We start from the raw sequence: 144179 nt of genomic DNA, 5'->3' as shown, positions 1-144179 counted from the left end.
AAATTTGGACATAAACCGCTTGAATCAATTCTGAAGCAACCATTCTGCAACATCATGCAGATTATGCAGTACATGATTTTCCCATTGCAGAGACAAGACACTCCATTGCAAGGTTGTTTTATATGACACTGAACTTTTGTGTTTAACTAAAATTGTATTCTAGAGATGGTTTGAGTGTGTGATGATTTAAAATGGACTCATTTTGAAATAGGCCAACATAATGGTACATAATCTGGAATGCGCAAATATTTCAGGCAAAGAGTTTCACTGTATTAGAGATGAAGCATAGCAAACTTTGGAAAAGGCCAAATATAAATCAAGAACTGAAGCTCCTGAAAATGTAATTATTCTGCGAAAAATAAGATAAAAGAAGGCTTTTTTCATATCAGCAATAATAATCACAGCTGTAAATTCTAGGTTTTCTAGAATAAGGCCCTGAAAGTCCGTGTCTTTGGGATAAAAAGTAGTCAGGAATCATTCTTGAAAAACTTTGTTTCTGGTCTGTCAGTCTAGTGCAGACATAACTGCCACTGGAATTACTGAGAGATTTCCAACAGTTACAGGACTGGGCATTTATACAGAAGCAAAGAAGTACCAAAGGTGGTTTTTTTCCAGTTAATCAAGATGAAATATAGAAAGAGAAAAATGAGCAATATTTTTACAAGGTTTCACTGTGACCTGTTAGACTTTTGTGCACAATCAGTGTTTGCTATAGTCTGGGTTTTATTTCCTTTATTCTGTTTCCTTTCATTTCTCTCTGGCTCTCTAGTCTGTTCTGGATTGCTTTTCTTCAACTCACAACTGTACATATAAGATCTTTTCTCAAATGCTATACCATTTTCCTTCTTTTGTATTCTGTATGTTGCACATTACTTGGCTTTCTGCAGCCCCTCATTTCTCAATGTTAACAAAAACAGGAACTAAAAGCAAACCAGCACTATAATTCAAAATTCATGCCGTTGCTTTTAAAAAGAATCACGGTTAAAACATTCTGATTCTTGACAACTTTTAGTTAGCACAGTTGTTCTGTCTTTGTGGTTTGCAGGTCACTTCATAGAAAAAGACTGAGGAGGAGAACCATTTTGATTTTGTAGAATTTGAGTTCCACTCCTGCAAGATTTGTAACACTAACCTACACTTCTCTTGTTCTAAGCATTTCACGTTGAAAAGTGAAACCCTCTGAACAAAGTGCACATTGCTGCATAATTGACCTCTTTTCTCCTATCTTAGAAGGCTTGTAGTAGGATTTCTTGCTCTGAGCAGATTAGATAGCATGTTCAGGGAAAACCACAGAGCATGCTGCACGTTGCTCAAATGTTCTTGTTATTCTGAGGCCTGAAGAAACAAGGAAGGAAGCTTGAGGCTGGTGGTTTGGCAGGTGTGAAGCCTTTTTACAGGGACATCTGTTTTTAGTGGTAACTCTGGGGCCATGTCTGAGTGGAAGAACCCAAACCCGCTCCTTCCCTGTGGTACACAGAAAGAGGTCTGGGTTCCTGAAGAAGTGATGTGTCTGTGCTGTCAGCTCCCTCAAGCTGCACTTTGAGCCTCTGCACTGTCATATTTGTACAGGAGGGTTTCAAAGTGAGAGAATTCCTTCCTCTAAACCAACAACTGTTTACTGCAGCTGTTCAGCTGTTGCATCAGCCAGAGGTTTCTGCTGCTGTGTTGGCAGCCACAAAATGGATGAGAGAGGATACAAAATGGGTGAAAGATGACAACCCACTCAGCTCTATATAAAGACCTTTACCTGGATGGTACCTGCTGCACCACATGAAAATTAACTTTTCTAAACCTACGAGATTATCTCTAGTGGTTTGAGGACACTGTTGAGGAGCCATGCACTTCATAGCATCAGTGGGCTCAGCTCATTGCATCCACTGCCGGCCCCTTGCAGCCTTCATTTCCCCTACCCCCCCAGGCTCCCTGTGTTCCACCCTCCCATCCCGTTCTGTTTCAGAGACTCTCTGCAACTCTCCTTAGCAACTCCTTCATGCCAGGGGCTCTGTGTGTCCCCGATGCCTCCCTCCCTGCCCATGGCAGGGGCTCTGTGTACCCCTATCCCCTTCTACCACATGCCAGGTCCCCTATCTTCTCCCACAAGCCAGTGGCTCTGTGTACAGCTCCCCTCCCCCTCACATTCCCTATTCCTTCTCCCCCATGGTAGGAGTGCTGTGTACCACCATTTCCCTCCCATTAGGGGCTGTGTGTGCCCTATTTCCCCCTGCCCCCCATTCTGGGGTCCCCTGATCTCTACCTGCCAGGGGTTCTGTCTGCCCCCCCATTCCTCCCTTCCTCCATACTAGGGGCTCTGTCTGCCCCTTAACCCCCCCCCCCACAGTCTCAGGTCCTAGAGAGCACCCCTTCCTCCCCCCCCCCCTCAGGACTGCTTTGAGGGGAATCTAAACTGGATTGCTGGGGTGTGTTATGCTGCTGGAGGCTGAACAGGGCCCAGCCCTTGCTCCAATCTTGGGGTTCCCAGGCACTCTCAGGATGCTGCAGACTTTCTCTCTAGCGCCCCCAGCTGAGTTTCAGAACCCGCTGGCCTCAACACACCCACCTAAACACACCCTTCTCCCAGAGGTGTGATTTGTGAAGCATCTGGTTTCCAGCCTAATTCTCTCAGGGGCATGCAGCAGTTGTGAAGCTGACAGTACACACACTTAACAGATAACGCACAGATCACACAAAACAATGGAACACTCTAAGCTCTATGTCCCTCACTAGCTCACCCTTCCCTTGGGAGGCCTTGTGGGATCCTCTGTGTTCTGTCAGGCAGGCAAGGCCCTCTGCCCCATTGCCAACCCTGCCGCAGCAGCCTCCCGCATCTTAATCTGCTTCAAAATGGCTCTCTCCCTTCCCCCCCGCACATTGTAGTGTTTCCTCCCCCTGTCCCGCCACAGCCCTGAGTCCCTTTCTAGACTGCTGGTAGGGTCACCTGCTGCTTTTTCACTCACTATTGTCTCTGACCTGGCAGACACATGACACAACCCTGTTAATTCATGGTGGTGCCACATCCATATAGGCTGTCCATGCCACAGTAATTTCGTGATACAAGATCATAAAATAATTCTTGATTCAGGAGTAGTACAGCCAGTGCCCCCAGTTCATCACATTAGGGTCCCCCGATCTCCCTCCGTACCAGAGCCTCCCCTTCTTCCTCTCCCCTCACCCCCACCCCCCCCAAGCCAGGGTATGTGTGTACAGCTCCATTCTTCCCTTCCCCCAACATAATTATTTGTTTTCCATCTGGAAGATAAGTCATTCAGGGTGTGGACATGTTAAACACTAGTGGGAGGATGGGCAGAGCTGAAATGGGGATAATTGTTATGCATGAAGGCGTTTAATGGGTGCCATCAACTGATGCTTTGATCTCCAGACAATTGCGTGGGGTTAAAGGGGGGTGGGGATTGAAGCTGTGGCTCTGCTGAACATCCATGTGTCCTCCATTTATTTTCCTCAATATTCTAATTTTCCCCCAGATCAATAGAATTCTGCTCACGGATGCCTAGAACATTCCCTGAGATTTTGGAATCGATCCGCTGTGGTGTTCAAAAGTTATCCTGTTACGTGCGTACAGACAGACAGAGAAACGCTGGCAAGTTGAGTGTAAGGCCAATTTATGATCTGAATGAACTGCTTCCTTTAGATGGATGCTGTGGCAGATTCTCCACTAAAGTCCTACATTGAGTCTGAAGGACTCCATTACAGTTATTATCCATGTGGTCGCACAGCTGTGCATTGCACTTTGTATAAACATTACATAGTCCCCTGCCCTGAGGAAATACAGTGTGAAGGGCCTGATCCTGTTTTATTAAATCAAGGGGGTGAGAGGTACCATTTATTTGAATGAAAGTAGGCTCAGGCCCTGAGTCAGACAGAGTGGATTTGATTCTCCACTTCCTTTTACTTGCTTAGTCATTTACACCTGTGCACTATGGGTGCAAACTGCCAGTGGATGGTAGCATTTTACACTTGCTTTGCACAGGTGTAAAACATTACCCAATTTGCAAGGCAGTGAAAAATCAGCCCCAATACAGTGACTATCACTAGCAGAGTTGGTGGAGTGGTAGCTGTCACTGGGGAAGGGAATGGCAAGGATTCCAGGGAGATGTATCAAGAGAATTGCTTTGCTATGTTGCTTGTGTGTCTTGTTCGGAGGTTTTTTAATGTGATATTTTTCCATTCTATTTCCATTTTGGGAGTTGAGCAAAGAGTAGATGGTATTGGGGCAAAACTCAGCTCCTGCCATTCCTGATGTTCCACCCTGAAGTTATAAAGGCTAGATTTCAATCCTCTGACACAAATGCCAGAATGGGCAAAACTCTGGGGAGGAAAGGGGGCTAGGTAGCATTATGCAGCTTCCTACAACACAGAAGACAGGATTTCTGCCATGTCATGGATAATGTGGTCTCTGGAGCTATCTTGCCCCATGGCAGTAGCTAATTATACGGAACACCATTCAACTGGTAAAATAAATCTACTGGACCTTTGAGTCTGGCACCACCAGCATAAAATTCTGTCCTTGTTTTGGACAGAAAGGAAAATCACACTATAACACTGTCACTTTCGTATCATACCTCTCTCTTTTTCTGTCTGAAAAATAAAACTGATGTGTACTTTGACTTTTGATTTTAAAGATATCATCTCCATTTACCAAGTGGCTAGTGTTTTTGGAGATGTTTTGAAGCAAGATCACACTTGAACCTTCTAGTTTGGAATGCACATCCTCGAGCCATTTGATTTAGAAACAGAATGTGCCTTTTTAGACATTCCTTCTCTTCCTTGAAATGAGTCTCACCAGGGGTACGGCAAGGAAATGATTTTAGAACATAATAAAAGAACCTAATCAGACATACTAGTGGCTAATAAAAGTGCATAAAAAGAATAAATGACTTTTTGGCAGAGATGAAACAGAAGAAAGTGGCATAATTACTGGAAATATCCAAACCATACAACAACAGGCATCTTGGGTCAATAGGTTACAGCAGCACCACTGCAAACTAAACCCTTTGGGATAGCTTGATTGAATAGTTTAACTGATTTAGTGTCAGAGTAATTGGTAAATAGATACATCAATCCAGTGCAGCCCTAAATTGTACCATTACAGGGTGGTTATGGTTAGAAAACTCATTCTGTGGAAAATGGCACCTTGTTACTTCACATATTATCCACTCCCCATGGGGTAAATTTGCAAAGCATTGCACAGAGTATTAGCTGCATGACTCCTATTAAAGTAAATAGGAGTTGAGTGAGGGTAAAACCAAACACAGAACATTGAGGTATTATACCTATAAGTCTTTTGAGTCTTATGCTATCTGCTTAGTTCACTGACAAAGAGATGGGTTTACTACTGTCAATATGGCAAGGTCAATGAAGTATAGGAAGAGGGCACTGAACCTGTATTCAATTGTACCTCCCACAGTAGCAACACAGTCCTCAGCTCATGTACGGAGCAGATGGTGTACACTAGAGCAGGAGGACTTTAGATGGATCTTTTTCAGCTGCCAAGTGGCGATTGTACTGCTGTCAGTTAAGAGAAATCCAGTTTTGACTTGTAAAGTTTGCAGTTCTGTTCTGGAAGTCATTGATGGAGAATTAATATGGAATAAGACAAAGCTGGTTACAGAGCTGCCTTTTACATTTGTTCGTGTAAAACTAATAGATTTGGAGTTCTTTTTATTTGCCTTGTGCTTTTTGAGCCTTTAGGGTTCACTGGGGTCACATTTTGAAGCTTTCTCCACAGCCATGAGGGCTGGAAACTTACTTTTTCTTTAAGAATGAAGGCTGAAATCATCACATATCCACTTGACTCCAGGAGCTGGGGCTTTAAGAAAACTATAATGATCATGAGACTCATGACAAAATCATGGGAGTTGGCAACACTGCTTTCTAACCATAGCTACCTTTAAGGAAAACGTTTACTTTCTCCGTTACAAGCACTTCTGAGGTTTTCAGTATCCCTTTCTTGTCATGCTAAGCAATTTCTTTCCTAAGATATTGCTTGCTTCAAAGGTTTCTATCAAATCACTGTGCCCCAGACAAGTGCCTCAGCTTGCACAAGTTTGTGCCAGCCTCTTGCACTGGGAAATGTGAAAAATAACCCACCTTCTACTCCAGTATTGTAAGCTTTTGTTCTTCTGTTTGCTGCTTGCTGTAAGCTTAATAAGTGAACTGCAATTCTTGGTTGTATCAGTAGGTGGCACACAACTATGAATTGTAGTGGAAAGTTAAAAAGTGAAAGCTGTAGTTAGGCTGAATTTGGTCTGAAGTTTCTGCGTTGCTGTAACATACGTTAACAACATGAAGACACAGGCCTAAATTTTCATAGATGCATAGATTCCAACATCAGAAGGGACCACTGTGATCATCTAGTCTGACCTCCTGTGTAACACAGGCCAGACAACTTCTCTCAAATAGCACCTGTTTGAATTAGAGTATATTTTTGGAAAAAAACATCCAATCTTGACTTAAAAATGATCAGTGATGGAGAATCCACCACAAGCTGTGGTAAGTTGTTCCAGTGGTTAATTATTGTTACAGGTAAAAATTTACACCTTATTTCCAGGATGAGTTTGCCTAGCTTCAACTTCCAGCCATTGGATTGTGTAATACCTTTCTCTGCTAGGTTGAAGAGCCTATTATTAAATATTTGTTCCCCATGTAGGCACTTAGAAACTGTGATCAAGTCACCCTTTAACCTTCTCTTTGTTCAGCGAAAGAGATTTAACTTCTTGAGTTTATTGCTAGAAAGAATGTTTTCCAGTCCCTTAATCTTCCTCATGACTCTTCTCTGAAGTTTGAAACCTCTCTAATATATCAACATCCTTCTCGAGTGTCAGAGTAACAGCCGTGTTAGTCTGTATTCGCAAAAAGAAAAGGAGTACTTGTGGCACCTTAGAGACTAACCAATTTATTTGAGCATGAGCTTTCGTGAGCTACAGCTCACTTCATCGGATGCATACCGTGGAAACTGCAGAAGACATTATATACACACAGAGACCATGAAACAATACCTCCTCCCACCCCACTGTCCTGCTGGTAATAGCTTATCTAAAGTGATCATCAAGTTGGGCCATTTCCAGCACAAATCCAGGTTTTCTCACCCTCCGCCCCCCCCCCCCCCCCCCCAAACTCACTCTCCTGCTGGTAATAGCCCATCCAAAGTGACCACTCTCTTCACAATGTGTATGATAATCAAGGTGGGCCATTTCCTGCACAAATCCAGGTTCTCTCACTCCCTCACCCCCCTCCAAAAACCACACACACAAACTCACTCTCCTGCTGGTAATAGCTTATCCAAAGGGGAGAGTGGTCACTTTGGATGGGCTATTACCAGCAGGAGAGTGAGTTTGTGTGTGGGGGGGGGGGCGGAGGGTGAGAAAACCTGGATTTGTGCTGGAAATGGCCCAACTTGATGATCACTTTAGATAAGCTATTACCAGCAGGACAGTGGGGTAAGAGGAGGTATTGTTTCATGGTCTCTGTGTGTATATAATGTCTTCTGCAGTTTCCACGGTATGCATCCGATGAAGTGAGCTGTAGCTCACGAAAGCTCATGCTCAAATAAATTGGTTAGTCTCTAAGGTGCCACAAGTACTCCTTTTCTTCTCGAGTGTGGGCACCAGAACTCATACACTGTTCCAGCAGCAGCAGTCACACCAGTGCCACATACAGAGGTAATATAACTTCCTAACTCCTTCTTGAGATTCCCCTATACGCATCCACGGATCACATTCGCCATTTTGGCCACAGCATCGCACTGGGAGCTCATGTTCAGCTGATTATCCACCATGACCCCCAAGTCTTTTTTAGAGTCACTGCTTCCTTGGACAGAGTCCCCCATCCTACAAGTGTATCCTCCATTCTTTGTTCCTAGATCTATGACTTTACACTGGCCATATGAAAACACATGGCTTGCGCCCAGCTTACCAAGTGACCCAAATCACTCTGTATCAGTGACTTTTCCCTTTAATTATTTACCACTCTCTCAATCTTTGTTGGCAGATGTGCTTGTATTAATGATGATACTTTTCTCTGCTTTGGAAAACTGGTTTAGTCCACTTGCAGTAAATGCCAAGAAGACAAAATGGTTGCATTTTGAAAAGGGTCAGTGTTGAAATGTAGCAGCAGTGAAGATTGTAGAACAAGTAGAATCTTATGTGTACCTAGGTAATGTGATCAGTACTGACGGTCCATTAAGGATGAGCTTAAAAGACGTGTGGAGCTACAAGTGCTGTGCAGAAATTGATGAAATTATGGACCGATAAAAACATTACTTCTGGTATCAAAGTGAAAATGTATCAAACCAGTGTACTAAAAGTATTGTTCTATGGTCTGGAAGCAACTGCATTAAATGAAACAGAGAGCAGAAAGTTGGCGGCAGTAGAGATGAAAGTTCTTCAAAAGATGGCAGGTGTAAAATGGAATGATTTTAAGACAAATGAAGAAGTTAGGAGGACAGTAGGTATGAGATTGGCTGCAATCGGAAATATTCTGATGTTGGGGACACTGTAGAAGGCAAGCAGATGATATGATGGCAAACAAGATAATACGAATACAACAAAAGTCAGTCTGACCTAGAAGCTGACCACCAGCTAGATGGCGGAACATGGACATCTTATGTGGGGATATAACAAGGCTGCGCTTAATGGAGGAACAAGCGATAAACAGGAATGAATGGTGATGCTGTACTACTCCTCGTGTCTGCAAAGATGCTCCGAGATAAAAAGAAGAACAATTTTTGAGTCATTTGCAGACTTTATTTCAGGCCATTCCCTGCATATATTCACAGGAGACAGGGATAGTGCCAGGAGCCACCCCTCCCTTGCACAGGGGCAGGCAGGAGTCTCTTTGGGGCGTATGCTGCTTGCGCTCAGCTATGCCCCAGTGGGCGTCAGCTGCCTGAAAGGGGGGCAGGATCATGGTCCCCTTTCCATATCCCCGTTGTCCTGTGGAAGTGGCCCATGTTGTGTCTTCTGCTGTGTACACAACATCCATAATACAAAGGAAAGACATGGGCATGCTGGGGTCTAGATAACTGCGTATAATATGCAAGCCCTGGCTACATATACAAACTGCTGTTCTTGTGACTTTGGAAATAAAGTAGACATTGAGGGCTGCTATTTAAATGTATAAGGACACGGCCTGATGCCTGTTCACTAATGGCAGGCTCAGAGCATGCTGGACTCTCTCAAAGGGTGGGGGAGCTGTCACTATGATGTCTTCATTTGTCTCAGACTTTATTTGTCTTTAAATCATTCCTGGAGAGCCCCCAACCAAGGGCAATTTTGACTGAGTGAGCTCCAGATACACCTGGCTGTTGCTTCCCCCTCCAGCACAACTGCTGGCACTTAGAGTGGAAACTTGCCCTGGGTAATTATCCAGGAACTCCCTTAGTCCCTTTGAAAATACAGTTAGGGGTGTTTGACAGCCATCTGCTTGGGAATGATACTACAGGGCAAACATGCCTGATGCATTTTAGTGAGCTGTTTTTTTACATAGCACTTAGGGCAAAGATTTGTAATATCTTATCAAACAAGCAAAATGCACTATGTCTTTCTGTTACCATACTGGAAATTTGTTCATTGCAAAATATGTATTAATTCTAGCACTTACCGTATCTTTGTATGATGCTATATCTTCAAAAGGAAGAGCTGTTTGTACTCTCTTTGTATCAGTCTGATGTCACAAGCTGGGCTATTGACTTTTTAGAGAAGAAAGGTTCTGCCAAGTCTAGATGACTTAAATCACTTACTCAACCATCCTTCTGTGATTTTTCTTGTGGTATAGGACTGTTAATTTATTTCATGAAGTATTCATTTGTGGCCCATGTCTGGTTAACCCAGCCACCATAAAATCAAGCTACATGTGATGGCAGGTACTGCAAGAGCTAACTCAACACAACCTTCTCAATAACCTCCCATGAAAAAAGGACAATTAGAGACAAATTGATAATTGGCGAGTTCAGGGTTAAGAGGTGGTCTGTGGCACTGGGACCTAAAATCACATCTTTAAGAGAGGCTGATCACTGTCTGGCTTTATTAAGTACATGCAATAAATCACTCAAGTCCTCTCCACACCCTCAGCTGTCTTGATGGGCCCAATCAATGCAATTACCTCAACTAACTTCCCCAGCTTGTTCAACATCCATGCAGTCACTCCACTTTATTGAGCTGAGCACTCACTGAACCCAGAAAGAGATACAAGCTAATGTCCCCATTGTTATGATTCCAAACAGCCTGCCCTCTGACAAATGCTAAATACAAATACAAATACTTCCCACTACTTAGCCACTGCCTCCCACTCTGATCAACTGCCCTGATTTGGGGGACTCATTCTATCCCTATCTCGCTCCATTGCTGGAGGGCTTGAAATTCAAGGGTTTAAAACATTCTTATTTTAATTGTATTTTCTTTTTATCCCAACAGTGGTTTGTGTAATTGTCTCCCTCTATTACAGTTACAGAAATGAATAAAGAGCCCATTAAAAAAGAAGTCTTGGATATAGAGAAATACTGCCAACTACAGTACCAAGGAAATATTACAGCTTCCCTTTTGCCCCAAAATACCAGTTCCTCGCTGTGGATAAGTAGCTATTCCAGTCCTTCTGGGAGTAATTCTCTTTTTCTCAGTAGTGGGTTCAGAGTACACTGTACCAAAGAACACTCTGTTTTCCAGAATGCATATCTAATCCGTCCTCTCTCTAAAATGGGGGAGCTGGAAGGCTAGGAGCACTGGGAAAGGGGGGACATACCAAGAAGAATAGTGGGCTGAAAGATTGTTTTAACAATGGAATCGAGTGGCATAAAAAGCAATTTCCCATCTCCCCCTCGGTACCTGAGTATCCTCATACAGGGTTTCTCTTAGTCTAGAAAACGTCTCATTTTGATGTATTTGTCGTCTGATCCCTTTTCTAGTCCTAAAGACTGGTTCTGTTTTCACACACTTGGGATAGAGGTAAGCAGAAAGGCAGTCTAGTGAGTCGGGCAATGGTCTGGAAGTCAGGACACCTGGGTTCCATTCTGTGCTCTGCCACTGATGTACTGTCTCAGTACTGATGTACTGCCTCAGCTCTCTGGACTGCTGTTTCCCTTTCCAATCTGACTTTTTCTCACTGTGTGTTTGTACAGCATCCAGCACAATGCAGCCCTGATCTTGGCTGAGGTCTCGAGGCACAATGGGTCCAGACAATAAAATAAGCTTAGTAATACATTAAGAGTAACTCCATTTATGAAAATCAGTGGATTTACACCGGTGTAAAACGGGCATAAGGGAGATCAGCATCAGGCCCTTAGTCCTCCAGCTGCAATTCAGTTTTGATCTGTATCTTTTTTTCCCCACAGAATTCCTTGCCCAAAATGTACATGGCTTGATTCTCCTGTCCCTTACACTGGTATATGAATCAGATGTATCTCCAGTGCAGTAAATGGCATGAGAGGAGAATTAGGCTTAGAGGTTTTGTTGTGCTGTCTGATCCCCTCATTTTATCTTTCAGATCTTCAGTGATCTGAAATTCAAAAAAGAGTCCTACAAAAAGTGGAAACTAGGTCAAATGACAAAGGATGAATATAAACAAACACAAGTATGTAGGGACAAAATTAGAAAGGCCAAGGCACAAAACGAGATCAAACTAGCTAGAGACATAAAGGGTAACAAGAAAACATTCTACAAATAAATTAGAAGAAAAAGGAAGACGAAGGACAGGGTAGGCATGTTACTCATTGGGAGCGGGGAAGACAATAACATAAAATGTGGAAATGGCAGAAGTGCTAAATGACTTTTTTGTTTTAATTTTCACTGAAAAGGTTGGTGGTGATTGGACATCTAACATAGTGAATGCCAGTGAAAATGAGGTAGGATTAGAGGCTAAAATAGGGAAAGAACAAGTTAAAAATTACTTAGACAAGTTAGATGTCTTCAAGTCACTGGGGCCTGATGAAATACATCCTAGAACACTCAAGGAGCTGACTGAGGAGATATCTGAGCCATTACCGATTTGAAAAATCATGGAAGACGGGAGAGATTCCAGAGAACTGGAGAAGGGCAAATATAGTGCTGACCTATAAAAAGGGAAATAAAGACAACCGGGGGAATTACAGACCAGTCAGCTTAACTTCAGCACCAGGAGCGATAATGCAGCAAATAATTAAGCAACCAGTTTGTGACTATCTAGACAATAATAAGATGATAAGTAACAGTCAGCATGGATTTGCCAAGAACAAATCATGTCAAACCAACCTAATAGCTTTCTTTGACAGGGTAACAAGCCTTGTGGATGGGGGCAAGTGATAGACGTGGCATATCTTGACTTTAGTAAACCTTTTGATACTGTCTCCCATACCTTCTCATAAACAAACTAGGGAAATACAACCTAGATGGAGATACTATAAGGTGGGTGCATAACTGGTTGGAAAACCATTCCCAGAGACTAGTTATCAGAGGTTCACAGTCAAGCTGGAAGGGCATATTGAGTGGGGTCCCACAGAGATCAGTTATGGATCTGATTCTGTTCAATATCTGCATCAATTATTTAGATAATGGCATAGAGAGTACACTTATAAAGTTTGCAGATGACACCAAGTTGGGAGGGGTTGCAAGTGCTTTGGAGGATAGGATTAAAATTCAAAATGATCTGGACAAACTGGAGAAATGGTCTGAAGTAAATAGTCTGAAATTCAGTAAGGCCAAATGCAAAGTATTCCACTTAGGAAGGAACAATCAGTTACACATATACAAAATGGGAAATGACTGCCGAGAAAGAGGTACTGTAGAAAAGGATCTGGAGGCAGTGGTGAGCTGGAGCCAGTTAGCACTGGTTCACTGAAACCGGTTGTTAAATTTAGAAGCCCTTTTAGAACCAGTTGTCGAGGGACAACTGGTTCTAAAAGGGCTTTTAAATTTAACAACCAGCCAAAAGTGGCACCTTTGGCACCGAGTCCGTGGGGGCTGGAGCACTCATGGGGAAAATTTGGTGGCAGCTCCCCGCCTGGCCCCAGCTCCTCTCCACTCCGCCTCCATCTCCTCCTCCTCCCCTGAACGCGCCGCCCCGCTCTGCTTCTCCGCTCCCCCCCGGCTTCCCGCGAATCAGCTGTTCGTGCAGGAAGCCTCGGAGGGCTGAGAAGCAGGCGGTGGCTTCGTGCTCAGGCCCAGGGAGGCAGAGGTAAGTTGGGGCGGGGAGCGGTTCCCCTGTGCCCACCCCCAGGTTATCTGCTGCAGCGCGGGCTACCCTCCTCGAGCCCCCCCACCCCAGCTCCCCTCCACTCCGCCTCCGCCTACCTGGGCCTGAGCATGAAGCCACTACTTGCTTCTCAGCCCCACCATGGCTTCCCGCATGAACAGCTGGTTCGCAGGAAGCCGGGGGAGGGGGCGTGGAGAAGCAGAGCGGGATAGTCCGTTCAGGGGAGGAGGCGGAGCGGAGGGGAGCTGGGGCCGGGCACGGGGCGGGGAGCTGCCAGTGGGGGCTCTGCACCCACCAAATTCTCCCTGTGGGGGCTCCAGCCCCAGAGCCCCCATGGAGTTGGCACCTAAGGCACCACTTCTGATGTGATCAGTGGGGGGAGCGGCCACTCCCCCTGCTCCCCCCCTAGCTACGCTACCACGCCCCTAGGAGCCAGAGGGACCTGCCGGATACTTCCTGGTAGCCGCCCCAGGTAAGCACTGCCGGGACTCCCCACCTCGCCCCCTGGCAGGTCCCTCTGGCTCTTAGGGGCAGGGCGAGGTGGGCACCCACTACGGTGGCCCACGAGACCCTCCTGCCCGGTTCTGGGAGCAGTCAGGAGACAGGGGAGGGGAGTGGATGGGGCAGGGGACCCGCGGGGGCCGTCAAGGAATGCGGATGGTTGGATGGGGCAGGAGTCCTGGGGCGGGTGGGGGAGGGCCACGACCCCCTCGTGGGGTGAGGAGGGAACCGGTTGTTAAGATTTTGGCAGCTCATCACTGTCTGGGGACCATAGTGGACCACAAGGTAAATATGAGTCAACAGTGTAACACTTTTGCAAAAAAAAGCAAACATCATTCCAGGATGTATTAGCAGGTGTGTTGTAAGCAAGACACGAGAGGTAATTCTTCTGCTCTACTCCGCACTGATTAGGCCTCATCTGGAATATTGTGTTCACATTTCAGGAAAGATGTGGACAAATTGGAGAGAGTCCAGAGAAGAGCAACAAAAATGATTAAAGGCCTAGAAAACATGACCTTTGAGGGAAGATTGAAAAAATTGGTAGAAAAGAAGACTGAGAGGGGACATGATAACAGTTTTCAAATACATAAAAGGTTGTTACAAGGAGGAGGGAGGATAGAACAAGAAGCAATGGGCTTAAATTGCAGCAAGGACAGATTAGACTGGGCATTGGGATAAACTTCCTGCCAGGGTGGTTAAGCACTGGAATAAATTGCCTAGGGAGATTGTGGAATCTCTGACATTGGAGATTTTTAAGAGCAGGTTAGACAAAAACCTGTCAGGGATGGTCTAGATCAGGGGTTCTCAAACTGGGGGTTGGGACCCCTCAGGGGGGTCTCAAGGTTATTACATGGGGGGTTGTGAGCTGTCAGCCTCCACCCCAAACCCCGCTTTGCCTCCAGCATTTATAATGGTGTTAAATATATTTAAAAGATTTTTTAATTTATAGGGGGGGTCGCACTCAGAGGCTTGCAATGTGAAAAGGGTCACCAGTACAAAAGTTTGAGAACCACTGGTCTAGATAATACTTAGTCCTTCTATCAGTGCAGGCGACTTGACTAGATGACCTCTTGAGGTCCCTTCCAATCCTGCGATTCTACGGTTCATCAGCTAAAGCCTCACTGAATCCATAATGAAGGAGCATTGTGTCCTGAGAACTGGAAATCAAGACGAATGGGTTCCATTCCCATCTCTGCCATTACAAGCCTGTGTTAATTACCTGTCTGTTTTCAGGTTTCAGTTTCCTCAGCTATAAAATGGGGATAATACTACTTATCTCTCTCTCCACAGAGTTAGAGGCCTAATTCATTGATGTTTGTAAAGCACTTTGATATGCTCCAATCAAATTAATATAGAAGAGCAAAATATGATCCCTCCACTATATAGGTTACACACACAATCGTTTCTAAGAAACACTTTGCAAATGTGTTCTCCTGTCAGAGAACATTTTTACCAAGTGTTTGAATATTTGGACCAGCTATTTATGAACTATGCAATTTCCAAAAAATGACAAATATCCCTTTTTGGAAGAGTCTGATAAATTTTTTTACCATTGCATAACTCAAAATTCAGTTGATCTGAGAACTCCAAATATATTGCATTGCATTAGGGTTCAAGGAAATGTTTTGAAATCTTGCATCTTACTTACATTCAAAGATCCCAATCCTTCATAAGGTTTCTATGGTCTATAGTATTGGAAACAGTAAACAATAACAATAGTATTGAACTACCGTGGGTAGAAAACTTCTTCTTTTGTAAAAGCAACAAGAAGTCTGGTGGCACCTTAAAGACTAACAGATTTATTTGGGCATAAGCTTTCATGGGTAAAAAAACACTTCTTCAGATGCTTGGAGTGACCAGATACAGACTAACACGGCTACCCCCTTGATACTTGATACCATGCAAGGCACTTCTTCTTTTGTATGGCAAGAGAGGTGATTAACAATATTCAAATACCCAAGTCCAGATTGGTGAGCCTGTGAGAAGTTTTGGTGTTGTCCCAAACAAGGACTCCTAATAAATTTCACATTGCTAATCATATTGGGAGGTCAACAAATCAATGTTCTGATGACATTTGTTGTTACTCAATTACTCGTGACAGCAGCACTGAGTGAAGGTTTCAGAGTAACAGCCGTGTTAGTCTGTATTCGCAAAAAGAAAAGGTGCCACAAGTACTCCTTTTCTTTTTGAGTGAAAGTTATCATCTTCCCCTGATGAATAGGTTATCATCTTCCCCAGCTCTAACTTGCTGGCTCGGGGTGTGAAAAAAAAAATCTGAACAGCTGAAAAATACAAAGATTCTGTAATGGCTTTTGTTGTTGTCGTTGTTGTCAAATGGATAATGGAAAGTCACTACAGACTCTCTGCAAACTTTATAACTTTTCTTCATCCAATAGGCTGATCAAGAGGAGCAGTTGCTTAGCTTACAGCCCCCAAAGCCCTCTCTCTCCCTTTTTCAAGGGTCACACTGTGCTCACAGGCTTCTGTTTGGCTGTCTTGGCTTTTGCCTCTGCTCTGCCTCTCTCTCTGTTCTTGTCTGTTCTCAGTTTTTGTTTGTGTTCTGCCTTCATAGACAGACAAATACGTGAGAGCACACACACAACTCAGCAAAAGCCCTTCATCCACTCAGTCCAAACTCCTGAGTAGGTTTACAACCTGCTTTTGTTTTAGGTGGGAGGGGAAGGTTTCTGATTAACTCATCCTGAGAGGTCTGTTAAGTGAAGGGTGTGTTCCTATCCAATCTCAGAGAGGTTTGTGATCAATGTAGTCACCAGTGCCTCAGCATAACACTATCTTCTCATTGTCAATAAGATGTTATTCAAAAAAGGGTTCTGGTAGATTTTTTAAGGATCCAGTGCAGATGTAGAGAGGGAAAGGGACTTTGCTGTATTTAAGTACTATGCGTGTGTACACAGGGACGGGCTCAGGGCAGCTTGCACCAACCCTTGATTTGTTGACATTTGGCCCTTTCTATCATGTCACACTAAAGTTCACAGCAGGGAACCCTGTTTGTCATGCCAAAACACAAGGGGAGAGCGGGAGAACCTTCAATCTATCAATGGGACTACATGGGTTGGGGGTTGGGGGAGTTCCTTTAAACACTAAATTGGTAAACCTTAAAATATAAAAGGTGACATTAATATATTTAACATACAGTATGCAGTGGTGTAGCCTTGTCAATCCAGAATGTTAGAGAGACAAGGTGGGTGAAGGTAATATCTTTTATGGGACCAACTTCTGTTGGTGAGAGAGACAAGGTTTCGAGCCATACAGAGCTCTTCAGGTGTGGGAAGCTTACTCAGAGTGTCACAGCTAAATGTATGTAAGTGTATGTCTACACTTACATTTTATAGCGCTCTAACTTGCTGGCTCGGGGTGTGAAAAATCACCCCCCCTGAGTGCAGCAAGTTTGAGCGCTTTAAAGCGCTAGTGTAGACAGCCTCCGAGCCCTCGGAGCCACGCTCCCAGCTCTCGGAGCTAGTCCCCTCGTGGAGGTGGATTATCAGGAGTGCTGGGAGAGCTCTCTCTCAGCGCTTGCATGCGACCACACTAGCACTTCAAAGCACAACCGCGGGAGCATTCCCGCAGCAGGACTTTGAAGTTTCCAGTGTAGACATACCCGTTGCTCTGTGTAAACTCAAAAGCTTGTCTCTCCCACCGACAGAAGTTGGTCCAATAAAAGATATTACCTCACCCACCTTATCTCTTTAACATACAGTAGGCTTTGTTAAGGAGGCACTGTCAGCTTAAAAATCAGGACAATTGCTGGACTAGGACTGTTAGGGTTGACACAGGTAACACAGTGTCTACACTTGCGCAACTACATCGACCTTAGATTGACCCTGGCTCAACACTGTTTGGGGAGATGGTTTTACTGCATCACTGTAATGAAGCGCTTACAGTTGCCTGGCAACAAATTTTAGTGTAAACACATTCACAAATTGGTCAATGCAAGGCAACCTGTGTCGACCTAACTTAGTCTGGTAGTGAAAGCTTGCAGGATTGGGCTTTAAGTTAGCAGGGGAATCACACACATTACTGTGTGTTAGAAGGAGATATTGGGGGAATGTTTTAGCTGGGGCTTGTCAACCCACAATTGTTTCGCTTTATCTATATGAATATAGTAAAAGTGGTACAACTCCTACCCATAGGTGGCAGGTGGAGACCCCCTTCAGGGAGGCTAGCCCACTGCTCTGACCCCCTGCGGTCAGAAAGCCATGAGCGCCCCGGCCCAGAGGAGCCAGGAGTGCCCCCCCCCCCCAGCCAGAGGAGCTTTGGGCTGGCCAAAGGACTGAGCACCGCTCTCCACACCCTCAGACAGACCCCTCCCCAGACCCCAAACCACCACAGGGAAAAGCATCTTGGGCTTTCTCCAGAAGAAGCTTTTGCTGTGCCCCATGCAGGTTCTGGGGCAGCTGAGGAGGCGGTATTTGCTACTCAACTTCCAGGGTTCATCAATAATCTCTCTGGAATCCAGGGACATTACTGATGAACCCAGGAAGCCGAATAGCACATACTGCCCCTTCAGTTGCCCCAGAACCTGCATGGAGCATAATAAAACAAAAACTTCCCCCCCAAACCCCGCAACTGGGGTTCTGGCAGCTGCGTCAGTGCATCCTCTAGCAAAGAGTTCCACAGGTTGACTGTGCGTTGTGTGAAAAAATACTTCCTTTTGTTTGTTTTAAATCTGCTGCCTATTAATTTCATTTGGTGACCCCTAGTTCTTGTGTTATGAGAAGGAGTAAATAACACTTCTTTATTTACTTTCTCTACACCAGTCATGATTTTATAGACTTCTATCATATCCCCTCTTAGTCATCTCTTTTCCAAGCTGAAAAGTCCCAATCTTATTAATCTCTCCTTATACAGCAGCCATTTGGTACCCCTAATAATTTTTGTTGCCCTTTTCTGAATCTTTTCCAATTCAAATAAATCTTTTTTGAGATGGGGCAACCACATCTGCACGCAGTATTCAAGATTTGGGCATACCATGGATTTATATAGAGGCAATATGATATTTTCTGTCTTCTTATCTATCTCTTTCTTAATGATTCCCAACATTCTGTTCACTTTTTGGACTGCCGCTGCACATTGAGTGGATGTTTTCAGAGAACTATCCACAATGACGCCAAGATCTCTTTTTTGAGTGGTAACTGCTAATTAGGCCCCACCATTTTACATGTATAGTTGGGATTATGTTTTCCAATGTGCATTCTTTGCTTTTATCAGCATTGAATTTCATCTCCCATTTTTGCCCAGTCACGCAGTTTTGAGAGATCCTTTTGTAGTTCTTCGCAGTCTGCCTGGGACTTAACTATCTTGAGTAGTTTTCATCTGCAAATTTTGCCACCTCACAGTTTAGCCCTTTTTCCAGATCATTTATGAATATGTTGAATAGGACTGGGCCCAGGACAGACCCCTGGGGGACACCACTATTTTATCTCTCTCCATTCTGAAAACTGACCATTTATTCCTACCCTTTGTTTCCTATCTTTTAACCAGTTACTAGTCCATGAGAGGACCTTCCCTCTTATCCCATGACAGCTTACTTTGCTTAAGAGCCTTTGGTGAGGGACCTTGTCAAAAGCTTTCTGAAAATCTAAGTACTTTACATCTACTGGATCCCCCTTTTCCACATGCTTGTTGACCCCTCAAAGAATTCTAGTAGATAGGTGAGGCATGATTTCCCTTTACAAAAACCATGTTGGCTCTTCCCCAACTAATTATGTTAATCTATCTGTCTGACAATGTTGTTCTTTACTATAGTTTCAACCAGTTCGCCCGGTACTGAAGTCAGGCTTACTGGCCTGTAATTGCCGGGGTCACCTCTGGAGCCCTCTTTAAAAATTGGCATCACATTAGCTATCCTCCAGTCATTTGGTACAGAAGCTGATTTAAATGATAGGTACAGACTACAGTTAGTAGTCCTGCAATTTCACATTTGAGTTCCTTCAGAACTCTTGGGTGAATACCATCTGGTCCTGGTGACTTATTACTATTTCGTTTATCAATTTGTTCCAAAACCTCCTCTACTGACACTTCAATCTGGGACAGTTCCTCAGATTTGTCACCTAAAAAGAATGGCTCAGGTTTGGGAATCTCCCTCACATCCTCAACCGTGAAGACCTATGCAAAGAATTTATTTAGTTTCTCCACAATGGCCTTATCATCCTTGAGTGCTCCTTTAGCATCTCGATCGTCCAGTGGCTCCACTGGTTGTTTAGCAGACTTCCTGCTTCTGACATACTTAAAACATTTTTTGCTATTGTTTTTTGAGTCTTTGGCTAGCTGTTCTTCAAATTTTTTTTTGGCCTTCCTAATTATATTTTTACACTTTATTTGCCAGAATTTATGCTCCTTTCTATTTTCCTCACTAGGATTTAACTTCCACTTTTTAAAGGATGCCTTTTTGCCTCTTACTGCTTCTCTTACTTTGTTGTTCAGGCACGGTGGCTCTTTTTTGGTTCTCTTACTATGATTTACATGACCATGAGCATGGTGGTGCCACAACCCCCGTGTTGTCAACATCTAATCCCCAGAAGCACATGTCTGAAAGTGAGTAGAGGGTGAGTAAGCTAGTACGCCTGAGGGGTTAGGTAAGTACATTCTCAGGCTGTGGCCTGGCCCCATACCAGCGTGCAGTGTGAATGGGGATAAGGAGTGTGTACCAGGTCTCGAGTTTTAGTAGTCCTCCACCCCATTGCCACAATGCACTGAACCCTTTTCTGCCTGACTCTTTCCAATCTCCAAAGGTCCCTGTCCCCCGTTTTCACTGATGATTGTGAGCTGGACTGACTGGATTAAAACAGCTTTCTGCTGCACTCTTCTGATCGATACAGGTGAACATGGATCCTGCTCTGAGAGCAGCTGCCTGGTCTGCTGACCACACTGGGTGCTGCTCAGTGTGTGGTTGAAGTACATCGTCCTCCATGACTTCGCCTGGAGCAGCAGGATCATTCCTCTCTAGGGGAAATTTCAGAGGCTGGAGCAGGCTGGCACTGAGCGAATGGCAACCCCATGTGGGAATGCATCACGCACCTGAGGCTCCTGTACTGGAGGGCAAAAGACTCCAAGAGTTGCTCAGAGGGCTCCTCCTACATGCCCTTTCTATGACGAGCGGGACTGGGTGTTGTCAGATCCTGAAGTGGCTCATGACCCTCTCCATGACCCCACCACCCTCTTTGTCTGAAGGGATGCTGATGAGGGGGCACAGAGGATGCCCCTGAACACCTGGATGATGAGGAAAATGTGATTCTGCACCTCTACCAAAGGAGCCAGTTGAGGAAGCCCCCTGAGCAGGACTCTGAGCTGTGGCAGGACCTGGAACCTGAGGCTGGTAAGTTACAGTGGACACCCACACTGCCTGCCAATATCTCCTCTTGCTCTGGTTGCCTCGTTCTAGATTTTAAGCCCAGCCCCATGCAAGACATAGCTATAAATAAATGATTTTATTGATTGCCAATGAGTCGCTGTTATGCATTTGGCAGAAGCTATAAAACAGATTATTAATGAACAATCATTGTGCTCCCGTTTCTGTGCGTTTCTTGGCCAGCACTCAGGCAATGTTGCTGCAGCGGCTGCACAGACTGGGGGAAGGAAGAGGGCAGATTTAGAAAGGTTCTGGTCTAAACACCGACACCTGAAATCCCTCCCGGGAGAACCCCCTGAGCATCCAGGAGGGGACTGATGAGCCTGTAGGAGTCCCTGAAGCCCACCAAGAGCCTGTCCCCCAAACTCCATGCAAGAGACATCACAGTTTGTCCCCAAGAACAATTATCCCTCATTGTTCCCCTGTCTGCCAGGGGGAGGGCCAGGAGATGGGTGCAGAGACATTAACATTTGGCCATTCAGGTATTCAGTCCCATTATGTTTTGTTGGTTTTCCTCTCTTTTTAAAAATATTTTACTTACATGCCTAATACAGTACTTTTAATCAATGTTAGCATTTCCTTGGCTTGTGTGTGGACTCTCCTTCCTAAGTATGATGAGCCTAAGATGTTTTCAGGTTCAGGATTCTGCCCCAGGATTCACAGTACAGAAGCTGGAATGGTGCAACTGTGTGGTGCCTTCAGATTTAATAATTTTATTAAGATGATGCTGAAGTAAAAAGAAAACGGTACAGAGTTTAAGCATAGAAGTTTCTGGTTATCAGGGAATAAGGTACAGATTATCAAGGGGTGCGAAATTTGGTTTAGGAACGGGTGGCGTAAGGAATACATAATCTGCAATCTCCCCGATTGGGGGTAAAAGTTTAATGGGTCAAAGTACAGACACTGAGATATGGGGATATGTTGTTCATATAATAGTGTGGAGTATAATGAGTGGATACGATGGTGAGGATGGATTTACCCTCATTTGGTGGGATTTAATGTTCAGTGAGTTTATGGTTCCAGTTCATATGGTCCAATGGAAAAAGTCTCTCAGTCCCTTTCCCATAGTGGATGCACGATGTCGTACCGGCTCACACCTCCTGGTACTGTCGGTGGCTGGTGATGTGTTCGATGTAGATGTCCCTGGACGATCGGATGGTGTGCGAGACCATGAGGTGCCACATGAGCTGTGCGTAGCATCGACCGATCCCACAGGTCTGCAGCACACGCTCATTGCAGGGGTCCCAAGCATCCAGGGCTCCGACGATCAGGGCATCCATCTGCACCTCGTAGCCCTTCGCTCTCAGGGTGTCGGCCGGGGGGGTGTATTTTTCCAGTTTACGAGCTCGGGCTTCGCAGAAGGCCGGGGTCCTGTTCTCAAAGGAGAACGTGATGTCGACAAGGATGATCTTTTTCTGGGCCTCATTGGTGACTACCATGTCGGGTCGCAGCTGGCTGTCAGTACCGGGGATGGCGCAGTTCATGGCGACCTCCCCCAGGGGCGGTGCGATGGCTTTCACCAGGCGGTTCTGGATGGTGTTGTGGCGCAGCTGCCAGGCTCTGGAGTGGGGCTTGCAGCTGCACAGGACGTGGGGCAGGGTCTCGTTGGAGTAGCCGCACTTCCTGCAATGCTTGTCTCGGTTCCCGTGGTGGAAGGCTCCGTTGAGCGGGACGCAGTTGAGTCGGGCACGGTGGATGAATCACCAGTCAGCGAAACGGGTGAAGCCGCCCCCGGCGAGGAAGTGGTTGCTGGCGTCCCACTTGCTGGTCAGTTCGAAGGCTTTACCCTGGTCCGGTTTACGCTTCAGGGTTTCCATGTACAGTGAGTGGATGGCTGCCTTCAGTGTCGTCTCCAGCATGCCCCTGGCACTCGGGGTGATGATGGTGTTGTCGTCGGACCTGATCTGTGGCACCAGGACTCCCTGCTCCTGGCGCTCCTCGCACCACTCCCAGCGGCAGCCGATGCACTTCGCCAGGCGATGCGTGGCATTGCGAGTGCGGGACCACAGTGAAGCGATGTCACGCCCGTCCCGTCTGAATTCATCATCCAGGGAACCGCTCAGGAAGGTGGCGGTGTCTTGGTTGGAGGGGGCTCTGCTGATCCGCTTCTTTGTTGCGTCATGGAGGGCGTTTGCTGCGATGTTCCTTACCATGGCGTTGGGACAACTACAAACACTTTTCTCTCTGCCCCACACCCACAACGCCCGCCTCTTTCTCCCAGGGTTAAGAAATAGCTGAAGTCCCAAGGATACATGGGAGGGATAGGGAAAGTGCAGCTAGTGTTATGTGCTTACAGAGAGCACTGTTCTAAATGCAGCAGAATTCCCACCACAGAAAATGGGGAGATAAACATCTTTATAGCTTGGTTCACATGCAGAAAAACGAAACACAATCCAATTAACAATACAGGCATCTGCCACTACCCAGTGATTAAATGACCTCTCCTTCCCCCACAAATCTTGACCAGTTTCAATCTTAGTAGCAATTAGTGCAGAATACCAGCCACTAAGTGCAATTAGCACTGCAGACAAAGAACTGTAAAAAAAGAGAGAAAAAGGGTGGAACTCCCCCCCCCCCCCAGCAAATGTTGATAAGGTCGTTAAGAGACATTGAGTCCTTCCAATAAGGGAGGCTTGTAAACAAGTGTGAGCAGTTAAGTCAAAAGCATTGCACAATGGCCACAGTACAAACTCAGCCACCCTTCTCCACAGCACAAACCCAACCCAAAGTTGTTAACCCAGTGGAGGTGCCTGGTTATAATTGTCAGGAGTGTGTGCATTGTCACAGGAACAAAACCCTCACAAAGCTAAGTAGTCCCACAAGTAAGTGCCAATGTTCTCTTATGTTCTTTTCCAGCAGCTGCTCAGGGTGTGAAGTTTCAGAGTAACAGCCGTGTTAGTCTGTATTCGCAAAAAGAAAAGGAGTACTTGTGGCACCTTAGAGCATAAGCTTTCATGAGCTACAGCTCACTTGTGAAGGTGTCCCTCAGACAAGATGTTGTCATCCTCTGCCTCCCTGCTGTGCCAAGATATATGCACATATGGCATCCCTGGACCTGCTGAGAACTGGGACCAGTGTGCACGTGGATGGGATCCAGAGGCCTGTATAGATTTTTGTAAACCAGACTTCTCCTGATCCCACTCAGGACAGCAGCACTCCCTGTTGCCTTCACAAATGTTATGGAGTGCACGATATTTGATTATAAGAATGGTATTTGCCACATGGGCATCCAGACGGGTACGTAGGCACCACCACCACTAAATGTGCACTCCACAACCATTCTGCAGCCACTGTGTTTGCAACTGAATTCCCATTTTCCTGGGTCATTGATGTTGGGGTATAGTTTCAGAAGCTAAGATATGACTGGGTACGGGGGGATCCCTCAAAATAACAGTTGGCACAAACATACCATAGAGAATCATATCATTTCTGGGGAATAATGTCCCTTCTTCCCCCTTCAAAACTCAATCCCAATCTCCTCAGCACCATGGCATCATGGCCCTTTCCAGTGTCTCCCACTTTGGCATTCATGAATTGGCCTCTGTGGGCCACTAAGCCTCACAGAACGTATGAATAGTAACCTTTTTGGTTTACGTATTCACTATCCCCCTTGTGATGAGGAAAGTACTGGATATGGATGCTATCCATGGCTCATGGACAGTTTGGAAACCCCATCCTCTGAAATCCAGCTATTATTTCTGGAACTTTTCTTATGTCAGGCACCTGTGGGAAGATCAGAATGTCAATTGTCTCACAAACGTGCGCAACCACAACCCCAGCAGTGGACTTTCTGACCCTGACAGTGGAATTTCCAACCCCAAAGTTGTTTGCAATGGGTCTATAGCTGTCTGGTGTTGCCAGTTTCCACAGGGAAATAGCTATCTGCTTCTGCACCAGCATGGCTTCCGTGAATTGAGTGTTCTGGTGCTGGAGGTTTGGTGTAACCACCTCACACAACTCCATGAAGGTCTATTTCCTCATTCAGGGAAGTTCTGAAACCACTGCTGGTCATTCAAGGTTTCCAAAACAATGTGATCCCTGGGTCTCCTGGACCAGAAGTGATGGCCCACCCATGGGCATACCGTGGCAATACTGGCATTCATCATATCCGTAGCATGGGAGCTGAATGAATTGTCCTTGACCTTCAAGCTCAACCGTCTTTGACATGTCAGAAAGTTCTACTCAAATTCCATCCAGGATATCACCGATCACCTACTCCACTAAGCATTTGTCCCGTGATAAGGAGCAGGAGCAAAACTACATCATCCCATTGTTCCATTTCTTCCTCTGAGTTTGGCAGGGGGAGATGTAAGCAGGAACTGCCATTCGCAAATGTGTGAAGGCAGGAGACAGTACCAACAACACATGGCAAAGTGGTTCCTAGAACATCTCCCTGTGATACACAGAACCTTGGGATACCTGAAATGGTAGCATGAATGTCATGTAACAACCATGGCAGTGTGGATGCAGGTATACACGTGTACACAACATTATAACTGTGTTCAGCACAGCATAGGTGCACACTTGTCGCAAGTATGAGGAACATGTGCAAGCATGTACATGGTCAGGTAACCAAGTATGTGCACCGGAGTAGACATAGCCTTATCCTGGTGTAACTATTCCTGTTTGGGAAGGGAAATAAGCTATACCCACATAAAGCTTTTTTATGTTAATATAGCTGTATTAGGGTTGCCAGGTGTCTGGTGTTCGACCAGACTTTCCCGTCGAAAGGGGACCTGTGCAGTGTCAGGTCAGTACTGCTGACTGGACACCAGAAGTCAGGCTGCCACAGTAACTGCAATCAGCCTCTGCCGCCAGGAGGGCGAGAAGAGCAGCTGCAGCTGGAGGAGAAGGGAACCTGATAGCATGCCGCGTTTGAGGAGCAGGGCCGGCTGCTAGGCTCGCGCCTCTGATGGCCCATCCTGCCTTCTCAGCCTCCTGGGGGCCCAGCTCTCTCCTACCCCTCACTCCGTGGACCTCCCCCTCCATCCCGCCGTGCCGCGATTGGGCAGGCAGGCAGGCTTTGGCTCTGCAGGCGGCAGGTGAGTCCAGGACGAGGGGAAAGCAAATGACTTGGGAGCGGGGGTGTGGAGCGAGCAAGCGACAGGGGCGTTTTGAAAATTGGAAAGTTGGCAATCCTAAGCTGTATCCACACTAGTGGTTGTACCAGTACAACTATATTGGTAAAAAAAATCACACCCCTAGCCAAAATAACAGACCAGGCCTTAGAGTGGGTGCAGTAGAGAAGTTTGTAACAGCCATGGTGAATGAAGAAATGTTAGTTACTTTGCCATCTGTCTTTATTTTGCTGTTCCGCTCTATTGGATGCTGGGATGCTGCCAAGAACGGGGCTAATAGGTACCCCTACTGCGTGCCCTAGTTAGAGCAAAGGACAGAGAGAAGCGAGATTGAGAGGTGGAACACAGAGACTCAACGAAGGATAGAACAGGCTGAGCAAAACCTTTCAGAAGCTGGGCCACCTGAGCAAACATGACTTCATGGAGATGCCCTCTAGCCCAGCCATTTCACACTCTTTTAAACCTTTCTTGACCTGGATAGCTTATAATTCTGAAATGTCTTCTTGGAGAAATTCTCTTTCAAAAATATTTTGCCTCGTATTTTTAGGTCTAGGCAGTTTGAATTGGATCCTCAGTGGTCAATCTACTGCTGCAGATTGATTTCAGGGTTTATTTTTTTCCTTTTTAAACATGCCACATGCACACACGCCAAATCTGTGCACTTGGGTTTTTTTTTTTCATTAAAAAGCCTTTTTTTAATCTTAGCAAATGCTTGGTCTTTTCCACTTCAATAGCCTGAAATTCTCCCCAGGGAGTCATAAGCTCTTTAAATATTTTTAGGTTGCCAGATTTCTTATGTTCTCTCTCCAGGAAGCCAATTTGGTTTCTAGGCTCTTGAGAGTAGTGTAACTTCATCTTTTGCGCACTCACTGCATCACAATAAAATGCTGCCTAATTGCTGCCTTTGTGGAGTCCCAAAGGTGTAAGTGTTTGTCTCGAGGCTATCATTGTGGACAATATACTCTTCTCAGGCTGGAGTTAAGCCTTTTTATTATTTAAATCTGAGTCATGTAAAATTAGTTTACTAGAAAGAAACCCATAAGGATCTTGTATGAAAAATGAAAAGGAGTACTTGTGGCACCTTAGAGACTAACCAATTTATTTCAGCATAAGCTTTCGTGAGCTACAGCTCGCTCATGCTCAAATAAATTGGTTAGTCTCTAAGGTGCCACAAGTACTCCTTTTCTTTTTGCGAATACAGACTAACACGGCTGTTACTCTGAAACCTGTATGAAAAATAACTCCCACGTATTGTTTTCCAGCACCATGCGAGGACAATCGGACATAAAGATTTTCAGATGGCTGATAATACTAAGATGTAATAGAAATGCTGAATTTTACGTTAGTTGAAAGGAAACACAAATGTTTCTGTGGGACAAGGAGCTACTGACAGACCTCAACTAACCCTTGGTCATCCTCACTATGTCCTCTTGCTCATTTCAAGTTGGTTGGAGGAACAGTTGCTCTTTTCCTAGCTGCCCCTTCAATCTGCTACACCTACCAAATAGAAAAAGCAATCTGTAAGAGTGATTCCCAGAGTAGACCAGACCTAAGAAACAAGAAAGATTCAGGGCTGGTCTACATGGGAACTTACATCAGCATAGCTAATTCTCTCCGGGGTGTGAAAAATCCATCCCCAGAGAGATGTAGCTATGCCGACCTAACTCCTGGTGTAGACAGCACTAGGCTGAAGGAAGAATTCTTCTGTCAACCTAGCTACTGCCTCTTGGGGAGATGGATTGCCTATGCCAGGGATGGCCAACCTGAGCCCGAGAAGGAGCCAGAATTTAATAATGTACATTGCCAAAGAGCCACAGTAATATGTCAGCAGCCCCCAATCAGCTCCCCAACCCACTCCCAGCACCTCCGCCCACCGGGAGCTCCACCAATCAGCACCTCCCCCTCCCACCCCGCACTTCCCGATCAGCTGTTTTGTGGCATGCAGGAAGCTCTGGGGGGAGGGGGAGGAGCGAGGGTATGGCAGGCTCAGGGGAGGGGGTGGGAAGGGGTGGAGTGGGGGCAAGGTCTGTGGCAGAGCCAGGGGTTGAGCAGTGAAACATTGGAAAGTTGGCGCCCATAGCTCCAGCCCCAGCCCCGGAGTCGGTCCCTATACAAGGAGCCACATATTAACTTCTGAAGAGCTGCATGTGGCTCCGGAGCCACAGATTGGCCAACCCTGACCTACGCTGATGGGAGAACCCCTCCTATATGCAGGTAGTGATTACACTGAAGTGCTACAGCAGTGCAGCTGTGCCGCTGTAGCGTTTTAAGTGTAGACAAGCCCTCAGTGTAGACATACCTTCTAACATCTTTCTATCCCCTCTATCTCTCTTCTCACCCGAGACCTCTCATTTGCCCCTCCTTTTCATATCCTTGGCATAGAATCATAGAATATCAGGGTTGGAAGGGACTTCAGGAGGTCATCTAGTCCAACCCCCTGCTCAAAGCAGGACCAATCCCCAACTAAATCATCCCAGCCAGGGCTTTGTCAAGCCTGACTTTAAAAACCTCAAAGGAAGGAGATTCCACCACCTCCCTAGGTAACACATTCCAGTGCTTCACCACCCTTCTAGTGACAAAGGTTTTCCTAATATCCAACCTAAACCTCTCTCACTGCAACTTGAGACCATTACTTCTTGTTCTGTCATCTGCTACTACTGAGAACAGTCTAGATCCATCCTCTTTGGAATCCCCTTTCAGATAGTTGAAAGCAGCTATAAAGTCCCCCCTCATTCTTCTCTTCTGCAGACTAAATAATCCCAGTTCCCTCAGCCTCTCCTCATAAGTCATGTGCTCCAGCCCCCTAATCATTTTTGTTGCCCTCCGCTGGACGCTTTCCAATTTTTCCACATCCTTCTTGTAGTGTGGGGCCCAAAACTGGACACAGTACTCCAGATGAGGCCTCACCAATGCCGAATAGAGGGGAATGATCACATCCCTCCATAGGCGCCAACTTTTCCAGGTGCTGGTGGGTGCTTACCCTCGCCCCGCCCCGACTCCACCTATGCCCCGCCCCCTCCCGCCCTTGCCCAGCCCTGTTCCAACCCCTTCCCCAAAGTCCCCGCCCCAACTCCACCCCCTGCCTGCCCCTATTGGACTCCTTCCCCAAATCCCCGCCCCAGCCCCACCTCTTCCCGGAGTGCACTGCATTCCCCCTCCTCCCCAGTGCTTGCTGCCATGAAACAGCTGTTTTGCGGCGACAAGCGCTGGGAGCTAGGGGGAGAAGTGGGACGCGGCATGCTCAGGGTTGGAGGTGGAGGCGGAGAAGAGGTGAGCTGGGGTGGGGAGCTGCTGGTGGGTGCAAAGCACCCACCAATTTTTCCCCGTGGGTGCTACAGCCCCGGAGCACCCACGGAGTCTGCGCCTATGCATCCCTTGATCTGCTGGCAATGCTCCTACTTACACAGCCCAAAATGCCGTTAGCCTTCTTGGCAACAAGGGCACACTGTTAACTCATATCCAGCTTCTTGTCCACTATAACCCATAGGTCCTTTTGTGCAGAACTGCTGCCTAGCCACTCGGTCCCTAGTCTGTAGCAGTGCATGGGATTCTTCCATCCTAAGTGCAGGACTCTGCACTTGTCCTTGTTGAACCTCATCAGATTTCTTTTGGCCCAATCCTCTAATTTGTCTGGGTCCCTCTGTATGCTATCCCTATCCTCCAGTGTATCTACCACTCCTCCCAGTTTAGCATCACCCAAGGCATCACTTAACATTTTGCTGTCCCAGTTTAACTATTTGTAAATGTGATGTATTACTTCCCAGAGTCATGTGAGAATTAATTAGGGTGATTATAATGAATTTTGGAATGAAAATCTAAAGTATAAGTGTAAAATGACGATTGTTGCATGACCACCGCTTCTGGGACACTGCCTGAACTCTGTCTTTGCTGAAATCCCACTCCTTGCCTCCAGCTACTCTACAGAATGCATTGTCCCCAGAACAGTGCCGACCTGGCTGTTCTGCACAAAGAAGCACCAGCATATTTCTCTTGGCCTCAAACAACTCCACAGGCATCACATTCATTTCAGCGCCCAGTTCAACATTGCCCCTCTTGTTTCTAAAACTCTCCACAGCCTTCAGGCTGTTTCATTCTGTCTCTGTCTATTTCCCTCCACACCCCCTTTATCCATTTAGCACTGACTTTCCCCACTGCTTGTATCAGAGCCTTGTCTTCCACCCCATCTGGAACAGTCCTGCTGCCTCTTTGATTCCATAACCGAGGGCATAATTTTACCGCAGAACCTTCATTACTAATGCTGATAACCAAACCAGAAAGGACACAGTTTGACCTGCAGATCTCAGGTTGCATTTGCTGGGGGGGCAGTTAAGAAAAACCATGGATTAACTCCTCGCCCCATTGAAATCAATGGGAACTTTGCTGTTGACTTAAATGGGGGCCAAGATTCCACTTGATATTTTTATCTGCAATTGGAGAACATTTATTTTGGAAGTCACAATAAGTAATGAATCCCACTGTGCTATTTTTAGAGTAAGTTTTCAGAGTATAGCCACACTAGCTCTCGGTGCCTCCTTCATCCATCTGTAGAACTGGTATAATAATGCTGAGAGTGGAGTGAGGCTTAGCAGTTGAATGTTTGCAAATTGCTTTGAGATGCTCTGATGAAAGGTGCTACAGTCGTGCAAAGCATCATTATACTACATTCTCTCTGTAATGGGGTCTACAAACCCCATACTGAGTTTAGGCAGGAGTGGGAAGGGAGCCTCTCCTGTCTGCAGGCGAGCCACTTGACCACACCCACACGTAGCTGCCAGAGCTGCCAGTCATGGAGGTAGGCACGCCCAGCTGTGCCCCGTGGGGGAAACAAAGCCTGCTATAAAGGAGAGAGTGCAAACAAGGAAGGGAGGCAAAAAGGTCTGGGACGGAAATGGGGTAACACCCCTGCTCCAGGCTGCCTCCATGACTGCAGCCAAGAGTCTGAGACACACTTCTGGACTCAGTCAAAGTTCTGAATCAAAGAACCATCCTGAGCAGGGGCAAACTAAAAGGGGTGCCGATGGGGGCAGCAGTGACTCTCCAAAGAAGCACACCCAGCGCCAGTGATGCTCCCGTTCTCTGTAAATCAATTTCTGATATTTCACATGAAGGATGCTATGCATAATTATTTGTATTTTATCTATATATCAGATATACTGATATATATATATATATATATATATATACTCTTTATCTGAGACCTATCTATGGAAAAATATTTTATGTTAATATTTTAAGCACAATCTTGTAAAGATTGTCTTTGTTTGGGTGGATGCATTTATAAGGTTATCTTATGTAGTCCTGTAGCATAATGCAGAGTGTATAAACAATATGGCTGGACTTTATATTTACTGCTTGGAGAACCATACTAGCTGATTTATTTAAGCATTGCTTCCAAGAAATGAGTATGTTTAGAATCTCAATGAAACTTTCAAATAGGAAAGATACTTTCCACCATAAATATTAGCCAATGACTGTGTCTATAAAGGTACTCCTGGGGATATTTAGAAAACCAGTTTATATTACAGCTCTACGTCACACTGTATGTACATGTAGTCTGTACATTCCTTTTTATTAAAAACACTTAGGGACAAATTGTCCCCTGTGGGTTATTCCTGAATACAAGACTACAATCTCCACTATACACTCTATCTATAATTACACATGCCTCATATGTGCAGGTGACATTCATGAGATAAATTGCTAAGCTATGTTATATAATGTCCTATATTAGTAATTTGCATCGAAATATACTTGGATGATTTACGTGATGAAGAATATAATTAATATTGCATATATGTCATGGCTGACAAAGCTACACACAATGAGTGTAATCCATTCCACTTTTTATATACTCAACACCTCCACAGAGTGTCATTGGACTTTAGGATGTCCCTGTGGGATGGATTTTACATTTAGTCCTCTAACTTAGTGGAAAGAGTGTAGAATTGCTGATACAACTACTGACTACAATGTGAGCTGGCCCATGTGGGGTGCTTTATTACAGCTAGTATGTGAAATATCTTGTGCTCATGAATAGTGGTATTAGCTGCATTTGTTTTCAAAGGCTGTATAAAAATAATACAGTGGCACGGTCCAGAATCTCACCCCAGTAATTTCTCCGAAAACATAACTCGTAACTACTAAAAATAGTAAAAAGGTTGATTGTATTCTCGGTTTGTGGTCACTCATGGTAATTTGTGCTAATACACAAAGGCAGATTAATTACATGATGTATATGATACTATGTTATAGGATGAGACACTTTACTGCTAGATATTGGACAAGCTCTCCTAATAGTGGCCATTATTGGAACCATATACTGCTGAATTTGAGTGGCTTCTTGCAAGCCTTAACAGAGACTTAGGCCTATTCTATGCTACAAAGTTAGGTCAACATAAGTGGACTTGTGTCAACCTAGTTGTGAATACGTCTACACTACAATTTGTCTCCCACCAATGTAAGCAGCCCATTACAGTGACGCAGTAGCATCATCTCCTTGACTGATGCAAGTGTAGATACTGCATTAGTTGTATTGACCCTCCCAGGCCTCCAGCTGTCCCACAATGTCCTTGACACTTGGACAGTGGTCACAATTTTGAACTCCGCTGCCCAGGGATCACAGAGACCAGAAGCCTACCTGTACCCCCCTCCTTTAAAAATTCTGCTATGTTTTTTAATGCCTTTTCCTGATTGCCCACCTTGGTCAGTACACCTATCAGTTCTCCTTTGTTGTGTGCCTCTGACCAAGCTGGCTCCATGTGCATAGACCACTGGACGTGTTCCTGGCTGGAGCAGGCACAAAGTCTTGTATCTCCTTGGCCTGTGGGGAGAAGAGACTGTGCGAGCACAGCTGTGGAAAGCTACAGAAATATCAGCATCTATGCACAGAATGCACAAGAGATGTTGCAATGGGAATAGTCATCGTGCTGCATGAAAGTCAAGGAAATATGCCAGGCATATCACAAGGCATGGGAAGGCAGCAAGAAATCTAGTGTTGTCCCCACAGACCTTTTACTTTTAGAATAACTGCATGCAATACATTGGCAGTGACCCTACTAGCACTCTGCTGACAACTGTGGACACTTCAGAGGCACCTGAGCTGCCATAACAGGGAAGAGGAGGAAGATGGGAAAGAGGGGAAAGAGAAGTGATGGGGGACTCAAACCATGACACGAGCCAGGAACTGTTTGCAACTCTGCCTGAGTCAAGCCAGTCCTGACAGGCAAGCACAGATTAGCCTGATGATGAAGGGCAAGGGAGCTTGGGTAAGTGTGTACATGCATTATTCCTTGTCTTTTTTGGCTTTTTGTGTCCTGAAATCTCCTTTCTCTCCCTCCTTCCTTCCATCCCTCCTTCCCTAGCCCTGGCTCTTCTTCCCCATTTAACAATGGCGCCCATCCCATCCATAAGTCTAGAGAATACAAAGGTATTGAGTTTTGATTAATTTATTGGTGTAATGTTGTAAACTAAAATGTTAGGGACTAAATACACAAAGAGTAGTTTGGCAATTTGATTATACAGTCCACACCAGATAGCATCCTGTGCTCAAGGGGAGGTAGAACAAACACAGAATTAAAGTCAGCATCGGCTTTTCATTTTTTCGGCTTGCTGACATAGATGGGGGTGGGAGGCATGCAGAGTAAGTTGTTGATCTGAATAGGGATGTCCCTTTTATCCTCTTGAGAGATCTCGAGGAAACTTTCATGGAGATGCTCTCCAATCCTCTCCCAAAGATTTGTAGGAATGGCAGCCTTGTGTCTTCCCCTGCAATAGGAGACTTTCCCATGCCACCAGGGCCGTGCGGAGGAATTTAAATTTGACCCCTTTTGGGGTGGCACAGGGGCTTGCTGCCCCCCTTCCTTCTCCTCCTTTCCCCTGGCCCCAGGAGGATCGCTGCCCCCCCTTCCCACCCCTTCCCTGGCCCAGGGAGGAGCTCGCTGCCCTCCTCCACTCCCCTCTCCCGGCCCTGGGAGGATCTTGATTTTCCCTCCCTCTACCCGGCCCTGGCCAGGAGCTTGATCTTCCCTCCCTCCATCTTGCCCCTGCCCAGCCCTGGCAGGAGCTCAATCTTTCCTGCCTCTGCAGCCCTGGAGCAGGAGAAGTTCTGTGCCCCTGACCATTATTGGGGATGTCCCTGCTTGTCCCCCTTTGTGCACACCTCTGCACGCCACTCTGCAATGAGTGCGGCTGGCACCATTGCAGTAAACAGGCTATCAAGATATGGGCCTGGGCATCTTCAGGAAGCCAGTAGCAGGTCAGTCCTCTGTGCTTTAGTCATCCTCAGGAGTCTGGTGGCAGCTTTTTTCCCTTTGCCTCACATATATTATGCAGTACACCATTGGCAGCTCTACCCATGGGATGTTTCTCTCACTGAGATCCAATATAGGCTATGTCTACACTGGCAATTGAATGACAAAACTTTTGTCTTTCAGAGGTGTTACTCCCCACCCCCACAAGACAAAAGTTTTGCTGCAACAAGCACCAATGTGAACAGCATGTTGTTGGCAGGAGCGCTCTCCTGGAGGTGGAAGGTTTTTTTCGGCAGGAGAGCCAACAAACAGCGGCTACGCTGCACCATTTTTAGCGGCACGGCTGTAGTGACACAGCCATGTTGCTAAAAGCTAGGTAGTGTAGACATAGCCATTGTGAGTAAACAGCACCTATGTCCCTTCAGTCTACCAAAAGCATTCAACAGTCAAGCTGCATCTGCTGAGCTGGTAGTTCCATCTTTTCTTGGCGCTGTCAAGATGGCCAGTGTACGGCTTCATGAGCCAGGGGAGTACAGGGCAGGCTGGGTCCTCCAGAATCATTTCAACATCGCCAATGGTTGGTAACCAGCTGGTCAGGGAAGAATGTAGCTTTCTGAAAAGTCCTGTGTGCTTAGAGATGTGAGTATCATGCACCTTCCCTGACCTGCCCACACCGATATCAGTGAACCATCCCTGGTGACCCACCAGCACTTGCATAACCATGGAAAAGCATCCCTTGCTGTTGATGTACTCAGTGATAAGGTAGGCTGTTGCCAGAACAGGGATATATGCAGGGCCGTCCTTACCCATACGCAAAGTACGCAGCTGCCTAGGGCACCAGGAAATTTGGGGCACACAGCTGCGTGCTGCTCCTTCCCCTGTCCTGCCTCTTCCCCAGGGCCCCCGGGCCTCCAGGGCCCCTCTTCCCCACCCCAGCCACGCCTCTTTCCTGCCTCTTCCCCACCCCAGCCACGCCTCTTTCCACCCCTGCTTTGCCCCAGCCCCGCCCCCACTCCTCTGAGCTCTGCAGCAGGGTTGGGCCTGCACTCACCGGTGGCGGGAAGTGCAGCAACCCGGCCCCAGCTGCGCTGCCGGTGAGTGCTGGGGGGTGGTTCCCCCCTGCACCACAAGCCAGCCCTGTCCCACCACGGAGGCCTGGGGCCAGTCCCCCCGCTTCCCTCCCACAGAAGCCTTTGCCCCCCCACCCCCATGGGGTGGACAGTGGGGGGCTGTGTAGGGCCCCAGAATAGCTAGGGACGACCCTGGATATGTGTGCTATCTATCACCTCACCACAGTTCAGGAACACAATGCTGTAAATCCATCCACTATTTCCTGTACATTACCGAGAGTCAGACTCTTGTGTAGCAGGGGATGCCGAATGGCATTACACACTTTGGTGACCATGGCCCTCACTATGGATTTTCCACCTCCAAACTGATTGCCCACTGACTGAAAGCAGCCTGGGGTTGCAAGCTTCCAGAGTGTGATCCTCACTTGCTTCCTCGCTGACAACGCAGCTCTCATTTTGGTGTTCTTGCATCGGAAGGCTGAGTTGAGTTTGGAATACAGATCAAGGATGCCCAAATAAATCTGTTAGTCTTTAAGGTGCCACCGGACTCCTTGTTGTTTTTGTGCATACAGACTAACACGGCTACCCCTCTGATACTTAGATCAAGGAACGTACCTTTCTGCAGACAAACATTCTGCAGCCACTGTTCATCATCCCAGATCTGCATTTACAATGCAATCCTACAATGCTTGTTTCTCAGGCCCAGAAGTGGTGAACCACCATTTGGAGCTGCTCCACAAACACCACCACCAACCTGACATTTTGAGTTGCTGTATCCATCAGCATCCAGTTATTGTCCTTGAGTATCTCCACATGTCCCTCACAGCAATCTTGCTTGAGCAGTACTCTTTCAAAAGTTGCAAATACAGGTGAATCATGAGTCCTGTAGTAACAACACTCATGAGCATTGTGCTGAGCTTGGCAAGCTTCCACCAGAGATAGCAGAGGCCAAAAAGCGCCACGTGGAACTATAGGAGTTTTAAAAAATTGTGTGAAAATTATGGGATGTGAAAAGTATTGTGGGATGGAGAAAATGACATAATGTGAACTTGACCCCTAGCTCCCAGAAAACCCTGAGTGAATCGCTGATATCCTACAAACACTGGGATACCAACCATGGTGCACTGCATTTTACATGAGAGCAAACACTCCTGGTGAGTATGTGCAGTACCAATACAAGCACCCATATGTGCATGTGCCTGAGTGATATATGAACTTCGGTAGCTGTACATCATCGACCAACCTTGGTCGTGGCCTTAGATCCATTTATAAAGTTTAGAATCCACCTTTACAGCATATTGATGATTCCATTAGACTACTTTGTTTAGTTTCTGAGCCTTTAATATGGATACCTGTGATATACAACCTGATTCATCTCTCATCTTACATTGATGTAAATCAATTGTAGGGCTCCATGTTTGTCACGGAGCCAGAGGTGCGGAAGTCATGGATTCCGTGATTTCCTGCAACCTCCATGACTTCTGCAGCGGACAGTGTGGCTGACCCCGGGGTCACCTGCTCAGAATGGGTTTAGGTAATTATTTAAGAATTATGGGAGAGGACATTCTGTTGCTCTCCTGATACAGCTGTGTAGCTTCTCCAGTGCCCACCTTCTGCAGCATTTACCTGCAGACACGTACCATTTTGAGTAGACCTTCAAAACAGTTTTCATTGCATCCCTCCAAATGTAACCATCTTCTGTTTACTTTGATCACAGCACACCTGAGAGGACAGCTTGAAGATACTGATACTTTGGGATACCCACCCCAAATTTAACACTCACTGAGGCAACGGGAATTGGAGTGGTATGGGGTTAGTCCCCACCCTTCCCTCATTTTTCCTGGGGACAAATCAGGAAGCCCCTTTTATGCTCGGCTTTTGCCCTTCCCTTTGGGACTTGAGTTCTAAGAAGGGTCTTGCTGGCAGGTATGAGTCCGGTCCACTGCCTCAGCTGCCATCACAACAGAAGTTGGAGACTGTTCCCACCGTTCTCCTGAGCAAACAGGTGTTGTCATAATTGTCTTCCCCTTTACTTTTGATTCCTTTTCTCAAATAATCCACCACTTTATGAACATATTCCCTGTGATTCATTTTGTGAAGTTTTCTGAGATTTCTAAATTGGAGGCAATATGCGTCTGGGGTAATTTGAAACCTACTGAACATAGACTTCTTATACTGGACATATTTCATAGCGTCACTTACATCCATATCATTGAATACTTGCAAAGCTTTACCAGTCATTTGGGAAGTAAGTCATTCTCCAGGGGTTCTGTGTACCGTGCATATCCTTTTGAAGGTGGGTAAATAGTCTTCAATGCAATCAATCCCCCTGTAACTGTTGGGCACACTTTATCTCAACTGTGACTACCTGGTGAAGATTACCTACTGGCTGAGGGACCTGACTTTCTAATTTCAGCCTTTTGATCATGAACTGCCTTTCCAGCTCTTTCCTGAGCTGCTGCTTTCTCTCCTTCCTATTTTTGCCCTTCTAACTCGAGTGCTCTCTGGTGGGTCTCTTCTTGCACTGTGCGTTTCTCTTTAGCTGCCCATATCTGGAATTTGCCAGAAGCTGGGAATGGGCGACAGAGGATGGATCACTTGATGATTACCTGTTCTGTTCATTCCCTCTGAAGCATCTGGCATTGACCACTGTGAGAAGACAGGATACTGGGATAGATGGACCTTTGGTCTGACCCACTATGGCCGTTCTTATGTTCTTATGGACACGAATACAGTTGTAGTCTGCCTGTGTCCACAATACAGCCCTGTCTACACTTGAAAGGGTTTGCCAGGAGGGGGTTGAGATACACCAGCAGAGCTCTACCAGAAAACCCTCCTTGAGGAGACACAGCTTTTACTGGCAAAAGAGTTCCCCAAGTGGAACATGTGATACAAGCAAAAGGACTTGTTGCCGGTATAGCTGCATCTACAATAGGGCTTTTGCCAGCACAGCTGTGTTGGTAAGGGGTGTTCTAATCAACTTAGCTCTGCTGGTAAAACTTTTAGGTGTACACCAAGCTGGATGGATGGAGGGGTAGGGGCATGGGCGGTGGGTATAATAGGCCTGGCACTGACGCAGCCGCCAGAACCTCGGTGCGGGGTTTGGAGGGGGGAAGTTTTTGTTTTATTATGCTCCATGCAGGTTCTGGGGCAGCTGAAGAGGCAGTATGTGCTATTCGGCTTCCCGGGTTCATCAGTAATGTCCCTGGACTCAAGAGAGATTATTGATGAACCCTGGAAGTTGAGTAGCAAATATTGCCTCCTCAGCTGCCCCAGAACCTGCATGGGGCACAGCAAAAGCTTCTTCCCGAGAGAGCCAAAGATGCTTTTCCCCGTGGTGGTTTGGGGTCTGGGGAGGGTTCAAAAGAGAACTAGATACATTCATGGAGGATAGGTTTATCAATGGCTATTAGCCAGGATGTGCAGGGATGGTGTCCCTAGCCTCTGGTTGCCAGAAGCTGGGAATGGGCAACAGGGGATGGCTCATTGATGATTACCTGTTTTGTTCATTCCCTCTGAAGCACCTGGCAGTGGCCACTGTCGGAATACAGGATACTGGGCTAGATGGACCTTTGGTCTGAGCCAATATGGCTGCTCTTATATTAATTCTCATTCCTTCTCCACTTTTGCCATCTCCAACATGGTGAACTCCAACTTTATAGCTGTTTCACTGAGACCTGTGCTTGCACATAACTTATCTTGTTCCTTGACTGAAAATCTCAATTCCTTCAGTATTTATTTCCTGAGTTGTGCATTGCTGCTCCAACTACTGCCTCTTTAGTTTGGAATACGATTCTTACTTAGTCACTGGGTGCTATTGTCTGTTCTATTTCCCTTACCTGAAATAAACAAAAAGAAAATAACAAACCATAATCTTTTTCATTTCTGTTTCCAGCCATCTCATCTGTGAATCTCTCAGTATCCATGGGCTGGTGGTCTACACTAGAAAATTAGATCAACCCAGCTAACGTCTCTTGGGGTGTGAAAAATCCACATCCCTGAGAGATATAGTAAAGCTGACCTAAGTTCTTGTGTAAACGGTACTAGCTCGATGGAAGATTTCTTTCATTGATCTAGCTATCGTACTGCCTAAGGGGTTACGCAGAGGTCTTCTGGGGGTACATCAGCTCATCTAGATATTTGCCTAGTTCTTTTATTTTTGCTTGGAGCTTCAGGGATGGCAGTTGGGAGCTTCAGGCTACATAAAAAGCACTAGCTAAGTCAGTACAAATTAATATTTCATACAGACAACTTGTTTGTACTGCTCTACATGCTATCCACTGAAATGTGAGTACAATATTTATATTCCAATTGATTTACTTTATAATTATATGGTAAAAATGAGAAAGTAAGCAATTTTTCAGTAATACTGTGCTGTGACACTTGTATTTCTATGTCTGATTTTGTAAGCTAGTTGTTTTTATGTGAGGTAAAATTTGGGGGTACACAAAACAAATCAGATTCTGGAAAAGTTGAGATCTACTGGTTTACAGTAGTATGTTTGGCCATGTCTTGATGGGCAAAAAGATAGGATTTTCTATCAAATTTGTTCAGTCAAGTTAACATAACACAATTGACAAGTCTTCTTAAAGAGTGCTAAAATGTAGGTTAACACATTGGAAGTTGAAGATCCTAAGCTACAACAGAGCCACTTAACATGACTCCAAACATGTTAGGTTAAGTTAAGCTTTTCAGTTGTGTTAATCTAACTCAATTGAGCTGATGAGTGAAAAACACACCTTTTTTGTCTGTCAAAATAGGCTTTAAGACTGAGAGCAATTTTTGATTTTGGTTGCATGTCCAGAGTGGAAAATCCCACCTGTGTAAACTCCAAAAAGGTCAGATCTTGATTTAATAAATTTATCTTTAGAAAGCAAACCTCATTTGCCAAGGTATAAATTAGCTCTTATTGGTAAGGTTAAGATTTTGTCTCAGTTATTTTTAGTAAAAGTCAGAGACCAGATCACAGATAATAAACAAAAATTCATAGAAGCACATGACCTGGTCTCTGACTTTTACTAAAAATAACTGTGACAAAATGGGGATGAGCCCCAGTCCTGCTGCGAGAAGGAAAGGGGAGGAGGATCCAGCACCCGCTGCCACTAGGAGCTCCGGGGTCCCCCAGCTGTCTGCGGTGGTTCGGTGCTGTGGGTCCTCGGCTCGGAGCTTCAGGGCTGGCAGTTGGGAGCTTCGGGGTTTCCCTGCTGCATGTGGTGGCTGAGAGCTCTGGGGTACCCCAGCTGGGAGTTGCGGGGGCTCCCAGCGGTAGCTGGGAGCTTGGGGTGCCCTCCGCCCCCCGTGACAGCACAGAGCTCCTGGGCACCCGGGCAGCATGGCTGCAGCGCCTCCAGCCCTGGTGTGCCAGGCAGCTGCCCCAAACCCCGGTACCCCAGGCGGCCATGCAGTGTGACCATAGCACTCCCAGCCCTGGAGTGCAGGTAGCGCAGTCCTAGCACTAGCCACCCTGAGTCCCTGCGGGAGGCAGGCCAGCCAGCCAGCTCCAGCTCCAGCTCCAGCTCCAGCTCCAGCTCCAGCCCCAGACAGCCTGGCCATGGCAGAGTGCTGGGAACTGCAGAAGGGGGTCTGGGGGTGGAGCATGGGCAGGGCCATGCCAGGCTGTTTGGGATGGCACAGCCTCCCACTGTCTATGATACTCGCAGCCCATGGCTCCGGGGCTGGTGGCTCGGAGCTGCGAGTCTCCTCACCGCTCGCATCGGCTGGGAGCTCTGGGTCCCCCAGCAGTGGCTGGGAGCTGCTGGTGCCCCTGCCACCCGTGGCAGCTCAGAGTTCTCAGGCCCACATTGGCTGACAGCTTCTGCCCTGCTGCCCCGGGGCTGAAGTCACGGGCGGCGGGTGAACCGTGGGCTCAGGGAGGCTAGTCCCCTGCCCAGCCCACCCCTTCTGCCCGAGGCCCCGCCCCGCAGCCCCAGGATGCCCGAACACCTCCAGCCCCAGAGTGCTGTGTGGGTGGGTGGTGCGTGGCCCCTGGAGCACCAGGCCCCACTGCTGGGTGGCCTAAGCACCAGTATGGAGCTTTACCATGAACAACAATCGCTCAGTAGGCATATGGGCTTTACTTCTGCAAATGGACATGGAGGATAGTTTTTTTCAAATCAAATTGGGGTTCTCTTCCTCCTGCAGCCCTAGTTTCCTAGGCACGCTTCACTCCCCAGCCTGGGTGCTGCAGCCTCAGCGCCCCCAGCACAGGGTGGGCAGCCCCAGTGCCTCCAACTGCCCCCAGCCCTGGAGCACCAGGGGGCATGCCCGGGGTCTCCCCAGTGCTGGGTGACCCCAACTGCCCCAAGTCCCAGCCACAGGCCGGCTGTCCCAGAAGAGAAGCAGCCTGTCTGGGCTGGGGTCCAGGGGGAAGTGGCAAGCAGGCAGGAGCCTCAGGTGGAGCATGGGCGGGGCCACATAGGGCTATTTGGGGCGGCTTAGCCTCCCCCAGCCTATGATATGCGCTGCCAATGGCTGAAGCATCAGATGTCATGGAGGTCTCAGAAGTCACATAATCTTAACCTTACTTATTGGAGACTGGATGTGTGAAGGCATTGCTAATGAGCTATAGAGCCTTTCCCCTGTGCATCACCAATTTGATTTCAGCCCAGCTCAGCAGGATTAAAAATCATTCCCATCTGTTGGAAGTTCAGTGGGTGAGTGCCAGCTTCCACCTCACAGACTCACAAACAGTGTATGGGTACGTGGGAGGACAGGTGAAATAAGGGGGTGGGGAGGCACTGTGTGGGTACGTGGGAGGATGGGGGACAAATGGGCTGTGAGGGGACAGGCAACGTGTGGGTACGTGGGAGGACAGGGGTCAGGCAGAGTGTGGGTGTTGGGGGGACAGGCAGTGTGTGGATATGTGGGAGGACAGGGCACTGGCAGGCTGTAGAGGGGTAGGCAAAGTGTGGGTGTTTGGGGCAGACAGCCTGTGGATACGTGGGAGGACTGGGGACAGGCAGTGCGTGGGTGTTGGTGAGACAGGCAGCGTGTGGATATGTGGGAGGACGGGACACAGGCAGGCTGTGAGAAGGGGCACAGGCAGGCTGTGGGTGTGGGACAGGCATGGTGTGGGTATGTGGGAGGACTGGGGACAGGCAGTGTGTGGGTGTTGGTAGGACAGGCAGCATGTGGATACGTGGGAGGACGGGACACAGGGGGCTGTGAGTGGGGGACAGGCAGCATGTGGATACGTGGGAGGACAGAGCACAGGTGGGCTGAGGGGGGGAGGGTGGACAGGTGTGTCTGTGAGTCATCAGATAGGCCAGAAATCACCATTTCAGCTTTTTAAAGTCTCATGAAGGGTGGTGTCTATGGAGTCGGGTAACCACCTGCCCCGGGTGTGGCAGGTGGAGGTGGGGGGTCTGTGGCGGCGGGTAACGCTGCCCCCCCTGGGTGTGGTGGGGAGTATGTGGGGGCGGGTAATGCTGCTCCCCCGGATGTGGCGGGTGGAGGTGGGGGGGAGGTCTGTCAGGGCGGGTAACACTGTCACGTGGGTGTGGTGGGTGGGGGTCTGTGGGGGCGGGTAAGGCTGCTCCCCCGTGTGTGGCGGGTGGAGGTGGGGGGGAGTCTGTGGGGGCGGCTAACGCTGCTCCCCCGTGTGTGGCGGGCGGAGGTGGGGGGAGTCTGTGGGGGCGGGTAAGGCTGCTCCCCCGTGTGTGGCGGGCGGAGGTGGGGGGGGGAGTCTGTGGGGGCGGCTAACGCTGCTCCCCCGGGTGTGGCGGGCGGAGGTGGGGGGGAGGTCTGTCAGGGCGGGTAACACTGTCAGGTGGGGGTGGGGGGTCTGTGGGGGCGGGTAAGGCTGCTCCCCCATGTGTGGCAGGCGGAGGTGGGGGGAGTCTGTGGGGGCGGCTAACGCTGCTCCCCCGTGTGTGGCGGGCGGAGGTGGGGGGAGTCTGTGGGGGCGGGTAATGCTGCTCCCCCGGGTGTGGCGGGCGGAGGTGGGGGGGAGGTCTGTCAGGGCGGGTAACACTGTCACGTGGGTGTGGTGGGTGGGGGTCTGTGGGGGCGGGTAACGCTGCTCCCCCGTGTGTGGCGGGCGGAGGTGGGGGGAGTCTGTGGGGGCGGGTAAGGCTGCTCCCCCGTGTGTGGCGGGCGGAGGTGGGGGGAGTCTGTGGGGGCGGGTAACGCTGCTCCCCCGTGTGTGGCGGGCGGAGGTGGGGGGAGTCTGTGGGGGCGGGTAAGGCTGCTCCCCGGGTGTGGCGGGCGGAGGTGGGGGGGTCTGTGGGGGCGGGTAACGCTGCCCCGTGGATGTGGTGGGCGGAGGTGGGGGGGGGAGTCTGTGGGGGCGGCTAACGCTGCTCCCCCGGGTGTGGCGGGCGGAGGTGGGGGGGAGGTCTGTCAGGGCGGGTAACACTGTCAGGTGGGGGTGGGGGGTCTGTGGGGGCGGGTAAGGCTGCTCCCCCATGTGTGGCAGGCGGAGGTGGGGGGAGTCTGTGGGGGCGGCTAACGCTGCTCCCCCGTGTGTGGCGGGCGGAGGTGGGGGGAGTCTGTGGGGGCGGGTAATGCTGCTCCCCCGGGTGTGGCGGGCGGAGGTGGGGGGGAGGTCTGTCAGGGCGGGTAACACTGTCACGTGGGTGTGGTGGGTGGGGGTCTGTGGGGGCGGGTAACGCTGCTCCCCCGTGTGTGGCGGGCGGAGGTGGGGGGAGTCTGTGGGGGCGGGTAAGGCTGCTCCCCCGTGTGTGGCGGGCGGAGGTGGGGGGAGTCTGTGGGGGCGGGTAACGCTGCTCCCCCGTGTGTGGCGGGCGGAGGTGGGGGGAGTCTGTGGGGGCGGGTAAGGCTGCTCCCCGGGTGTGGCGGGCGGAGGTGGGGGGGTCTGTGGGGGCGGGTAACGCTGCCCCGTGGATGTGGTGGGCGGAGGTGGGGGGGGGGTCTGTGGGGGCTGCCCCCCCCCCCCGCACGGGTGTGGTGGAGGAAAGGGAAGGGGTCTGGGTTTCACCCACCCCACAGGGAGCCTAGCCCGCCCTCAGCCTCTCTCTGGGCGGGGGGGAGGCGGAGCAGCGGGCTACCCAGACACCAGGGCCGGGCGTCGCCCCTCGCCTCCATGGCAACGAGCCGCCGCCGCAGCTCGCAAGCCACGGGCTAACGGAGCCGGCAGGCTGCGCCTCCCCCCCCGCCCCCGCACGCGGGCACGCACCCAAGGGCAGAGGTGCAGGTGGCTCCACCAGGTGAGGGCAGGCTCTGACTGGGCGGTGCCTATCGCGGCTGCTGGGGCGGGGACGCGAAACAAACCCCGAGAGGGGCAGTGGCGCGAGCGGCGTTGGGCGACTGAACGTTCCTCTGTCCTGCCGGCCGCAGGGGGAGGGAGGTGCGGAGCCTCTGCCGCGAAGCAGGATGGGCGACGTAGTTCTTGGGCTCACGCGTTCTGTGACGCCCAGTAGAGGCGCGGGCGGGAGCGGACTACAGAGCCCAGCGCGCTGCGTGTAGCCGGGTGGGGGGCACAGCCTGGCTTTGCCCCGGCATCTGAGCCTTTGCGGGGGTCGGGGGTGATTTGTTGGGGGCCCGGAGGTGGGTGCGGCACCGGGGCCTGCGACAGCGCCGGCTGGGCCCCTGCTTGGGGCCGCTGCCGCAGACGGGGGCGGTATAACGGTGCTGAGGCTGCTCCCCCGCCCCACCGTCTGTCGCGGGATGGTGGGGCCTCCGCATCTCGGGCGGGGCCCTGCGAGCGGACAGACCAGCGCCCCAGAACCAGGCAGGGGGCTGGGAAACGCTCCCCTCGCCGGGGCTGGGGGAGGGGGCGCGTTGTGCGTGGGGGCTGGAGGGTGAGTGCTGGGGAGAGGAGGGGGAGCTGGCAGGGGCGGGCTGAGTGCTGCATAACGAGGATGGAGAAGTGGGGGTGGGGAGGCTGAGTGCTGCATAACGAGGATGGATAGGTAAGTGGGGGTGTAAGGGGGGGCTGAGTGCTGTACATTGAGGATGGAGAAGTGGGTGTGTAATGGGGTGGGGATGAGTGCTGTGTGAGGGGACATGGGGGAATGAAGGAGGTGTGTAAGGAGGGAGTGAGGGCTCTGGAGTGTCATCCAACAAATGATTTATTGTATGTTGTGCAATTCTAATGCACCTCTCAAACACTGACCCTGTTGCGTTAGCCGCTCTACGCATGCACACAGCCAGTTTTATTTTTTCATAGTTCCTTTTGTCTTTGAAATGCTCAGCTCTTCCATCCTGATTCCACAGCCTCCTCTCCCGAGGTTGCAGATTTAGCGTGTTCTGCAGCTTGTCCCTTTAGAAAAGACAGAAAACAAAGTTTCTGCTCCGAAGAGATTTAGCATACAAAAGTCTGTGTTCAATATAGTAATTGGAGATGGAACAAAATGTTAGGTCATGCTTCATCCTGTAGGGACTAGTGCAGGATTTTTCCTTACAGTCTATTCTTCGGTGGCTCGTGGCCTCTACTTTTAAAATGATGGACATTTGTTTCTAGTGGGGGAGGAAAAAACATTTCCTATCCTAGACACACCATATTTTGTGCATTTTACTCTAGTTGTAGCAGATGCACTGAGATTTTACTTGAGCCCCTGTGAGTGGTTTCTAAAGTGTCCAAAGAGGAAGGATTGATTGGTGAATTAGCATATGATTTAGCAGTCTAGTGATTTCTTTCCCAACCATTCCTAAGATATTCACAAATTGTAAACATTTATAATTTAATTACATTTGAAAAATTGCTATCTCTTGCTGTAAATGCAGTCAATACATTTAGTATGCTGCTCAGTTGGGAAAAGTTAAATATTTTCAACTTATTTATTTTATAGTACCCAAATGTGTGATACATCCTTCAGAGAAGAGGAAAAATGCTGTCCCTACCCAGAAGAGTTGGTGCTGGTCTACACTAGAAACTTAGATTGACTCAGCTATGTTACTCATTGGTGTGAAAAATCCATACCGCAGAGCAATGTAGTGAAGCTGACGTAAGTCCCATGTAGACAGCACTAGGTTGATGGAAGAATTCTTCTGTTGACCTAGCTATCACCTCTTGGGGAGGTGCATTACCTATGCTGATGGGAGAATCTCTCCCATTGGTATAGGTAGTTTCTACACTAACGTGCTGTAGCATTTCAACTGTAGACAAGCCCTTGACATGGCCTAAGAGTGGGTTGTATATATGTACAGCGCTGCAGTGGCACAGCTGGTGAGAGCATTCCTGTTGGCATAAAAAACCCACCTCCGTGAGCAGCATAAGCTATGTCGGCAGGAAAAACTCTCCCACTGACAGAGCGCTGTGCACATGAGTGCTTATGTCAGTGTCACTTATGTCGCTCGGGATGTGGAATATTCACACCCCAGGGTGATATAAATTTTGCTGACATCGGCTGTAGTGTAGACCATGGGCGGAAGGTGGACACCCCTTTTGGGGAGGCTAGCCCCCTAGCCCCGCCCCATGCAGCAGAGTCCTGAGCCACCCAGACCACCCCTCCTGCGTCTGGAGAAGCCCATCAGAACCCTAAGCCCCCACCCCAATCTCTGGAGGAGCCCTAGTGCCCTACCTGAGCCATGGTCCCCAGCAGCCCAAGCCACCCCTGGCCATGCTGGCCTGAGCCACCTCCGCGCCGGCAGGAGAATGAGAAAGGCGGCACACCTCCCCCAGCCACCCAGCGGAAGAATGGGAAGCTCTTTATATGCACCATGCAGGTTCCAGGGTGGCTGAGGAGGCGGTATCTGCTACTCAGCTTCCTGGGTTCATCAGTAATCTCTCTGGAGTCCAGAGAGATTACTGATTACGGGAAGCTGAATAGCAGATACAGCCTCCTCAGTTGCCCCGGAACCTGTGTGACGCATAATAAGTTAAAACTCTCAAATGGTGTCCTGTGGCAGCAGCTGTGCCAGGGAAGGCCTATTATACCCGCTGGCTGTGGTGTAAACATAGCTTTAGACATAACACCATCAGTAAGGATTACAGCAGTAGGGAGGGAGATAGCGTAAGGGAGAATGAGGGTTACAGCAAAAGCATAATGCAGCTATTTGCTATGAGATGTACACATCTTAGTGCTTTTCTTTTTTAATGGGAAAATAAAACAGGTCACATTAAAACCAATGAAAATAACGGACTCATTTATTGTAGACATTGCAGGAAAAGTGAGATTTTTTTTTTTTTGAGCGCAACTTAAATGAGGCGAGGGTAGTGCCTTGGCAGACAAGAACAGGGAAGGTGTTGCAGGTATAATGGGCAGCATGAAAAAAGGCAGAAAAGTGAATGAAAATGGGGTAAAGGCTGGTATCTTTTGCCTCTGTATTTTCTCAGCTGTGCTGCTCTTGGTAGTTAATGTTCCATTGAAAGCAAATGAAAAGTTAGGATTCTTGCTACTTGATGTTTATTTACAGTCACAGGACAAACTCATTCTACCTGGAACTTTTGGCATCAGTAAAGTTATTTATAATCAGCTGCTAGAAAATATATATGCTAGGCATATTCAAGTCAGACTTTCTAAGACTGGGAACCAAATGCTGCTTGCTTTACTCATACCCATAGTCCCACTGAAGTCAATTGAAATACTTAAATGAGAGTATGGCAAGAAAGATTTTGACCCTGGATGTATAGTTTAAATTTTAATGTCTGAGCACTGAGGGTATGGCTACACTTGCAGATGTAGAGCGCTTTGAGTTAAACCCACCTTCGGAGAGGACAGTAGGGAAAGCCCTGCAGTCTGTCCACACTGACAGCTGCAAGCGCACTGGCGTGGCCATATTTGCGGAACTTGCAGCAGCATTGGGAGCGGTGCATGATGGGCAGCTATCCCACAGAGCACCTCTTCCCATTCTGGGGCTGTGGCTTGTGGGAAGGGGGCGGAGGGTGCAGGGCATTCTGGGTCCTATCCCAACGCCCTGTGATGCATCAGTTCGCATCCCAGCGATCCCTGTGCTTCCGTCCACATTTGGTGCCATCTTTCAACGTTTTTTGTACTGCGCGCTCTGTCTTCTCTTTTGGTCTGCGGGAATGGAGCCCGAACTGCTGAGGAGTATGCTGATGAGTCTTGCCAGCACGTCACATTTGGCAGTCAAGTTATTCCTTATGATCCAAAGTGACAGTGAGGACTCCGATGATTATATCGACTTGAGTAACGCATATGACATGAGTTTGCTTGTGGCATTCATGGACATGCTCACCACGGAATGCTGCTTTTGGGCTCGGGAAACGAGTACTGAGTGGTGGGATCACATCGTCATGCAAGTCTGGGATGATGAGCAGTGGCTGTAGAATTTTCGGATGAGAAAAGCCACTCTCATGGGACTGTGTGAGGAGCTTGCCCCCACCCTACGGCACAAGGACATGAGATTGAAGCTGCCCTGATGGTGGAGAAGCCGGTGGCTATTGCAATCTGGAAGCTGGCAACTCCAGACAGCTACCAATTGGTTGCTAACCAGTTTGGAATGGGAAAGTCGACCATTGGAATCGTGTTGATGCAAGTTTGCAGGGCCATTAATCGCATCCTGCTCAGAAGAACCATGACTCTGGGTAACGTGCATGACATTGTGGTTGGCTTTGCACAAATGGGTTTCCCTAACTGCGGAGGAGCGATAGATGGCACACACATTCCAATTCTGGCACCAGCCCACGTAGCTTCAGAGTACGTTAATCGGAAGGGGTATTTCTCTATGGTTCTCCAGGCACTTGTGGATCACCATGGGTGTTTCATTGACATTAACGCAGGCTGGCCCGGAAAGGTGCATGACACACACATCTTTCAGAGCACCGGCCTGTTCAGGAGGCTGCAAGCTGGGACTTTTTTCCCAGACCAGAAGATCACTGTAGGGGAAGTCAAAATGCACACTGTGATCCTTGGAGACCCCGCTTAACCTTTAATGCAGTGGCTCATGAAACCCTATACAGGGAGCCTTGACAGCAGCAAGGAGTGGTTCAACAAGAGGCTGAGCCTGTGCAGAATGACTGTGGAGTGTGCTTTTGGCGTTTAAAGGGCCCCTGGTGCTCTCTGTGTGGGAAGCTGGACCTGGCCGATGACAGCATCCCCGCGGTTATATCCGAGTGCTGTACCCTCCATAACATTTGTGAAGGGAAGGGTGAATGATTCACTCAGACATGGAACTCAGGCTCAATACCTAGAGGCTGAATTTGAACAGCCAGAGAGCAGGGCTATTAGAGGGGCCCAGCGCAGGGCTGCAAGGATTAGGGATGCCTTGAGGGAGCAATTTGAGGCTGAAAGCCACCAGTAGTGTCTGGTGCCCTGCCTGGGAGTGAAGTGCAGTGGTTCCAATGTTAGTAGGAATCTGTGTTTGCTATGCTGACTTGCAGTGCCTGTTTCTTTCCTGGACTAAGGTATCTTTTACTTTATGCAATAATAAAGAACGTTTTCAAAGCCAAAAAATCCATTTATTGAAAAGAAAATAATTCATTGAAAAGAAACACAACTGCTTGGGAAACAGAAAGGGCAACAGGGTGGGGTGGGGAATGGTACAATCACAGATTTGCTTATGTCCTGTTATACTCAGCCTTCCTGTCTGGAGTGCTGTGCAATGAGTGCTGCACTTCAGGATGGCTGTACTGCATGGTGATGGGGTTTGAGTGCAGTGGGTAAGGGTCATAGTTTTCAGGGCTGGGTTGTGAAGCTACAGGTGTTGGAGGCAGCTGGTGGCTGTAAGAACCTGGATGTTGGGGAAAGTGGGTTGGAGGTGACATGGGGGCACAAGGGAAAGAGTTTTGGGACAAGGGCTGCAGGGGGGGTCGGGCATGGTAGTGCTTCGCCTGCATGGCTACGAGCATCTGGATTGAGTCTGCTTGGTGCTCCATTATGCTTATCAGCCAATCTGTGCTTTGCTGCTGGAGCACCGCACTTTTGTGCTAGTGATCCTCATTCTGCTGGCGGATCCTCCTTTTGCTGTCCCGCCACTCCTACACTTTTTGATTTTCATTACTTGAATGCTGCATTACTTCATGCAACATGTCTTCCTTGCTTCTACGTGGCCTCTTTCTGATTCTTTGGAGTCTTTCGGCCAGTGATAACATGGATGGCTGAGATCTCAAGGTTGCATTTGTAAAGGCAAAATGCAACACTTAACAGAGGCAGCATTGTTCATACCAGACAGAGCAATGATTCCCCTGTACTTCAGGGCAAGCCCAGTCTACACAATAGCATAATTTGCCCGTCCCAACGCGAGTGCACATAACCTACAGGATCCCCAAAATGGTGAGTAAGCACAGGGTCAAGCTTGACTGATTGTTTCATGGCTGAACTGTCCTCTGGGTTTCTGTGTCTTGGGGAGAGTCAACAGCGGCAGGGGGCCCCTATACTGAACATTGTCCCCACATTTTCCACAGGAGTTCATCCTGAAGAAATCTTGCTGCTGAGGGTGACCTGGGAAGCAAGGGAGGGTCTTCTACTGCAATGCGGATTCCACCCTGGCCCATATGCAGCCTGCCTGTGTGCAGCAATGGTCCCCTCACCCCTCACGGCACAGTGTCGCAGACAAGTTAGCCTTACTGGGACCAGGAACACAGTGGCTCTCCCGAGAAACCTGCGCAAGCGCATTGCCCAATTTCTGGATGAGACCTCTGAAGAGATCACTGAGACCAATTACCACGATTTGAGAGAGCACATCAATGACCTATTTCGCATCTTAGGCATGCATGCAGCCCTAACCATCCTCACCCCAAGAGCCTCCACCGAATAACTTCCTTCCCAAAATAAAAGCCGCTTACTGGGAATTTCCTCAGATGTTTGTCCTTCCCCAAGCACCGGCCCCCACGACTGGCTACCTTCCTCCTGGCTTGAGAACAGCTCCTGGCTGCATGCATCTAAGGATTCTGGGGTGTTTTCCTCCATCTCGGCACCCTTGCTCCCACTTTGCTGCTCCTCCTCCTGCCTTGTTGGACTGGGCTCTGAAGTGTCCATGGTGGTACTCTGAGTGGAGATGGGGTCGCCCCCAAGTATCACGTCCAGCTCTTTGTAGAAACAGCAGGTTGCAGGGGCAGAACCGGAGCGGCTGTTTGCCTTGGGGGGTTTGCGGTAGGCATTCCACAGCTCCTTCACTTTATTCCTGCACTGCAGTGCGTCCCAGTCATGGCCCCTTTCCATCATGTCCCTTGATATCTGCCCAAAGGTATCATAATTCCTATGGCTGGAGCGCAGCTGGGACTGGACAGCTTCCTCCCCCCAGCCATTGATGAGGTCCAGCACCTCGCCATTGCTCCATACTGGGGATTGCCTGGCACGTGGAGTCATGGTCACCTGGAAAGATTCGCTGAGAGCACTCCACACCTGGGTGGGCAAACAGGAAGGGTATTTTCAAAATTCCCAGAGAATTTAAAGGGCGGGTTTGATGGTTGGTCATCTCAGGGCAGGGCAGTAGAGTTCAAAGTGATGACCAGAGTGGCTAGAACAGGCATTGTGGGACACTTCTGGAGGCCGATCAGAGCACACTAACAGACCAGGGCGTCCACACTCGCACTGCGGCGCTCCAGCAGGGGTGCACAAAACGTTATTCCACTCACCGAGGTGGAGTACCAGGAGCGCTTTAGCCGCGAAGTCAGAGCACTCTACGTGCCTTGCCAGTGTGGACGGGTAGTGAGCTAGTGCGCCTGGGGCTCCTTTAATGTGCTGTAACTCGCAAGTGTACCCTAGCCCTAACTTATTTTACATTTCATGCTGTGGGATAAACATTTCAATGTAGATCCATCCATTATTAACAATGGTTTATCATTTCAAAAATATACGTCTTGCAGTAACAAGAACCATAATTTCTTCAGAAGATACAAATACAAATAAGATACAAATTCACTGAAGTTTCTGAGATAAAAAGACCAAAATTACACTGGGATTCAAATTTAAGAAATATTCTAAGTATCTGTTTAATCTTTTCTCATCCCCTCAAATTTATATTTTCAATCAATGACATTGCATTGCTTCTTATTATTTAAAGTAATATTTGTTCATAGTAGTGCAAACAATGCATGCCATTTCCAAACATTCAAGAAGGAATGGCAGGTACTCCAAGGAATGCACAATCTAAGGCTGGGAAGACAAGTGGGCAGAAGTTAGGGCAAGGTGGATCAATAACAGGCCTTGTATATGCAGGTCAATTTGATTATACAAATATGAGGTCATCTTCAACATAACTAATTGTCACTCAAAAGAGTCACCTTTTTAAAAATTGAGATATCGAAAGATTTGAAACCTGCTACACCAATAATAGAGAACTTGTCTCTGGTGTCTACTTGTCTCAACCAGGGGTTCTCAAACTTAATTGCACGGCATCCCCCTTCTGAAAACAAAAATTATTACACAACCCCAGGTGGTGAGGGGGACAGAAGCCTGAGCCTGCCCTAGTCCCGCTGTCCTGCGTCAGAGGGCGAAAGCCCAAGCACCAGTGCCCTGGATGGGGGGAGTCAAAGCCAAAGCCCAAGGGCTTCAGCCTGAGGCAGGGGGCCTGCAACCTGAGCCCTGCTGTCCAGGGCTGAAGCCCTCGGATTTTGGCCCTGGGCCCAGCAAGTCTAAGCCAATTCTGGCGACTCCATTAAAATGGGATCACGACCCACTCTGGGGTCCTGACCCATAGTTTGAGAACCGCTGGTTTAAACCATTATTATCTGAGTAGATAAATATCTTTAGCTTGTTCATAATCATAAGAAGACAATTAGTTTGATTCCTACAGAAGTACAGTTTAAACGGGGAAAAGTACTGAGGCCTAAATTAAAGTAGTAGTATACATTCTGATCTTTGTGGCCCCGGTTTACAAACACGTATGAGAGAAACTTAACATTAATTTAGGGGGAACCACTCATATGCCTTAAGTTACTAATGAGCTTAAGGATCTGCTTGATTTAGCCTAAAGTCAGTTAAAATCCTTTATTGAGGGTTGTACTGGAAACAACTTTGAGATTTGAAGGAGGGACTAAAACTGGCAGTCCCGTCAAGAAATAGCAGAGCAATCTGTAGGTTTCAGAGTAACAGCCGTGTTAGTCTGTATTCGCAAAAAGAAAAGGAGTACTTGTGGCACCTTAGAGACTAACCAATTTATTTGAGCATAAGCTTTTGTGAGCTACAGCTCACTTCATCGGATGCGTACTGTGGAAACTGCAGAAGACATTATATACACAGAGACCATGAAACAGTACCTCCTCCCACCCCACTCTCCTGCTGGTAATAGCCCATCCAAAGTGACCACTCTCTTTACAGTGTGTATGAAAATCAAGGTGGGCCATTTCCAGCACAAATCCAGGTTTTCTCACCCCCCCACCCCCATACACACACAAACTCGCTCTTCTGCTGGTAATAGTTCATCCAAAGTGACGACTCTCCCTACAATGTGCATGATAATTAAGGTGGGCCATTTCCAGCACAAATCCAGGTTTTCTCACCCCCCCTCCCCACAAACTGTGCAATCTGTAATTCCTCTTTGTCAAGTACTTCAGAAAACCCTAGTACATAAGCATTAATGTGTTAGGTTAATTCATCAGAATTTTAATTTTTCCATTCCGTAATAGCACGCTATCTCTAATTATAACATTGATCAACTGCTTAGTGCTTTCTTCTTTAGTTTTGACTACCATTAACTTCTGAAATTTTTTTAAGATTCTGTTTTTGTTCGCAATTCAGGCAATTCAAATTTGTCCTCAAAAGAATTGAAACAAATCTCTTTTCAGAGGCAAGTGTTGATGCTACAGGCCTAGTACCTGGTGTCCCCTCTCCAAATATACTTGTAACATTTCAAAATGGATTTCACTTCATTACAGTCTGAAGACTGAAATGCAAGGAAAAAACAACTTGTTGCTTAATTTTTTCAGAGCTTCCCTTGTGTACTTTTAGGCCTGAAGTGAGGAAGGCATCCCTGTTGAGGACCACAATTAAGCACAAGCTCAGATCCTGAAGTCAATTGAAATGTAATCACATGCTTAAAATTAAGCCTTATTTTTTAAAGACCCTGGCTGTGCTGCATTAGCCTTACGATAGCTCGTGTTTGTAGAGGATTTATAGTTATTTTATTTTTTCCTTTTATTTTTCAGGAGAAGGTGGATTTTTGTTTTCTGAATTGTTTTCTTTGTTATTTCTCTATGATCCAGTTTAGTTGATTTTAGTTGATTTTGCTTTTTCCATAATTGTGAGGACCACTTATTTATTTTATATATTTTGCTTAGTTTTATTTCTGTGTTCTACATGGGGTTCTCAACTTTTTTCTTTCTGAGGCCCCCGAACATGCTATTAAAAACTCCACAGCCCACATGTGCTGCCACAACTGTTTTTCTGCATATAAAAGCCAGGGTTGGCATTATGGGGTAGCAAGCAGGGCAATTGCCCGTGACCACACGCCACGGGGGGCCCCAGGAAGCTAATTTGCTCAGGTTTGGGCCTCAGCCTTGCCACAGCGGGGCTCCGGCTTCAGCTTTTTGCCCTTCATCCCTGCTTAGCAGACCCCCTGTAACCTACTCGCAGCCTCTCTTCCCCTCATCATCATGTGGCTCTTTCCTACACTAGAGTAAAACAGCTTCCCATCACGTCAAGACATCCTTAGAAATGTCTTAGTTCACGGAACATTGGGAAGAGGAACCATTTACAGACATTAGTGTCAATATAGCTGCTACAGATGGGCCCTAAGTTTGCTTGTTAAAAATCCTGCACTCGCTAGGCTAAACAGGTCACAAGGGATATCAATCTTCATTCTTTGGCACATAAGCTGAACTGATCCCTAACTGGGGTCAGGAAAGAATTTTTCTCTTCTGTGGCATACAGTTCACAACTCATCAAGTACAGCTAGTATAAAAGGCTTTTTAGCCTTCTCTGGAGGATCATCATTATATTGGCTACTACCAGGGGACAGGTGTAGGCAAAGCTGGTAGCACTATCTTTTAAGATGGCCCAATATTTCCCATTATGAGATCTGGTTTTTAGCTGCTTATTACTTGCCAAACTTAAATCATTCGGGATGAAATTCTATATGCTAGGTGTTTGGTTCAGACTGTTTTTTTAAATTTCAACCAAAACAATTCAGCCATATCCGAGAACAAGGTTAGGGAAAAATGTATTTTACCCATGTTAAAAAATTCTGATGACCTTTTCTTTGAACAGCTCTGGTACCCCCAAGCTTTGAAGCAAAGACTTGAAATTGGGTAGGGAGTTGGCTTCTTAGAGCTTCCAATACGGAACTGGTTTCCAGCCATTAGAAGTTCCAGTCTTCAGGCATATCCAGTTCCAGTTCCAAGAGAGGGTCTCAGAAACCCAAAGGTAGCTTCGGAAGCCACACCAAATCCACTTTCCTTGGTGTCAGGAGATGGAGAAAAGAGGAATACAATGGCACCATTGCTCCATGCAGTCCTGTTCCTGAGGATCAGGCAGGCAATTGGCAATGAAAATTAAGGTGGAATTGTCTGGTGCTAAGGTAGGAGGTTCTTGTTATCAGAAGCCCATCTCCTTGGTTCTAAGGAGTAGGTCCATCTTATCTAGTTCTGATGGAAAGATTGTCTATTCTCCCCAGTTTCAGTCCTGGAGAGGCTACAGTTTTCATTTCAGGCTTCATTATCTGTTTTGCTGAGCAGAAATCCCACAATGCTCCACTTGCTAGGGTGACGTTAAAGATTCCCTTGGAACTGAGAATTTGGAGCTGAAGTTTCCTTATTGTTGCTTTGGTGCCATTGGAATAGAATGAGAGGTTCATTCTAGGGTCATTTAGTTCCTTTTGCCTCAAACTAGACCTTTCTTGGTTTCATCATCGGCACTGAGTATTTCAGTATATCCCTCTCGGTTGAGGTTTTGAACCCCACCTTCTGCCCAAGGGCTATTTTGCACATTTATCTGCCATGGGCCAACTGGCCTTCCTGGAGATCATAGTCTTGGAGGATAGGAATGGCAGTCACTTTTTAATCTTCCCCTTAGTATACCAACCTGCCAAACCCCTGTACTACCTCCTTCACTGAGATATGATTCAGATTCCACAGCTGAGGAAGAGAGTGTTGGCCATACTCCATACGACTGATGTTTCTCCAGAGGATGTTATGATAGACATTATCAGTATTATGGAAGATATAAAATCTTCCAAGACCTGCTCATCAGGACCGTGGACGCATTGGTCTTTGAGTTATCTACTATTCAAGAAAAGTCTCACAAATTGTTGGATAGTCTGGAAATGAGTTAGACAGAGGGGTTGTACTAATAATGGCCTCATGGATCCTACCAAAAATTTCTGGATGACACCAGCCTCCATCTCACCAAGTTCTCAGAAACTTTTCAAAGGGCTCCAAGCTTTGGGTTCACCCCAGTGATGTAGATCTGTTTTGACAATCTTTTTGAAGACATCCAGCGGCAGGGGAGTAACCTTGTTTTATGATTCAAGTAAAAGCAACATTCCTGGGACAAAGTGTGTCCAAGCTTTCAACACCACTGCCCATGTCATGTCCTATGATTTCAGAGAAGACTTGAGTTTCTATTGCTGTCAATTTGGCACGTTTCATGAGCATTGCAATTCATATTTGAAGAAAACCCAAAAAAGCTGACAAACATTTGCCTCATCAGACCTTGTTAGATACAATATGCAAATTAAAAGAAATTGGATAGTATACAGAAGTACATTTGTCTTTATAGTGCATGGAATGTAACTGAGCTCTTTAGACATAGAGTAGCTGGGAACTACTGGGTTAGAGATATCTTCAGGGCAACTGCTACTGAGAAGAAAATATTTTTAAAAGAGAGGAAGGATAGTCTCGTGGTTAAGGCGCATTCATATGGGAGTTGAGAGCTGAGGTAAATTCTTGACTCTGCCTCTGTTCCCAATCTTCTGCTTGCATGGCCTTTCCCTTTCTCCTGTCCTTTCCCTGTCTTGTATATTTAAAATGTAACCTGGTTAAGATGAGGTCTTTTGAAAGTTCCTAACCCAGTGGGCCCTTAATGTTGATTGGATCTCCAAATCACTCATGTAATACAAATAATATCATAAATGTAAAGCCTCATGTGATATATGATTCATGGGTAGCTGGTTGCTAATATATGTTGTGGTGTTACATAAATTAAAGCCTGATTCTGTCCACAAACACTTCGTTTGCAGTGAGATGGAGTGTAAACGTATCCTGCACTAGCCTGCCATGAACCAAGCGTCTATGATGTGGACCCTGTTGCCGTGCACTAAAAGTTCCCTACTGCGCTTTGACTCGCTTTGAAACTGGAATGGATTAAAGCATACTAGTGAATTGTTAGTGTAAGGCAGCATGGTTCACACAGGCACTTACCCTGCACTAGCCTGCTGTGTGCTATGTTTACACCCTAGCTTGCTGTAAACTGAGTATTGATGATAAGAGGGATCAGCATGGGTGCTGCAGTCCACTGGCATACAGTGATTTAACAGGCTCAGGGCAGAGGAAAAATACATAAGCTTTACCAGTCATCTGGGACAACTGTGGTTTTTTTTGTCAATAATCAGTATAATAAGGAGGTACTATAATAATCTGTACATCTAAATGGTAAAATGGATGTAAAACAGCCATGCAAGGAATAGCAAAACAAAAACTGCCTAATGATTTTCTGAATCATTATATAGCCTGTACGAGTTTTCGTCTTATGATTAAATGTTATGTTTTAGGTTTGTGAGAGACGATGAATTTGGCTGAGATTTGTGATAATGCCAAAAAAGGGAGAGAATATGCGCTTCTTGGGAACTACGACTCCTCTATGGTATATTACCAAGGTGTCATCCAGCAGATTCAGAGACACTGTCAATCAATCAGAGACCCAGCAGTTAAGGGCAAATGGCAACAGGTATGATGAAGTGGTATTGCATTGTATGTGGTAAATTTGGAAAGAAATACTGCATTGCACAAGCTTTTAAAATTTAGCCCAAGTATATATTGGTTAAATGGAAGTTCAGGATATTTATGTGGCAATATTTCTTGTGACATAGTTAGAAGGGATTCTTTAGTTCTAATTGAATCAATTTTCTTGTCTTCACTGGACTAATTGTGTGTGACTGCCTATTTTGGAAATACTATTATGTTAATGATTTCCTTTTGCTGTCTCATCTTTCATCCAACTAATATGCAGTAAGCTATGATGTGAGGAAATGGGCTTGTATCATTAAAAAGATCAATATAGTTGCAGTTATCTAAAACGTTATCTGCAGATTTAGATAGTACTCTTAGGCCCTGATCTCACAATCACTTGGGCATGTGCTCAACTTTATTTGCATGAGGAGTACTGTTGAAGTCAGTGGGAGTAATCCTGGGCTGAAAGTTAAGCACTTACATAAGCACTTCAGCTTTAATGACCTATTCTGGCCACATTCAAGTAAATGGCAAAATTCCTATTGATTGCAGTGATGGAAGGATTGGACCTTTTAAATCATTTTGAAAACTGATCAGCTTGTCTTCAGCCTTCGTCCTGGATTCACTCCGTTATACAAAAAGTGTTTTCTAACATCAACAAATTAATCTTTGGAGGATATGTGTACAAAGTGTATTCATAGTACAGATTCTTATTGTATAAAATTTATTTTGAATGGGAGGCAATATGTCTTGTGCACGTTTTTCTTTTTTAACTTTAACTAAGGAGATAATCTCAGGTAAGTATTTTAAATTTTAATTTTTGCCTGTTTACAGTAGTATCACGTACAAACATAAACCTGTATTGTCACCCTACTTTGTCCATTTTGCCTTGATAAACAGATTTTTTTTGTGTGTTTGAATGGAACTGAAGTTAACATAGAACATTTTGTCTACAACAACTTTAATTTAAACAGTGCCTTATATTTTGCCAAAATGTGTCTGACATCAGTATCAATCTAATTATATGTGTTTGTTTAAAACCTGCACAGCACATAACACTGGATCAAGCTCTATCCTTGGTTGCCTGCAAGGGGGCTCCTACTAAAGCCATGATACCAGCATGCCCAGATCCAAGGACAGAATTTGTCCCATTTGGACATGTATTTTAATAGATTTTAATTTGGAATGTATTTTAATAGATTCCACAAAAATAGGCAGTTTTTCTGCCCACCCCTCCCCGCCTCCACATGTAGCCTGTTAACTTGTTTTTTTTTTTAAAGTGATATTTGAAATCCAAGAGATTTACGCTGTAAGAATTTATCCAAACCCAGACTGACATATGTGAGTTAATGGACTGCAGGATCCAACACTAATATTGTTACACTGTGGAGCTAACGCAAATGTTTTGGCCTAAAAACTGTGACATTATCCCTCAAAGATTTCACATCTGTTGTTAATATTGTGTTTAAGTATTGAATCCATGATTTATGCATTTCAGCCCTTTTGTATGTTTTCCTTGCTGTTGGATTTATCTGCCTTGGAATCTAAGGCGACACCTGCTTATAGCATTAAGTCATGCAGCACACTGTCTGCTGCTTATCTGTTTCTACTGCTATGCCAGTCTGCTTCTTCCACCTCTGCACTAACTAAGATCAGTAGGTTGGGAGCAGTTTACCTCCCATTAGCACTACAGATTCGTTCTCACTCTTTCCATCGCTGCTAGAAGTTGACCCACAAATACTAAATATCATACTATTCATAGGTCTTTACATTGGGGCTATGAAAGGTCTTGGCACTTACTAAGGTTTGTCAAACTGCCACATTAACTTGACATTTCTAATACTTGGATTTCAAATTCAAATTAATTTAGTGCATTAAAGAAAAGGATTTCCTTGATTTCAGTGGGAGTTGGATCAGGCCAGGAGTCAACAGATAGTAGATTAACAAGTATGAGACAGATAATTCCTTAAAATGTATTTGAATGGTGCTAGTTATCTACTATAGTCTCTGACCAGTAGAAAATGGAAGTTGCAAACATACAATGCAAGTGAATAACTTCACAGTCAGACTTCCATTATAACAGTAAGAAAACGTGGCTGAAGTAATTTCTTTTATTGGACCAACTTCTGTTGGTGAAAGACATAGGCACCGACTCCATGGGTGCTCCGGGGCTGGAGCACCCACAGGAAAAAAATTGTGGGTGCTTAGTACCCACCGGCAGCCCCCCTATCAACGGGCTCTCCCTCCCACCAGCGCCTTCTGCCCGCTGGTGGGTACCCCGATCAGCATCTCCCCCTCCCTCCCTCCCAGTGTCTACCATTTGCTGTGGATCAGATATTTCGCAGCGTGAGGAGGCGCTGGGGGTGAGGGGGAGGAGTGAAGGCGCAGTGTGTTTGGGGAGGGGGTGGGAAGAGACGGGGTGGGGCACTAGGAGAAGGGGTGGAGTGGGGGCAGAGACAGGGGGAGCACCCCCTGGCAGATTAGAAACTCAGTGCCTATGGTGAAAGAAACCAGCTTTTGACCTCCACAGAGTTCTTCTTCATGTCAGCTTGTCTCTTTCACGAACAGAAGTTGGTCCAATAAAAGATATTTCCTCACTCGCCTTCATTCTCTCATATCCTGGGGCAAACATGGCAACAATAACACTGAAAACAAATTATAAAGGTAAGTCATGTTCCCAGTTTCTTCTGTTGCTTTAGTTGTCTTCTTAACCTAGGCTACCTTTATTGCCTCTCTTTCATATCTGTATTACTGAAAACATTTCCTGATGCTATGGATGTATTGTGACTGTTCAGCTCTACAAGTGAACATCTCTGTCAAGTTTTGAACAATATCAGGGCATGGATCTCGCAGCCCGTACTCTCAAGATTCCATTGAAGTGTAATAGGAGTAGCCACATGTTTGAGAGCTGCTGGATTGGACCGTGTGATGGGTTGGATCACAGAAACCGCCTTGGGGCTGGCAACTGATGTGCCAAGACTACTTCTGCCCCTGCTTTCCCTGCCCTCCCAGCTTGGGACTTCAGTGCCCTGCCTGGTTTGAGCCAGACCTGCTAGCGTGCTGCAAACCCAGACCCAGGTCTGAACCACGTCCCCTAACAGCTGTGGGCTTAAACTGAAAGCAGCTTAAGAAGTGTTCCTGTCTTTAACACTCAGATGCCCAACTCCCAATGGGGTCCAAACCCCAAATAAATCCGTTTTACCCTGTATAAAGCTTATACAGGGTAAACTCATAAATTGTTTGCCCTCTATAACACTGATAGAGAGATATGCACAGCAGTTTGCCCCTCCAGGTATTAATATATACTCTGGGTTAATTAATAAGTAAAAAGTGATTTTTATTAAATACAGAAAGTAGGATTTAAGTGGTTCCAAGTAATAGCAGACAGAACAAAGTGAATTACCAAGCAAAATAAAATAGAACATGCAAGTCTATGTCTAATACAGTAAGAAAACTGAATACAGATAAAAACCTCACCCTTAGAGGAATTCCGGTAAGCTTCCTTTTACAGACTAGTCTCTGGGTCCAGCAATCACTCACACCCCCTGTAGTTACTGTCCTTTGTTCCAGTTTCCTTCAGGTATCCTTGGGGGTGGAGAAGCTATCTCTTTAGCCCGCTGAAGACAAAATGGAGGGGTCTCCCAGGGGTTTAAATAGACTTTCTCTTGTGGGTGGAGACCCCCTCCTCTCTCCTATGCAAAGTCATAGAATCATAGATCATAGAATCATAGAAAATCAGGGTTGGAAGGGACCTCAGGAGGTCATCTAGTCCAACCCCCTGCTCAAAGCAGGACCAATCCCCAATTTTTGCCCCAAATGGCCCCCTCAAGGATTGAACTCACAACCCTGGGTTTAGCAGGCCAATGCTCAAACCACTGAGCTATCCCTCCCCCCAAAACATATTTGCATTGGCCGGGAATCGACCCCGGGTCAACTGCTTGGAAGGCAGCTATGCTCACCACTATACCACCAATGCATCTGGCTAAGTCTAGCTCCAAGATGGAGTTTTGGAGTCACATGGGCAAGTCACATGTCCATGCATGACTCAGTTTTTACAGGCAGAAGCCATTGTCCACATGCTACCTTGGACATCCTTATGTAGACTTCTTATGTGGATTGGAGCCTTCCAAGATCCATTGTGCATTAAGTGCTTCTTGATTGGGCACTTAACTTGCAAATTCCTTTCTAAAGAAGCTGACCAAATGCTTTACTAAGGCTATTCTAAAAATCAAGCAAGTACACAGCCAATATTCATAACTTCGAATACAAGAATGACACATGCATTACAAATAGGATGAATATATTCAGTAGATCATAACATTTACAGAGAATTGTTACATGGCATAGGTAGAATAAAACATATTCCAGTTATGTCATATATACATTCATAAGCATATTTCCATAAAGCCTTATGGGGGTGCACCGTCACAGACTGTTAGTTTTTTGTAAATGTTAATTTATTCCACGGGAGTGAACATTTTCTAAACCTTTTTTTCTGTTTGTAAATTGAGATTGTATATAAAAAATAAGACCTGTGCAAAAATTAAAACAAGTTTTTTCTGAAATCACTTGTTTATTTTGAAGGTCCGGCAAGAATTACTGGAGGAATATGAGCAAGTAAAGAGTATTGTCAACACGTTAGAGAGTTTTAAAATAGACAAACCTCCAGATATTCCTGTATCCTATCAAGATGAGCCATTTAGGGATCCTGCTGTTTGGCCACCTCCAGTTCCCGCTGAGCACAGGTAACTGGAAAGCACTATGGGATAGTTCAAACTTTAACTCCACCCTTGAACATTAATCCCTCTTAGCAGTGGACAAATTGATTTTTCAAGAGTCTGTTGCTACCTAAAAAGAATGATGCAGTTCAAATGTGGGGGTGATTTTTGAGGAATTGGATGTGTGTGAACGGTGGAAGAGGAAGTGTGTTTGGGTATTATGGTGTGGTAAAGCCTATGTATGGAGGTTGGGCATGATGTTAATGTTTCCATAACTGATTTTATTGACTTTTGATGATTAGTTGCTAAGAAATTCTCTTGAACAACTGTAACTCTCTAACAAAATTCTTTGTTTATTATAAATGCCTTGGAATCATAAAAATTACAGCTAGAAAAGACCTATTAAATCAGCCAGTCCAGATCCCTGACCTTGTAGAATGGGTTATTCGCTAGTCTGAACAGTGACTGTTTTTGAGGTCAGTAATTGTTCAGGTATGGCCTAAGGTACATAATATGTTGCCTGAAGCCAAAAGCTTCAGGCATTGCTTTAGTACTGAAGGAAGTCTGCAGACAAGGTGATGCTTTGCACAGCTAGGGCCTGATCCAAAGCCCACTGCAGTCCATAGAAATACTTCCATTGAATTCATTGGGCTTTATAACAGGCCCCTAATGTAGGTCTCTAGTCTAACTTTTTACAACATAAAAGTGTTACACATTGTAGTTAAGGGGGTCTCTGAAAATAGTTGAGTTGCCCATTTTGTTGTTTGAAAGAGTGGTCAGTTGTCTGATTTTTGATTTTTAATTTTTTTTTAAATAAACTATTTTCATGAAGTCCTAAAGGCTTTCATATCAGGTCATAGGAGGCTTTTTCTGCCAGTTGGAATTGAGGGACACAATAGAAAAAAGTAAAGCATCTATATTAGTTTTTGATGTCTCAAATGCCTTTCATCTGGAAGGATCCTGCTCAGCAGAACTGGAATACAAGCACCTGTGGGATGGTGTGACGGAGTAGGGAGTGGGGTGGATTGACCTGGGAATGTTGTGTGGGAGTTTTACTGGGACTGTCTGCATTGGTGATGGGGATATCAGGGTGTGACTTCACTTGAGGGACGATACCTGAGCATGTAACCTGAGCCCAGGATGGGGATTGGGGCCAGGTGACACCTTTGCCTGGGAAACTGGACAAAGGCTGGAGGAGGAGCTGGGGGGAGGCTCGGTGAGACTGCTGGAGGGGGTTTTTCAGTTGGGAGTTGACTGGGGAAATGGAGGGAGCCCCAGGGTTGGGATCTAAGCTCCCTGTTCCCCAGATGGACCTGACTGAGGGGGTCCTGTTGTGTGTACCTACAAGCTCTGATTTGGACTGTGTTCCTGTCATCTAATAAACCTTCTGTTTTACTGGCTGGCTGAGAGTCACGGTGAATCGCAGGAAGTGGGGGGTACAGGGCCCTGAGTCCCCCACAGATGGACAACAACAAAAAGGAGGAAGGGACTGGCCTGTTCAAAGTGCTCTTGGGATATTTATCATCTTGCAAGATATCACTGAATGATGTAGAGCTGAGTTAGTACAATTGGGAATTTTCTACACGATTTAGGAAAGCTAGTGACTGTATTTGGTAGTAATTGGAAGCCGTTACTAACCAAAGGCTATTTTGTAGTCTATATGAAATGTGTTTGGTTTTCTTAGTGCATTACCTAGTGGACAGGGGCCTGATTCTTCATTGCTTTGCACCATGTGTAGTATTTACCCCCTGTTCAAAGTGGGTGTAAAACATTACCATAGCTTGCTGCTTCAATTTCCCCCATCTCTACCTTATTACACTGTTGTGAGTGTCAAGCTATTGCAGTGACTCCAGACCATGAGTACCAACCTCAGGGCAGACTATTAAGAACCAGGGCACTAGACCCAAATTGATTGTGAATTCTATACTTGGATTTCACCAACCAGTTATCAAGTGGTAAGGCAATTCCCATCTTTTCATGTATTTATACCTGCTCCTGTATTTTCCACTCTATGCATCTGATTAAGTGGGTTCTAGCCCACAAAAGCTTATGCCCAAATAAATTTGTTAGTCTCTAAGGTGCCACAAGGACTCCTCGTTGTTTTTGCTGATACAGACTGACACGGCAACCACGCTGAAACCTGTCAACAATATTCAGGTTACTCCCAGTCCAAAGGACTAGTCATGTACCCAAGGTCAGTTGCACCTTAGATCTCATGCCAGAGACAATGCTTGTAACCAATCCTATAATAAATTATATACAGATTTATTAAAATATGAAAGGAAATAAGAGTTACTTACAAGGTTAAAGCAAATAAACAGATACACACAGATGAGTTGCAATCTTAAATTTCAAAAAGTAACAGAAGTTTCTATAATAAACAAGCTCTATATGTTTTATAGGGCTAATCCAGGCTAAGCAGCTGTGGGGACCTCTCACTTATGCCTAGAAAACCTCTCTCTATAGAGTCCAAGCAGCATAGATCTCCAGTTCCTTCTTATTAGGAGTTTTTATCTCCCTCATCCCTTGTTCTCTGAGCTGCAGACTCAGCTGAGGGGGGGAATCCACTTGCATGACTCATCTTCATGTGGGGAAGGGCAAAACAAATTTACGTTGTCCTCTTTAATGTCCCACAATAGTCCATCTGGTGTCACTGGACCTTCCGTGTTGGACAGGACATAACACCTTCTGTGGGAGACCACCATTTCACACTAGTTAATAAAAAGAAAAGGAGTACTTGTGGCACCTTAGAGACTAACCAATTTATTTGAGCATGAGCTTTCGTGAGCCACAGCTCACTTCATCAGATGTATACCGTGGAAACTGCAGCAGACTTTATATACACACAGAGAATATGAAACAATACCTCCTCCCACCCCACTGTCCTGCTGGTAATAGCTTATCTAAAGTGATCAACAGGTGGGCCATTTCCAGCACAAATCCAGGTTTTCTCACCCTCCACCCCCCCCACACAAATTCACTCTCCTGCTGGTGCTAGCCCATCCAAAGTGACAACTCTTTACATAATCAAGTCGGGCTATTTCCTGCATAGATCCAGGTTTTCTCACATCCCCCCCACCCCCATACACACACAAAACTCACTCTCCTGCTGGTAATAGCTCATCTAAACTGACCACTCTCCAAGTTTAAATCCAAGTTAAACCAGAACATCGGGGGGGGGGGGTAGGAAAAAACAAGAGGAAACAGGCTACCTTGCATAATGACTTAGCCACTCCCAGTCTCTATTTAAGCCTAAATTAATAGTATCCAATTTGCAAATGAATTCCAATTCAGCAGTTTCTCGCTGGAGTCTGGATTTGATGATGAGCTATTACCAGCAGGAGAGTGAGTTTGTGTGTGTATGGGGGTGGGGGGGATGTGAGAAAACCTGGTTCTATGCAGGAAATAGCCCGACTTGATTATGTAAAGAGTTGTCACTTTGGATGGGCTAGCACCAGCAGGAGAGTGAATTTGTGTGGGGGGGTGGAGGGTGAGAAAACCTGGATTTGTGCTGGAAATGGCCCACCTGTTGATCACTTTAGATAAGCTATTACCAGCAGGACAGTGGGGTGGGAGGAGGTATTGTTTCATATTCTCTGTGTGTATATAAAGTCTGCTGCAATTTCCACGGTATACATCTGATGAAGTGAGCTGTGGCTCACGAAAGCTCATGCTCAAATAAATTGGTTAGTCTCTAAGGTGCCACAAGTACTCCTTTTCTTTTTGCGAATACAGACTAACACGGCTGTTCCTCTGAAACCTGACACTAGTTAATGTCTCTCTCTCCCCTGTCTGGTGATTTACAGAGGTTTACAATACAACTTCTCAAATATTACCTTACAATATGGGATACAGATGTTATAAGTGAGATTAATGCATGCAGCAGCTCACAAGCATTCAATAAAATCTAAACACATTCTTATAATTCTAATACCTATTTTAACAATACTAACAGCCAGACTGGCTCCAGCTATGTATCTGTCAATGTTCAGTTGAGACATGGGGACCTTAGTACGAGCTGGTACCTGGTCTGCCAGTGTCACAGTGAGCTTTAAAGTTTGCAGGCGATTTTGGATGAAGGGCAGTATAAAGTGCAAAGTGGATTTATTTATTTATGTTGTTTATAGATTAAACTGTTTCTTGGTTTGGGTGTACGGTCATAGATGGGAGAGGTGACCCTCCCAGCAGGTCAGCACCACTTGTAAAATAAATTAAAGTCTCATGCAGCTGCAAATGAATAAATAAAATTACTTTCAACGGTAACAATAGCAGCAACTCTTCTGTTCCTTTACGCGTGATGAAAAAGTATTTGAAGTAAACACTTAGTAATCACATCCAGTTTGTGAAAGTGTGTGGGAGAGACTTTTAAAAATGAATCTTTCAGGAAAGTAGTTGCAAGTTTTGAAACAATGGCAGCAAACATGAATAAAGGGATTTATTAGAAGGAACGTTAGTTTAAATTGATTAAATCTTGGCCATATATTTTGTTCTATATTTCAAGTCTAAACGGACCTCCCAAGCAAAATGAATATGACCTCTCAGTTTAATCTTAAAACCAAATTCTGCCCCCTCGTACCACTGCTCCGCTTCCATTAAGGTCAGTGGGAGATATACAAAGGTGTACGAGTATGCAGTTTGGTTCTATCTAGTCCTAACTTTCTGGACAATTTGTAAGTGTTGACACTTTCACATGGGGGAATCAAGATTAAGAAAGGGTCACTTTTTTCTCATTGTCTTGCTCTCTTAGATATTGAGGCCTGTCAAAGTTCTTAGCTGGCCTATTTCCCGGAATTTCTTCTATGACTGTGCTTTTGAATATAGCATAATTTAGTCCCATGATTTATAGCTTCAGGAAACTGAACTCAAACCCTGAAACTGAAATCTGATTTGTTTTTTCCACATGCATTTTGGTTTGTTATTGTAGGGTTGGTCACGGGTGCTGAGCTGTTGGTATTGATCCTTTTTAAAAAAAAAATGCTTCACTGGTTTTAAAAAAAAAAAAAAGCGATTTTTAAAAATATCTCACAGTCACATGATGCTGATTGACAAATGGAGGGGAATGAATAGAAGATGGAAATTTGGGCCTTTTGGCTTTGAAAGTGATTTTTCAAGGGAGTTAGTGAAATATTAAAGCATTGTCTTTTTTTTTTTTTTTTTTTTTAACTGTGATTGATATGTTTTCTTTGTTTGCCAGGGCTCCACCTCAGATAAAACGTCCCAACCGAGAAGTTAAACCTTTGAGGAAAGAATCACCAGGATTGCAGCCGCGAGGGCCTGTGGGCAGAGCACACCCAATATCAAAAAGTGAAAAGCCTACCAGTAGCCGAGAGAGGGAATCTAGAGCTAAAGGGAGAGAGGACAAGGTAAAAACTGGGGAGGAGGGAGAGTTGTGTGTGCAGGGGGGAAGCATTTTTAAAAATAAATAAGCAAAAACTTAAGTTTTCCTGTGCAAGGGCAACGTGGAGGGTCTACATCAGATCGTGGACAAAGTGCATGTTAGAGTGATTCAGTTGTAATATTACCAAGCTGGGTACCACTTTAAACTCTCAGCGCTGTTTTTAATCAGGAAGGTTTTTTTTTATAACAGAACAGTTTACTGTAGCTTTATTTTTCTGCATGTTTCAGCAAGGTTATGGGCCTGATTCTAATCTCCTGTATAATAGTGTAAATCAGGAGTAAATTCTATTCAGTGTAAGAGGTCAGAATTGGGCCCTATTATAAAGTTTTCCAAGTAAAGAATATAGAAGTGAGACCAGTGAGATTCATTATATATTATGCATTTTTATTACGATTCTGCAGGATTTAAATTAAGATGAGTTAAAACAATTGAGATTGGTCTGTAAATTCTGCAGTGATCTACAAGTATTTACAAAAGTGTTTTTTAAGTATGTTCTTAACTAGAAGGTGGAGATATACCAAATGCATACAGATTAAAAAGACAGCCAAGCTTTTTAAATAATCCTATCATTAGGAAATTATTATTATAAATAACAAAACATTTAGAGGAAGATGTTTCTTTGAAAAGCGTTGTGGGGAAGACACAGTTGTCTGAATTAAAATGGGCTGGGAATTAAAGTTAGTTTTTTTAAAAGGTTTGTTGTAAAAAGAGAAACAATACTAGAGGAGAGAGAAGAAAGTAGGAACTGATTCACCAACATATAATTGTAGAAGACATTTCAAAAGGAATGCTTTTTGAGAAAGTAAGATGCATGTGTGAAAAATTGGGTGTTTATAACTGAAACTGCCTTACAACCTTAACTGTGGAGTCACTATCAGGAAACCATGGTATAAAGCAGTGATACGCAGAACTCAGTGGTTCAGGAGCCAAATTACCCAAAAGAGCCACAGTAGTGTGAATTTATTGTGGTGTTTACTACTATTCATAGTACTATTCATATTTAAACAGTCTGACAGGGGAAATACTTAGTTTTTATATACATATATAGTATTCGCACAGCAAATAAGTTAATAACTTAATTGGTTAACATATTAAAAGCATCCTGATTGGTTAATAACTTAGAGGGGTTAATAATTAAATCACACAGTGTTTTAATATTATGTGCTGCAAAGAGCCGCAGGAGACATGTTAAAGAGCCTCTTGTGGCTCACGGGTCGCAGTCTGAGTATCACTGGTATAAACAGTGCAGGACTGGAGCATAATGAGATGGCTTTATTTTTGTGAGATACGCAATCTTACCTATTTGGAGCTCGTGGTATAATACAGGTTGTGATTGGTGAGTTAGAAAATATTTTGGTAAGTTTTCATAGCTACACACTAAATATTCAAGAATGAGAAAGGACTTAAAGGGAAGAATCCAGCTCTGTCAAGGGATAGACAAAAGTGATCTTTGTATCAGTCATTTTTGATTCTGCGGAAGAGGGTATTAAGCAACACTAGTCCTCCTTGTCACTGGTTGTTTGGATATAGTCTTCTAGCAGTGCCACTGAATAAACTTCAAATAAACTTTGAAATGTAAAGTTGAATCATTTTAGAAATCTCTCTCTGCATGCTTAGAACAGCAAGATTTACAATAACAAGGGAACACTCTGCAAGCTATAAAAAGCTTTTCAAGAACGGTGAAAATTGTTTACAGTTCTGCTAGTGAAATGAGGAACTAGAATCATGTTGTGTGACCAGTTTAATACACCAGGCACGTATACATTCAAGTCTTGACTCTAATGAGGGTAAAACCATGCACTCTAAAGTTTCCTGTAAGGAGCATGATAAGGCTTTACTATGGAGGAGCCCGTGCTGGTACTACTTCTAGGACAGTAATTATCTGTGGGAGTAATACTACTACTAATCCTCATCAGGGAAGCCAGATGGAGAAGTTTCATAAATAGAAATATATTTCTATAGTACTTAACATTTTAAAATAGATTTTATCTGAATATTTTAAAAAAAACTTCTCATAGTTTACATTAATACCTAATATAAGCAAGAACTTAGATTTCTCCTACCAGTTTTATCCTTGTCCACTAATAAGCATTGATGTCATGTAGTGTTTGGAATGGGGCTGAAATTAGCACACTTCTTTTTGTCAGCACGTCAGTTGACATGAGATCAGTTACTGCTTATGTTCCATTTATTTTTAAATGTTACTGGGAGTAGGGCACATGTTGAATTAAATTCTGTTGGCTGTTCCATAGGCACTTGTTGCTATATATCATGCTGCTCTACAGCATGCAGAGAGATTTCTAAAATGATTGAATGTTGTGTTTTAAAGGGGATTTTTTTGGTTGCCTGGCCAGGTCTTGCTAGAAGTTGTAAAGATAAGATTCTCATCCACTAAGACATTGGTTGCAATGTGGCTGGTTGTAGCTTGTGCTGGGTATGCTAATGACGATATATAGATATAAATGCTCCCTTTTCTGGATTTGTAGCCAGAACAACCATCTCATCTTATGGGTTTGCAACCATCCTCGTCCCAAGCCATGTAACAACCTCTTCAATCTGATTGTAAGCAGGGTCATGGAGTTTGTCCTTTCTTTGCCTGTAAAGTAATATGCATGTTTATGGTGCTACATAATTAATCATTTTAATTAATACTATCCCACTCCGCTGGTGCTTATGCACTAGCACCCTTTTAAAATGCTGTTTCCCAAGTGTTGGTTTTTTTTTTCTTTCTCTGCTGCCCTGAAAGCCTCGAGGCTGGTTGTTGTGGTGCCCCCCGCTGGAATATTGTCAGGAATTTCAGCCTTTCAACCCAGCGGCTTATTTTAAATAGGCAATATGTGTATGTTACTAAGGTTGTATAATGCCCCGTGAGTACCCTAGGAGAATGTTTGGGAGTACTCTGAAAATTAGATGAGTGTCTTCTAATAGGGGAGCCACCACAAAGCCATGCAGAACAGTTCTACCAACTTAATGCTATAAAAGGAGATGCTGTTATGCCTGGAAAAGTATTCAGAACCACCCACGAATGTATAACTCAACCCTTATTTGGGCAACTAATCCTTAAATCTGTGAATAATACTATTTACGTTAATAATGGAGCTACTTGCAAGACTAGTGATTAATCACCCAAGTAAGGGCATCAGAATTGGATTTATTTGTAACTACTATTAATCGTTTTGTTGCATGTGAAAACTATAAATATTTTAAATCTTACTTTATTTCAGTTGTAGATAAGTAATAAAATGCCCTGTTCTACAGCTTGAGTGTCAATTTGGCAGAGCTTCTATTTTTGAGGGTTTATTAATTTCATTTTTTGGAGTTTATTTTTTAGCAATTTCTGAGTTTTATGTAGTGTCCAAAGAATCAGGGTTTTTCAGGGCTCTTTGTATATTCTGTAATGAGTAATGTATGCAATATACATTGTAATGTAATGCATAATCTCTTTGTAAGGTTCCCTAGTGAACTTTAATGTAGTACTGTTTCAACCAGCACTACCGTTAAGTGCATTAGGGAACTTCTAGAGTGCACCAGCAGGGTCTAAACAGGCCAATTAATGTGCAACACATAAGTGTGCTTTAGAAATTACACCCCTGTTGTCCTCATAATTGCTCCATGTAGACGAGCCCTTAAGTAACCCTTTCCAGTGTCTTTCCATTGTTTATTGGGTAAACACTGATTTCATTTTTATTTTGTTACACCCCCACCACCATCCATTTCAGGAAGGGTTTACTCAATACCTTCCCACCAGTATTCAAGCCCAGATCCCTGAGGGACCTTAATCTCGTTATCTCTGCTCTGACAAAGCCACTGGCAATGTGCTCCCTCTCCCACCTCTCCATGAAAGTGATATTCTCGGTAGCCATTACCTCAGTTAGATGGGTCAGTGAACTGGCGGCCATGATTGCAGACCTCCCTTACACTGTATTCCACAAGGACAAAGTGTCCTTACAGCCACACCCTAAATTCCTCCCAAAAGTAGTGTCGAAGTTCCACCTAAATCATTGCATCTACCTACCTGTTTTCTGCCCCAAACCACACCCCTCCCATGTGGACAGGGTCCTGCACTCCCTTGATGTCTGCTGTGCACTGGCATTTTACCTCCACGGGACTCGGTCCTTTCGCACATCACCAAAACTATTTGTGGCCATTGCTCACCAATCCAAGGGCCAAACCCTCTTCTCCTAATGAATCTCCAATTCAGTCTCTGGGTTTATCTGTGAATGCAACACACAATCCAACATTCCCCCACCCAATGGAGTCACACTAGTCTGCCTTGCTGATATCTCATGGCACGAGATCTGTAGTGCAGCTACCTGGCGCTCCATCCACATGTTCACGGCCCACTATGCCATCACACGAGCGATGGGTATGGAGGTTGCTGTAGACCAAGCAGTACTGCAGACTGTATTATATTTCAACACTGCTCACTAATCACCCACGTATGGCATACGTATAGGGACCATCACTCGAAGAAGAGGAAGTTACTTAACTGGAGGTTCTTTGAAATGTGTGGTCCCTATTTATATTCCAATACCCACGCTCAAGTCCTCTGCTGCGGGCGAGACTGCACAACAGTAAGAGGGACCCTGGTGAGGCATTGACCCAGCTGACCTATTATATCCTTGGCTGCAAGCATGAGGGGATGCACTACACTTGTGCAGGTCACCAGACACTGCTAAGAAACACTTCCAGTCTCAGGGGCATGGTGTGACCAATGTATGGAATATAAATAGGGACCACACATCTTGAAGAACCTCCAGTTACAGGAAGTATCCTCCATTTTTCACCAGGACTAAGATTGTCAAAATGTCTGCAAAGTGGCATTTAGTTCAAAACTAACTCTATGGCTTCAGGAAATACAAATGAGTTATGTCAGAACAGATTGTTTATAACATGACACTGTTTAAAAAATAAGATCTGCTGTGGAGGCAAATTTTCAGATGTGATTGTTTAGTTTATAAAAATTATTTATCATATAAATGAATGCATACAATTGAGAAGGCTTGTTATGCTAGAAGGTTGCCAACTTGTGAAAGCTGTGCGTAAGAGGACCATGAAGTGGAGATGAGAGCCTGTAGCATTCTTATATTTTATTTTTATTTGGTATAAGATTGATTTACTTATGCAGTTATTTTCAGACAGTACTTGTAGTATCCTTACAAATCCCTTTGTTCATGTTTTTCCTTTTATGCTGCCACCCTGTGATTGTTTGTAGTAATTACATGGTTATGTAATGGTCTTAGTGCGAGTGGATAAATAAAGTTGTTGGCATGCTCCCAGCACGCAGCAGCTGGGCGGATGGCTCTCTGGCGTTGTCTGTTTTTTGTTTTCACTACATAGATCTCACATTATCTTCTGCAGTATTTTGTTTGTGTGCCATCTTTTTGCATAGCAATAATGTACACTCTGGTTTGCCCAAATGTTGGAGCACACCTCAGATATGTTGTTCAGCCCTGCTGCTTTCTTTCACCTTTGCAGTGCACCAATAGCCTATTGAAGTATCCCTTGGCTTACTGCTATTAAAGCTTGGCTTAATTTTGTTTCAATTTAAAAATTCTCTTAAAATCAGCTTTTCAGGGTGCAGCAAATCCTTCCACTGTAAAAAGAAACCCCCCTAGCTCATTATAGGGGGATAAGAGAGAATTCAGTGTCAGAGAGAGTCTGCAAACACCTTTTTGTCACTGTGAATACTGTTCTTATTTTTGCTTTGATAGATAGGTAGGTAACTCCTGTCTTTTAAAATCTTTTCAACACTATGGGTCCCTTCTCATTGTTCCTTTTCTTCCTGACTGTGTCGTTTTGACAGCAGTTTCTGGTCCCAGTGCAACTTTCAACTTGCTGGCTATTATGGGTTCAGTTTTGTAATAAAAGTGAGAGTTGAAAGAAGCTAGAAGGGCACAGACAGCTCCCTGAAGGGCATGTGGGTTAATGGGCAAAGGGAGGAGGCATTGTTAACTGCCCTTTTCTCCTCTGCTAGCTCATTTGTCTCTCTGGCTCCCTCTTCCTATGCTGCCTCTGTCCACTTTGCCATAGGCTGCTTTTCTGAGGCAGCTGGGGTACTTTAACTTTGTTAGTAGTATTTAGAGGCTGTGTTAGGAACTCTAAACCAGCTTCCAATTTAGCCTAGTTCAGTTAAAAGCAATGCAGCTGCTCCTCAGGCTCCACTTAGCCCTGCTGTTGGGCTGGGAGGGGAAGTACATTCCTATTGAAGTGTTAGAGGAGGAGAATTAGAAGTGTTGCTTCAGAGGAAAGATGTTGCGTCACCCATAAGATCAGCAGAGCTGTGGAACTACTAACTTGGGAGTTTATGATCAGTTTGGGGCTGAGGCTGTTTTATCTAATTGTGGGACAGTTCTGAACACACCAGATGCTCCTGTAATTAAAACAATAATTAGGCTCAAATGTAGGGTTGCCAGCTTTCTAGTTTCTGAAAACTGGATGCCCCTGTTCCGCCTCTTCCCCCAGGCTCTTCTACCCCCGTTGCTTTCCCCCTCAACTCCAGTGTGAGTTGCCCCAAGAGACTTGCAAACCCCAGCTCCAGCAGGCGGCCTGGGAATTCAGGTAGCAGAGAGCTGCAGCCGTGTGGAAGCAGCCAGGCAGCCGCACTGGTGAGCTAGGATGCAGCAGTCCTGCATGGCAGCCTCCCGCCTCCTTCTGCGTGGCTTGCCCAGCAGCCCCCTCCCCTGCTCGCTTGAGCCCTTGCCACCCTGGAGTTGCCTTAGCGTGGCCGGGGGAAGCACTGGCTGGCGGGGCAGCTTTCTTTGCTTCCCTCCCACAGAACATTCTGTGTCCACTGGGAGCCCCTTAACCCGCTTGCTATGGGCCCCCACACCTGTCCTCCGCCACAGTCCTGCAAACTGTGCTCCTCAAAGGGGCAACAAGACTACCCCTCTCCTCCCCCCTCACGGTAACTGGACTTTCCATCAAAAAAGGTTGCCAACTCTGGCTGAAGCTATTCCAGGAGATTTTTTTCCCAACATGTTGTAATGTCATTTTCTTAAAATAGCCTATTAAAATCTCCCGGACTGCTTTCAATAGTCACTGGGAGATCGATGCCGATTCTGGGAGACTCCAGGCCAATCCTGGAGGACTGGCAACCCCAGACTCCTGACAACTCTACTTTAGGGCTCCTAATGCAGCCCTTTAAATGAACTTTAAAGTATCCTGACCGTGTGGGGGATTGTGTTGTGAGACAGAGAAAGGGAATAGGAAATAGACAATTGTTGGAGTTGGGGAAGAGAAGCAGCCAAGCAGGGAAGACCTTTTCTTTAAGTCCCGACTATATTGAAATAAATAAATAAAATATATATCCGTTAAAAACAAGGCAGAAAAAAATCTTATTTCTCCCATCAAAGAGAACAGGTATAGGGATACATCCGATGAAGTGAGCTGTAGCTCACGAAAGCTTATTCTCAAATAAATGTGTTAGTCTCTAAGGTGCCACAAGTCCTCCTTTTCTTTTTGCGGATACAGACTAACACGGCTGCTACTCTGAAACCTGTCATTATTGCTACTAGTTTGTAAATTAAAAAAAAAAAACATTTAAACTGATTTTGGGATCGAGGTAACACCCCTTTATGAAAGACGTGGGACTCTATAGCACATTCTGTTGGACTGGCGATAGTGACAAGTATCCGGAGACCATGGAGATAAAATGTGAAAAGATTGTGCTTCCTTGCCTGTTGCAGGAATGAGACAGCCCACAGTTCTGTGTAAAAATCTGAAATTTCTCTTGGCTTAAACATAGTAGCAACTGAACAATTTTACTCTATGATTCAAATCTTGGAGCTGTTCAAAGTAAAAGTTTCATTATAGACTCCTGTGATTTCTTAACGTTCCTAGGGAAAGAAAATTCCACAGGAAGGTGCTGGTGATGGGGAAATTCAGAAATTTGATGGAGCAGGATATGATAAAGACCTGGTTGAAGCACTGGAAAGGGACATTGTATCAAGAAATCCAAGCATTCATTGGTATGAGAATTTTCTCAATTAAATTCTTTAGCCAGGTTGGAGGGGAAAGAGCATGTCCTCTCATTAAATTGGGACCTTAACTCTTTTAAAATGGCAAACAGCCAAATGGCAAACAGCCATTTCCAAATAGGGGAAACAAGCTTCTGGTTCTAATCGCATACTAATTTGATTGCTGAGTAAGACTTTCATTCTTAACCAGTATGATATGCAAAATGTCCATTACAAGTACCTACTCAAAAGCCTAACTGCACCCCAGAGAACATTAAAAGTATTGTTTTGATGATCACCAGGGATCCTAGAAATCCATTTGCAATGGGGGAAAAACAAGGAAAACCATGGATTTTGCGTTTTCACAGAGAATCTTTAGTTTTTACATTTTGTGAAAAAGTAAAAACATATATTAACTGTTAACTATATTTTACTGAAAGTACCAGTGTCACTTATTCAGTGTGTGCAACCTCCCCCTCTTGTGGTTGATTTTTGAATGCGCTTTAAATTTACAGTGGAACCCTGTTTATCTGATCTAATTGGGACCAGGGCCAGATTGGATAATCAAGAGAATTTGCAAGAGTTTCCTACCCTTATTTCGATCCCAAGCTGCTGATGGTTCGATTAATATGGAGAGCCAGATAATGGAGGCTTGGCTAAACAGGATTCTACTGTATATCAATAAAACATGGTGTTCAGCTGATACCTATATGTACTGAGGGTAGTTCAGCGTTTCATTTGAATCAAGGAAAACCACAGATATTTGATTCTTTATTAGAGAGTTTTGGTCTTTTTAACATGGAAAATTAGGGTCCCTGATGATCACGTGAGCCAAAACAATTTTTAATTGAGTATCCTAGTAACCTTAGCTGAAAGTAATTTTTTTCCTGCCTTTCACAGGAGAGGTCAACGTAAGGCCACAGATTTATAGCAATGGTCTCAATAGGAACATACTGGCATAATAAAAAGGATAGTGGTACACACAATACTTTTCTCTGTTTTTCATGGCTTAAAAACAAAGTGAAATGTTATGCTTTGTAAATTTGTCCTGGTCTTTTGCAGGGATGACATAGCAGATTTGGAAGAAGCCAAGAAACTATTAAGGGAAGCGGTTGTTCTGCCGATGTGGATGCCTGATTTTTTCAAAGGGATCAGAAGGCCTTGGAAGGTGAGAATGCACGACCACGTTCTCCAGACTGGTCATGGCGCTTTCATGTATGTCAAGTTGTATCTACATGAGCGTAGCATCGTATGCTCATGCTTCCTTACACTGATGGTATACTGTAGTATGTATAGCTATTAGACTGCCGTAATAGCCTAAAATACACATTTATTTAGCAAAGATGGATAATTGTTTAATTATAATAAATGTGGGATTGATCCAGAGTAGCTGGGCCTCAGTAAGTGGGAGCCCAATTTGGATCTGGTTCACAACTTGAAAAAAAAAATTGTTGAGGAAGCATGTGAGCTGCTGTGTAAACAGAAAATGAAATGACCTAGCTTTTGGTTCGGGACTGATTGTCCCTTATTCAGCGAATGACTTACGATACAGTTGTGGAAAAGAAGCCCTTGAGGAATTCCACCATGATTTCAATAATTTCCATCCCACCATCAACCTCAGCCTGGACCACTCCACACAAGAGATCCACTTCCTGGACACTACGGTGCTAATAAGCGATGGTCACATAAACACCACGCTATACCAGAAACCTACTGACCGCTATTCCTACCTACATACCTCCAGCTTTCATCCAGACCACACCACACAATCCGTTGTCTACAGCCAAGCTCTACGGTACAACCGCATTTGTTCCAACTCCTCAGACAGAGACAAACACCTACAAGATCTCTATCAAGCGTTCTTACAATTACAATACTCACCTGCTGAAGTGAAGAAACAGATTGACGGAGCCAGAAGAGTACCCAGAAGTCACCTACTACAGGGCAGGCCCAACAAAGAAAATAACAGAACGCCACTAGCCATCACCTTCAGCCCCCAACTAAAACCTCTCCAGCGCCTCATCAAGGATCTATAACCTATCCTGAAGGATGACCCATCACTCTCACAGATCTTGGGAGACAGGCCAGTCCTTGCTTACAGACAGCCCCCCAACCCGAAGCAAATACTCACCAGCAACCATACAACAGAACCACTAACCCAGGAACCTATCCTTGCAACAAAGCCCGTTGCCAACTGTGTCCACATATCTATTCAGGGGACACCATCATAGGGCCTAATCACATCAACCACACTATCAGAGGCTCGTTCACCTGCACATCTACCAATGTGATATATGCCATCATGTGCCAGCAATGCCCCTCTGCCATGTACATTGGCCAAACTGGACAGTCTCTACGTAAAATAATAAATGGACACAAATCAGACGTCAAGAATTATAAATTCAAAAACCAGTCAGAGAACACTTCAATTTCTCTGGTCACTCGATTACAGACCTAAAACTGGCAATTCTTCAACAAAAAAACTTCAAAAACAGACTCCAATGAGAGACTGCTGAATTGGAATTAATTTGCAAACTGGATACAATTAATTTAGGCTTGAATAAAGACTGGGAGTGGATGGGTCATTACACAAAGTAAAACTATTTCCCCATGTTTATTCCCCCACCCCCCACTGTTCCTCAGACTTTCTTGTCAACTGCTGGAAATGGCCTACCTTGATTATCACTACAAAAGGGTCCTCCTCCCCCCACCGCCCTCCTGCTGGTAATAGCTCACCTTACCTGATCACTCTCCTTACAGTGTGTATGGTAACACCCATTGTTTCATGTTCTCTGTGTATATAAATCTCCCCACTGTATTTTCCACTGAATGCATCTGATGAAGTGAGCTGTAGCTCACAAAAGCTTATGCTCAAATAAATTTGTTAGTCCCTAAGGTGCCACAAGTACTCCTTTATTTTTTGCGGATACAGAGTAACACGGCTGCTACTCTAAAAGTTGCGGGCTTGTCACTTCATTGAGTTAGTTATGATGATGAAGTCCAGGAAGATATTTCCTATTGAATATCCTCTTTATGGCCCTGATTCAGCAAAGCTCTTAAGCATGTGATTAATGTTAAATACATGAGCAGTCCCAGTACTTAAGGCCCAGATTCAGCAGTGTACTTAAGCACATATTTGTTCTAAATACCTAACCAGTTAGTAGTTAGGGTGGCATTGTGGCTTCCCTTTCATGGCTGGAGCTTTTCTTCTTCACTTTGCCCTGTGGGAGAAGCAGACAGAATGTGGCTGTTAACCCTCTCTAAGCAGACTCGTGTGCCGGTGGTCCTGTGTGGGGAGGGCAAGGCCCCTCTTCCCTCCTAAACCCATTGGTGCTCATAGGCCAGCACTCTTCCTGACTAAACATAGGTGTCATGCATTTGCAGCCATCACTTTCTGAACATCCAAGAGTGGTTGTTTCCTTTCTCTGACCTGCGTTTGTGCCAAGAGGGTCCTGTCTTTAGTTGGGCATCCCACTGCTCCACTAGTGGTATTTAACCCTGCAGTGATTTCATCAAACCACTTAAGCCCTGCAGTGCATATTAGCTTCTTATTGGGAAACACTGGATCAACAGAGCCAAAGAGGAAGAGTAAAGAAGGCTTTATGTTTATAAAAGTTTTTAACTAGTCAGGTTTCAGAGGAACAGCCGTGTTAGTCTGTATTCGCAAAAAGAAAAGGAGTACTTGTGGCACCTTAGAGACTAACCAATTTATTTGAGCATGAGCTTTCGTGAGCTACAGCTCACTTCATCAGATGTGTGTATATATATACACACATCTGATGAAGTGAGCTGTAGCTCACGAAAGCTCATGCTCAAATAAATTGGTTAGTCATATATATATATACACATCTGATGAAGTGAGCTGTAGCTCACAAAAGCTCATGCTCAAATAAATTGGTTAGTCTCTAAGGTGCCACAAGTACTCCTTTTCTTTTAACTAGTCAGTAACTGCCAGGCTCATAGGTTGTATAGAGAGAAAGCAGCTCGTACTTCCCCCTCATTCCCCCTTGTGCATCTCTCTAGCTTAGCTAGCAATTCAGGCTCACATTGTGCACTGATCCTTATATCTTGTGCATCCCCAGTTGACGACATTCTCCCACTGCTTTGAACCCTATGAGGTCATTCACACCTGTGCAAAGTGAATGTAAAATGCTACCATTCCTACTTGGTAATGTTACACCCTGTTTACATAGGGATAAATGATGACACAAGGTGTAAGACAGTGAGCAGTTAGGCCCCTTGAATTCATTGGCATTGAATGGGGTATATTTCAAGACAGAACTTGGCCCTCTGTATCGCTATTCATTTTAAGACTGAAGCCTTGTCTAGAGTGGGTTTTTAGCCTCCAGTTTGGCCAGACTGGTGCAAACCCCTAACGTGAACACAACATGCACAGGTACAGTGTGATTTGAACTGGGGCAGTTTAGCTCTGCTTTCAATCCAAGGTCAGCGCTGATGCAAATCAAGTTGCACCAGTGTAAACCATGAGGTTAATAGATTTTAACTCCAGAAGGGATCATTGATCATCTAGCCTGACCTCCTGTATGTTCAGTACCCTCTCGTTATAACAAACCCCTCAGGATCCACACCATTCGTTTGTTAGAGCCAGGGGTTTGTTATAGCAAAAGAGCTCTTCCAGCACAGGGACTGCGGCTCGAGGTGGGATCCAGGGGCTGGGTTCGCTACTGTGAAGGGAGTTATAGCAAGGACGTACTGTACAGGCCACAGAATTGTATCTAGTTACCCCTGTGTACACCATGGTCCTCCACTAGTATTGCTGTACGGGTGGAATTCTAGCAGGGACTAACATTCCAGTGTAGACCATGCCTGGATGAACTTGCAGAACAGGAGTCCATTTATCTCTTATAGTTGCTGCCTGGGAGTTTAGGATAACTTTGGCATCCTTATAAAGAGAGGTGGGGTGTCAGCTCTCTGGAAGGAATATGATCGTTTGTAATTTAATTTACCGATGAATGTCTGTGGGAGCTTGCAATAGCTAAGTGTTAAATGGCAATAAAGGTATTAATGGTTAATGGAAAATGTAGGCACAGAGAGGCTATTGCTCTTGATGGGCATGGGGAAAAACATTTTTGAATAATTGTATTCCCGGTTGATTTGTTTTTATAGATTTCTTCCATGTCATTCTTTGTGCTCCTTGTGGTAAATTTTGTGTAGAACAGACACAATTTAATTTGCAGCATGGATAGCGTTTAACAGATATTTTATTGTTGTGGTATTTTATGTAAGATATTAATTGCAAAGCACATTATGATGTGCAAATCTAATTCCAGCTCATTTGATTACCCTTGAAACACGGTATGACTTTACCTTAGTAAACTCTTGTTAGTATGAAATCAAATCTTGCATTTGCAAAAGAAAGCTGCTCAGAAAGCTGCCATATTCGTGACAGCAGAGTATTTGGAATCTCCGTATTTCTTCTTGTCCTTTCTGGGTGGGGAAAACATTGTGTCTTTCATTACCACGATGGCTGCGGGAGGCCCACAGTTTGGAAAGCAGATTTTCAAAGTGTCTTGATGAATTCTATTTAAAGTAATTAATTAATTATCAAGTATTACTCCCCTCCTTGGGGCAGTTCTAACCCTACTAGAGAAGGGGAAATGGTCGTTACCACCACTCATTTTCAGGAACTCTTGACATGAGAGGCCTTTTAAAAACTAATGCCTTTCTTCAGTCAAGACGATTAGCAATCCCACCATGGACGCCTAATTTGGGCCCTGAGAACTTTCTGTCCATCCATAATATCTTGTACACTTCAGTGAACAAACAGGCACTGATGTAGAGGAGACTAGTGCTCTCCCACCTTGCCCTCTCTTTTACCTGGATGGGAGATGGAAGGATGGTTAGGCCACTAGCCTGGGACTTGGGAGAACTGGGTTCATTTATCTGCTGTGCCATGGACTTCCTGTGCGATCTTGGGCCAGTCACTTAGCCTCTCTGTGCCTCAGTTCCGTCTCTGTACAGTGGGGATAATAGTCCTTCCCTACCTGATAGGGGTGCTGTGAGGATAAATACAGTAGATTTTGAGACATTCAGATACTGTGGTAATGGGGGCCATGTTAGTACCTTAGTAAGAATAAATAACATGAGAAACCCACATATGCAATTAATGGTTTTAGTGAAACGAGTGCTTGGGAACAAAAAGGAGGCCCAGGCATATGGCAGAGTTATGTTTTTAAGCAATTAAAATGCAGAACTTAGGTCACATTTAGATCTAGTGCAACTCAGCTGATCTCTGTGGATTAGCATTTTGCTTACATCAGGGCTGAATTTGGGGGTCTCATCTTGTCATTTATTTATTACTCTGTATGGAATTTTAGGGTGTTCTGATGGTTGGCCCCCCTGGGACTGGCAAAACCATGCTAGCAAAAGCCGTTGCTACGGAATGTGGGACAACATTCTTCAACGTTTCCTCCTCCACTCTGACGTCCAAATACAGGGGCGAGTCTGAGAAGCTAGTCCGCCTGTTGTTTGAAATGGTAAGTCCTCAATGCTAGGGGCTTTTGTTGGTTTATCAAGCCCCTCACAGCACATTGTTGCAGGATTGAGTTCACTATCCCTGAAACCTCTCCAGTGGATGGGTGTGCACGCTTATATAGCAGGCCCTTCTTGATCATAGAATCATAGAATATCAGGGTTGGAAGGGACCTCAAGAGGTCATCTAGTCCAACCCCCTGCTCAGAGCAGGACCAATCCCCAATTTTTGTCCCAGATCCCTAAATGGGCCCCTGAAGGATTGAACTCACAACCCTGGGTTTAGCAGGCCAATGCTCAAACCACTGAGCTATCCCTCCCCCCAAAATGTATTTTGTATGATGTATTTTTGAGGATTGTGGAGTAAATTACCCTTGTTTCTAGAAGCAAAATGTGTTTCATCTATTTTCTCTGTTCCAAACTGAAGGTTGGTTTCTGAAAATCAAGGGCCAGATCCTGAACTGCAGCTGAGAAATATTTACACACAGTCTCACCCCAGGAACTGTGCTGTGTGTGTGTGTGCGCGCAAATATGCCATTTACCCTCTCCTCATCCTTATTTGCTTCTGCATTTCCAAGATGGTGCCCATTAAAACACCTTGCGATTTTTAGATAGACTGGAAACTGAATCTTCCCTCCCCTCCCAACCTTTGCCTTCACAAGAAGCACAATATGTATATTACAAATAGTATATTTTGATTGATCCCCCACCTCCTTTGCAGGATCAAGACCTAAGAAAACAATGGTCAGATGTAGAATAATCGCTATCGGTCCTCATCCTCAAAGGAAAACTGCACAACACTTTCCAAAGATGAGCCTGGGAGCTTGTGATATACCCAGGGTACAATCTAGACCAGGGTTGGCCAGCCTGTGGCTCTGGAGCCACATGGGGCTCTTTAGAAGTTAATATGCGGCTCCTTGTATAGGCACCGACTCCGGGGCTGGAGCTACAGGCGCCAACTTTCCAATGTGCCGGGGGGTGCTCACTGCTCAACGCCTGGCTCTGCCACGGGCCTTGCCCCCACTCCACCCCTTCCCGCCCCCTCCCCTGAGCCTGCAGTGCCCTCGCTCCTCCCTCCCAGAGCCTCCTGCACCCCACAAAACAGCTGATCGGGAGGGAGGGGGTGGTGCTGATTGGTGGGGCTGCCAGTGGGTGGGAGGTGCTGGGAGTGGAGGGGGGAGCTGATGTGGGGCTGCTGATGTATTACTGTGGCTCTTTGGCAATGTACATTGTTAAATTCTGGTTCCTTCTCAGGCTCAAGTTGGCCACCCCGATCTAGTCTAATGAGTATCTGTGTCTCCCTTGTCCTATAATCTTTAAACTGATTTGCTGCTGTAGCCTCTAGTCTGGACTGCTCACAAACAGCCTCCCGCATGCAAGTCACTGCCTGCTATGTCTGCGTGTGTGTGCTGCAGGGTGACCTCAGCCCACTCCCTGTCTTAAATTCTCCCCCCCCCCCCCTCCCCCCCCCCCCCCCCAGAGATATGTGTCCTGTACTGCCCAGCCCTCTCCTGGACAATACAAGTATGTTAAGTCCCCCCCTTTTTTTAAAAAGATGATGATATACCAGCTTGGTATTTCAGATAGTTCTTCAGACACCTCAATTTAAACATACTGGATTAGATAAAACCGTAAAACAAGTTTATTAACTACAAAGAGAGATTTTAAGTGAATACAAGTAATGAGGCATAAAAGTCAGAAGTGGTTATTAGAAAAATAAAGATAAAACACAACTAGCGCCTTAACTATGTTAAATGCAAAGCAAAGGTTTTCTCACCACATGCTCTCAACAGACTTACTGGCCGAACTTCTTAGGCCAGGACCCCTTCTTCTGTTTAATGGCTGCTTCCTTTGTCTCTTCTCGTGCAGTGAATTGATGGGCAGAAAGAGAGGGAGGAGACAGGGTGCCTTGGGGTGTTTGTCCCCCTTTTCTGTAGTGTCAGCCCCCCATTTGGAAAACATTTCCAGCTGAGATTCGGGAGACAGAGAGTCTACAGAAAGGGATCTTCCCAGCTGCTCTTCTTCACCCATTGGAGCTTCTTTTGTTGTCCTTCCTGCTTGATGACTTTGTTTAGTTCTTAAATGCAGATTAAGCAGAGCACATTCTTTTGTTTGAGACAGACCTGTTGCCACCTCAGTTTGGAACATGTGTTAATAACAACATACAGGGAAATTTTCAAGGGCGGCGGGTCACATAGGCTGGGGGCAGCTCAGCCTCCCCAAACAGCCAGGCATGACCCCGCCCCCTGCCATAACTGCTCCCTGCCTGTGGCTCCAGTTCTCCGGCTCCAGCACCCCAGTGCTCCGCTGGTGGGGCTGGGGCCCCGCAATGCCCGCCTTCCCGTGCTCCTGAGCTGAGGAGGCTGCGGCTGGCGGCCACCCACTGTGCCAGGGAGGCTGGGGTTGCCCGCCTTCCTGGTGCTCCGGGGATGGGGAGGCTGGGGCCATGCATCGCCCGCCCTCACGGCGCTCCTTTGGGGATAGGGGGCTAGCTGTGGCCATGGCTGGGGTGCGTGGAAGGGAGGGCTCAGCTCTGGTGGGGGATGGAAGGGGTGGGGCCTTGGTCAGAAGAGGTGGGGCTAGGGGTTAGCCTCCCCCAGCCGGCGGTTCATGCGCTGCCCATGGAAATCTTATAACTGCACATTCAGTGTTGCCGCACATTTTATCAGGACAGCATTGACGAGCAAATTGAGTCTTCAAATGATACCTTACAAGGCATACTTTGTATAAAGATTATTACAACAGTGTGTAGGGTGTGGACACAGGTACATTCTGTCACAAAGCTGAAATTCATTACTCTGCTAGTGGCTAAAAATCATGAACTGAACAGACACACTGGATTTATGGTTTATTACAACAATCCGTAACCCACTAACCACCCCTCCCCTTTTTGTCTTATGACTGCAGAGGTGTTAATGGGCCACTCTACCTTGAATGGTCCCTTAGAATTAGGGTGACCAGATGTCCTGTTTTTAAAGGGACAGTCCCGTTTTTTCGGACTTTTTCTTATATAGGCACCTATTACCCCCACCCCCTGTTGCATTTTTTCACAGTTGCTATCTGGTCACCCTACTTAAAATATATGCTAAAGAATCTGTTCCACCTTGTATTTAGCTGTGCCATTTGGAGTACCTTTCCCGGACCCAAAGAGCTGTGTGTTGCTCAAAAGCTTGTCTCTCCCACCAACAGAAGTTGGGCTGGTAAAAGATAATCCCTCACCCAGCTTGTCTGTCTAATATCCTCAGACTGACACAGCTACAACTACACTGCATACAAGAAAACAAGTAACACACACAGAGTTCTGCGCATGCTTAACTTTCGGCACTTGTGAAAGTTAACCATTGACTTCAGTGGTACGACTGTGTGTGTGTGTGTGTGTGTGTGTGTGTGTAAAGTTTGGCACATGTGGAAGTCTTTGCAGGGTTAGGATCTTAGATGAATTTTTCTGTGCCCGGGACATATCTTCCAGTTATTCAGCACCTAGCACAATAGGGCCTGAAGTCTGACTGGAGCTTGTGCTTGCGACTGCAATCTAAGTAATTGTATTTTCACTTCAATAAAGGCAAGGTTTTATGCGCCAACAACAATCTTCATTGATGAAATCGATTCCATCTGCAGCCGCAGAGGCACTTCCGACGAACATGAAGCAAGTCGCAGGGTCAAGTCGGAGCTGCTTGTTCAGATGGACGGTAATTGGCGTTTAGATACCTCAGAGTGGAGCTGCTGTTTCTCTTCTGGTTTTGTGACATGCTTTGTAGACACTTCATTGTTCAGAAATGAGTAGAGCTGGCAGAAAACAACCACCTCTTTTATTGGGGGAGGACGGGGCAGAGGAAGCGATCTCTTTAATTCAAAATGGGCCCATCTTTTGGTGAATGAGAGAGTCCAGAATATTTAATTTTTTTTAAAGTATTTTTTTTATAAACATGACATGGCTGCAAAAGTTTTGTTTAAGCCATTTTTGATAAACTTTAATTTGAAAAATGTAGCCTGCTCTAGGAGAAGCATATTTTGAACATTCATGCAGTTTAACACAGACCTTTGTGTGTGGTGCAGTGCACAGGGGGTTTCTGCAGTACAAAGTTGTGAACAAACGCCTTCCTTGATTCTCCCACGCAGGGCCTCTTTGTTGGATTTGACTAGACCAGACCTTGCATTGACGACTAGTGTCATTTCATTAATAATATGTACCATTGGATCACTGTTCTCTGTATATGTACCATTTAACATCAGCATCAAAGGAATATTTATGGTACAGGGGTCTGACCACCCACCACTCTGTCGTTGCTGTTAGTCATTGTAGGGCAGCACCTCCAAGTGTGTAGGCACGCCCAGAGGCGGATTAAGGTTTCCTCATGCCCTGGGCCAGAGCAAGTGGCGGGGGGGGACGACCCACCCCACCCCTTCTACCTGCTGTCCTGCCCCAGTTCCACCCCCCTCTGCCTGCAGCCCCACCCATGGCCCCACCCCTTTAGGCCCCTTTCCCCAGGCCCTGCCCTTGTTGCCCCCTATTCTGCCCCTCCACTGCGGCCCTGCAACCCATTTGCTACTTTCTAGCCCCCACCCCACTGGGGCCTTAAGACTGGAGAAGCTCTGTCCCCCCACCACAGCCCTGACTGCAGCGGGGAGTGAGAGCTCCCTGAGGCCGTGGCAGGTAGCGAGATCCTCCAGTCCCAGGGCCACAGCAGGGGTTTGGGTGCTGGGGCTTCCCCTGCTACCCCGCAGCTTCTGTGGGGGCCCAGGTTAGGGGCGCTGGAGCTTCTCCGACCTGCTCAGTGGTTCTGCTGGAGAGTGCGGGGGAGCTTCCCCTGCTGCCACCCTCAGCTTCTACCTGGGATGGGGTCGGAGGGCGCAGGGGCCTTCCACTGCTGTCCCCAGCTTTTGCCAGGAAGCTGGGCTAGAGAGCGTGGGTGCTTTCCCCGTTGTGCAGGGGAGCAGGGTCGGGAGGTGTGGGAGGCTTCCCCCGTTCTGCGGGAGAGTGGGGTTGGTGTGCGGGGGCTTTCCCTGCCATCCGCAGCTTCTGTGAGCGATAGGTGTGCTGGGGGCTTCCCCTGCCACCCAGGCTTCTGCCAGGGAGCGGGTTTGGTGCGCAGGGGCTTCCCCCATCCCCCGGCTTCTGCCCAGGAGCCATGTTGGAGTGTGCGGGCATTCCCCGCCACACCTGCCCAGCGCTGCTGTCGGGGAGTGGGGTTGGGGAGTGGGGGGTTTCGCCTGCCGGGAACAGCTGCCTGGTAGTGGGGTTGGGTGCAGGGGCTTTTCCTGCCCCTGCTGCCTGGTGGTCGGGGCCCCGGGCACAGGCACCGTAGGCCCAGTGGCTAGTCCGCTACTGTGCACACCACAGAACATGAAGGGACAACAGCTTTTTGCCCAGAGGGAATCAGTTTCTTTTTTAATCTAACTGCTTGGGTTGGGAGGTGACTGAAAGTTTTTTACTATCTCTTCAGTGGCCAATACAGAATAAGTTGGTCGTTTCAGTTCAGTTCATAGTGGGCAAGTGTCCACGCATCACAAAACGAGGTTGTTGGCAGTCTGGCAGCAGCCAAGAACTGAACGGTCAGACAGAATAAACTGTTCTCTCCTCCCTAGAAGTAGGTGCTGTCTCCAAAGCAGAGCTGGGGAATGTTGGGAGAGTGGGTTAGAGAAGCTTGCACTGCTGCTGCCCATGCTGTACCCATGTATTGACAAATGCAGTGCTGCCTTCTCCAAGGTTTGTCAGTCCAGCACCGTGAGCAAGCATGGTATTTGCTACAATCATTAAAATGACTCTTTTTCCTACACTGTTGGACTTGCAGGAGTAGGTGGTGCACTAGAAAATGATGACCCTTCCAAAATGGTGATGGTGCTGGCTGCTACAAACTTTCCCTGGGACATCGATGAAGCGTTGCGAAGAAGATTAGAGAAACGGATTTATATACCTTTGCCAACAGGTACGATTGCTACAAGTATTTTCCTTTAAATGTTTTTTTCTAGGAAACTTGTTCTTGACTGTATCTCTTAGGATTGTTAAGACCCTTAATATGTCTGTTCTAAACATTGCATTTGAGGGGTTAATAACTTGGCTGGCTGGTTTCTTAAAAAAATTGCCTGGAGCTCAGAAACAATGAGCTATGGTATTTCATTGCAGACCCATTGATGGGTTCTTATGTTTTGAAACCAAGTTAGTTTTAATGAGCCTGGAATTATTTTAAATGTTGCAGTCAATCCTTGAGTGATCATCAAAGGCAGCCTTTGGACTTTTTAAGAAATATTGCAAATGCATTCCCATGCCCTTGCAGATGAATGCAGAGAAATGGATCCATGAATTATCACTTCCAGGCTTAGCACATTGTAAATCACTGCTTGCCGGCCTTTATGCCTAGACTTCAAGTCACTCAAAATGTAGCAGGCTGATTGCTCTCCTGCCCAAGATTCCTTGGCTTGTATTGTCATTCCTGGCTGTCACTCGTATATCCTATTAATTTCAAGATTCGTATCACTTGAAGGTTGTATAGCTTTGTTTCTTCTTGGGACAGTGAATGCCTTGTATCACTGCATGAGCACACTAGATAACAAGATGCGTGTTCATGGTGACAGCAATTGTGATTGAGTTTAACAGGTATAAGGACATTTTAATAGGTATACAGCTTGTCTTTGCAGCTCACAGACAGTAATAGCTCATAACAGGATGACTGGCTTTATGACCAATTAGTCTAAAATTCTATCAGTTTGCTCTTGTTTCTAACTGAGCAAGACTTGCTTTTGACATAGTGTAATACACCCTGCACTTCTTACATGAGGTGGATTGCCACTGTAGTTGTGAGTTTACATTCTATCATCTTATTCCGCCTATGAAGAAGTTAAATTGTTCTGTGCATCTCCAGATGATGTATTTGCATTCATGCTTTGTCATTTGAGATCACCAGGGATTTCAGTTGGGAAAAGTTTAAACCAAATAAATAAATTGTAGGATCTGGTGTAGTGTGAATTTTATGATGTGATATTTCTAAAATGACATAAGGCCCTGGGAAAACTTAGGAAAATATTCTGTTTCAGAGAAACAATTCTGCATGTGTGCCATATGTGCATCTATGGTGTTCTGTAAATAATCAATAACCCTTCTAAAGAAAATGCCATCTCTCTGTACAGACCCTCTCTCTGGATTATAGGTAATTTTGTAAGGCACTTAAGGTACCACAGTAGTATAAATACTTTCTATATTTTCTTTTTCACTGTTCTCCGTTAGTCACCGGGGACACTTATAAAACAGGAGTGTTGTTCTTGAGATTTTGTCTGCTCATCTTGCTGCTTCCCCCTCAAAATGGTCATCCTCTGTTTTTAAGGCATCAAAGCTGGTTGCTGTAGAAATGAACATGCTGATGTAGTGTACATTTTCCCTTGCAATAAAAAACTGAAAAGAAAGCCTCTTTCTCTTCACCCCCACCCCTCAAAACAACATAAAGGGACAAACTTTCAAATGTGGGTTCTCAAAGCACAAGCGTAGGACTTGCATATGCACATGCTATGTGTGCAGAAAGGTTAAATTGGCTGTGTAAATGGGTACTTATTTAGTCAGTTACCATGCTGTGCACACAGCATCTGTGTTTGAAAATTGGCCAATGCAATTGTTTCTAAATATAATTTCTGTTTTCCATGAGGCTTCAGCAACTCTGTTGGGCCCCGGTTCAGCAAAGCACTTAAGCATGTGCTTAAAGTTTAGCATATGCTTAAGTGCTTTGCTAAATGCTCTCTACCTCTATGTAAATGGAAATATTTGTGTCTAATAAAACCATGTAAATAATGTGCAGTCAACTTCTGAACAGACAGGTGTATCACAGGGGTCAGGAGGAGAATCAGAAGTTTGTAGGATCACGCCTTTGTTTCTTGTAAGAATAATATTCCCTGCTGGTCAGCTGTGTACAGTGAGAAAATGATGCACAACGAGGTCTGTGGTTATACCAGAGACGGTATCTGTTTGTCTCAGGCACATTGTGCAGAATGAGGCAAATGGCTAAGTGCTTTCAGTCATCTGAGAAGAGTAAGCATTTGGTATGATTGCACTTCCTGAGCTGTTTTGTGGTTTTATGAAGTGTCTGTACGGGATATTTTTTAACTTCATGCTCTGCCAAAAATGTGCTCAGTTTTGTTTTTCTAATATGTGAGTACAAAGGAGATCACTAACCATAGGTGCTGCCCAGTGTTTGGGCAGGGCATGCCAGGTTCTTTTCTTTCCTGGCACCTCCTGTTGAGAGCTGCTCTAGTCTGTGATGGTGTGCTCCTTCTGTGACGCAGCCCTCCTGCTGGGTGTCACGTTGATGTCCACCCCTTCTGGAGTATAAGAAGAATCCAGCAATGGGGTAGCCCTCTAGGTAAAGCAAAGGGCTCCCAAGTCAGGGTCTTGACTCGTCTGTCTTTAGTGCCTTCTCTCATCTAGAGTGCCCATCATGGTTAGACTTCTGGCTTTGATACCCCTAGCCTAAGGGGTGGTAGGGCAAGCTGGGACCACCCTCTCCACCAGCTTCTAATCCAGGGCTCAGTAGTAAGCAGCTACATCCTGCACCCCAGAGTGCTACACTGCTGCTTCTCTGGTCACTTGCTACCTGTCCCCTCTTTTCACAACAGATAAAGTACAGTAAAATCTCAGAGTTACAAACATTTCTGAGTTACGAACAACCTCCATTCCCGAGGTGCTCATAAGTCTGAGGTTCCACTGTAAAGATTTTTAATAACTGGAATCAAAGATAAAGTCTCAAACCTTCAGAGAATCTCTAGGCTCTTCCCTTTGGCTGTGGCAACTTTGCCAAAGGCAGGCATCAGGGGCTCCTGCACTGCTCCTTCCCAGGAACTCAGAATGTATGTCAGTTCACCTCCACTGTATGCTGCCTTACTGAGCTGACCCGTTCCTTTTGTGCTCCTCCTCCTCCTCATACCATGCTTTGCAGGTATGGCCTGGTGAGGCATCCTGGGTCTGGAGCAGCTGCTTATCTCCTTCCTTGTTGGTGCTAGGTTTGTATAACCTATCATAATAAGGCTTTTCATCTGTAGTTTCCATTTAAAGCCTAGATCGTGTTTGTCTTTTTTTGAGTATGCGTGTCAGAGACTTGAACAAAAGTATTATTAAACTTTAAACAAGTGATTCTTGTATCACAGCAAAAGGTAGAGCAGAGCTGCTTAAGATTAATCTTCGGGAAGTAGAGATGGATCCTGATATACACCTTGAAGAAATTGCTGAGAAGATCGAAGGCTACTCTGGTGCTGATATAACTAATGTTTGCAGGTATTTTGTTCATTTTATTTGCAAACAAATATAAAATCAATAGTTATGTTACTCAATAAAAGAGAGCAGCACCAGGCCCTGCCCACAATAGTCGAAAGCATGCTAGCAGCAACTATGTTTAAGGCTTGAATACACTTGCTAGCACTATTCGTACAATAGGATGGTTCTTAGAAAGCTTGAAGACTGTGTCAAGATGTGACGGTGTCTGCTATGGTCGTGGGAGAGCAAACAGCCTGAGCAAATGTTTGTTACCATTGTCTATTTTCACTGACTCCTGTTTTAATCTTCTAATCTAGTATAAAGCCGGGTTGTTTGGGGTTTTTTAACCCTGTGGATTTAGGAGCTGGAACTTCCTGCTGCAGAGAGAAACAAGATATTTTACTTATTCCTATCTAATATTTTCTATTGCATTTGTGTCCAGAGACCCAATCAGGACTCAGCTGCTCTCAGTGCTAGATAGAGCTGGCTGGAAACTGGAATCCCTATTCCGCAGGATATTTCAAAATTTATAAAATATATTGCTTTGAACCAAAAAGAACAATGACATTTCCTGCAGAACGGGAATTCCAATATTTTGTTTTGAAAAAGTCAAAATGACCTCTTGTTTTGATCTTTTCCAAACATTTCAGTGGCTTCCTGCGCTCACAGGAACACTGTCAACTTTCCAGGCAGGGAGATGGGCAACTTGGGGACCCACAAGCCAAGCCTGGGAGCTTGGGATCTGTGGCTTCCAGGGCCTCCAGGCTCCCCCAGGCTTTCCAGCAGACTGCCTGGTTTCCATCAGAATTTCATCAAAATCCTTGTTACTGCAAAACATTTCAATTTAGAAGAATCAGCATTTTCTAATAGAAAAAAGTTCTGCTGGAAAACGTCCAACCCGTGCTAGAGCTAGGGGCTGAACATCAAGTACAAACGCTTGGTCCCTGCCCAGAGGAACTTACACTGTATGAACATGTCTCAAGACTGTGGTCACCCATATTTCTACTGATTAAGTGGCTATTAACCTGTGTTGAAATGACTCCAGAGTTTTGAAATCTTTGTGTTGAACTGTACAATAGTTAGGTTAAATGTTGTCCCTCGGGCCTATATTCTCCCTTGCTGGGAAAACTGCAAAAAGAGAATCCATAGCTGAAAATTCCACATGGGCCATGCTGTGAGAAATGAGCGACATTCTCTTTTTCTGGTGAGCAGGGCTTAGAAAGGGCCAGGGGAAGAGTCTACCAGATGAAAAGCGTATAAGGATCTGCAGGCATCGGTGTCCTCAGCCCTGTGGATTAATATGTCATGTGTGCTTTTTGGCTGCCACTCTGCACTTTCCAGACCAAGTGACCCTGCCAAAACTGGCAGCAGGGCTGAATTGCATGTCAAGCTGCCATTGGCTCCCCCACCAGGGACTGCACACTGCTAAGGAGGTTGAAGCCATGGAGTGGGAGATAGTGCTGCATCAGAGGGGAACAGAAGCTTGAATGTTTCAAAAAGGAGGGATCAGTTGAGCACAGTTTTTGTTTTCATGAGTTTAGTGACTGCATTGAAGTCACAAGATTCATCTCCATGAATCATTGTAAAAGGTTTTCAGTTTTATAGTTTTAATTATCTCTGCACATTTACCATATGCTTAAATGGATTTGGGTACCAATGCATTCTTTACATCAAATGAATGTAGTGATCTTGGAACATAGAAGCGAAGAAAGATGTATTCTACATCTTGGAAGTTATTGCATTCTTAAGTGTTCCTTCCAGTGAAGCTTGAGAATATAATCAAAATTCATGTGGCTCACAGCACACAGTACTGACACTTAGTTCCCATGTATTTTCCTTTGTTTCCAGGGATGCCTCTTTGATGGCAATGAGACGGCGCATTAACGGCTTAACCCCAGAAGAGATCCGTGCACTTTCTAAAGAGGAACTTCAGATGCCTGTCACCAAGGGGGACTTTGAGCTGGCTCTGAAGAAAATCTCCAAGTCTGTTTCAGCTGCAGACCTGGAGAAGTATGAAAAATGGATGGCGGAGTTTGGATCTGCTTAACCTCAGTGACGTCTGTTCTGGGCAATAATTTTTTTTTATCTTTTTCTGTTGTAAACTGTAAAATGAGTTAAAAATGTTTTAAAAGCTTTAATAAAAGGTTTGATTTTTTTTTTCCTTCTGGTGACAAGAAACCCCCCCCCCTTTTAAATTTTGTTACTCTTGAAAGGAATAAAAATGGTAACTCACACAAGACATAAAGATGCTTTCTGACTGAATAGTAAAATGCATAAATAGCAAAGGGAAAATACACTTTTGAAGATAAGCTGCACTTTTCCAGTGAATTTCAGTGTTCCCTATTTTCACACACACTAGTCTTTCATGGCCCAGATCTGTAAATCAGGCATGGGAGGGTGATGAGAGAAGCTAGCAGAGATTTGCTGCACACCTTATTTGTAGGAATTGCTGTATTTCTAGTAAGGATCGGGTTCCTTGCCCTTGTATGTGGCACTGAAGTTACTGTTCGGCTGCTGCTTCTCCTTTCATTAGGTTATTCTGAGCAAAGTAAGTGGGTAAAATTGGCCTTGTTTACAATAAGCAGAGAGCAGTTTGCATCAAGACTCAAATTGTTAATGATTTTGTTGGAAACTTTTTCAGCCTAATTTTTCTCTCACTCTCACCAGTTTTACACTGGTGTAACTTCACAGACTTCTGTGGTGTTATTCTGACTTTACGCCAGTGGAAGTGAAAGGAAAATCGGGGCACTTGATTTCTTTTGGTCAAGCTTAGGCCACATTTGCACCAGTGTAACCAAAGCTGTGATTTTTTTTAACTGATTTTAGTTGACCTTCCACTCTTGCACTATTACTCATCCCCGTGTATTTTGTTTGTGTTTTCTAGATATTTTTTATTCTTATTTATTAAACACCAATAGTGTGCTTGACTCAATTCAAGACTTAATACCAAGCCCATTCCTGCTCCTAGAAGACAGACACTGGACATGGAGCTCTCGTTTTCCTATCAGTCACAAACACTCTCTTTCCTAGACTTGGTACAGGACAACATTTGTTTACGCTGTGGAACTGTTTTTGCAGTTCAGACTTTTATGCAGTTTTCTTAAATGTGTAAAAATGCTTTGACTGGGAAAATGATTAATTTCGGTAGATTGTCTCCTACCCCAAGCCAATGTAGTGCTGAAAAAGGCTGGATTGGCAGCTTTGGCGCATGAAGGCCTCCGTCCCAGAGTGTGGCTGTCACACTGGAAGTAGCTGTGCTGGCCGCTCTCCACATGAGTTTGTGGCTCTCATATCTGACGTACCGGAGCTTCCTCTGCTAGGAACAGAGAGAGAGTTCAGTTTCAGTGGCCATCCTGTCCTTGGCCTCTCTGCTGAGGCTGTCAGTAAGGCTGCCAGTTGTGACGATGGGGATTGTAACATCGACCTGTTCTTTAGGAATTAGACCGAGTCCACTTTTCGTATAATCGCCAAACTGCTGTGGCATGCAAGCAACTTCTTGCTATAATTGACTTTGACCAGACCTAGAAAGGTTCCAACTACCATTATTACTCCACCGAGCTAGCCAGCCCTTCATAGTACCTGCGGGACATGGCCAGAATTGTTTAAATGAATTCCTAGTGCAAACACAACTCTGGTGCCTCACCCATTCACTTGTTAGGGGAGAAAGACGTCTGGGATTTATTCTAAACAGTTCTACAGCACATAACTGGTTACGTAGGCTACATTTGCAATAGTTTTGCCATGAATTCATTATCTGTAGATACCTTGGACGTAGACAGCACCTTGGGCTGAGCCTGTGAATGGTACGGTTTGCTCTTTTCAAGCAAAGGGCCTGCTGTAACTTGAATGGAAAAAATCCCAATAAATGTCCTGATGACTCTCATTCATGTTGCATTGTACTTTTGTTTGGATGCAGACTTTGGGCTCAACTGTGGCTCTTCTGGCCCAGGCCCCTGTGGCTGACTTGGGCACGATGCCTCTTGAGCTCTGGCAGTGCAAGGGGAGCACAGCTGGTGCAGAGACCTTCCAAAGGGTGCAGCATTCACTCCACTGGCCAGAGCTGGGGGAAGGGAATTGTGGGCCCTGCTGTGCTGTACCCCTGCTGGGGGAGGCTACCGGGCTCAGGGAACGCATGGACTCTCATTGTGGTCATCCCTTGAAAGGTGGAGAGAGAAGGCTCCATTTGCCCTCTTTCCCCTGGCTAGTCTGCTGCACTTGTGCAGGGCTCGGCACGTTTGGACCCCTTATGTTTTCACATATCACTAATGATATGTGTGACCATCAGACTAAATAAAGGGGCAGTCTCGGAAGTTGCAAGAGGAGCAAGTGGAAACCAAGTGTAATCTATATTGTTCTAGAATAGAATTCATCCCTACTCAGGCGGTCAGCACAAGCCCTGTGGGTTTAAATGGGATTTAATTGGTGCATTGCCCTTTGCACAAAAATGAATGTCACCCCTAGTGAATAGCTAAGCCTTTCCTGGGGGGGGGAAGGGAGAAAAGCTTTTAAAAAATAGCAAGCTTCTATAATTACTCCTTGTTCCTTCGTGGGTGGTGAAGCTGTCAAGCATTGCACTTTCCTGTAATTACTGTTGTTCATTTGATTTTAATGTTATTCTTTCATGTGGCTACTAGATGGACACTGCAGAAATTAAAGGACCCAATGAGATTCTCTAATTAGTACTACTGGAGTAGTGCCTTGGTCCCCCATTGTGCTAGGCACTGTACAAACAGAGAGAGAGAGTCCCTACCTGAAGAGCTTACAACCTAGGCAGACTGAAGGGGAATTGGAGGCAGGACGTGACTTGCCCAAGGCAATGCAGCAGCTCTGTGATAGAGCTTCTCCTGACACCCAATCAGGAGCCCTACCCACTAGATCATGCTGCCCTCCTCTGTAGCTCCATCTTGTAACAAAAGTCTCCTTTGCTACTGTGATTTGCTAGGGTTGGTTGCCTCAGTAAACAGGGGTCACTCGGGGGGAATCATAGTCATGGACTTTTCCCTCCTACCCATCCGAATTCTGATCCGTGTTTTGGGCTTTGAACATTACACTTCAGCTTCCGATCTGGTGGGTGCAGCTGTAACTCCAGTGAAATCAAAGGGGTTGTACCTGCTACAAGTGACCACAAGACTCTAACATTGCTCTTTGGGCTGCTGCACAATGCGAGTGTCCCCCGCAAGGTGCATTCAGCCACCGTGATTCAGAAAGTCTCAAATGTCCGCATGTTCTTTTGTGTCATGTGAGGCAGTGACCCGCTTGCCAATGAGAGCCCTGGGAGGATGGGGTGATCTTAGGAGATCATTACCCTTAGCTCCTCACTCAAACTGCCACTTTAAAGTGTTAAGCCATTATGTCATGTCATCGGAGCCATATGTGAAACAAAATTCACTGTGGTGGGACTTAAATGTTCAAACATCCACACACGCAAGACCAAAATGTTACATCACTGAGCCCCCGATCATGAGCCTTCTCTCCCAGACCTCAATCAATTTTCTCATGTTGATGGTGCCCTTATAGAAATGTATTTCACAGCTGCAGAACAGACTTGTGAAAATGCCCCCAAATCACAGATTTTATTCTTTATCTGTATCATGGTAGAGCTCAAAGGCCCCAGCCAGGATCAGGGCCCCATTGTAAAACCACACTCTAAGAGTCTCTGCCCCAAAGACTTTGCAAGATAAGGCCCTAATCCTGCATTGCAGCTCCCTGCAGATAGATCCTTGAACCGTCACAAAGCCCCAGTGAGGCCAATGGGGGCTCTGCAGGAGTCTACCTCACCTACCAGCTTGCAGGATGTAAGAGTGAATGGGGAGGGAGGGCAAGGCTGACCGTGACAAGAGCTCATGGTTACCTAGATTAGCTATGGGCACAATTAGCAGGAATCAGTTTACTTAAAAAAAAAACAAAACTCTCTGCATTTGTGACACAGTAAGTCATCGCTTTCATTTGGTGATGCCTGAACTACCATGGGCACAAAGTCCAAATGAACCACAATCTGGGATAACGATTGGATCATTTTGTGTATATATATGTATTTTTGTTCAATGTGTGACCTCTCAGTATGTTGTACCTACATTACAGGGGAAATTGTTTTAAAACAGTATTAAGGTATCTTTCCAAACATCTGCGAACATCTCTCCTGCTGGCACTGTTAATGTCGTAACCTTAACACATTGGTTGTATTGATAAACATGGAGAGTCTTTCTCTGTTTGTTCTCGCAAACGTTTTCCTGATGTTCAATCTAGGAGTCTCCCACCTGAGAGTGAGATTTTTTTCAGCATGTGGTGTTGACGTTTGAATCACTAAAACCCTTGGCAGCCAGGGACTGATGTTCACAGAATCTGTGTTTTGGATCTAATCATCAGTCATACTTTCCATTCTCGGCAGGCCTTTTGTGGCCACAAGCTATAAAACAGTGTATGCTGCATGGCTGATGCTGATGGAGGAAATGGGAAAGGCCCTCTCTGATTTTCAGCAGAGAGTTAATGCCCTGCTCAGACCTTACACAGTTGTTTAGCTCCACATTTTTACCTGCTCCTGGGATCTGAAAGTCTAATCAGGCACTCAAGAAGCTATATGATTAACAGACCCCATCTGGAGCAAAACCTATGACACCTCCTGTTCTGCCTGGTGGTGAACAAATCCACTTGGGATAGTGACTGCTACCTCCGGGTGGAGCACCCACTCGTGGTGAGAGGAGAAGACCCTGCTTAGGTGATCTGCTAGCATGTTCTTGGCACCCGGAAGGTGACACACTTCTAGATGAATTCTGTGGTCGATGCAGAAGTCCCAGAGATGGAGTGCCTCTTGGCAGAGGATCACGCTCCCTCTTGTCTGTTGATGTAGAACATTGAGGCTGTGTTGTCCGACAGGTGAGGTAGGAAGACCGCACACACTTTGTGTACTGCCCTGAGGTCTTTGAAGTTTATGTGTAGCGTCAACTCCTCTGGGGACCACATAACATGAGTCTGGAGGGTGCCAAGGTGTGCAAGGGTGCCGAGGAGTCCGAAACCAACTCGACTAAGTGAGGAGTGCTGACAAAGGGAATTCCTTCCAGGACTTTCCAGGGGTAGGTCCACCATCGCAGCGAGGTAAGTATCATTGCAGGGATGGTAACGACCTTTTCCAGGTAGTCCCTGGACTGGGAGTAGACCATCGCCAGCCATTTCTGCAGGGGTCACATCCGGAGCCTGGCGTGGTGCACCACATATGTACACACTGCCACGTGACCAGGGTGCAGGCAAACTCTGGCCATGGTCAGAGGAAATGCAGAAACTTCCGCAATGAGGTCCATCAGTGCCCTGAATTTCTCCAGCGGCAGGAACACCCTGGCACAGGTCGAGTTGAGCTCCAGTCCGATGAACTTGATCCTCTGCACCGGAACCAACGTGGATTTTTTGTAATTTACCAGCAGGCTGAGGCAACGGCAGGTGGCTAACAGCATCACGGCATCCCTTTTGGACCTGGGACTGGGAACTGCCCTTGACTACCCAGTCATCAAGGTATGGGTAGATCTGGACACCCCGACATCTGAGGTAAGCAGCCACCACCGACATGCACTTGATAAATACCTGTGATGCAGTCGCTAGGCCAAATGGGAGGACCGTAAACTGATAGTGGTTGGGACCTACCATAAACTGGAGGAAGCATCTGTATCCCTCGAAGATGGCGTTGTGGAAGTACACATCTTTCAGACGGAGGGCGGCGTACCAGTCTCCTGGATCTGGGGGGGAATGATGAAGGTCAGGGAGACCATGCGAACTAGGAAGCAGTTCAAGTCTCGCAGGTCCAGGATAGGTCGCAGACTGCCCTTGGCCTTTGGGATTAAAAAGTAGCGGGAATAGAACACCCCTGTTCCTGTACTCTGGAGGAATGACCTCCATCACACCTAGCTGCAGTAACCCCTCTACCTCCTGCGCGAGGAGACTCTCATGATAAGGGTCCCTGAAGAGGGATGGGGAGGGGGAGGGGGAGTGGGAAGGAGGGGTAGAAAATAACTGAAGGGTGTAATCCCGCGCCACCGTACTGAGGACCCATTGGTCCAATGTTATAGGTGCCCATGCAGGGAGGAAAGGAGAAGAGCGGTTGGCAAAAATAGGGGAGGGAGGATCCTGAGAACAGTCCAGTCAGTAATCCTTGGGCATACCTTCAAAATGAGCACTTGCCTGCCTGCGTATTGGGGTCGAGCTTGACTGAGAAGCCTGTGGAGGCTGGTGGCTAGGACGCTGCTTGTAGCCTCTGAATTTCTTACGGGGAGGCTCCTGGTGAGAGTGGCTCCCCGGCCCTGAGGCTGCTGCGGCTTAAACTGCTTGCAGGGAAGGCCGGGCACATACAGGCCCAGCGTTTTAAGGGCCATGCGGGAGTCCTTTAGGCCATGGAACTTGTTGTCTGTCTGTTCCACAAACAGGGCTTGCCCATCGAAGAGAAGGTCTTTCATCGACTGCTGAGCCGCCGTGGACAAGCCAGAGAGGAAAGGCCAGGATGCCAGGCACATGCCAACGGCCAAGGCCATGGTTCAGGCAGCAGTGTCTGCTGCATCCAACGCCACCTGGAGCATCGCCCTGGCCGCAGTCGTGTCCTCCTCCATAATATCCTGGAACTCCTTCCTAGAAGCCTCAGGAAGAAGCCCTCAAACTTGGCCATGGCTTGCCACATGTTAAAATCATAGCGTCCTAGTAGGGCTTGATGGTTGGCTACCCTCAACTGGAGACAAGAGGACGAATAAACCAAACAAGTCTATTCTCTTGGAGTCTTTGTTCTTAGGGGTAGCCCCGGGTTGACCTTGTCACTCCCGGTGGTTAACTGCTTCTACCATTAGGGAGTTGGGAGCAGGGTGGGTGTACAGCTACTCGTGGCCTTTGGATGGCACAAAGTACTCGCACTCAGCCCTCTTGGAGATGGGTGGCAGGGAGGAGGGAGTTTACCACAGGGCATTAGTGAGCTTAGAGACCCCATCATGAAGGGGCAGAGCCACCCTGGCCAGTGCTGTGGAGCAGAGGACATCGAAGAGAGAGCATGAAGGCTCCTCTAGCTCCTCCGCCTGAAGACCCAGGTTGGCAGCGACACTCTTCAGTAGTTCCTGGTGGGCTTTAGCATCATCCGGAGGAACCAGGGGAGGGAGCCTCATTATAGCCTTTTCCGGCGACGATGAGGAAGATGCCAGTGACGTAGGGTCCTCCAAGACCATTCGTGGCCCAGTGGCTTGTTCCCCTGCTCCCTCTTGGACCTGCGGGGTCCTCACGCCTGAGGCTTCATGCACCGGAAGAGGATGGGAGAGAGAGGCAGCTGATCTCTCTGAGGCTCCAGACACCGAACAGGCGGCATGGGAGGGCTGGGTGAACCCCCACAGGTTCCATGGGTACCTCGGCACCGGCCACTGTGCCTGAGGCCATGGGGCCAGTTTCGGTGCAGACAACATAGCCGGTACTGGAGCTTGTCCCGCCATCAGAGAACCTTGCTCCAAACCAGGCTGGATCCTGAGCAGTCGCTCTAAGGTGACCAGGATGGAGCGGAACGGTGGCTTTGTCCTGACTGATGCTGGTCTTAGGAGTCCGATCAAGAGTGGGGTCTTAGGGACCAGTGCCGCTCAACGGATCTGTGATGGCTTGGAGCCGGTGATCTACATCTTGCACTTGCTGAGTGGTACCGGGATGAGGAGCAGGACCAGGAGTCAGAACGGGCCCAGTGCCGGGAAACGCCTACCTGCGGTGATGCCCTCCTAGGGGATTGGCGACGGTCCGAGGAATGGTAACATCGATCCCTCCACAGATCCCTGGAGCAGTACTGCAGTCTCGGAGATACTGGGTGGCGGGATCGGTACTCCTGCTGGGGGGTGTGTGCCTGCAAAGGTCTGCGCCTGGTGGCCAGTGAGCTGCGCCTTGAGCCTCTCTGCCCATGCCCAAGGTCCAGGGACCGAAGGGGGCTGCGTTGCGTCTGCCTTTCGTGGTCAGATGTGTGGTGGCTACGGGAGGGCAAGTGCTGGCGGGACGTCCCCCACGATGGGGAATGGTGCTTCTGAGTTGGGAGACCAAAGTGGTCCGAATGCGGGTTTACCCTGTGACCGGGGAACCACAGGAGCTGGTGTGGGTGGCACTGGGAGGGACATGATCTCCTGCGCCACCTGCAGGGTCTCTGGTGTGGACGGTACCTAGAGCTGATGGAGGCCTCTGCCACTATCCGGGGTAGCTGGCAGGAAATAGGTTGGGCTACATCGCTCCACCGGAGCTTGGACCCAAGATCCCGACATGGATGAAGAGTTGCCCAGCATGGGACCTTACTCACATCCAATCTTATCCTTTCCCTTGCAGGAGGTTGGAGACTAGCCTCACCCTGCCTTCTTGGGCTTCTTGGTCGGAGCTACAGATCAGGACCGGTGCCGGCCAGTGGACATTCCCGGGGGGGTGCTGCGTACCGAGGTCACGGTACTCAGTGCTGAGTTGGAGCGTTGCTCCGGTGCTGGGGTGAGGGCCGACTCCATGAGGAGCGCTTTTAAACGAATATCACACTCCTTCTTAGTCCTTGGCTTGAAGGACTTGCGAATTTTGTTCTTCTCACTAATGTGCCCTTTGCCCAAGCAACACAGACAACTGTGTGGATCACTAATGGGCATGGGCCTCTTGCAGCGATCACAGGGCTTCAGGTCTGGGGACTGGGGCATGCCCCATCCCGAGGCAAAGTCCTGTTCAGGACCTACAAAGTCTCTAACTATAGCTAAGGGATTTATAAAGACTAACAGAAAACTCTATACGCTATCATACAAGAGATAACTAGTTTGTACGAACGAGCAGCAACAGCACTGGCTGAAGCAGCCACAGTACCAGCGCCATCTCTGGTGGCAAGAAGGAACTGAGGGTGGGGGGAACTGGCAGAGCCCTCTATGCTGCAGCATGTGTGCACCGCTCCAGGGGGCGCCAGAGCCGGTACGCTACAGGTACTGCTGAGGGAAAAACTTCCTGCACCGGTGCATGTGGCGAGCACACGCACCTAAGTTGAATGGACGTGAGCAAGCATTTGAAGAAGAACTTCTGAAGCCAGTTCACTGTTCAGCTGACAACCCCATGGTTGAAACTACAATTCCTCCAGTTTCAGCTGTTTACTGTGGCAACTCTCACGCCCACCACCGGTGGTTTTATACAAGTTTTATTCCATCATGAGCGCACCGAGAGACTGCCTGGCTGCATACCTGCCACTGGCTAAGGAATGGTGCCTTTGCTATGTGGACACCTGAGTCAAATCAGGCCCCATCCACCCATGATTACAACCACTTACTTTACATTGGTGAGTAATGAATACCACTCACACTTTGCTCTCTCCCAGGTTTTCACTTATGCACAAATGGGCAATAATATAATTTGTATTATAGTCATGCTCAAAATGTGCCAACCACTGTAATTGCAGATAGGAATAACAGTCCCTAATTGCAGTTTACATTCCTGGACCTGATTCAGGACAATTTATTCCAAAATTGATGGGAGATTTTTTTCACATTTCCTCCTCGGTTGGTTTCACATGATCTCATTGTTTCTCTAGCTATCCAGATAGTTTGGCGCACTCTCTCCCTTTACAAGGTGTGTGCACGTTCTTTCATCTTCAGTGACCAGAGCAGTATGGTGCAACTTTGTATTCTCTTTTTTTAAATGGACATACTACAGGTTCTATGTGAAATTACCTTCCTTTCAGCTGGTGGAATGGGTCAACAGGTTCAGCAATGGAAAGAACAGTCCTTTGGTCAGCAAGCTTCATTCTTGAAGTGTTGAGAATATGGTGACCACAAAACACCTTTAAAAAAGTTAACACAATTAGAAAACAAACACACACAACTTGGGCTCAGGAAACCTGGGGTCTCATGTGCCCTCTCCTCTGACAGTTAGGAGTGTCCCTGCTTTTCCACCTCCCACTTACACAGCTGCTGTGCGGTTGTGCTGAGCTTTATGATCCCCAGATGCCTTGACATGTGTGTAGATGTTTTCATGTCTCTTCACAGATGTCTTTCACACATGGATTGGTTCAACAGGCACCTATCTTGGTTAGCAGTGGGTGTTCTTGTATAGGCTGTTTGTGCCATGTATAACTGAGCAGGTTGAGTGTATGAGATAAAGTGAAATAAAGGTCATTGGGCTGGTGAAGGTGAGAGGAAGCGTGCGGAATAGCAATTGGGTGGAAAGTAACAGAAACCATAGCAACTCTGTGAAGGGTTTATAAATATAACAAAAGAAAAGGGAATAGCCTGAAGGAGCTGCTGTGCTGACAACACGCTGCAATGTGCATGTTGATCAGAATAATGCCATATTCACCTCTGGGCCAGTACATTTCTGTACTGTAACAAACTGTGTCTGCTTCCGAGACTGAAGGAAGAACCACCTCAGTCACTAGCTTCTTATCCTGCCTGGTTTCTCAGTGCTTTGCTGGTCTCCATATAGGATTGCGAAGGACGCCAAAAGGGCTCTTTTATTTAGGCTGTCATGGAATCACAGGCTCAGTGTCCTGGAACTGCTCTGTATGAAGCCAGACAGGACTCTGGCGTAGCATGCCTCAGCCATTGTCGCCAGGGCATGAAGCCTTTTCGGCTATGGCCTTCCTGGGTCCGACCCCCGTTCTCACCATGCACTTCCCATAGCGACTCCCCCTGGACGGGACCCCAGGGGAAGCCACAGGGACCATGCACCCCAACTTCACAGTCAGCAGTGACTCTCAGAAGGGTTTATTAGTCAACAGGAACAAAGCATAGAACAGAGCTTGTTAGCACAGAAAGCAGGACAATTCAGTAAAGTCCATCTTGGGGAAAGGGAAACCCAAGCCTTGGGGTCCTGGCCCTCCCCCTTGAGTCCCAAACAGGTGACTGAAACAGTTCCAGCTGCCTGGCCCCAGACACACCTGTTGCCCCTTCTCTTCCTTTGTCTCTTTCCCCAGCCAGCAGGTCACCTGATCTGCTTGGACACCTCTGGCTAATTCTTTCAGAAGAGGGGGCTTGGTCATCAGTTGCCAGGCTACAGAGTGTCAGCCATTCTCTGTCCCAGGCAGCCAGGCTGCAGTCACACCTGCCCTCTAGGGATCACTGAAATTATCACACACTCTTATTCCAAATCCTAAATACTTGAGTAACACATAGGGGAAACTGAGGCATGCACACACTATTCAGAGAAGACATTAAGAACATTCCCAGTTTGTCACATTTGCATATTTGACTTCCAGCTCAGATTTTCTTTAAATGGCTCATTGGTGTTCCTTGATATGATAAGGATGATGAATAAATAATAATACAGTGATGTATTATTGTAGCACCTCGCAGCCCCAGCTGAAATAGGGGCTGCCTGGTGCTGAGTACGAATATATAGTAAGTAGTGATCTCCTCCTGGAAGGGCTTACAAGCTGCATAGATAAGACAGACAAAAGATGGGAGGGGAAACAGGTGAAGTGACTTGCTCAAGGTCATATAATGCGTCAAAGCCAGGAATACAACCCAAGTCTCTTGACTCCCAGGTCCCTGGACCATGTTACATGCCAGTCTTAGCAGAACTTGTTAAAGAAGATGCCATGTGATGACACTGTTGATTATAAACATACTTTTTGCTAGTTTGATTAAACAGATGCGACCCATGGGATGCGAGGTTCTATAGGGGAATTCATTTACAGTGTTCGTACAGTGAAGGTTAGCATATTGTCAGCATATGGCACAATTGTTTAAAATAAATATTTGATTGTTTTTAATTTATGCTTGTGCACTAAGGTCCCTGAACATTCAGATCCCTTTGTCGATCATATCTAAATAGCTACCTAGGCATTTATACCACACTGCTAGGAAACTCTGCCCCTCCCTCCTAGCTGGGGATCTGAGCAGTGATTCCTACATTTTTCCTCTCCAGACTGGATTCCTGTGTCTCACTATATGTGGGTGAGAAGGTGACAACAAGGCAGAGGCCCAGGCTCATAGAAAAGGCTTCACTGGCCACTGGCCAAGGCTGCCAGGAGCACCTGGCCCCTATGTTCTCCATTCCAGTCTGCTTCCATTGCAGTTCAATGTCCTGGTCCTGAGCCTAAAAGCCATCAAATGAGCCAGCTCTCAACTCCGCTCAATCAGTGACTGTACCTCCGTCCACAGCCACCGAGGGAGCTACGCTCCACTGGGACACTGATGCTTGGAAAAACCAGAATGAAGCATGTGAGAGCAAGACAAATTGTTCTGGGTCTCAGAGAACAAGCTTCAAGAGGAGATCAGGCTAATCTAGTCTGCTTGTTGTCAGGGCATGCTGATCCCCATGTCTGGTAACATGCTTCCACCATATTCAAATTCATGGAGGGTGAGGGGCAGAGAAGAAGAACACCCTGTGCCCAATGGAGAGATACCAAGCATAGCTCCCTCTGCCATGGATGGGAGAAGAGCAGGAAACTCCATGACGTTCACTAGGGACCTTGCCATGCAGATCTAATTTATCTGGGAAGCGCTTAGCCACAGTGGTGGTGATGGGCCCAAGAGAAAAGCCTACGCTAGGTCCATCACCAGATCATCTGGGTGCCTTGAAAACTCTAAAAGCAGGCACCTTAAGAGATCTCTCTCCAGGTCATTCCAGGCCCTGGCTGGGGTTTATTTTGTGCTGTTTTTTTGGATGTTTGGGTCCTTTCTGCTCTATGCAGCAGGGAGAGAAATGGAGCATCAGCCTGAGCTCTGATTTTTAAGGCATCTTCAGGCTGGGAGTCTATTGTCAAGTTGTCTCTTGCTGCAGGTGAATGACTAGCCCAGACCATGCATGCGGCCGTGTCCCCTTTCACTGCCAGCAGCCCCTCCCTTTGTGCTCAGATATTGTAGCTTCTATCTCCATGACTCTGGGCATAGGGGCAGCCACCACTTGGCCTTGAGACTGTAGACTCCTAGGAATTTAGCTCTTGTTTGTGTCTGATACTGTACATCTCACTTGTGTTGGGGACACTGGGGCATGGCCACTAGGTAACTCGAGGGGATGGAAGACCACGAGTGTCGATGAAGCCCCCTCACACTAGGCCCAAGTGTCCTTGGCCCCCCCGCCTGGAGGCACTCGCAGCAGCTCTGCGTACTAGGCCCAAGTGTCCTTGGTCCCCGCGCCTGGAGGCACTCACAGCAGTTATGCTGAGGATCTGCAACAATATGTTGCAGAGTCAGACTGCCTGAAACTAAGCAAGGCCAGACAGGGCAGATATGGAAGAACAATGCTGAATAAAGCAGCTTTATGTATGGTTTAACAAATGATACAGAGAACCAGGGAACTAGCTGGGAACTGGATTGGCTAGCTATATGGATACTTAGAGCAGCTTGCTATTGGATAAGTATGCTGAAGAAAGGATGTATAAAAGCCTATGTAACTTCCTGCTCTGGGTGCAGGATTTGCGATTCTATTCTCCCTGTACCTTTTTGCAGCTGCAAATAAACTTTTCTGCTTCTCCACCCCGTTGTGATGATTGGGTGACGCACACTGGGTAGCGAACCAACCGCAGCTGTTGTTTAGCCTCTCAGCACTGGGTGCCGGCAACACTTGTAAAAGAACAACATGCCCAGCCATGGGGGATAGACAGATACTAGGCTGTGCTGCTAATGGAGGCTCCTCTAGCTGAAGGGACAGCAAAGCCTAGGTTGTGCCACTGGTGGCCACTCAGTCACATTTGCTACTCAGAGACAGAAGCCAGAGCGTCTATCCCAGTTCACCTCCGAGCCTCCACCACGGGCACAAGCTGACATCTTGGGGAGGACAGCCTTTGAGCGCCACACCCTTCCAGGAAGATGTTCTTCATTTCAAAGCAAACTGGGGGAGGAATAACTTGTAGGAAAAGTTTGCATCCGCCAGCGATGGGGAATATACTCCACACTGGTGTGGAAAGAGTTCACTGTAGCCAGAGAGTGATTTGCGCGCATGGGTGTACCTAGAGGGCGGAGCAGGCCCAAATAAAGATGAGGCCCAGCTGTGAGGGTTGGGGGGTGGTTAATGAAAGAAGGACTTTGGGAGCATAGGTGTTGGGATCCTCTTCTGAGATGGGAACTCTGGCAAAAGGCCAGGAAAGGCACTGAGATGCTATAGGGGTGGAGCAAGTGCCTGTGGTGAGCCTGGATAAAAGGGTAGGAACCAGGCTCCCGGACAGACCACGCTGGGAGATGTTGCTTACTACCAGAGCCAGAAAGGGTATGGGAATGGGGCCCAGAGACAATCAAAGGTAGGTAGTAGTCCAAGGAGTCTGAGGAAGCAGATCTTAACTGCTCACTACAGGGTCCTTGGACACCCGGAGCAGTGGGAAGGCCTAGGTTCACCTACCAGCTGCTGAGGGGTAAAGACTCTTGAAAGTCCTGGGGAAAAGGCTGTAGGGACCACTGGGCCCAGAGTTGCAGGCCAAGACCTGGTGTAAGGTCATTGGACTATTGATTGGGGGACTCTCCTACCTACAATGTGTGGTAACTCTGTAGGGAAGAAGAGGTCTGTCATTCAGCTTTCAGTTGTTTGATCTCTGTGATGTCATAACCCTACTTGTTTCCCAGTTGTCTGCACAGACTTCAAACGAAAACCAGGGTAGAGAGAGAACCTCAGTTCTACTGTTTAAATAAAAACAAAATACAGAAACACTCATTTCAAGCCTACTTTATACAGGATAAAGAAGGGCCTGAGCCCACTTGTGTGTTTCCCTTTGCTGGTCACCCAGTGAGAGAGGAATGACACAACAAGGCTGTGTAATTCAACAGCCTTCCCCACCAAGTCATGCTCCTCTACTCTTCAATAAAACATTCCATTGGGATCCCGTTGCTAACTCCTGCCCAGACAAACTCTTGCAATTGCACATGCTTCCACAGCTTCACTGTGATCTCCCCTGCAAATACCGTGCCGATAGGCCTAAGGTTGCTGGAGAATATGGTGTTCAGGCTCTGTCCAGTGTCAAAGGAGGATTCTTTCAGAGAGCTTGAATTGCTAGTGCTGGTTGTTTTGGGAGAATCTGGAAATGAGCCAGATACACTCTCATCTGTGTAGGCATGGTTCAGCTCGCAGTGAAAGGGAGAAATCCAATCCGGTACACAGATGATGTTTTCTGTTTTTCCAACCAAAAAAAAAAAAGTTTTATCTCTGTGCCAAAGCGCATGAGACATAAAGATGCTGGGGAGCGCTGGCATTCTCAACGCTCGGCAGGATTTCAAAGGATGTCTTGCAGGGTCCAGTAATAGCTATCCAGGGCCTTGCAGTTGGCAAAGAGCGGGTGAAGGTGCCATGCGTTCTGCCAAATACTTAACCATTCTTTCCTGCCAGAGGCTGACGTTCAGTTCTCTGCCCCGCGTGGCTCCAGGGGAAGGAGGCGTGGCACAGAGAATGGTACAAAGCCAGTGTTCTGCAAATCACAGTTCATTCCCGGCCTGAGGAAGAAGTCCCGAAGTGAGCTCAATTTGTAAGATAACCCAGGTCTGGCTTGCACAAGAGATGAAGACCTTCTGGGCTCCATGAGCCAGAGCCAGGGGGATGTGCAGGCTTGGTAGTCAGAAAGATGGACTCAAATAAGTGAGCTGTAGCTCACGAAAGCTTATGCTCAAATAAATTGGTTAGTCTCTAAGGTGCCACAAGTATTCCTTTTCTTTTTTCAAATAATTTGGGGTCTTAATATACTATATCAGAGGTGCTGATGGCTATTTGGGTTTGGTCCTACCTGTAGATTTTTGTACATAGGCTGCTCAGGCAGTTTGTTAACCAGTTCTTGAAAATGTTTGCTCTGAATTCTCGCTTTGCACCATTTTTTGCGGGGGGGAGCATCCAAAAATCCTGGTTAACACCAGTTCAAAACATGTACCTGTACATTTAGCTCGTTGCCCAGTGAGCAGCATCACCAAATCCTTTCATCACCCTTCTTGCCATCCCCGGTCAGTTTATGCCCTGGCTACTTTATATTCTGGTGTCCATAATTGGACTCAGTTGTCTGAATGTTGTCTGAGTCCTACAAACTATGCTAGAATAGTATTTTCTCCCATCTCCAGTGCTCCTCTTGATTATATATCCAAGTACTTGGTTTGTTTCTTTGACAGCAGCCATACATTGTGCTGACAGTTTCATGATTCTTTCCTTTGTCTCTCGTTGTCAATAATCATTAGCTAACTTGCCCTGGGCTACACTGAAAATCGGCCCACTTTCTCCTTGGATGTTACAGGCAGTGTCCTCTTCCACTTTCTTCTGTCTCGGAAAGAATCTCTGCGCATTTCTCTCAGCCCCCAGACAGTATGCAAGGCCACATTGAGGCTGGCTAGCGTCTGGGACTGCTTGCACTTATAAATCAAGTTTACTTTGCAGTTCAGAGGCAGAATCCATCATTTACCTGCTGTGCATTAAAGACACACATTTTTCTCATTCTCTCATGCAGAATATCGTGCGCAGATGGGAGGGAGCTTACGGCCTAATGTGAGTGAATGCGATCCAAATCCAGTGGAAACAGGCCAGGTCCACAGAGGGGTGCGGGAGGAGAGAGAGAGCATGCATGTGTATGTGCGTAAGTTTGGGGGGGGACTCGGTAGCTCCTGTTATGGTTCTTCCTCCCCACCCCTCTGCTCTTGTTGAAGCTCCAACTCAGCAAGGCATTTAAGCTTGTGCACAGTCCCTATTAAAGTCAATGGGACTAATCTAGTTAAGCCAGTACTTAATACTTTGCGAGAGCAGAACCTCTGAAGTGATTGCACCAGGAGCCTGGTGGGGCAAAGCTGGGGGATGGCCACTCTCTGGAGCATCACCCTGCAGCAAATCCATGGGGATTTCCCCCTGGGAGGTGATGACCCCTCTCTCTGTCTCTGTCTCTCCTGTACAGTGAACCCAGCCACACAAAGCCTGGTGGGAGACAACTACCAGCAGAAGGCCATGACAGCATATCTACACAGAGCACCATGGGGCAGGGCAGTGTGTCTATAGGAATAACTCCACATAGTTTATGAAACAACAAATTATTTTCACAGGCTTGAATTTTCTAATCCCTTTCTACAAGTTCGCCAAGAAACCCAAAACATCAGAGCTATTATACATAAAGCCAATCCCTAAATCTCACATACAACATGAAAAGACACAGTATAAAAGAGAAAACAATCTGCTGAATATTACAACCTCAACATCTCTCTGGATCCAATACAGATCGAACCCTACCATCAAATCCAATTCCAACAAAATGAAATTGGGCTGTTGGTCATGGTGGTCCCTTCTGGCCTTGAATTCTATGAATTCCCCCTGTGTGTTCCTTCTTCATAGACCATGGGGGAGAATTGTATTGGTTCAACATGCTTGTAACACTCACTGCTGTGTATTAAGACAATGATTATAATCAAATCTCATGCTTCAGGGCTTCAGATGGTTGCTTGCAGGGGTCAGGAAGGTGTTATTACCAGCAGGAGAGTGAGTTTGTGTGTGTATGGGGGTGGGGGGGATGTGAGAAAACCTGGATTTGTGCAGGAAATAGCCCGACTTGATTATGTAAAGAGTTGTCACTTTGGATGGGCTAGCACCAGCAGGAGAGTGAATTTGTGTGGGGGAGTGGAGGGTGAGAAAACCTGGATTTGTGCTGGAAATGGCCCACCTGATGATCACTTTAGATAAGCTATTACCAGCAGGACAGTGGGGTGGGAGGAGGTATTGTTTCATATTCTCTGTGTATATATAAAGTCTGCTGCAGTTTCCACGGTATGCATCCGATGAAGTGAGCTGTAGCTCACGAAAGCTCATGCTCAAATAAATTGGTTAGTCTCTAAGGTGCCACAAGTACTCCTTTTCTTTTTGCGAATACAGACTAACACGGCTGTTACTCTGAAACCCCAAAGGTGTGTCCCTAAATTATGTAACACTTTTTGGTGACTTTTTTTCCAAGTCTCACCCAGCCCTTGTAACACTAAAAGAAAAACATGCAAAATTAAGGATTACCCACCCCATAATGTGTTACATAATTTGTAGATTGCCCCCAATACATAACTGGCCAGATGTATTCTGGGTCTTTCCCCCCGAAGCATCTGGAGATTGGCCACAGCAGGAGACAGGACACCAGTAGTTCCTGTGCAGGGGCCTCAGATATTGGTGGCACCTCATTCTTCCCTATTCTCTGCCTGTGGCACACAACGGTTTAGTCTTCAGAGAACTGAAATGGTTTAGTCTCACTAAAGTCTTTGGGCTCAATATGGGGGGTAACTGGGTGAAATGCAATGGCCTGTGTTATGCAGAAGGTAAGACGAGATGATCACTGGTCCTTTCTGGCCATGAAATGCTACCTTTGCAAGTAACCAGACTGTCGGAGGCATTAAATAAGGCAGATGGAGGAAATTTCATATGCTGGGGTGCAAGAAATACTCAAACTGTATTCTTTGAAAGAGCGCCATTGTGATATGGCCAGGGAAGTAAAGTTAAACATTCCATTCTTGTTCTTTCAGGGAAAGGGGATCATTTCAGTTCAGATGTACTGGTAGTATTATCATTTATTACTGATCACATCTATTGCAGTAGCACCGAGAGGCCTCTTCTAGGTTGTTGCCCCATTGTGCTAGGTGCTGTACAAGCATAGAGAAAATGATAATCCCTGCCCCAAAGAGTTTACAGTCTAAAAGACAAGATAATGTAGACAAGCCAATGTAGGATGTGTGTTTGGCCGGGAGAGAGGGTGTGCATGGAAGAGAGGAAGGAGTAATAAAAATATGGCATGTTCTAGCACAGATTTGCTGTATGCCCCATTTTTAGCCAGTCAGTAGCAGCAATGACTATAATAGCAACATGAACAATAACTGGCAACAAAATAACTGTAAGCACTACCACATCCTGGCCAAATCTATTTCAGATATTATTTAATATACACAGATGTAACTAACTTGGTGTAAGAAGCTGTGACATGAAGCACCCCTGTATTCATATCCTACGCAGTATTGTAGTAATCTTTGTACAAAATATGCCATGTGAGGTATCGTTTGAAAACTACCAATTCATTGATCATTAATATTCTTGTGTGATGTATGTCTGAGATATGTATTGCGAGTCTGAGTTTATGCTGGAATTATAACAAAAGGTTGTGTAGACCAGGTGTGTCAGCGGGAGTTGTTAAACATGTTTCTCCTAAACATAAAGAATGTGTGTTTACCTCAATTTACATATACACAGTAAACAGACTCATCAAACTAACAAGGGATGGGGGCAAACCTCACATTAGGAAAGGGGGAAGAGACAGCCTGGTGTCTACACCCCCGCAGGAGAGAGAAACTTGGTCTGGGTTTCAATTTTCAAATAATAAATTGCAAAGCTTTACTAGTGGTGGTGGGCAGGGGGGCTTGAACCTCAAGTGATAAGCAACTGAATCAGGTGACCGTCTACAGTACAGAGTGAGGTCTTTTCTAAAAACTAATGACAGACTGGCGATTAATATTGTGCAATGTATGGTATTAACACTACGTAGGGAGTTACGGATACTCGTTGATATTAGGCTGTACAGTCTGCCCAGATACAAGGTGTTGTGTATTTGGTTGTCGTGGTAATATCACCTTGTTGTTGCTATGGCAACTGAGTTAGGTTATTAGGGGATAGTCCAGCCAGTTTTGGCTGGTTTGGTTAGTTCAGTGTGTGAAAATAAATGGCTGCTTTCATGCTTTCTATGTATATAAATCTCCCCACTGTATTTTCCACTGAATGCATCCAATGAAGTGAGCTGTAGCTCACAAAAGCTTATGCTCAAATACATTTGTTAGTCTCTAAGGTGCCACAAGTCCTCCTTTTTCTTCTTGCGGATACAGACTAGCATGGCTGCTACTCTGAAACCTGTCGCAGCTCTCTGTGTCTCAAGTGATTTCTTCCTAAAACTGCTGTCCCAAGGATACAACAAAGTGGCGATGAGGATGGGATCCTTGTGCTGCCCCAGCAACAGAAGGAAGTAGAAGCCAAGGTTTAAAAAAAAAAAAAGAAAGAAAGAAAAAAAAAAAACCTACCAAAATCCGTTAGCTGTTGGAAGGGGGTGAGAACTGGCTTGTTTGCACTGACTGTGCTGGCTTGTTGGCACTAACTGTGAAACCTGAAACTAAAACCATGGCTACACTTACAGGGCCACTGGGACCTTTTGAGGAGAATATAGTGCAATGGCATGTGTGTACTGAGCGTTTTGAGCTTTTTGTTATTGCAAATGACATTACAGAAGAGAAGAAGGTGCCAATATTCTTAAGTGTTGTGGGGGCTAAAACCTACTCCCTGCTACACAGCTTATTACACCCTGTTAAGCCTGAGACCAAATCTTACAATGACATTGTGGAAATCCTGGGGTCCCATTTTTCCCCCAAACCACTGGTAATTGCTGAAAGATATAGGTTCCACAAAAGAGGCCAAAAAGAAGATGAAACAGTTGTACAATTTGTAGCAACTTTAAGAAGGCTAGCAGAACACTGTGAATTTAAGGCTCACATGAATACTGGGCAACCCCGTTGGTGGATGGCAAACCTATATGCATGGAACTGGACACCGGTGCAGCCATCTCGCTGGTCTCCGAGACGGTGTATAAAGAAAAGCTACAGCAACTTCCGCTTAAGGCAACAAAAACTGTTCTGAAGATGTACATGGGGGAAGAGAGACCTATTGATTTTTGCTTCACACACTCTAAGCAAAGCAGAAACTAACTATGCCCAAATCGAATGTGAGGCATTGGGAATCATTTTTGGAATTTGGAAGTTTCATCAGTATCTGTTTGGGCGGAAGTTTACTCTTCTTACAGACCACCAACCTCTGATGTCAATTTTTTGTTCCCTACACAGGCATTCCCCCATTAGCTGCTAGTCGTATGCAACGTTGGGCATTGTTACTTTCAGCACACACATATGAAATCAAATATCGGAAATCCACTCTGCACGGCAATGCAGATGGTCTCTCAAGGTTGCCTTTGCCAGTCAAACATCAAGATACCGCCCAAAAGGAAATCTTCTACTTTGAACACATAGAGAATACACCCATCACTGCTACTCAGATAAAAAAGGCAACTCGCATTGACCCAGTATTGTCCCAAGTTATGGACCTGGTGATGCATGGAAAATCTCGACAAACCTCTCCTGTCCCACCCAACCTTGTTACCTACATGAACAGGAGGATGGAGTTATTGATCCAATCTGGTTGTTTGTTGTGGGGGAGACGTGTCATTATCCCACCACCACTGAGATCACAGATGTTAGAACAGCTACATTCTGGTCACTGTGGACTAGTGCACATGAAGGAAATTTCACGAAGCTATTTTTGGTGGCCTGGATTGGACAGTGCTATTGAAGAGAAGGCAAGAGCTTGTATGTCATGTCAGGGTGTCAGGAATGCACCCCAGTGGGCGAACCTACACCCATGGGACTGGCCTGAAAACCCGTGGCAACGTATTCATGTTGACTTCACTGGCCCCCTTGAAGGAAGCATGTTCTTAGTGGTGGTAGATGCCCATTCTAAATGGCCAGAAGTCTCTATAATGCAATCCACTACTGTAGAGAGTACTATTCAAAAACTACGGGGGCTCTTCAGTCATTTCGGTCTGCCAGAACAACTTGTGAGCGACAACGGACCACAGTTCATCTCTCAGGAGTTTCAAAATTTTATGAAGACAAATGGGATACACCACATCACTTCAGCACCATATCATCCATCCACCAATTAGCTGATTAGCTGAAAGATTTGTGCAAACAATGAAACAAGCTTTGAAATCAGCAAGGGGACAACACTCCATTCAAAAGTGTCTGGACACCTTCTTACTTTCCTACAGAAACACACCTCATGCTACGACCAAAGCATCCCTGGCCTTTCTAATGATGGGACGACAGCTGCACATTTGCTTTGATCCGCTGAAACCTTCTGAATCCAGAGAAATTGTGCAATGTCAGCAGCAATATCAAGTCATCAGACATACACCCAGAGCAAAAGAACGAACCCTTAGCTCGGGACAGCCAGTTTTGGCTTGGAATTATACTTCTGGAACTAAATGGGTCCCTGCCACGATCATCGCTCAAACAGGACCTGTTTCCTACACAGTCTGGATTGCAGAGAATCTCACCTGGCAGTGACATGTAGATCAGCTGTTGTCAGGTCATGGCAGTCCTCAGGACACATCTTCAGTTGAGTTGTCTGACTTCACCTCTTCTGGCGAGACACCGAATCAAAAATCACCTGTTCCTGACTGTTCTCCTCCATTACTGCCAGCGGCTGAGATATCCTCTTGCCCGAAACAAGCTGATACCACCTCCTCACCCGTTTGCGCTACGAACCCTGAGCCCATTGTCAGGCCTGCGCCCAAGGTACTTTCGGGTGCAACAACACCAGAAGTTCGCTGTAATCCACCTAGAGACAAAAGACCTCCTCAATGGCTGGATCTTTAGCTAGGGCAAACCCACGGTTATGGGGCAAAATAATCCCTGGGTTTTAGCCGGGAATGGAGGCAGTTTAGTTTAGTGTTTGTTTTATTTAGGGGATGTTCTTATTAAGGGGGGAGGAATATGTTGTGTATTTGGTTGTCGTGGTAATAGCACCTTGTTGTTGCTATGGCAACTGAGTTAGATTATTAGTGGGTAGCCCAGCCAGTTTGGGCTGGTTTGGTTTGTTCAGTGTGTGAAAATAAATGGCTGCTTTCATGGCTCACAGCTCTCTGTGTCTCAAGTGATTTCTTCCTAAAACTGCTGTCCCCAAGGATACAACACAAGGGACTGTCACAGCCATTTACCTGTCTCCTATGTAAATTACGGTGGAATCAGAAACAGTGGAAGCCCCATTTACATACAGAGGTGGGAATCCCACAGGAAGGGAAGAACAGTGTGATGTCATCCTGTGCACATTGAACGTTGGAAGATATAAGCAAGGACAGAAGCCATCTTTGGCATCCATCACTAGACAGACACAAGAGGCTAGAGCTCTTGTAAGCTGAGAAAGATGGGTGCTTCCGCCAACGAGGGGTTGAAGTCTCTGGAGCTGAATATAGGTGAGAAACCTGCTTAGGTAAAGATCTTTCAGCTAAGAAGCCAAGGGAAGACAGCACCTTGTATTCTTTGCCTCAGGCAAGATCTTCCATGAGTCAGCCATCAGGGCTGTCCCTAACCCTACCCACCCCTGCTCCGCCCTGCTCCGCCCCTGAGGTCTGCAGCAGGGTTGGGCCTGCACTCACCAGCGGTAAGTACAGTGACCCGGCCCTGGCCGCGCTGCCGGTGAGTGCTGGGGGCAGTTCCCCCTTGCCTCCCCAAGCCAGCCTCCCCCCGCCCCACACACGGAGGCCTGCCCCCCTGCAGTGGGGCTAGGGCCCCAGGATAGCTAGGGACGGCCCTGTCAGCCATGACTGGAAGGAAGAATGGTTAGTGTGAAAAACCATCTGGAACAAAGCCTGTATCTTGCTAGAGTGTTTTAGACTTTTAGAAGTGTGTTTTGTTTTGTTTTACTTGTAACTCCTTCTGTCTTCATTCCTTATACTTGAATTCACTATAGCCTATGTATATTTTGTTAATAAATATATTTCATTTTTACCATAAACCATCCCAGTGTTCGCAAAAAGAAAAGGAGTACTTGTGGCACCTTAGATTTTCTTTTTGCGAATACAGACTAACATGGCTGTTACTCTGAAACATCCCAGTGTTGGGGACACTGGGGCATGGCCACTAGGTAATGAAGGATCGTGTTGTAATTAATTGACCCTCCTGGTGGCCACCACTCCTGGTCCTCTAGTTGATATTGAGGCCAGTCAACTGTACAGAATCGTTTTAATTGGCTCTTAGTCATCGGATCCGCACCAAATACTTTCCAGTTTGCTAGAATGCACTCTAGGGGCGTACACTGTGCCCTAACCCCTGAGCTCTGTCCCTGTCCCATACCTACAGGGTAACTCTGGCCGTCCCCAGGTTCCAACAGAGCATACAATCCGGATTTCAAAAGATTCCTACCTTATCCAAGGGACCAATTCTTCACCGTTGTCCACCACTGAGGGGATGGAAGACCACGAGTGTCGATGAAGCCCCCTCGCACTAGGCCCAAGTGTCCTTGGCCCCCCCTCCCGCCTGGAGGCACTCTCAGCAGCTCTGCATACTAGGCCTAAGTGTCCTTGGCCCCCCGCCTGGAGGCACACACAGCAGTTATTCTGAGAATCTGCAACAATATGCTGCAGAGTCAGACTGCCTGAAACTAAGCAAGGCCAAACAGGGGAGATATGGAAGAACAATGCTGAATAAAGCAGCTTTATGTATAGTTTAACAAATGATACAGAGAACCAGGGAACTAGCTGGGAACTGGATTGGCTGGCTATATGGATACTTAGAGCAGCTTGCTATTGGATAAGTATGCTGGGAAAAAGGATGTATAAAAGCCTGTGTAACTTCCTGCTCTGGGTGCAGGATTTGAGATTTTATTCTCCCTGTACCTTTTTGCAGCTGCAAATAAACTTTTCTGCTTCTCCACCCCGTTGTGATTATTGGGTGTAGCACACCAGGTAACAAACCACTCAAGCTGTTGTTCAGCCTCTCGGCACTGGGTGCCGGCAACACCAGTGCAGCGTTTAAAGGGAAGGGTGTATTTACCCACAGTTAAGTTAATAAGCTGTGATGTGTCTAAAAGGAACCAATGAACCATATCATTTCTCTGAACTGTCCAGGAGAGGGCTGGACATTGCAGAGCATGTGGTTTTGGGAAAATTCGGGACTGGGCAAATGTAACCAGGTAGTAGGAGGAACCAAGGCTGGTGGAAGCCAGAGTGGGGGTTGCGGGCTGGAGACAGGCTGCTGGGGTCAGACCTGCTGAACCAGGGCCATCTAGCACACAGATGCTCAGGGTATGCCCTGTAGGCTGGTTGTGAGTGGCCCAGGTTGGGAGTTACAGGTACAAAAGGAAAGCACTGTAAGGCATCCAAAGTTACAGGACAAGTGGTGACACCCCTCACTGGTCTGATTTGCACCCCTGAACTGTGACATGCTCGGACAGAAGCGTAGACCATTTCTATCAAATATGACCTTGGCTAAATGAAGTTACCCCGTCTACTGATGTCTTGAGAGCTCATCTGACAGCCAGCCAACTCCCTCATACAGCCTAATTCTTTGGGTAGCCCAGGGAGCTTGAGCAGTGTTATGCAGTCTTTCTGAAAAATGGGTTTCTCTCTCATGTCATTGATTCCTACAGCATTTGGAAAAAAAAATTTTTTCTCAAAGAGAAGCAGCAGGACACTGCGCAGCTCCTCGCTGAGGCATTTTCTGAAGCCCTTTCTGCTCCCAACGTCATTCTCTCACTGCTATTGTTGTACACTGCATAACTAGAACACGTGTATTGTGGATGTAATGCCCCATAAGAGGGATTTGTTTTTGCCTTGAGTAGCAATATCCCATACTATAAAACATACATTTTTGTATTCTCCTCTTTCCTCCTTGAAAACTAACAGCAGGAATTAGTCTTAACATTGCATTCACATTTTTATTAAATTTTTCAATAAAGAAGAACAGAGTATAGAGAGATTCAGCTTGTAAGTTAAGCCAGTGGAATTCCCTTGAGCTCACAAACTGAGCTGATCTGAAGTTACTGTTTACAAAGTTTACACCAGTTTTAAGTGCCTATTTCTTAAACCAGTGGTTTTCAAACCATGGGTCACGACCCAGTTCTGGAATGGAAGGGACTGGGTCACGGTGGCTCTGGTCAGCACCACTGACTGGCGCATTAAAAGTCCCATCGGCAGTGATGCCTGGCTAAGGCAGGCTAGTCCCTACCTTTTCTGACACTGCGCTGTGCCCTGGAGGCAGCCAGCAGTGGGTCCGGCTCCTAGGCAGGGGGCCACAGGGCTCCGCACACTGCCCATGCCCCGAGCACCAGCTCCAATGGGAGCTGAGAGTGGGGCGGTGCCTGCGGGCAAGAGCCACATGGAGCCACTTGCGTACCTCCGCCTAGGATTCGGACCTGCTGGTGGCCACTTCTGGGGTGCCCTGCGGTCCATGGTGCTAGCACAGGGGAAGCCTGCCTCTGTACCCCAGCTCTGCCACTGACTGGGAGCCGCTGGAAGTAAGCCCATGCCCCAACCCGGCACCTCAATCCCCTGCCCCAGCCCTGAGCCCCCCTAAACCCAGAGCTCCCTCCTACACTCCAAACCCCTCATCCCCAGCCCCACCCCATAGCCAGCACTCCCAGCCCAGAGCCCTGACCTCCACCCGCACCCCAACCCTCTGCCCTAGCCCTGAGCCCCCCCAACCCAGAGCCCCTTCCTGCACCCCAAACTCCTCATCCCTGGCCCCACCGCAGAGCTTGCACCCCCATCCCAGAGCCCTGACCCCCTGCCCCAGCCCAGAGCCCCCTCCCACATCCTGAACCCCTCATTCCTGGCCCCACTGCACAGCCCTCACCCCGGCACCCCAGCCCTCTGCCTGAGCCCCTCCCACACCCTAAGCCCCTCATCCCCAGCTCTGTTGGGTCGCAGTCATCAAAAATTTTCTTCAACGGTCTCCAGAAAAAAAGTTTGAAAACCACTGCCTTAAACCACAGGCCTGGGCTACATCTAAAACTTAGGGTTGACCTAGCTATCTCACTCGGGGTGTGAAAAAGTCACACCCCTGAGAGACATAGTTAAGTTAATCTAAGCCCCAGCGTAGACACCACTAGGTCGATGGAAGAAGTCTTCTATGGAGCTCACTACAGCCTCTTAAGGGGGTGGATGTATGACAGAAATGGAAAAACCCCTTCCGTAGGCATCTACACTCCGGCAGAGTCGCGGCAGCTGTGTCACTGTAGTGCTTGTGATGCAGACATACCCGGAGGCTGCAGCCTTGCATAGCTTAAGAGCTGAACTGGAGCAGGACTGAAATTTCACAGAGCTCTGGAAGCCCTACAATTTGGCTTTTGGAGCAAACAGATGCATGGTGAACTCAGCCATCTGTAAAACTAGGTCCTTAAGGAGTTGAGACAAACTGCTTTAATTAATTTCAGGCCCCTTAAGCACTTCAGGAAGTTTTAAGAGCTTAAGTTAGCTTAACAGTGGCCTTAAGTGCTCAGGAACCTTAAAGTCTGTGAAAGCAGTTGCTAAGCCAGTCCAAAGGCTGTAAACAATTAAGGGCCTCAACTCAAGGCTGAAGTGGTTTTAATACCCGCCCTTCACTCTAAACTGCTTTGAAACAAGCAGAAGTCAAATGCACATATGCACAAAATCCTATCTTTAAACATCCACAACCTTAAAAACCAGTATTGAGCCGAGCTCCTAAAAAGCTGGCTTGTCTACAAGCAACTTTTAAAGCAAGCTAAATTCGAAGCGAAATCTTAATGTTCCCAAGCCCGTCATCATTTTTCAAGTAAGAACGTGGGAGGAAGGATTCTTCATGTGCTCAGAAAGCAGTAACCATTTAAAAGTCAGCGTTTACTCCCATGGAAGCTGGTGGAAATGTTTGTGTTTTCAAACTGTGCATGATGAAACATTTTCCAGTAGAATGTTGTTGGTAAATATTGAACCTGCTGTAGTCAGCACCATTTCCCCTCTGTACTTAGAATGGGAAATAGTTATGATATCAGTGTGATAGGAAAGGTATAAATCTAGGGAGAGGTATACTGTATTCTCATCCTGAGGCTCTACACATGTGAGTGGTCCTACTGAAGTCAATGGGACTACTCATGCCTGAGTGTCAATAGGATCAAGGCCCTAGATACCGGTCATCAGTGACAAAGTGGCACTGGCTTTTTAGTGGCAATTGTTTTAATGTAAAATGGCACAACTGACTTTGTTCAGACTTAAAACAAACAAACAAACAAACAAAAATGAGGGGAGCAAATATACCCAATTTTATCCCCAAAGGAATTTGTCTGAGGAAGGGACAAGCAATTAAAAAAGCAGGTTTAGAATGAAATTTGGAACTCAGTCTTTTATCAAATTTGTATTGATTACCATAGCACCTAGGTGCCCAGTAGCGGTCCAGGACCCCATTGTGCTAGGTGCTGTACAAACTCAGAACAACAAGACAGTCGCTGCCCTAAAGAGTTTACTGTCTAAATGATATCCGATGCTACCTATGCCCATTCTATGTTCGGGGCATGTTGGCCCACGTTTTCCAAAGAGCCCAGCCTCTTTGTAGGCACCAAAAGAGGTGGGCAGATTTTCAGAAGTGTCGAGCATATTGGGTGCTGAGCTTTCTAGAAAATCTGTCCATTGGTGTCACAATGGGAGCTGCTGGGTGCGCAGCACTTCTGAAAATCTGCTGTTGTGAATATTGTAGAGCCTTTCAGGGTGGCTGGTGAGTGGGAGGGCAAGTGTCTGGGTTAGTGGGTGCTGCCCAGCTTCCACAGCAACCTCCCTAATGAGAGGAAAGAGAACACAACAGGCATAATTGCTTATTTTGTCAAGTCACACCCTTATTCCTCTGCCTTTCCCTACCTTGTGCTTGCTCCCATTTCCCAGGCTCCAGGTTCACATTTGGATGGCTGCCTTCTTCAATGGCATGGGACAGATTTTCCTAGTTCAGCTGAGCACGATGCATTCTGGGGGAGCAGCGTGTGGGCCTGTGAAGGGGAGAGGATGTCAGAAGCTTTCTTTCCCTCACACCTGCCCCCAGGGAGTGAGCAGAGACCATGAGTCTCTGCTCCCTCCTAACACAGTGGAGGGTATAAACTGGTCCCCACAGAGGAGAAGGAAGATGCTAGGCCATTCCTGCACCCTTTGCACTAGCCAACAGAGATGGGTACAGAAAGGAGAGCTGTCTGCATCATCCTGCATATAGGGACATAGATGCTGGAACAAGGGGTACAGAGGGTGCTGCCACACCCCCTGGCTTGAAGTGGTTCCAGTATATAAGGGTTTACAGTTTGGTTCAATGGCTGTCAGCACCCCTGCTATACAAATTGTTTTAGTACCTCTGTCTGGGAGAGATAGCATCTGAGACACAGCACCTCCTGTAGGCAGTGTGGCTCTGCATCACCCTCCCGGCATGGCTGGTGCCTGGCAGACGCATGACCTCTATCTGAGTCAATTAGAAGGAGACTGGAGAGAGTCTGAGCTCAATTACACTGGTATAAATTAGGTGTAAATTCATAGCAATCCATTTAAATTCGCCGCTCGCCCCCGCACATTCCTCCACACCCCACTTTTTTGACAAAAGTGGGCATTTGGCCTGTTTGCTCTTGCCAAATGATCAAGTTGGCAACAGCAAATGGGACAAATGCCCACTTTTGTCAAAAAAGTGGGGATGGCCAAGACAGGGCTTAAAAAACTGACTGTCCCAGCCAAAACAGGACATATGGTCACCCTACAGCCAAAGATTACATTAGCCCTCTTTGCCACAGCAGATGGCAAAAGAGAGCCCACATTTAAGAACTGCGAAACTAGATAGTGATATTAAAAAGAGAAAAATGGAGCCAAGAGGAAAGCAGCATAACACACCAAAGCAGCAGTAACAGCCCAGTGTGACGCTAGCCTGAACAAATTGGTCAATATAGAATGCCGATTAAAACAGTTTCTTCTCCTTTAGAGACTGTTACAGCCATGTTGAGGCTATTTCCCTTTCCTTTAAGCTGTGATGACACCTTGGTGGGCAAGCCATGAGAAAGAGACAAGAGCGAGCAGCTGTGCGATGTGAAGAAGCCGACAGAGGTGACGCAATACGAAGAGGATTGGTTCCTGCTGTACTGCAGGGCACACACAGCCCCTTGTTAAAATTCTGTCCCCAAGCCGGAGAGCGGTTTTGGCTGATTTCCCTCCCTCCCTCCCCTGGGATCACCCCTCCGCTGGATGCTGCCAATTAGCCCTGCTAAATGTGCTTTATCCTCAGGTTTCAGAGTAGCAGCCGTGTTAGTCTGTATTCGCAGAAAGAAAAGGAGTACTAGTGGCACCTTAGAGACTAACCAATTTATTTGAGCATGAGCTTTCGTGAGCTACAGTTCACCTCATCTTTATCCTCAGGGCTCACACAAATGCTAATGAAGAGCACTTTTCTGTTGCAGGACATGCAGATAGTTCACCATGCAGCAGGTGTTTTCCTAAAGGTCTTCACCCACCCATCTTTCCTTTCAAATAACACATACTAAACATGGTGCTATCCTGGACTTGGTATAGTTTTCAGGAACAATCTGTGACAATTTCCAGCATCCCAAACGTTCCCAAATGTACTTGCAATATGCTAGTCTGCCAACCAATGCTGTCCCCTTCCTGTGTCACAGTTAACAGGAAATTTGGGCCTTTTCCAAAACCCATGAAAATCAATTGGAGGCCATGTCTGATTGTCTCAGGGGTAAATGAGAGCAAGGATGGTCCAGTGGTTTGAGCACTCCCTTTGGATGGGGGAACGCTGGGTTCCAGGCCTGCTCCATCATTGGCTTCCCATGTGATTGAATGCACTGGAGCGCCTAGAAAATCATGGGAACAGCACTGCTATCTGCAAAGGCAAGGGGGCTCCCTGTACAATGAATGAGGAGAGACAGGCACCTTAGATTGCAATCCAGAAAATTCTGAATGTTATGTGGGGAGCTGTCTAAGCTAGCCAGTGGGAAATCCAACCAGAGGGAAGTGTGCTAAACCCTGCCCCTTAAGTTCCTAAATCTGGGCTGTATGAAATTTTAGTTTGTACTGACTTTGCTAGTGCTTTTTATGTAGCCTGTTGTAAAACTAGGCAAATATCTAGAGGAGTTGATGCACCCCCTGGAAGAGCTCTGCATTCCCCCAGGGGTATGCGTACTAAATGTACCTGCAGTCCTAGGAGAGACCGCAGTTTTCTGGCTTCATGAGAGAGGGTTTGAATAGGGTCCACCCGCTCCATTGCAGGCTGACACTTGTCCTGTAAGAGGGAGCAGGGCTGGACCGGTGTACCTGTGACTCATCAGCTCACAACTGGGTTTTAAGAGAGGGCACCTGGGCCATATAAATGGGGGAGTAGGTGAGGACAGAGAGTGAGTCAGGCAGGAGACTGGGGGAGGTCTCTGAGGAAAACTGCAGAAAACTCTGTCGGAGAGAGGGAAGAAGTATTACAAGCCAGTGGAGGGCTTGGCCTGCTGACTTCCAAGAACCAAAGCCAGTGCTGAAAATGGCTGAGGGCCAGGAAGCAGGCATTTTGCAGCTGTCCCATAATCACAGTCCAGAATTCCCCAGCATCATACAAACAATACATGAAACTCACCAAGTACAGCTCCAGCATCACTCACCACACTTCACACAACCTTCAGCCTTTTCTGGCCCTCTACCTTCAGCTCCCTGGCACAGAGAGCCACCAGTCATCTCACACAGAGAGACTTTAATCAAAGTTGAAAAGTTGTTTACTAAAATGTTTGATAAATTATGTGATTTTGGCTCCTAAGTACCTCTCTTCTGTAATACATTAACCCTCAAGGGCTATTTGTGCTCAGACTGTTTGGACTATTTCTGGGGATTCTAAAGAAGGGAAACCAAGGCAGGCGTACATGTTGCGCTGCGGCCTGCCACAGGAGGGTGTTCCAGGCAGGGCCACCCTCTGACAAGCACATTGTCAAAGGGCTGAACTTTAGTGATAGATGGAAGAAGTCCTTCTCTCTGAAGTAAATGACATACAAGCAAGGCCCTTTGTTTTCAGTATTCATTGAACAATTCCTGAATTTTACAAAAGCTGTTTGTTTCCATTGATTTTACACTTAAAATTTGGACCACTCAAGTACATGAAAATACTGATTATGTCAAGCAGATTCAATACTTACATTAGGTAGATGTGTTTCTGTTAATAATAAGTTAGCCTAAGTGTAAATGCAAGGCTGTCTGTGAAAGTAAGGCACTGTAGTGGAAGATATATATACACACACACACACATATCTGCATACAGGCACATCAGTGCTCAAGTGCTTTAAAAAAAAAATTCTGGCTCCCTGCTCTGGAAGGAGAGATGGTTGCTCGGTAACCTGGGTGACCCAGATAACCAGGCAATCATCTCTCCTTCCAGAGCAGAAGCGGTGGAGGAGACAGCATGAGGAGATAGTGCCCTTGCCCCTTCCACCTCTGGGCCCATTTTTCTCTTTGTTGCCTTTTTTTTTCTGTCCCCCGATATTTACCCAGAAAACCGTGAAGTTAATTTTTTGCACCGATTTTTTTTACCTATTTTTAATTTTTTTTGTAATAAACAGATAAATTCCTGGGAAATGTTAAACAAAATGAAAATGAAGGGCCTTGTGCACACACATTCAGTGAACGGATCTTGCTTTGCTAACCAAAGACAATTGCCTCGAAACTAGCTCTCTGCGGCTGATGGTGCTGCCACAATTCCCAGGCTACAGAACCAGCTGACTAGGGCTGGTGCCGATAGTAGGAGGCTGTTGTGGAATGTTAAAGACGTGGGGGCAGCAAGTCGGAGCCCAGATCGCCTAAGCTCAGCTTTGCAACAAACTTACTGTGTTACTTGGGCAAGCCGCTTGCTCTGTGCTTCAGTTTCCCCAGCTGATAATCAGAGCCTGGTGCAAATCATGATTAAAATCTCCCCACTGTATTTTCCACTGAATGCAACCGATGAAGTGAGCTGTAGCTCACGAAAGCTTATGCCCAAATAAATTGGTTAGTCTGTACGGTGCCACGAGTCCTCCTTTTCTTTTTGCCATTAAACAGTAACTTTTACAATAAGTTACAACGCAATGGTAGTGCAGTTATTTCCTATTGGAAGCACAGAGAAATCCTGCACTTCTAAGCTACACTAATTGTTGCTAAATTGTGACTTTTTAGCTGTGATCCCTGCCTCAGAAGTTCACTGTAATAACAGTGCCCTTTGCAAACACTTAGGCACTTTTGTTCATAATCTTTCTCTAGGAGAGAAGTTGGTAAGCCTTTATTATTGAGTAAACTCATCACCTGTGAGGCAACTAATGAGTCACAGATGGAATGAAGCATAACTCCCTTCATTGGCTACCCCCACCCTGTGACACCTCCTGCAATGTTGTGCTGGATCAAGCCCAGAGTGATTAGTACCTTATTCTTCAAAGGTGACTACAAATTTTGGGGGCCGAGTCCCTTTTGAAAATGGAAGCCATTGTTTATCAGAACTTGCCGCCTAGAAACAGAAACATGACAGGAACACACACTGTGGTGGCTGTAAGTGAATAGATCAGAAAAAAACTCACTAGTCTTTGAAAAGGCAGAGCAAGAGTCTTTGGGATACTGCAGGCAGCAAGTAACTTTTCCTTCATCTCCAAATCTAGAGCAGGCAGAGCAAAGAGGTTCTTTAACCCAGATCTTGCTCTGTAGTGAATTCTAGGGCCAGAGGGAAACTTCCTTACAGAACCACAACAAGCCTGGTCTGGAAGCTCTTCTCAAAGAGAGAATTTACCGGCCGGCTCCACAGACCCAGTGGTCTTGCTTGTCTCAAAGTGAATTATTTACACAGAGTGCAGTCAGAAATCCTCGCACTAGACAGTTGTCTGTTGGTATGATTTTAAAATGATCCCCACCCTTTTCTTGAGCCCTTAATTTTTGGGGTGGGAGGGCTGCCTAGTGGTTAGAACACTGAACTGGTCTCCACGTTAGGAATTCTGGTTTCTATTCTTGACACTGATTCTTTCCTCTGCAGATGACGTGCTGTACTGCCTTAAGCAATTCATTCAGGGACAAATCCAGGCCCCAGGCAAGTGGCTGGGTTAGGTGTTGGGGGATGGGGTGAGCAACCATCCTCTACAAACCAGGGTGATGCTCTCTAGAGCCTAAGACACCTGCAAGGCTGGCTTAGATTATGCAGGTCCTTTACACAGGCCCCTGCTAGGATTGCCAACCCTCCAGGATTGCCCTGGAGTCTCCAGGATTAATCTCTAATTAAAGACTGTCATGTGATGAAACCTCCAGGAATCCGTCCAACCAAAACTGGCAACCCTAGCCCTTGCTCACCCCCTTGTAGTGTGTGTGTGTGTGGGCGGGGAGGCAGGATCTGTACATCATCATTCCTAAGGCTAAGATTTTGTCATGGTTATTTTTAGTAAAAGTCCTGGACAGGTCAGGGGCAATAAACAAAAATTCACGTCCCATGACCTGTCCCTGACTTTTACTAAAAATAACTGTGACAAAATGGGGAGCAGGGGCTCCAGCACCAATCCCTGCTGCTGCTCCTGGTTCCCACAGGCGCCTGTGGTGGCTCGGAGATCCAGGTCCCCCCCGCTGCCCATAACGTCTGGGAGCTGCAGGGGGTCCCCAACCACTTGCAGCGGCTGGGAGCTGAAGCGGGAAATGTCATGGAGATCTCTGGAAGTATGGATTCCGTGACATCATCTTAGCCTTAACATTCCCACTCATTGCCCCACTCCTTATGTGCTACTGCTTAAGGGGTTTGCACGCAGAAGGGCTCTGCAATACACAGCGTGACTTCACCTCTTGAGCAGGCACCACTCCCCACGTCCCGGCTGCACCCTGCACAGCAGAACCACACTGCACGTGGCGTCTCAGGGTCACAGAGCAGGGGGCTGGATTTGTCCCTTCACCTCTATTTCTTGCCCCTCACCCCCCCGGGAGTGTTGTTGTGTGGCTCCGTACGCTAAGGTTGTACAAGGCTTTGAGATTTGTGGATGCAAAGTGCTGCAGGAAATATTTTTTCTCTGTCCCCTACTTTGGCGCTGGCAGGTGGGAGGCATGGGGTTTAAAGAGTGGATTTCAAGCTTTGGTTTGACCTCTAGGATGGTCTGTTTTTCTTTACCTATTTTTAATGTCCATTTCAGTATGATGTCTGTTAGGCCTGGTCTAGTCAGCAAAGCAGACCTGTATAGCTATTGCGGATTAATATTAATCATTAGGTCTGGTCTTATTCCACAATAAATCTTCTTGCGGACACTGGTGTGCAATTGCTTATTCCCACTGCAACAGCTATTCTGGTCAGTTTCCTTACGTTGCCAAGCCTAAAGACATAGAAGCCTCTTGATATATGTGCAGCTTGCTGAATAAGGACATTGAAACTGTGAAACTTCCTGATTCCAAAGGCTTTATCTTTCTAGGATAATCATGGTAGCTACCTGGGTGGAAATATCTTTTGATTTGATCGGGGGCTGTCCCCTCCCCTGAACGGATGCCTGTAGTTAACAGCACAGAGCAGAAGGAATGACAGCCTGTGCATCCCAGGGCTAGACAGCTCTGAACATATGCTGTGTATCCAGGGCCTCACAAAGGATTTACAGGCCTGCCAACTTGCATTCATTATGCGTAAGGCAGGAGAAGGTGTCTTGTCATTGTTTAGTAGGCTAGCTACCTAGCCTGGGTCCGGAGGGGCAGAACAAAATAGCCTTATTATTACTGGAGCGTGTCTGTCTGAGACGATAAAAGGTTAGGTTTTGGGGTGGGTTTTTGATCAGAAATGACACTTCATAAAGAGTAAACAGATGACAATTCTTTCCCTGTGTTAGTTAGTGGCATGGCTCATTCTCGCTAGTAAAATAACCTCTTCAATTAAGCTAATGAGGTTTCAAACCAGGCAGGACGTTGTTCCATGGAGTGGAGGAAGGAGGCATAGGGCATGAATCGGTGTGTGCGTGGGGGGAATTAGGGACTCTTTCCAACAGTTACATGAATGTACCCTAATTGCACGGAAAATAAGTAAATACAATTTTCCCTTGCCAAGTAATCTTCATAACATTCTCGCTCTGCAGCTAAAGAACATAGGGGCAATCATGCCAAGATGACACACATGGAAAAGGGTCATGATGGGTGTTAATTCTTGTCTTTATAGAGTTATAGAGAGCTTGCAGGGGATTCAAATGCAAGCAGCAAATTCTCCAAAGGCTAATCACAGGGAAGGGGAGGGAATGCCATTGCAATGCCTGGGGGATGGGGACAAGTTCACTCACACACTTCTTTTCAGTCCCCTTGCCTAGCGAAGTGGTCAAGGTGAGCAGGAGAGAGAGGATAGGTTAATAGCCACAATTGTAAGTACTCAGTATGTGTTTGCTTAGTATGATTAGCCCTCCTTATGGGGAAGCAGACGGTCCAGTGGACAGGGCACCGGCCTTGACAATGGGAGACTTGGGGTCTGTTCACAGCATAGGTGCCAACTTAGAATCATAGAATATCGGGGTTGGAAGGGACCTCAGGAGGTCATCTAGTCCAACCCCCTGCTCAAAGCAGGACCAATCCCCAACTAAATCATCCCAGCCAGGACTTTGTCAAGCCTTAAAAATATCTAAGGAAGGAGTTTCTACCACCTCCCTAGGTAACGCATTCCAGTGTTTCACCACCCTCCTAGTGAAAAAGTTTTTCCTAATATCCAACCTAAACCTCCCCCACTACAACTTGAGACCATTACTCCTTGTTCTGTCATCAGCTACCACTGAGAACAGTCTAGATCCATCCTCTTTGGAACCCCCTTTCAGGTAGTTGAAAGCAGCTATCAAATCCCCCCTCATTCTTCTCTTCCGCAGACTAAACAATCCCAGTTCCCTCAGCCTCTCCTCATAAGTCATGTGTTCCAGTCCCCTAATCATTTTTGTTGCCCTCTGCTGGACTCTTTCCAATTTTTCCACATCCTTCTTATAGTGTGGGGCCCAAAACTGGACACAGTACTCCAGATGAGGCCTCACCAATGTCGAATAGAGGGGAATGATCACATCCCTCGATCTGCTGGCAATGCCCCTACATATACATCCCAAAATGCCATTGGCCTTCTTGGCAACAAGGGCACACTGTTGACTCATATCCAGCTTCTCATCCATTGTAACCCCTAGGTCCTTTTCTGCAGAACTGCTGCTGAGCCATTCGGTCCCTAGTCTGTAGCGGTGAATGGGATTCTTCCGTCCTAAGTGCAGGACTCTGCACTTGTCCTTGTTGAACCTCATCCGATTTCTTTTGGCCCAATCCTCTAATTTGTCTAGGTCCCTCTGTATCCTATCCCTACTCTCCAGCGTATCTACCTTTCCTCCCAGTTTAGTGTCATCTGCAAACTTGCTGAGGGTGCAATCTACACCATCCTCCAGATCATTTATGAAGATATTGAACAAAACCGGCCCCAGGACCGACCCTTGGGGCACTCTGCTTGATACTGGCTGCCAACTAGACATGGAGCCATTGATCACTACCCGTTGAGCCCGACAATCTAGCCAACTTTCTATCCACCTTATAGTCCATTCATCCAGCCCATACTTCTTTAACTTGCTGGCAAGAATACTGTGGGAGACCGTGTCAAAAGCTTTGCTAAAGTCAAGGAATAACACGTCCACTGCTTTCCCCTCATCCACAGAGCCAGTTATCTCGTCATAGAAGGCAATTAGATTAGTCAGGCATGCCCTGGTGAATCCATGCTGACTGTTCCTGATCACTTTCCTCTCCTCTAAGTGCTTCAGAATTGATTCCTGGAGGACCTGCTCCATGATTTTTCCAGGGACTGAGGTGAGGCTGACTGGCCTGTAGTTCCCAGGATCCTCCTTCTTCCCTTTTTTAAAGATGGGCACTACATTAGCCTTTTTCCAGTTGTCCGGGACTTCCCCCGAGCGCCATGAGTTTTCAAAGATAATGGCCAATGGCTCTGCAATCACATCCGCCAACTCCTTTAGCACTCTCGGATGCAGCGCATCTGGCCCCATGGACTTGTGCTCGTCCAGCTTTTTTAAATAGTCCCGAACCACCTCTTTCTCCACAGAGGGCTGGTCACCTCCTCCCCATGCTGTGCTGCCCAGTGCAGTAGTCTGGGAGCTGACCTTGTTCATGAAGACAGAGGCAAAAAAAGCATTGAGTACATTAGCTTTTTCCACATCCTCTGTCACTAGGTTGCCTCCCTCATTCAGTAAGGGGCCCAGGCTTTCCTTGACTTTCTTCTTGTTGCTAACATACCTGAAGTAACTCTTCTTGTTACTCTTAACATCTCTTGCTAGTTGCAACTCCAGGTGTGATTTGGCCTTCCTGATTTCACTCCTGCATGCCCGAGCAGTATTTTTATACTCTTCCCTGGTCATTTGTCCAATCTTCCACTTCTTGTAAGCTTCTTTTTTGTGTTTAAGATCAGCAAGGACTTCACTGTTAAGCCAAGCTGGTCGCCTGCCATATTTACTATTCTTTCTCCACATTGGGATGGTTTGTCCCTGTAACCTCAATAAGGATTCTTTAAAATACAGCAAGCTCTCCTGGACTCCTTTCCCCCTCATGTTATTCTCCCAGGGGATCCTGCCCATCAGTTCCCTGAGGGAGTCAAAGTCTGCTTTTCTGAAGTCCAGGGTCCGTATTCTGCTGCCCTCCTTTCTTCCCTGTGTCAGGATCCTGAACTCGACCATCTCATGGTCACTGCCTCCCAGGTTCCCATCCACTTTAGCTTCCCCTACTAATTCTTCCTGGTTTGTGAGCAGCAGGTCAAGAAGAGCTCTGCCCCTAGTTGGTTCCTCCAGCACTTGTACCAGGAAATTGTCCCCTACATTTTCCAAAAACTTCCTGGATTGTCTGTGCACCGCTGTATTGCTCTCCCAGCAGATATCAGAGTGATTGAAGTCTCCCATGAGAATCAGGGCCTGCAAACTAGTAACTTCTGTGAGTTGCCGGAAGAAAGCCTCGTCCACCTCATCCCCCTGGTCCGGTGGTCTATAGCAGACTCCCACCACGACATCACCCTTGTTGCTCACACTTCTAAACTTAATCCAGAGACACTCAAGTTTTTCTGCAGTTTCATACTTGAGCTCTGAGCAGTCATACTGCTCCCTTACATACAGTGCAACTCCCCCACCTTTTCTGCCCTGCCTGTCCTTCCTGAACAGTTTATATCCATCCATGACAGTACTCCAGTCATGCGAGTTATCCCACCAAGTCTCTGTTATTCCAATCACATCATAATTCCTTCCAGGACTTCCAGTTCTCCCTGCTTGTTTCCCAGGCTACTTGCATTTGTGTATAGGCACTTGAGGTAACTCGCTGATCATCCCTCTTTCTTAGTATGAGGCAGGAGCCCTGCCCTCTCGCGCGCTCCTACTCATGCTTCCTCCCGGTATCCCACTTCCCCACTTACCTCAGGGCTTTGGTCTCCTTCCCCCAGTGAACCTAGTTTAAAGCCCTTCTCACTAGGTTAGCCAGCCTGCTTGCGAAGATGCTCTTCCCTCTCTTCATTAGGTGGAGCCCAACTCTGCCTAGCACTCCTCCTTCTTGGAATGCCATCCCATGGTCAAAGAATCCAAAGCCTTCTCTCCGACACCACCTGCATAGCCATTTGTTGACTTCCACGATTCGATGGTCTCTACCCAGGCCTTTTCCTTCCATGGGGAGGATGGACGAGAAGACCACTTGAGCCTCAAACTCCTTTATCTTAGTGGGTGCTCCAGCACGAGAGCAGCACCTGGCGAGGGCCTTGAGGGGGGGATTGGAGCACGGGCAGTAAGAAGCGGAGTGAGGTTGGCACCTGAAGTGAGGCAGAGCAGGGACGGGAAGAGGTGGGACAAGGGCAGACGGGGTGGAGTGGAGGCAGGGCGTTGGGGCAGAAAGAGGGTGGAGCACCTCTGGGGAAAAATAAAGTCAGCACCTATAGTTCCCAGCTCTGCCACTGACTCACTGTGGGACCGTGGGCGAGTCGCATCCCCACTTGGTGCTTCATTTTACAATTCTGCTCACCCCCTCATGAAAGCACTTTCAAATCCATGGCTACAATTCCCTAGCTAAGTGCTGTTATTATGTAGGGTCTGTAATTTAGCACAGTGCTATGAATAGATTTCAGTTTCTGTTTTGACTTTAACACAGCATACGCTTTCATTGCATGCTTAACAAACCCCCCGTTCTAATGTGTACTTGGAGGGAGATCCTCTCACGGGCCTACATGTGACACTGCAGGCCTCACCTGGGCAGCGTAATTGGCTACACACTTGTCCGTTGGTAACCACAGCTTAGTGTGTTCAGTGCACAGGCTCTGGAAGAGCTCTGGGCCACCCCCTCTCACCAGCTGGGGTGAGGGAAACTGATTTCTGAGGGAAACGAATGCTGTGGAGCAGGGTTGACTAGCAGGGTTGACTATAGGGATTTTGCTGCCCTGGGGCAGAAAACGTTTTTGGCAGCTCCCCCCCCGCCCCCCACCAAAAAAAACCACACCAAAAAAAAAACCCCAGCTGAGCAAAAAAACCCAAACAAACCTGATTTGGTACCCCCAGAAACTGGCACACAGGGCAACCACCCTGATCGCGCCCCCCCTTCCCCCGCCCCGTATGGGAGTCACAGCGCATCAGAGTCTGACTTCCCAAGCCCAACTCTGTTTAAAAGACAGTCCTGCACCCATAGAACGACAGACAGAGATGAAAATTACATTTGCAAGGGCAGGGATAACATCACAGTGAAGAATGTTTACACCCAACAGTGACATTGTTCAGAACATGAGAATGGCCATACTGGCTCAGACCAATGGTCCATCTAGCCCAGTATCCAGTCTCCCGACAATGGCCAATGCCAGGTGCCTCAGAAGGAATGAACAGAACAGGGTAATTTATCAAGTGATCCATCCCATGTCGTCCAGTCCCATTGTTGTCCTTTGCTCTTTACACAACAAACACAAAGGAGGAACCACACAGTTACTTGGACTCCATGGTGCCCATGTTTGTTGTATATGTACAACAAGCACTGCCTAGCTACATAGGCACCCTGCTGGTTTCTGGTGTCTTCTAAAACCCAGAACATAGTGAGAGCCACTAAAGGGCTCACAGGCTATTTAAAGGGATACTCCCCAATTTTTATACATTACAGACATCACAGGTTTTATTTGATTTTGCTCAATATAAACCTAACGTTGGAAAAGGATGAATGATGCTTACTTGTGGGCAACGAGGAAGAGGTAAAGAGAGAGTTGCAGTTTCATGGACTGAAGCAGACAAGACCTTCCCAGGGGGCAAGGAAAAGAAGCACAGAGACACTGGAGGGAAAAACAGAACCCTGCGCCATTAATGATAATGGGAGCTTTGCTATTGACTTCAGTGAGTGCAGGATCAAATTGGGTAAAATATCTTCAATGGGATTACTCATACTTAAAGTTATGCATGTACTTCAGTGCTTTGCTAGACTGGGGCCTTAATCTGATGCACCTAATTGTGTTTAAAATACAGACCTTCACATGCTGTGTTGGGTTGTTGCTAGCTGCCATGCTCCAGACTATGCATCATGTGTGACAGTTGTGAATTAAAGGAGGTGGCTTTTGAGGAGTGGACTGCAGTGTCTCCCAGGCGGAGGACTCCGACACTGGCTGCTTTAATTCACTTGTGACAACTTTGTTATCTAGCCTTGTTCACCTGAGAAGATCAGTCAAAAGTGAAACCTAGATGGATATTGTGGGCATGCCTGAAACGAAGCCAGACTGCGCTGCCTCTGTGTCATGTGTTTATTTTTTTTTAAATAAACAGAAGTGCTCAGACCAATATACTGTGTGTGCAGCAAAGTTCAGGATCTGCTATGCAAAATACACCACTATTTGGATAGTCGAGTAAATAGCAGCAGGGTGCAAGAGCACTGCATTCCCTTATCGGAAAAAAAATAATATTTATTGAATATTCATTTGATACTCAAGAGCTAAGAACTTCCTTCCTCTACCTTTTGTGGGAGCTGCGCACCCCTCAGGCATGTAACTGAGAGTTAGCCCTTTCTCAAGGGAAAAGGAGTTTAATGACTCATGGAAATTCATTCTTTGCTCAGACTGTGGGCTGAATGCTGCTTTTCATGTACAGAACATGACGTTCATACGGAAACAGCCCAGTGTTTTATGAATAGGGCCCCTATGAAAACTTAAAGCTCTCTGATTTGGGGCTTTACAGAAATGGCATGAACTGAACCTCAAGGATAATTGCTTAAATAAAACGTTAGAAAGAATGTTTGCGTCAAATTCAATCAGTATGTTAGAGTTCAAACAAGCTATTATATTATTCGTGTGTGTGTGTCTGCATATGCATATGACTAACCTCTTGATGCCAGCTGGCAGAGGGCATAAGGCGCACATATGAATCACGGGAATCCCTCTGGGTCTGGTATTCACATTGTAGTTCATCAAAGAATGTCATGCAAGGTCTTTAATCTGTGAGGACAAAAAGCTAGCTTGATTTTAGGAGAAGAGGTCTCAACCAAACTGGTTAAAAACACTGGGGAAAGAATTTGAGGTAAGCTGATAAGATATAAGGTGAATGCCTTGTTAGTTAAGTTTACTCTCTAGAGAGCATGTTATGATTTTGTTTTATATTAGGGCTGTTGATTAATCGCAGTTAACTCATGAGATTAACGCCAAAAAATTAATCGTGATTAAAAAATGTATTGCAATTAATTGCTGTTTTAATCGCACTGTTAAACAATAGAATACCAATTTAAATTTATTAAATATTTTTGGATGGTTTCCTACATTTTCTAATGTATTGATTTCAATTACAACACAGAATACAAAGTGTACAGGGCTCACTTTATATTATTATTTTTATTACAAATAGTTGCACTGTAAAAATGATAAGCAAAAGAAATAGTATTTTTCAATTCACCTCATACAAGTACTGTAGTGCAATGTCTTTATCGGGAAAGTGCAACTTACAAATGTAGATTTTTTTTGTTACATAACTGCACTCAAAAATAAAACATTGTAAAACTTTAGAGCCTACGAGTCCACTCAGTCCTACTTCTTGTTCAGCCAATCACTAAGACAAACACATTTGTTTACATTTACGGAAGATAATGTTGCCCGCTTCTTATTTACAATGTCACCGTAAAGTGAGAATGGGTTTTCGCATGAGACTTTTGTATCTGATATTGCAAGGTATTTATATGCCAGATATGCTAAACATTCGTATGTCCCTTCATGCTTTGGCCACCATTCCAGAGGACATGCTTCCATGCTGATGACGTTCGTTAAAAAAATAATGCGTTAATTAAATTTGTGACTGAACTCCTTGGGGGAGCATTGTATGTTTCTGGCTCTGTTTTACCCACATTCTGTTATATATTTCATGCTATAGTAGTCTCGGATGATGACTCAGCACATGTTGTTCATTTGAAGAACACTTTCACTGCAGATTTGACAAAATGCAAAGATGGTACCAATGTGAGATTTCTAAGGATAGATACAGCACTTGACCCAAGGTTTAAGAATCTGAAACGCCGTCCAAAATCTGAGAGGGATGAGGTGTGGAACATGCTTTCAGTAGTCTTAAAAGAGCAAAACTCAGATGCGGAAACTACAGAACACAAACCACCAAAAAAGAAAATCAACCTTCTGCTGGTGGCATCTGACTCAGATGATGAAAATGAACATGCATCAGTCCGCACTGCTTTTGATTGTTATTGAGCAGAACCTATCGTCAGCATGGACATATGTCCCCTGGAATGGTGGCTGAAGCATGAAGGGACATATGAATCTTTAGCACATCTGGCACATAAATATCTTGCAACACCAGCTACGGCAGTGCAATGAGAACACCTGTTCTCGCTTTCAGGTAACATTGTGAACAAGAAGCGGGCAGCATTATCTCCTGAAAATGTAAACAAACTTGTTTGTCTGAGTGATTGGCTGAACAAGAAGTAGGACTGAGAGGACTCATAGGCTCTAAAGTTTTACATTGGTTTATTATTGAATGCAGTTTTTTTTGTTCATAATTCAACATTTGTAAGTTCAACTTTCATGATAAAGAGATTGCAGTACAGCACTTGTATTAGGTGAATTGAAAAATACAATTTCTTTTGTTTTTTACAGTGCAAATATTTATAATAAAAAATAAATACAAAATGAGCACTGTACAATTTGTATTCTGTGTTGTAATTGAAATCAATATATTTGAAAATGTAGAAAACATCCAAAATATTTAAATGAATGGTATTCTATTATTAACAGTGCGATTATTCATGTGATTAAAAAAATTAATCATGCGATTAATTTTTTTAATCGTTTGACAGCTCTATTTTATACGTAACCAGTTTTTCCAATATTCTTACTCACTATCACTTGAATCTCTTTGATAATAAACTTATTCTTGTTTTCACTATAAATGTATCTAAGTGCTGTGTGTTCAGCAGAGCTGTATTCTAAGGTATAACTAGTAAGCTGCGGTGTACTGTTCCTTTCGGAACAGCAGGCCTGATAATTCTGTGAGTCTTCAGTGAATAAGGGTCAGAACTCTACAGGGATGCTCAGAGGACTCGGAGAGGGGGAGGTGTGCTTATTACTAACGTGTACAGAGAGAGGAAGGCCTGCAGAGGCCTGGAAAGCAGTGCTCATATTGCCAGAGGCTGATGGAGTCAGGGAGCTGATCCACAGTAGGAAGAGACGGAATTTTCTCATGCTAAGGGCAGGTGGTGGTGAGGTGCCTCACAACCCTGGGTACCCATGGGAAGCATCACAGTGTATGTTTAAGGAATAAGTATGATGCTTTTCTAAAGCCTTATTCTGTGAGGTGAGTGCCTCCAATTCCTGAGAGGGGCCCATAACTTTGGAGGATTGGGACCATGCTGTAACTTTTCAGCAGATCTCTGTGTTCCACAGAGCACAGATTCTATCAGATCCTTCCCTTTCACAAACGCGGATCTCACTCTGTAGCTCTGGCTAGGGTAGAGATGTGAAGAATTCTGCCCTTTCCCAATCCATGTGAACAGCACTTAACTCTAATCCCATATCTGGGGCTAGATCTAAGCACTGCTTGTAACAAGGAGACAAAGTTTTCTCCAAGATGTTTTAAACCCCAAACAGAACTAACGCCTCAGTAATTTTTTTTTTACTTGAGTTACATGGAAGGACAGATTGTGACAAACGTAGGGGTGCTTAGTGGTGAATATTGGTCTCAAAATGTGTCTATGGATAGGACTTCTGAGGGGGAGGCTTGGAATGTCATGGGGAGAAGACAGTTTCAGCGCACTCTCCCAGTCACAAGATATCTGATTGCAAGTCATTGTACCTGAATGGCTTATAGACTGCCAAACGATGGAGCATGGTAGTAGCAGCCATGTCGGTCCCAGCACAGGAGAGAGACAAGGAGGGTGAGGTAATATCTTTTATTGGACCAACATCTGTTGGTGAGAGATGTGCTTTTGAGCCACACAGAGCTCTTCTTCAGGTCAGACCCTCACCCACCTGGCTAAACAATGGAGCAACCATTACTGGGCACTTCTAGATGGCCAGGCGGGCTAGTCTGAGGTAAAAGGAAGACTGCAAATTTATGCACTGTAACAAAGACCATTGGGCAGCATATCTGGAATTACAGGATTGCCAGTTCATTCCAAGTATTTAACATGCATGTAAAGGCCAGCTTGGACACTCCCCACACAGTTCTTGCAGTCTACAAATGTGGCTAACCCATAGGGTGAACAACGTATGTTTGCATCCTGGAACAAAAGACAAGTCCAGTGAAGCTGAGCACTTTGTCTCTTGTGTGCGCCGGGGCCTGTGGGGCTTTGAGAGAAGGCAGTTTTTCCTGAGAGAAGGAACTTGAGAAGCAATTCTGGGAGACATTCTCTGGAATGAAAACTGGTCCTGAGAGCTCCTTGGCTTCCTAAAGGAATTCAAGGTGGTTCTGCTTTTTTCCTGTAATTCAAGAGGGAATCCCATCTAATTTAGCTTGCAGTGAAGTATTAGATTCAGTGAGACTGGGTGTAGGCTTTTTGAAATCATTTTCTCTAGTGCTTAGTTCTGTTTTCTAATGAACATACTTGTTTGAAGAAGGCTGTTTCCCCTCTGTTCCACTGATCACAGGCTCCTGAAGGGAAGACATGCAGGTGTCCAGTCAGACTCACAGGTAAGGGGAGCCGGAACAACTTTCACCACAGCATCCTCTGCACAGTGTGACCTTGAACATGTGTGCGAGGTCACGCCAGCAGGGGCGTTCTGGTAGTGCACAACCTATTCAGGACTGCACCATTGGTGGCACTTGTGTGCTAAGAAGTGATTGGCATAGATAGGGTGTTGTACCCAGATTTCAGTCCAAAGCCGTCTACATGACAGTGGCACAGTTGCAGTTACACCACTGTAGCACTTGTCGTGCAGACACATGTGTGACACTGGCAGACCAGGTGCCAGCTCATGCCAATGTCCCTATTTCGCAACTGAACACTGACAAATACGTAGCTGGAATCAGTCTGGCCCACCTGTTTATTAGTATTATTAAAATGGGTATTAGAATTATAAGAATGTGTTTGGTGGTTAGAGTTTATTGAATGTTTGTGAGCTGCTGAATGCACTAATTTCACTTATAACATCTGTATCCCATTTTGCAAGATAATATTTAAGTGGTTGTGTTGTAAGCCTGTGTGACAGTGTAAATCACCAGTCAAGAGAGAGCATTAACTAGTGTACAGTGCTGGTCTTCAACAGAAGGTGTTATGTCCTGCCCAACCAAAAAGGTCCATCAACACCAGATGGACTATTGTGGGATGATAAAGAGGACAAAAGGCATTGGCTGTTCTGCCCTCGTCTCTGTCAAGACAGGTCATGCAAGTGGATTCTTCCAGTCAGCTGAGTTCACAGCTCAGAGCACAAGGGGGGAGGGGGATAAAAACCCCTAACAAGAAGGAACTAGATCTCTAGACTACTTGGGCTCTGGAGAGCAAGGTTTACTAGGCATACACAAGAGATCCCCATGCTTAGCCTGGGTTATCCTTCAAGGATATAGAAAGCTTGCTTATTATAGAAGTGTGACTGTTGTTGCTTGGAGGGGCCACACTGAGATAGCTCTATTAGGGCAAACTGCAAAAATGGGGCAAACAATCCCCAAAACTGGTGGTTATTCTAATAATTAGATTCACCAAGCCAGCAACAAAACAGCTTCCACAACACCTTACTGGTTACCCAGAAGCCAGAAATATAGTTCCTTTAAACCAACCAAGCCTTGGGCTCCCACCCAGACAGCCAAGTCAAATATGGTCAGGATTTCTGAAAATATTGTTCATCATAAATAAAGTTCTACCAGTCCCAGGGGATCGGACACATTACCCACTAGGTCAATGAATATTTCAGATCTTACCCAAATACACTCTTACAGCCAATTCATATTAATTAAAGAAAAGAGAGAGAATATTGTGGTTAAAAGATCATCATACATACAGATATGAATAAAGTTCTTAGGTCAGTTTCATAGTAGAGACGGTAAGCTGCTGAGTTGCAACAAGTCCTTTCCAGAATCAGTTCATCCAGTCATAGTCCAAACAGGCAGTCCATATATAGAGTTTGTTCAAATTATTCCATGAGAATTAGCAGGATAGTCCAGACTGGAGCTGGAGACCTCAGTCTTGCGACTCAAGCTTCCCCTGACCAAGCTTAAGCAGATCTAAGAAAACAGGATCAGGGCCCTAGAGTTCTTTTATAGATCTCTGGCAGACTATCGATAGCCTCTTGACAGCAGGTATTCCTTGGGGGAAGCATTGTGGCTTTGAAGTAAAACCTCTTATTTCCTATGTATATACAGGTAATTGGGCGCATTCATCAATATAAGGTCATTATCCATTAAGCAGTTCATAGACAGGTTACTACAAACTTCAAAAAGAAATATAGACAATGATATTATTACACCCAAGTTTCATCTAAATGTTAATATTCCCTTTTGCTCTCTGAATCAATAGAATATAGTAACAGATGGGAACCTTCTGGTTACATGGTTAACCTCTAACAAGATATAGGTAAACACAGACCAATACAATCACTATCTTCTTCTAATTCTCTAACAATACAAGTCTATGTTTCAAAGCTCTAATCTATCTAACATGGCTTTGTTAGTTATTTATAAGGAATGGCCCTAGTTACCATTTATATACTTTTCTAATATGTCTTTAAAGGTTGAATGTGGTCATTTAGCCTTCAAGTTGCTTAACCCTTTCTGGCTCAGTGTCACAAGAAGCTTCTATTACTTTTTGAAACTTAAGCTTGTAACTCATGTGCGTATATAAGTTTACCTGCTTTTAACCTTGTATATAACTTTCTTGTTTCTTTTTCCTACTTAGTAAATCTTTATATAGTGTATTATAGGATTGGCTAGAAGCACTGTCTTTAGTGTAAGATCTAAGGTGCAATTGACTTGGGGTAAGTGACTGGTCCTTTGGACTGGGAGTAACCTGAATATTGCTTGTGATTCTTGGTATAAGGGACCATCTGTCACGAAGATATGCTCACTTGTGTAGCAAGATAGATTGGAGAAGTCAAGACTGCCCGTGACTCCATGTTTAGGCTGTTACAGTGCCTAACTATAGGAATTTACACTTGATAATTGGTTGGTGAAATCTAAATATAGCATTCACAGCCAATTTGGAGTTTGTGACCTGGTTCTTAACAGTGTGCCCTGAGATTAGTACTCATGCTCTTTAGTCACTGCAGGCAGCTTGACAACTTGTTACAGTGACAGAAGGGGTTTTTCCATCACTGTAGTAAATCCACCCACTCAAGAGGCAATAGCCAGGTCGATGGAAGAATTCCTCTGTCGACCTAGAGGTATCTACACTGGGGCTTAAGTTGGCTTAACTGCATCTCTGACAGATGTGAATTTTTCATGTCCCCGAGTGATGTATCTAGGTCGACCTGTGTAAACCCGGCCTAAGAGTGGGAGAATCATGAGTTTCCATCCCAAGATAAGTAAGAACATGTGTCTGGGCAGCTGAAGGGGTGCACCTAGACACTAGAAAAGGGCCGGGGTGCAATCAGCCTTGGAACCATGTCAGAAATATTCCAAGAACCTACAATATCTGTACTTACACCTATTTGTGCATGCAACAGACATTACCATGGCAGGCACAGAAGGCCTGATTGCATGCAGAAGTGCTCTTTGGCACATGAAAATTGGTGCATTCACAAAAATAATGAGTACTTTTCAAAGGGGCTTTGGAAATTTAGCTTTTGTTATCTTCCTAACAAGGAATAGCATTACCCAGAGTGTCCAGTAGCTAATTGGAAAGACTGCTCCATCGTGGGTTCTCTCTAACTGTATTTAGAAAAACAGCACAAATCACAAATAGGGATCAATGAGAAGGCTAATAATGATAACATATTAGCAACATCAAATATTAGAAGCTTACACAGACATTGTATATCAGCAGTTGTACAGATCTTGCCATTACAGTGATATACAGCCCTCCTGTTTTCAACATTAGAAAACTCAGTGGCTTCCAAACACTGTGATGTTTCTAGTGCAGAAACACAACATACCTGAGTATCAAGTACCACAGCATTATGTAGAAGGAGTAGTGGCAATATGTATCATGCATGTCCATGTAGCAAGAGACGTGTCTCAAACTCATTTTACTATGATGGTGAGTCACTTAGGCTTAGCTGCCAAACTGCTTGCTTGTGGCCTTTCATGCCATAGCCAAAAATTTAAGTATTTATGTCATGTCTCTTATTTCAACATGCCCCACATGTGCCACAAAATACCATGATCTCCTTTCACTCTTGGCACAGGCAATTTCCATATCATGGTGTCTCCTCACAAGCACTGGTGTAAAATAATAAAAAGAGAACTGCAGTGATTTTTCTAGCCCAGCTGTCTGAAAGCCTAGAAGATGGTGCCAGCTTAATTGTTGCAGTCACTATTCTTTTTCTTCATTTATTCATGCTTGGAAGGACCTCTCTCCTCATGACATTCAGAGTGCTGGTGTGTAGAAAATTGGTACAGTTTCCTTTAGCTTTCAGGGGCAATACAGGAGTTGGATTATATGTCACAATTGAAAATACAACAGCTGTGCTCCATGCTAGCCATTCCTTTTCTTCTGGATCCAAAGTCTTCAAGGGAGTATCACAAATCCACATAAGGATTCTGAATGCCAGGTTTGACATTTGGATCTCTAGTTTGGATTAGCGATAAGGGAAAACACATATGGTCAGAAAACTGACTCTTACAGCATGGGCACATCTGTGCATTCTGATGAGTGCAGGTTAATACTGACTTCTGCAGGAATAACTTGAGTTTAGAGTTTATTCTCCATATCCAGCTGCCAGTTGTCCAAGTTCCAGGCACTGATGAGAGAGAAAATAATTCCTAGGCTGTGAGTTATGATGCAAAATAACAGAGTTCATTCTGCTACACTAGTTAGGATTTTTAGTAATTTATTTAAAAATGATTTGCAGATAACTTTTTTTAAAATTGGGGTTGTGCCCTTTCTTGCTGCTTTAAGATGTATACGGAAATCGTGTTCTTTTTTTAACAAAAAGCCATATGTTTTCTTTTCCACTTGTATTTTGCCTTAGAAATATCAGGAACATTGATTGAGGCTTTCCGTATTTCTGCGGCAGGCTTCCTTGGTGGTTTCAGAGAGCATATTGTGAGCTCTCCCACATTAAGGTGTCTAATCTTTAACAAAAAAATCCTTTTTCCAGTATGTCCATTAGGCGTTATAGTTAAATATGTGAAAACAAAAATCCATATGTCTTTGTGTCAGATTCAAGGGCATTTTCCTTCTTCACCAAAGGCTGACATGGAGGTCTTAGGAACCAATGTACTGCATAAATGATAGTGAGACCAGAA

The 144179-nt window shown here is 46.0% G+C and overlaps 1 protein-coding gene, 2 long non-coding RNA genes and 1 other non-coding gene across 7 annotated transcripts; 2 read left to right on the top strand and 2 right to left on the bottom strand.

Moving 5' to 3' along the window:
* The first annotated feature begins 44427 nt into the window (after nucleotides 1–44427).
* On the top strand, nucleotides 44428–95814 carry KATNAL1 (katanin catalytic subunit A1 like 1). Of its 4 annotated transcripts, XM_048846693.2 has the most exons (12): nucleotides 44428–44610; nucleotides 50712–51399; nucleotides 57956–58131; nucleotides 62718–62878; nucleotides 68046–68214; nucleotides 76092–76219; nucleotides 77270–77375; nucleotides 82546–82704; nucleotides 86262–86388; nucleotides 88492–88626; nucleotides 91826–91952; nucleotides 93780–95814. In XM_048846693.2, the coding sequence occupies exons 3-12, from the start codon at nucleotides 57970–57972 to the stop codon at nucleotides 93976–93978; spliced, it is 1473 nt and encodes a 490-aa protein (XP_048702650.1). In that variant the 5' UTR covers nucleotides 44428–44610; nucleotides 50712–51399; nucleotides 57956–57969; the 3' UTR covers nucleotides 93979–95814. The 4 variants fall into 4 exon arrangements, with proteins under 4 accessions (XP_048702650.1, XP_048702643.1, XP_048702656.1 ...); XM_048846686.2 differs by lacking the exon at nucleotides 50712–51399; XM_048846699.2 differs by lacking the exons at nucleotides 44428–44610; nucleotides 50712–51399 and adding an exon at nucleotides 45242–45315.
* Nucleotides 62038–62109, bottom strand: TRNAG-UCC (transfer RNA glycine (anticodon UCC)). The gene has a single exon. It is a non-coding gene; the product is annotated as a tRNA-Gly (tRNA).
* Nucleotides 88620–116064, bottom strand: LOC125635279 (uncharacterized). Its single transcript, XR_007356202.2, has 3 exons — nucleotides 115933–116064; nucleotides 103601–103710; nucleotides 88620–90034 (listed from the first exon to the last, which is right to left on the bottom strand). It is a non-coding gene; the product is annotated as an uncharacterized LOC125635279 (long non-coding RNA).
* Nucleotides 116065–116339: 275 nt separating this feature from the next.
* Nucleotides 116340–118309, top strand: LOC142071890 (uncharacterized). The gene is made up of 2 exons (XR_012668098.1): nucleotides 116340–116850; nucleotides 117737–118309. It is a non-coding gene; the product is annotated as an uncharacterized LOC142071890 (long non-coding RNA).
* The last annotated feature ends 25870 nt before the right edge of the window (nucleotides 118310–144179 follow it).

Source organism: Caretta caretta, chromosome 1 (assembly GCF_965140235.1).
Source record: "Caretta caretta isolate rCarCar2 chromosome 1, rCarCar1.hap1, whole genome shotgun sequence".
NCBI classification, from domain to species: domain Eukaryota; kingdom Metazoa; phylum Chordata; order Testudines; family Cheloniidae; genus Caretta; species Caretta caretta.
Note: the sequence above shows the minus strand (reverse complement) of the source record. Positions and strands in the feature narration are given on the sequence as shown.

Bases quoted from the DNA above. Each gene is read 5' to 3' on its own strand.
- KATNAL1 (XM_048846686.2), top strand. From the start codon at position 57,970: ATGAATTTGGCTGAGATTTGTGATAATGCCAAAAAAGGGAGAGAATAT. The intron at 62,879-68,045 runs GTAACTGGAAAG...TTTGTTTGCCAG, and splicing joins CCAGTTCCCGCTGAGCACAG to GGCTCCACCTCAGATAAAAC. The intron at 91,953-93,779 runs GTATTTTGTTCA...CTTTGTTTCCAG, and splicing joins GATATAACTAATGTTTGCAG to GGATGCCTCTTTGATGGCAA.